At 42.5% G+C, this 115,778-nt stretch overlaps 1 protein-coding gene across 2 annotated transcripts; it reads left to right on the top strand.

Annotated features, from left to right (window-relative positions):
• Nucleotides 1–1,745: 1,745 nt before the first annotated feature.
• On the top strand, nucleotides 1,746–58,012 carry LRRC74B (leucine rich repeat containing 74B). Of its 2 annotated transcripts, none has more exons than XM_063457066.1 (13): nucleotides 1,746–2,452; nucleotides 5,477–5,657; nucleotides 12,302–12,444; nucleotides 24,132–24,264; nucleotides 26,379–26,585; nucleotides 35,728–35,837; nucleotides 38,108–38,223; nucleotides 45,320–45,398; nucleotides 49,507–49,602; nucleotides 49,917–50,033; nucleotides 55,291–55,413; nucleotides 57,210–57,295; nucleotides 57,880–58,012. In XM_063457066.1, exons 1-13 carry the CDS (start codon nucleotides 2,282–2,284, stop codon nucleotides 57,905–57,907), a joined length of 1,590 nt encoding a protein of 529 aa, XP_063313136.1. In that variant the 5' UTR covers nucleotides 1,746–2,281; the 3' UTR covers nucleotides 57,908–58,012. The 2 variants fall into 2 exon arrangements, with proteins under 2 accessions (XP_063313136.1, XP_063313135.1); XM_063457065.1 differs by having other exon boundaries at nucleotides 55,291–55,417; nucleotides 57,214–57,295.
• The last annotated feature ends 57,766 nt before the right edge of the window (nucleotides 58,013–115,778 follow it).

The following is a 115,778-nucleotide window of genomic DNA, read 5'->3' as shown; positions in this document are numbered from 1 at the left end:
TTCATAGGGTTTCTGTGCCTTGGGTTAACACGTCTTCCTGATACTAACTTAATAAAGTTTTTATCTCTTAGAATATTAACATTTCATAGGGGGGACTGATGTAGAATTATTAAAAATCTTTATTGAACTTGTATTGAATTATTGTACTAACTCCATTTTAACTGCATACTGTGAATCCTCCATTTTGTCCTCCTAACCTGACTTCTTCAATCCTCCATTTTGTCCTCATAACCTAACTTGTTCATTTTAAAACTACATTACATGACAGAATTTCCCAGCACATCTAATACAATAGACAAAGACTGTATTCTCTATAAAGACATGATTAACTCAGGAACTGCTGACTTTACTGACTTTCCCCTAACTTGCAACATAGTATAATTTGAAGGCCACGAGAACACAGTAGTAATGAAATGTTCTATTCATAAGAGACCTTGCACCTGGACATGAGGCCCGATATCACTGACTGTGTAAAATGACGCTCAAGCCCCCCTTTCCACCGAGTAAACCTCATGCTGGGAAAGATGGCGCCTGAGCCTTCTGTCCACACCCTTGTCCAGAACAATACCACCTCCCGGTGGGAGGACACCTAGCTGGTCACTCAAATCCCTGAGCCAATTAATAATATTGATGGGTGGACACTGATATAGTCACATAACGTTTAATCCAATTAATGATGTTTATTTGTTATTATCTGATATTCAATGATGATGTCATTTTGCTTTTAAAAAGATCTACACAACTGTTTTCCAACCAGATTGCATTAAATTTTCTGAAGTGCTTTTAACCTGAACTCCATGTGTCAGTGTGAGCTTACTTCTGCGTATACGCAATTTAATCATCTCAGATTTGGACAGGAACAGATAGACATTTAAACATATTTGTTTATTTCTAAATTAATCTACATCACATCCACTACCCTATCTGTAAAGTAATACTCCCTGAAATTATGGATGGCTGGACGGAATTGACTTCCAGCTTTTGCATCTCTGCAGAAGCTGGATGTCTTCACTGGCCGCTGGGTAAGGGTAAACCATTGCAAAACGGTTTACCACATTACTGGAAAATAGGACCAGAGTACTCATAGCATCATAACTACTACAGCGGGTTGTAGTAACCCTTTCATGCTTTTAAAGATTAAGACCATAATCATGGTATATAGATACATATATATTAATATTATTCTAAAGATCACCCCAATTTTGTGCCTGATGAGGAAAGCATAGCACCCCAGTTCACGGAGAGAGAGAGAGAAACCGTGCAACCAACTGGTCCAGGAATTCTGAATATCCCCCAGAATCTTTTAACAGTATGGACATCTTTGTGAGGGTTAATTAAATGATCCCCATTCAGTGGGTTCCTAATGCACCTGCTGACAGTGTGAACAGCTTGTTTCATTAGAATGTTTTCTCTATAGGCCAATTTGTGAATTAAAATCAAATTGCGAAATTTCAGCAACAATAGTTAATATGACGACATTCTTCCGCTCAGCCATAATTGCAGCTTGACTATTTGTCTACATTTTGCAGTTTTCCACTTCTTACTACAGGCTATTTTTTTCCCCCAATATATCCTCCACGCCTGTTTCTCTTGCAAAAAGACAAAAGTCTTAACAGTCCAGGATTTGGGGATTACCCTGTTGTGTCTAAAGTGTTTTTTTTTCTTTTTCTAGACTAAAGAACCACTACATTAAGATGTAGTGGTTCTGGTGACTATAGTGCTTCTTTAATTGCAGAAAATGTCAGGATAATTACCTAACCAGACTTAAATTCTCAAAGAATCAGAGGAGCTTCTTTGGCATGTGACCTGCTTGATCAGGAGCCAGGCTTTGTCCCTAGTTATTTTTATTTATTTTTTTAAAGCAAAATCTTTATTCCTGCAGTTACATTTTATATGTATTTATGGCACTGTTGGCAGTAACACAGCCTTTACAGAATCCCCTGCCTTGAGAATCAGTGTTTTACAGTGACTGTCTCCATGACAGCAGTATAACAACTAAAGCTTCAGCTTGCTGTTTCTGTAGCTGTGTATGTGACATATAATTGGTTGACTGAGTCTCCTTAGCAGCTGATTGGCCTGAAGCAGAGTCACTCACAATCCTCATCCAACAAGTTCAGCTGCATACATATTACACACTCTGTGCAGAGAGATGTCAGATTTAGCAGTTTTTTCTCCTTCCTTATTTGAATACTCTCTTACATTATACTAGAAAACATTACTTCATTCTCAGGTCAGTTTCTCTGTGTAATTTAGCTTTATACAGGTTTGAGATCTCTTTAAAATGGTTCTAAGTAAGAGATTTTCTAAGGACATCAGCTCAATGCTCCCTTCAGTTGAAGAGGCTAAGGATGCAGAAGAAGAGGAGTCCAGCCAAACTGTCTTAGGGGGGATTGCTAGCAGACCACCCAGCAGACCTCTGCCAAATCTGAGCCGTGGAAGTGTTGACAGCAGAGTGAGTATCTTCTGTCTGTTTTTTTTGTAATCTTTTTCACTTAACTCTTAATGAAAATATTATGCATTGTTGGGAACAGTGTTTTCAATATATATATGGTTAGTTTTATAGTTTACAGGTTAGCTTTGTAGATTAACTTTATGTGTAAGGCTTGAATAGTTATGGTTAGTTATGGTAATTTGGATTTGTAATGGGCTTTGGAGATTAAGGTTAGAGTTGATAGCTGCTTGATCCAAGGAGATATCTGACTGCTAATTTGGGGTCAAGAAGGAATTTTTTCCTAGTTTGTTGCAAAATTGGAAGCACTTCAGACTGGGTTTTTTTGCCTTCTTTGGATGAACCGCAAAAAACTATGTGAGGAAGGCTGAACTTGATGGACGCAAGTCTCTTTTCAGCTGTAACTATGTAATAGTCTACGACAGGGGTGCTCAAAAGGTAGATCCTCAGATGTTTTAAAATTACAGCTTACACTATGCTTTGTCATTTTAACTGCATGCAAAGCATCATGGGAATTGTAGTTTTACATATGTGGATCTATGTTTTTAGCTTATCATTAAAGGGACTCTCCAGGGAGGTGATTTTACTCACCTCGTTCCAGCGCCGGGAGCCTCGTGAAGCCGCGCCCCCTATTTCGTCAAAATGACGAAAATGACGAAATAGGCGGGTGCGAGCAGGGAGCAATCAAGGGAGCAGGGAGCTTCCATTTGGAAACGTCATTGCTCCCTTGTGCGCATGCGCGGCTTCGCCGCACATGCGCACATACTTCAGAGGGCGGCATTCATGCCGCCCTCTGAAGTGCTGAGCGCACTACCGCGCATGTGCGCGGCTGTGAGCTGAGCTGAGTGACAGCTCAGCTCGCGGTCTTTGCCCGCCCCCCTCCTCCGCTGACAGTCTGGAGAGAGAAGGCGCGCACACAGTGCCTTCTCTCTCCTGAACACGTCAGACGTATTTTAATACGTCTGACGTGTACAGGGCCTTTTTAGGGCCCTGCGTGATAGGAAGTCCCTCTAGTGGCCGTCTGAGTGACGGCCACTGGAGGTATTCCTATCAATCAATGTAAACATTGTATTTTCTCTGAAAATACAGTGTTTACATTAGATTGCCTGCAGGGAGCTATAGATAATACCTGAACAACTACATTAAGCTGTAGTTGTTCAGGTGACTATAGTGTCCCTTTAATAATGGCTCCTGCTACAGATACTAACTACTTACATACTAGCAGCTTTCTGGTAAAACACAGAAACTCACATGTGAGCATGCACAGTTCACCTTGTGTGGATAGCAATATCAGGCATGTACCTAATTAGTTTCAATAGAATGTTTAAAGGGACACTCCAGGCACCCAGACCACTTCTGCTCATTGGAGTGGTCTGTGTGCCAACTCCCACTACTCCTAACCCTGCAAGTGTAATTATTGCAGTTTTTTTTAAACTGCAATAATTACCTTGCCGGGTTAAGCCCTCCCCTAGTGGCTGTCTATTAGACAGCCACTAGAGGGAACTTCCTGCTCTATAGCACAGGTTTTCTGTGCTAGAGCGTCGCTGGACGTCCTCACGCTGTGTGAGGACCTCCAGCGTCGCTCTATTCACCATAGGGAAGCATTGAAATTCATTTTCAATGCTTTCCTATGGGGTGCGCTAATGCGCATGCACGGCATTGCCGCGCATACGCATTAGGTCTCCTCGGCCGGTGGGCGGGATCAGTCTCGGCCACCGGCCGACGTAAGCAGAAGGTGGAGCGGCGGGGGAGGAGCAGGTAAGCCTCTGGTAAGTCACTGAAGGGGTTTTCACCCCTTCAGCAACTGGGGATTGGGGGGTGGGAGGGACCCTCCAGTGCCAGGAAAACGGATAGTTTTCCTGGCACTGGAGTTTCCCTTTAATGATTTAGCTGTCATAATCTTCTTTACACCATGCCAGAAGCTGGTGTTAAGTTTTTTTTGAGTTAGCAGCAGATAGTACAAAATAGTGACAGGGTTGAAAATTAGTACCCAAGTAGTGGTTAGCGGCACCCGTAGATAATAGGGAGCCATTAGCTGCTATTAAGTACCTGGCTTTCGGTAGTGGATGCTTGTAACTCCCTGTTGTTAACTGTTACAAATTTTGCAGTTGGTAACCAGACAATACAGTGAGTAGCGGCTGGCCGGTAAAAAGTAGTGACAAGATTGTAAACAAGCCCTCTGAGTTAGTGGTAGAATTTATATAGGAACAAATCAATATGAAAACTATGTCATAAGGGGAACAGCAGACAGTACTAATTAATGGTCCCAGTGGGACTTCAGATATCACTAGTGCAAACCGAGCGGTGATTGCAGGTAGTGAGAGACAATTCTCAATTTACACATTTCAGCACTTAGAGGAAGTTATCTCAGATCACTTCATCCCAGCACTTGTGAATGGGAATTTGCACTAGACTAGAGCAGCCCTCATCAGCTATCGAAGCTCCTTTCCTTGATCTGTACCTGGCCAGCCTGGTCCCCACTGGTCCTCAGAGAAGCCAACCACATTGAAAGATATACACAAAGCAGCAGAAGCCTCCAGAACATACAAATAATACAAACAGCCCATACACAAACACACTCATAGTCCCCACAAACACAACACCACTGACAATCTACATATACAACCCCACAAGCAGTCTCCAACATGCAATACCACAAGGAGCCTAACATATACACATACCACCAAACACACATTGTGGCATATCTTCCACACACAATTCCACAAGTGGTCCCCATACACATTTCCAGGTATCATACACAATGCCACAAACGCTACAAAGCAGCACCCATAAATAACACAAGCAAAATATGGCAACATACACACCTCAATTTAAAAAAAAATAGGACCGGCATGCCCAGAGACTTCCAGATCTCGTTTTGGCACAGTACTACTAAAAGGTTCCTACTGCTGAAATAGATGTTACTCAGAAATCTATGGTACAAATGTTTGTGGGAGCCACATGAGCACATTGATCTACATCATAATATATAATTTGCTATTGTAAAAAAAAATTCTCTATTTTTAGACAATCCCACGATCTGCAAGAATAAAACCAGACTTTGAAGAACAGGAAGATGATAAATCAGTTGAGGTTCAGGACGCAAAAGAACAATCACAAGTGGAGTCTTTAAATAAAAGTTCAGAAAACCAGTTTGTCAGTTCTAAAGGAAAGGAGGAAGACTGGGACACAGAACTTGAAGATGAAGGTTGGTGATGCAATAAGAGCAATAATGTTCAGCAATAAACACAGAGGAGCTTTCTTTAAAACGGCACATTCTCTTTAAATCAGAATAGGATTAAATGAAAACTGACATGTTATATATCTACTTAAAAGATTAAAGGAACACTAGGGTGTTAGAAATACTAACCTGTATTCCTAATGCTATAGTGTGCCTGTCCCCAGTTATATTCATCTGCCTTAATAAAAAATACATGTTTTACTCACCTTTCTCCAGCACCAAGACTCTGTCGGCACTGCTCACTTCTCCGCCTCCTCCAATGTCATCGAGGAGGCATGATATCCTTAGGTTATGGTCTAATCCAATGCTTCTCATAAAGGAGCATTGGGGACCTGATACACGTGCGGCGAGCACCACACACACATCCAAAGCATTGAATTCAACAAGGCTTTCCTGTGAGCTTCCGCATCACGGACGTGACCGAGTTTTACTTGATCAGTGCAGCAGAAGAATGTTTAACCCTTCAAGGTAACATTGTCCTTTCTGCGAGACAGCAATGTTTTACGACGAGGGTTGCAACTACAGTACCCCTGCAACCAAACCACCTCATCTCAATAAAGTGGTCTGGGTGACTTAAGTGGTCCTTTCAGATAGCCTTGTTGCCTATTATTCTGATTGCTAAAACACTACCTTAAGAAATCTAGGGAGCAAAGTACCAATAAATATCTCCATATAAACCCATAACCAAGTAGCAATCCCAGTATACACCCATTACCAAGTACTTATGGAAACTACTGAAACAAAAATAGGGTCAGTATGAATTTAAAAAAATAGCACCATATTGTCCATAGCATGTGTCTATGGAGCTGCTAAATTATTATTACATGGTATAGTTACAAAAATTAGATCTTAAAACTCTTTGTTCTGTGGAATAAGTATATACCATCAACTGAATGATAAGAAATATCATCACATCATCAGAAATTGATTCAGTTTAACCAAACAGATCCAACAATGATAGTTATATTTAAGCCCAGACATGCTTTTATGTTCCCTGTTGTAGAAATAATTATTTTAGATATGTATTTCTTAATATATAGTAGAGCCTGGGGTCAATTTTTGTAAACCCTGTAGGATTTTTTTTTATAGCCTGTCTGCCTTTTTTTTTTTAATTCTTTCGAATTTTTCGAAGTGCTGTGATAAACAGACAAGCTGAGAGTGTATCATCTACAAGATGATACAAGACATACACAATTGAGAATTGCAACCTTTTTAAAGAAATAAAAAATAAATAAATACATAGAAATAAAAAACAGGATGAACCATACGCCTGCAGAAGGCTCAGAGTAAAATATTGAATTCTAGAGTCAGCTATGTACTAGTGTTGGGATGAACTGATGGTAAACAAGGTGAAAACACTTAGTGCCTATGGACATTAACACACGAGAAGAAAATAACAAGAGTAAGCTGTACACATTGATACTAGAGTGTGGAGAGAAAGTCACATAGTAAAACAAACTGCAGGAGAATGTTGAAATAAAATCAAATAAGGTAACCACTGGGTGCACACAAATAGAGTGAGACTTGTAATTGTGAGATAAGTTAACATATGGAAACCCCACAGCCAGCCCTGGTGCTTCAGTTCAGCCGATGCCAGAACAACAGTATTCGCCACATAGGAGAGGCTTAAGTCCTAAAGTCCCCAACCAGGTTCTCTACCAGCCACAGACCCATCTTTGATCCATACCACTTGGCTCACCACTCCGGCTCTATCCAGCGACCAAAGCAGGATCCCAGGAACCCTCTGCCTCTGTGAGAACCTCTTATACCAGTCATGAGTGCCCCCAGGGTGTGAGCTGTGTGACGTGAGGGGTGACAACCCCGCATGTATCTTGATCCAGGTGAGTGGCAGTGCAGTTGGGGGACGGTCTTCTTGTAGCGCCCATCTTCTTCTCTCCTTCACCAGCCTCATCGATATTTGAAGCGTAATGCCACATGGCAGGTCTAGCTTGATTGGATTCTCTTATGGCTGTGGGTGAAGGTAGGAAGGTCTTCTCCATTCCCTGTACATTATTGTGGTCCAGGGTCTGAACAGGCAGGAAAGGACTATATGAGCAGTTGCTAATGCGAAGCCAGAAGTCCTGGCACAGCCTGTCGAATTCAGCCTTGAATCGTTCCAGCCAAGACAGACTCTTTAGGCCTATTTGACTACGTGGAGGTTGCAGAGCAGTGGCCACCTTGGACAGACCATGTAGCCACGGGATAGGCAGAAGACAAGACCATTACTGTAGAGCGATACGTTTCCCCAGATGGTACTGGGATATCACCCACCAGTCCGAAGGAGGGGTTTACAAAGCTTTAAGAAAGTCATTTGGAGTCACATGACTCTAGGTGGGAGATCAGCTACCAGTCTCAATCAGGCCACAAGGCCAGACGTTAAAGTTGTTTTGTTGGAACGGTACTTTTTGGGACTGGAAATGATGGCTGTGTGCTCTGGGCTGTTTCTAGCTGCAGTAAAAAGTAGTTTAGGCTGAATTAAAGCTCAAGTTGGCAGGAGCTGCTAATATAGACGTCTGGCCATCTTGGGAGTCAGGACCCCTGTCTGACTTATGACTTTCATACCAATCCAAAGAGTAAAGTGTTCACAGAAGTGGGTCCAGTGCTATGCTAGACAAAAAGGCTGAAAATAATGGCATAGTATTATTAATCACACTAGAACTATTATTAGTGCTTGTATACGTTTTTAAAATAAGCTTCATGGTGTCTACAAATTATATAGACCTTTCTCTGTCATGAGAGCCCTGACTTTCACAAGTGGATAGTTACTTGCTCAGGCCTCAGCTGATCTTCATAATAGAGCAACTCATAGTCTAACAGGAGTAGGCAACCTCCAGCACTCCAGATGTTATAGACTTTATCTCTACTGATGCTTTGTCAGCATTATGGCTAAAAGAGCATTAGGGGAGATGTAGTCCAGAACATCTGGAGTGCAGAAGGCTGCCTTCCCTTAGTAGAGAATATGTGTACATGCAGTCCAGCTATAATCACGTGTCTTCTCTTCCTTTACACATTGTGGCACTATTCCTGTGATTCCATGGGAATCTGATTCTTAATGGGAACTGGCTGTGTGATTCTGCTACCTGCCTGCATACTGAAGATCTGTCACAAATACAGAAAAAGTTATTTTATTTTTTTACATTCTTTATTTTTGTGAGTTATAGCAGAAAGTACAACATTCTATGTGAATTGCATATAAATGTTATCAAATAAGCTGGACATGCATCACGGAGCTGTGTGCCAAGAGTAAGCGGGACATTGACTCACTGATCCACCTAACTAGGATATACAGCAAGGACATTGAAATGTCATTCAAACTAAATAAAAGAAGGATGGTGATCTAGACAAAAGGAGTTCAAATACCATAAGGTCAAATAGGAGATGTAGAAAACAGCTAAAAGTACGTGGGGATCTCACATACACATGGCAACCAGGAGAAGAGGTCCTGGGGGCCCCACTTATAAAGGATAAAAGTCGCCTGGAGAAGATCTCTGCCACGTCAAGGTGTGCCTGGAAAAGTCCCGGTAAAATGCCAGCTGTGCCCCCTTCAAAAGATACCGTGGGGGATCCCCTGATTACTCAGAGGTTAAAGTCCCACATCAGTTTCAGCAAGACACTGTCCTGTCTTCCATGCTGGCTATCTTGGCCTAGTGGTCATCACGCTGTTTCTACAGAGCTCCTATGGCAGCATCTGTGGCTGATTGTGCGAACTTGGAGTCCTCCATGCTTTCCTCCACTGTGTGCACACATGTTGTGAGAGTGGTCACTGCTTTGTAGACTGTTGCCATTTCCACATTAAACATGGCCTGGATCGCCTTCATTAAGGCCTTGATGTCAGCCTTTGTTGATGGAGCCGAGTCTTCCACCTCTGTGTGCTCCTGTGGCCCTGTTCGCCGTCTGGATGGAGGGGTGAGGTTGGCTGTGATGCTGTCCTCATCTGAGGACAGTGAGGTATAGGCCTCAGGAGGATCCATCTTTGCAAGTTTATGTTTGTTCGGCTGTGCCCCAATATCTCGTGAACTCGAGCCCGCGTCCGAGTGCTGTTTCTTATTTTTTTCCTCATGTTTTCGAGGATTGGGCTGTAGTTTTTTGAGCCCAGTGGTGGGGTTGGTGTCGGCTAATAGCCCGGTTTAGCAGGGCCAATTTGCAGTGCTGTTTCAGCATGTGCAGGAGCTGGCTCCGCCCCTCAGGCAGTTATTTTTAAAATGGAAAGATGCATTTTTTTCATCAGTGGCGGCTCTAGACTTTGTGAGGCCTTAGGCGAAACTCAAACATGAGGCCCCCACTAACACCTAAAGTTAAAAATAGGGGTTGCATTGTGTGTATAAGGTGCTGTTGTTGTATTTAAGGACGAGCTTGCAGCGCTGGATACAGAGAGCTAGTCTCTGTATTTATCGTTCAGAGGCTTGCAGTGTAGCGGCTCCCTGTGCCGCCGCATTATGATTTCTCTGACTGTAGTTATGACATAATATGAAAACTAACTTAATTTGCAATAAACAAATTTAATTAGCAATTATGCCAATCATTTATACATGACTGAGGGGTATGGTTACATAGCCTTGTAGTCGTGTATACATAAGTGCCGGTGTATGTATATATGAGTGTATCTGGCATTGTCTACCTATGTGTGACAGGGTTTGGGGTGAGTGTTGCACAGTTGGAGTACAGGATTGTAAGGGTTTATGTAATAGGGTGAGTGTGGCATGGTGAAGGGGGTGAGTGGGACAGACTGATAGAGGATGAGTGACAGGGTCGGGGGGTGAGTGTGACAGTGCAAGAGAAGGTGAGTCTGACAGGGTTGATGGGGGGGTTAATGCAATAGGGTAGGTGTGGCAAAGCAAGGAGTATTGTATGGTTGCAGTGGGTGAGAGTGACAGGATTAGGAGGGGTTATGAAAGTTTGGCTGGGTGTAGGGGGCGGCAGTGTGTGGGGTCTGAAAGTGTTTGGGAATGGTGATAGTGTATGTGAAGGGGGTGTCAGTGTGTGTGGTAATAGGGTACACAAGGTGTGCGGTGGAAGGCTGTGACAGTGCGTGTGTGTGGGAAGGCTGTGATTGGGTGGGTGTGGGGTGACACGGTAGAGGATCTGTGAGAGGGTAGGAGACTTTGACAGGACAAATGGTGGTGGGGTGGCTGGGGCAGTGGTGGTGGAGTGGCTGGGGCAGTGGGTGGCTGGGGCAGTGGTGGTGGGGTGGCTGGGGCAGAGGGTGGCTGGGGCAGTGGTGGTGGGGTGGCTGGGGCAGTGGTGGTGGGGTGACTGGGGCAGTGGGTGGCTGGGGCAGTGGTGGTGGGGTGGCTGGGGCAGAGGGTGGCTGGGGCAGTGGTGGTGGAGTGGCTGGGGCAGTGGGTGGCTGGGGCAGTGGTGGTGGGGTGGCTGGGGCAGAGGGTGGCTGGGGCAGTGGTGGTGGGGTGGCTGGGGCAGTGGTGGTGGGGTGGCTGGGGCAGAGGGTGGCTTGGGCAGTGGTGGTGGGGTGACTGGGGCAGAGGGTGGCTTGGGCAGTGGTGGTGGGGTGACTGGGGCAGAGGGTGGCTGGGGCAGTGGTGGTGGAGTGGCTGGGGCAGTGGGTGGCTGGGGCAGTGGTGGTGGGGTGGCTGGGGCAGAGGGTGGCTGGGGCAGTGGTGGTGGGGTGGCTGGGGCAGAGGGTGGCTGGGGCAGTGGTGGTGGGGTGGCTGGGGTAGTGGGTGGTGGGGGAAGTGGTGGTGGGGTGGCTGGGTCAGAGGGTGGCTGGGGCAGTGGTGGTGGGGTGGCTGGGGCAGAGGGTGGCTGGGGCAGTGGTGGTGGGGTGGCTGGGGTAGTGGGGCAGAGGGTGGTAGAAGGGCAGGGTGGGGAGCGGAGGCATAAATACCTTAGGATCCCTGGTGGTCCAGTGGGCGGCCAGGCTGTTTCCCTGGTGGTCCGGTGGGCTCCCTTTACGGTCTGCAGCTCCGCCGGGTGCAGAGCTGCAGACCACGTGGTAAGTTTAGTCTCGCGATCTCAGCCAGTCAGAGCGTTGCCGTGGTAACCCGCGGCAACGCTCTGATTGGCTGAGATCGCGAGACCCACTCAGTCTGCAGCTCTGCGCTCGGCGGAGCTGCAGACAGGCTGGCTCTCCCGGGCAGGCATAGGAGGGGCCTCGCACCCGGCGGCATTAAGGGCAAGCCGCCGGGCACCCTCCTGTGTCGGGTCCTCGGTCTGTGACCGAGGACCCGACCTGTGACACTGCCCTAAGGCGATTTAGGCGGCCGCGAGGCCCCCATCAGCGCGAGGCCTTAGGCGGCCGCCTAAATCGCCTAATTAGAGAGCCGCCTCTGTTTTTCATTACTACATATAATTCTTGTATTATGATCTGTAAGAAGGTTAACATAAAACCTAAATTTTCCTTTAAGGGGAAGTTTAAACATTTTTACAGAGGAGCAGAATAAGTTGAAGGAATAGTGATATTCTTAATTTAAAATTTTGGTATTCATTTCACAAAATTATGAAAACTGTTTATGGTGAGAACTCTGATTTTTGTCTCTGCCTCTGTGAGGCAGAGACAGACTGCTAAACCTGAATTTGTCAGTCTGAGCATGATGTATGTTTACTACTATGGAGCCGCAGAGATGCCTCTAAATTTGTAATATATTTTTTTACAGAAGTCAAAGAATCATATGATTCCACTGGAAAAGCCAAATATTTATCAGTTTGTCAGTTCTTTGGAGTGGTACCAGTTTCATATTACTTGCGCCACATACAAGATTCTGTGCTTGTAATGAGGCATCATGGGCTTGGTTTAAAGGTAAGCATGCATATTATAAACTCAGTGGATTAATTAGTCTACACCTTAGCTTCATTACATTTGTTTGATTGTAATTATAATTAGCCTAGTATAAGAGCCATTAATTAATAAATACATTACTGCAAGATGAATGCTAGACACGCTGCATCTAACTTTAAGTTCATTCCATATGTGTTCTAGTTCAGGGGTAGGCAACCTATACGAAACTCGAGGTGTCTTTTCACGGCACTCAAGACTGCTAGAGCCAAACCGGCTCTGGCCTGTCAGGAGTCCCAGCAAAACTTCAGATATCTGCTAATACAAAAAGATGGTGAAGAACAATCCTCAATTTATGCATTGCAGCACGTAGCGGAATGGGAATCTATACTGAGTAGAGCAGCCCGCAGCTGCTGTTGCATCTCCTCACCTTGGCCTGTACCTGGCCAGCCTGGTCCCCACTGGAACCCAGGGAAGCCACCCACACTGCTAGATATACACAGAAATGCAGAATAACCCTCCCCTCATACAAATAATACGAACAGCCCACAAACAAACATACACACAATCTGCACAAACGTAACCCGCTAACAAACCACATACATGCACACAACCCCACATCTAGCCTCTCACATGCAATACCCCAAACAGCCCCACACATACACACACTACCAAACACACAATGTGACGTATCCCCACACACACAATTCCACAAGCAGCCCCCATACACAGCCCACATTCATAGGTATTATGCACGATACCACAAACTACTCATGAACATATTCAATATAATAGCTCATATACGCACATATATAATGATACACAGCAACTGTAGTATAAAAAAACAGAAGCAGAATACGGCAACATGCACACATCAATGTAAAAAAAATAGGACCGGCACGCTACGGGACATCATAATCCTATTTCGGCACAGTGCTGCTAGAAGGTTGCCTACCCCTGTTCTAGTTAAATGATTGTTTTTTGTGTGTCAGTATCCATCAGTAAATTAAATGCAGTGTAGATAAGTGCAACAAGGGAGGGCAAAAGTGTACCTATGTATATTGAGTGATTGCTCAAAAATACGTTAATGCAGAGAGAGCTAAGGTGAGCTATATACAGAGTATTCAACTGTAGGACAACGTCTACCTTAGGTAAAATGCTCAGCAAAAAAAGAAAAGAAAAATAAATAAATTTTATTAATAAATGTAAAACCACAACGTGCTAGTGTACAAAACTGTAAACCTAAATTAGTGTTAACCTAAAATCCCAACGTAGGTGTAATAAGTGAAAGAAATTAAAAAGAGAGAACAATCTCTTCCAGGACCTATATCTTATTAATATATAGTGGGGAATATCAGGACTATTGAGTTTTTACCAGGCCGCTGGGTAGGTGTGTAAAAGACCTCAAACCCTTCTTGCGGTAACACATGGGAAAATACGTATATTGTAGGCCCATATGATAAGGTTCCGTCCTGAATTAGGGATATATAGGTAGAGATAGACCGAGGGAACAAGCACTTTTGCACCGTGCCCACGGGAAAATAGTAACGGTCACAGTTGTATAAAAACTATCACAGTGTAGCTGAATTAGTAACTTATTAGCGGTCTAGTTGTAGGATACTTAGTGACCTCCTGTTATAAGCGTATATTGTTATAGTGGCAGTAGTAGGACTGTCCATATGATACCAGCAGTCTAAAGACATAGGTAGTCAAATATTGCATAAATTGTCGGCTGTTTGTACCATTAACGGACTCCTCACATGAACACTTGTTAAGTGCAGTACACAAAGCAGTGATTATAAGGAAGAGGAGAGATTCCTCCCCGTGCCTACAAAAGCGCCTAGCGATACTACCACTTAGCAGACAAAATATCTTAAGGTATAATGACTTAGTACGGAAACCAAGCAAAGTCGATAAGCGGTCTAGTGAAAGGAACCGCCACTCCCCGTGCCTTCAAGGGCACCTAACACCCAACCCGCTCGAACAAACAAAGTATAATGAGTATATTAAAGGTATAAATTTGCTTAGTATGGTTACTAGAGCGGAGTTAGTCAGTCGTCTTATAAGGAGAGAAAATTGCTAGTCCCCGTGCCTTCATGGGCACCTAACAGTAATCCCACTTAGTCGTTAAGAGTGTCTTAGTTATATCAAAGCAGATAGTAAATATCGAAGGTCATTATCGCTAGGTGAAAAGGCTGGACTGCCTGTGTAACCAAGTTATTCTGCCATCGCCCTGGAGAACTGTGCCTTCGAGGGCACCTCAAAGCTAACACCCCTGGAAGAGATGTCTATCCTCAGTGTGGCGAGGACCTGATAAATGCAGAATAACCCTCCCCTCATACAAATAATACGAACAGCCCACAAACAAACATACACACAATCTGCACAAACGTAACCCGCTAACAAACCACATACATGCACACAACCCCACATCTAGCCTCTCACATGCAATACCCCAAACAGCCCCACACATACACACACTACCAAACACACAATGTGACGTATCCCCACACACACAATTCCACAAGCAGCCCCCATACACAGCCCACATTCATAGGTATTATGCACGATACCACAAACTACTCATGAACATATTCAATATAATAGCTCATATACGCACATATATAATGATACAAAGCAACTGTAGTATAAAAAAACAGAAGCAGAATACGGCAACATGCACACATCAATGTAAAAAAAATAGGACCGCCACGCTACGGGACATCATAATCCTATTTCGGCACAGTGCTGCTAGAAGGTTGCCTACCCCTGTTCTAGTTAAATGATTGTTTTTTGTGTGTCAGTATCCATCAGTAAATTAAATGCAGTGTAGATAAGTGCCACCCATTTAAGTGAAATATGCAGGGTAAATTACAGACTTGTATAATCACAATGGTTTCTTCTTGAATCTGTCATCTGCCAAGCTGCAATAAGAAAATGTTTGGGTTTAATGTAAATGCCTTTGTTATCCTCTCTCTAGCCCAGGTTCTGTCTCGTTCTCATTCTATTTCTTAATTTCCATTCATTTATTTAACCCCTCTTTAGTTTATTGTAGATGTTCTCATTAGTCTACTAAGTTCCTCTTTTTCGATGTATTGTCATCTGGCTACATATACTTTATCTAGTCTGCACCTTCTCTTTATCTCAGGCCTATTTCAATCTTCCCTCCTTTGTGAACTACTCTTTTATTTGCCTCAATTTCCTGTAAGCATATCCCCTCAGTGACATATGTCAGGGCTCCGCGGGCAGCGGTGAGGGGAGGCTGCAATCCTCTCGCAGCACTCACCCTCGGTCCGTCGCCGCCCGCGGTCCCCTCTCCCCTTATCGTTAAGCGAGCGGCGTCCTCTCCTCCTGACACGCCGCTCGCGTCCTCCTCTCCTCCTCCCAGCGGCAGCATGTCTAACGCTGCACGCTGGGAGCCGGCACTATTATCTAAGCGCCGGGGTCACTCACGTGACCCGGCGTTAAAGCTACAGTGCAACAAACACAGTGGGGGGTATAGATATCCCCCACGTGTGTTTGTTAATACTGATTGGTGGTTAGCCAATCAGGATTCAGGCTAGGATTTAAATACTTACCTTTCCTGTCTATCTGTGCCCTGTTGTGGTCTTTGCTTTATAGTATCGATTGTGAACGTGTGCTTTCTGGTTACGTACCCTCTGGCTTGTTATACTGACTTTGTGACTTTCTCCTACCCTTTGACCTCGGCTTGTTTCTCGTTATTCTGTTTTCTGGTTCCCCTTACTCGGCTTGTCTCCTGACTATTCTTTGTGTGCTTAGCCCGGCCACTCTAAGGACCGGTACAGCACACTTTCTGTGTGTGTGTCTGTGTGTGTGTTAGCGTGTTGGGTTCCCCGGGATCGTGACATTACAACAGGGCCATAATGGAACCTGCTGACATACCACAGCTCCTAGTTAATCAGGAGGCTAGAATGGATGGCTTGGACCACCGTATGGATCAGTTTGCTCAAGCTTTGCAGACCATACTGGCTCGTACTGCACACCTGCAGCCTGCCGTCCAGGAGGCGGTTGCTGCTGTGTCCGAACCCATTGCCACTCCAGTACCCGTTCCTGCTCATGTAGTCCATATGACACCGCCACAGCGCTATAGTGGTGACCCAGCATTGTGTCGTGGTTTCCTCAATCAAATTGACATCCATCTGGTGATGAATCCACGTTCCTATCCCACCGACAGATCCAAAATTGCCTTTTTGATAAACCACCTGTCTGGGAGAGCTTTAGCATGGGCAAACCCCATGTGGGAAAATATGTCTCCTATGTCCTTTGCGGATTTTTTGTCAGCATTCAAACGCACGTTTGATCAACCCGGTAGGGTTGCCTCTGCTGGCAAAGCTCTGCTTAGGGTTCGACAGGGTAACAGATCTGTAGCGGATTATACTATCGAATTCCGCACTCTAGCAGCTGAAGTGGTTTGGAATAACGACGCCCTCGTAACAGCCTTTCAGGAGGGTTTGGCCGCTTACATACTGGATGAAATAGCATCCAGGGAACTGCCTGTCCTTCTAGATGATATTATAGACTATGTAATCCTTATTGATAACCGCATTAGAGAGAGACGTAGTCAAAGACGGCTGGATACACGGGTGTTACCTGCTCTACCCAGTACTGCATTACTAGCGTTACCCGCTCCTAGGCAACCATCCCCCGAACCCATGCAATTGGGTGCTACGGGGTTAACTGAGGCTGAAAGAACGTATCGTAGAAGGGAGGGGTTATGTCTCTATTGTGGAAAGAGGGGTCACCACTGTAATACATGCCCTAAATTACAGGGAAACTCCAGCACCTAAGGCCTAGAGAGGGGGGGGGGGGGAATCTTGTCAACGAGACTGTATGGCCAAAGTACGTCCCATTTGTTTACTTAACGTGCCCACGGCTAAACCGCTTTCTGTTTCTGTCCCTTCTGTGTATGCAGACCTTGCTTTGGTTTTCGAAAAAAGGGAGGCAGATAAGCTACCCCCACACCGTGAGTATGACTGTGCCATAAACCTATTACCGGGTACTATGCCTCCTAGGGGTAAGGTCTACCCTCTTTCTGAGTAAGAAAACCAGGTCATGGAGGAGTACATACGAGAGGCCTTAAGTAAAGGTTTTATTAGAAGGTCCTCCTCTCCTGCTGGTGCTGGTTTCTTTTTTGTGGCAAAAAAGGAGGGCGATTTGAGACCGTGTATAGACTACAGAGCCCTAAACAATATAACGATTAAAAATGCCTATCCGATTCCCCTCATTACCGAATTGTTTGATCGTGTCAAAGGTTCTAGATATTTTACTAAACTAGACCTCAGGGGGGCTTATAACCTTGTTCGTATTAAGGAGAATGATGAATGGAAAACGGCGTTCAATACGCGTAGTGGGCATTACGAGTATCTGGTCATGCCTTTTGGATTGTGTAATGCTCCTGCCGTTTTTCAGGACCTCATAAACGATGTCCTTAGAGATCTACTGCATGTCTGTGCTGTAGTCTACCTAGATGACATACTTGTATATTCTCCAGATTTGAAGACACATCATACTCATGTTAGGATGGTGCTTAAAAGGTTGTTGCAGAATGGTCTTTATTGTAAATTAGAGAAATGCTTATTCGACCAAACCTCTGTACAATTCCTGGGTTATGTTATTTCTGAACAAGGATTCAGCATGGATCCTTCAAAATTGGAAGCTATACTGTCCTGGCCCCTTCCCCAAGGACTTAAGGCAATACAGCGATTTATAGGGTTTGCCAATTATTATAGAAAGTTTGTTAAAAACTTCTCATCCATTATTTCCCCTATCACTAAACTGACAAAAAAGGGTTTACACCCCAGGGTTTGGAATCCTAATGCTATTGTGGCCTTCGAGACTCTAAAAAAGGCATTTGCCACTGCCCCTGTGTTACACCATCCTGATCCTTCCCTTCCCTTTGTACTGGAAGTAGACGCCTCTGAATCAGGTATAGGAGCAGCAGTGGCGTACTAAGGGGGGGGCGGCCCGCCCCGGGTGCCACTGACTAGGGGGGTGCCATGACTTCCAGTGTCATGTGTCACCCCCCCATCATTACGCTGCGCACAGCCGCCTCACCATTGCGGCCAAACACCGGCGGGACTTCCTTCTTTATGAGGAGGAGGGGGAGGAGCGTTGCGGGCCGCGGCGTCGCGCAACGTGATGACGACGTGCGCAACGCCGTCAGTCCGCCTTCACGGATCTTCAGCGGAAGGATCCATTTCCGGGCGGTGAGGCACCCAGTGGTCGGCGGGCAAGCAAGGCATCATCAAAATGTAAGTATAAAGTAGTTATTTTATGTCTGGGTCTGAATTAATTAAAGGGGGGGGGGGGTGTATTAATTAGAGGGGGGTGTATTAATTAAAGGGGGGGTGGATTAATTAAAAGGGGGTGTATTAATTAAAAGGGGGTGTATTAATTAGAGGGGGGTGTATTAATTAGAGGGGGTGTATTAATTAAAGGGGGGTGGATTAATTAGAGGGGGTGGATTAATTAGAGGGGGGTGGATTAATTAGAGGGGGGTGGATTAATTAGAGGGGGGTGTATTAATTAGAGGGGTGTATTAATTAAAGGGGGTGGATTAATTAGAGGGGGTGGATTAATTAAAGGGGGTGGATTAATTAAAGGGGGTGGATTAATTAAAGGGGGTGTATTAATTAGAGGGGGTGTATTAATTAAAGGGGGGTGTATTAATTAGAGGGGGGTGGATTAATTAAAGGGGGGTGTATTAATTAGAGGGGGGTGTATTAATTAGAGGGGGGTGTATTAATTAGAGGGGGATTATTAATTAGGGGGTGGATTAATTAGAGGGGGTGGATTAATTAGAGGGGGGTGTATTAATTAGAAGGGGTGGACTAATTAAAGGGAGGGTGGATTAATTAGAGGGAGGGTGGATTAATTAGAGGGAGGGTGGATTAATTAGAGAGGGGTGGATTAATTAGAGGGGGTGGATGAATTAGAGGGGTGGATTAATTAGAGGGAGGGTGGATTAATTAGAGGGAGGGTGGATTAATTAGAGGGAGGGTGGATTAATTAGAGGGGGTGGATTAATTAGAGGGGGTGGATTAATTAAAGGGAGGTGGATTAATTAAAGGGAGGTGGATTAATTAGGGGGGTGGATTAATTAGAGGGGGTGGATTAATTAGAGGGGGTGGATTAATTAAAGGGAGGGGGGATTAATTAGAGGGAGGGGGGATTAATTAGAGGGGGTGGATTAATTAGAGGGGGTGGATTAATTAGATGGGGGTGGATTAGTTAGAGAGGGGTGGATTAATTAGAGGGGGTGGATTAATTAGAGGGGGGTGGATTAATTAGAGGGGGGTGGATTAATTAGATGGGGGTGGATTAATTAGAGAGGGGTGGATTAATTAGAGGGGGTGGATTAATTAGAGGGGGTGGATTAATTAGAGGGAGGGTGGATTAATTAAAGGGAGGTGGATTAATTAGGGGGTGGATTAATTAGGGGGGGTGGATTAATTAGAGGGAGGGTGGATTAGAGGGAGGTGGATTAATTAGAGGGAGGTGGATTAATTAGAGGGGGGTGGATTAATTAGAGGGGGTGGATTAATTAAAGGGAGGGTGGATTAATTAAAGGGAGGTGGATTAATTAGGGGGGTGGATTACTTAGGGGGGGTGGATTAATTAGAGGGAGGGTGGATTAATTAGAGGGGGTGGATTAATTAGAAGGGGTGGATTAATTACAGAGGGGGTGGATTAATTAAAGGGGATGTGGATTAATTAAAGGGGATGTGGATTAATTAAAGGGGATGTGGATTAATTAAAGGGGATGTGGATTAATTAAAGGGGGTGCAGCACGGGGGAAGTTTATTTAGAGGGGGTATGTTTAATTAAAGGGGGGGTTGCAGTATTTTATTAAGGGAGGATGTGCACTGCAGATTTTTGTTTTTTATTAAGGGGGTGTGCAGGGTTTTTATTAAGGGGGGTGCATGTTTTTTGTTAGGGGGGTTGTGAAAGTTTTTGTTTTTTATTAAGGGGGTGTGCAGGGTTTTTATTAAGGGTTTGCATGATTTTTTTTAATTAAGGTGGGTTGTGCAGGTTTTTGGTTTTTTTAAGGGGGTGTGCAGCTTTTTTTTTTTTAATTAAGGGGGATGTGCAGGGTTTTTTATGTGTAGGGAGTGTATGAAATTTATGTGATCGGGGTGCAGGGTTTTTATGTGTAGCGAGTGTATGAAATTTATCTGATCAGTGTGCAGGGTTTTTATATGAAGGGCGAAGGGCAGGGGTTTTCTAGAAGGGGCGAGACCAGGGGCTTTGTAGAAAGGGGCAGGGGAGGAGTTTTCTAGAAGTTTCTCACCAGCCCCTTTCTACAAAAGCACTGGTCTTCTCCCTTCTACAAAAATGGCGCATTTATACAAAACCCCTGCCCTGGCCCCCTTCTACAAAACCTCTGCCCTAGCCGCTACATCTTTTGAACCCAGATCCCTTTCCTATGCTATTTCTAAGGATCAGCTCAATAAAGTGGTATGGGTGCCAGGTCCCTCTAGTTTTAACCCTGCAGCTGAAAACATATGTTTCACTGAGGGTTAATCCAGCCTCTAGTGGCTGTCTCACTGACAGCCGCTAGAGGCGCTTCCGCAATTCTCACTGTAAAACTCACCGTGAGAAGACGCTGGACGTCCATAGCGTGCCATGCTTTCCTATGGGCAGTTTGAATGCACATGCGGCTCTTGCCGCGCATGCGCATTCGGATCTAACGTCGGCAGGGGGAAGAGAGGTCACCAGCGCCGAGGGAGCCCGACGTTGGAGAAAGGTAAGTGGCTGAATGGGTTTTAAGTGGTGACCTCTTCTCCCCCGCCGACGTCAGCTCCCGAGTGGAGCCGAATGCACATGCGCGGCAAGAGCTGCGCGCACATTCGATCAGTCCATAGGAAAGCAAGGGAAAAATTGTGGGTGTTTTCTTAAATTTTTATTATGGGGAGGGGGGGGGGGTGCCACACTCAGGGTCCGCCCCGGGTGCCAAATGCTCTAGGTACGCCCCTGAGGAGCAGTGTTGTCACAAAGACAATCGTATGACGAACCCCTCCTTCCCTGTGGTTACTTTTCAAAACGCTTGTCAGAGTTTGAAAAGAATTACGACGTTGGGAACAGGGAATTATTAGCTATAGTGATGGCATTTAAAGAATGGAGGTACTTGTTAGAGGGAGCTAGACACAAGATTTTGGTTATAACCGATCATAAAAATCTATCCTATATCGCAGATGCTAAGAGGTTATCCTCTCGTCAGGCTAGATGGTCTTTATTTCTCTCACGTTTTCAGTACATAATCACATACAGGCCTGGTTATCGAAATGTCAAGGCTGATGCCATCTCCCGCCAGTACGAACCTGTAGATTCTATTACCTCCACTCCTGAGCCCATTGTACCCACAACTAATATAATAGCTACTACCCGTTTGGTTATCTCGTCTCTTTTTCTTGATGGTATCAAGTCATACCAACCCCAAGCACCCTCTGAGACCCCTACTGGTAAGCTGTACGTGAAAGTAAAAGACAGAAAGAAGTTGTTGACTTTATTTCACACAGCCAAAACGGCTGGTCATCCAGGGGTTACCAAGACTTACAAGGGTCTTCTCCAACAGTTTTGGTGGCCCTCACTCAAAAAAGACGTGGTAGATTACGTGCAGGCTTGCCGTGTCTGTACACAGTGTAAGTCCCCTAATGTTAAACCCCTGGGACTCCTTATGCCCCTATCTGTACCCAAGAAACCGTGGACACACTTATCCATGGACTTTATTGTGGATCTTCCTTCATCTGATGGGCAGACAGTAATTTTGACTGTAACGGATAGGTTCTCCAAAATGGCGCACTTCATTCCGCTTAAGAAGCTACCTTCTGCGGTTCAGTTGGCTCAGGTGTTTGCCAAAGAAGTGTTCCGCTTGCATGGTATACCACAAGATATCGTATCTGACAGGGGCCCTCAGTTTGTCTCTCGGTTTTGGAGAGGCTTTTGTGCTGAGATGGGGGTCTCCTTATCGTTTACTTCCTCCTATCATCCGCAATCTAATGGAGCTGCCGAACGAGCAAATCAGTCTGTGGAGTTGTATTTACGCTGTTTCACGAATGCACACCAGGACAACTGGTCCCGTCTCCTTCCCTGGGCTGAGTTTGCCAGGAACACTGTGTCTCATTCTTCTACTGGCGTAAGTCCTTTTATGGTGGCTTATGGGTTCCAACCCGCTGTCCTTCCCGGTGTATTCTCCGACAAGGGAATGCCCGCTTTGGACGAGCACCTCGCCTCCTTACGGAAGATGTGGGATCAGGTCCATGCTGCTCTTTGTCGTGCTGCTGCTACTCAAAAGAGGTTTGCTGATCGTCGTAGGTGTGCGGCTCCTTCTTATGCTCCGGGTGATAGGGTTTGGTTGTCCTCTAGGAATCTCCGCCTTAGGGTTCCCTCGATGAAGTTCACGCCCAAGTTCCTTGGTCCCTATAAGGTGTTGCGTAGGGTGAATCCTGTATCCTACTCCCTGGCCTTGCCCCCTTCCATGCGCATACCTAACACCTTTCACACCTCCCTTTTGAAGCCCTTGCTCTGTAATCGGTTCTCTGGCTCTCTCAGGCGTTCCGATGCCCTCCGCGCGGTCTCTAGTGACGTATATGAGGTGGCTGCTCTCCTTGATTCTCGTTTCTCTCGAGGTCGGTTACAGTATCTGGTTGATTGGAAGGGTTATGGCCCGGAGGAGCGGTCGTGGGTTTCTGTCTCTGACTTGAACGCCCCCTCCTTGATCCGCTCCTTTCATGCGCGGTTTCCTTTGAAGCCTTCGGCTTCCCGCCCCCTGGGCGGTCTTCGAGGGGGGGGTTATGTCAGGGCTCCGCGGGCAGCGGTGAGGGGAGGCTGCAATCCTCTCGCAGCACTCACCCTCGGTCCGTCGCCGCCCGCGGTCCCCTCTCCCCTTACCGTTAAGCGAGCGGCGTCCTCTCCTCCTGACACGCCGCTCGCGTCCTCCTCTCCTCCTCCCAGCGGCAGCATGTCTAACGCTGCACGCTGGGAGCCGGCACTATTATCTAAGCGCCGGGGTCACTCACGTGACCCGGCGTTAAAGCTACAGTGCAACAAACACAGTGGGGGGTATAGATATCCCCCACGTGTGTTTGTTAATACTGATTGGTGGTTAGCCAATCAGGATTCAGGCTAGGATTTAAATACTTACCTTTCCTGTCTATCTGTGCCCTGTTGTGGTCTTTGCTTTATAGTATCGATTGTGAACGTGTGCTTTCTGGTTACGTACCCTCTGGCTTGTTATACTGACTTTGTGACTTTCTCCTACCCTTTGACCTCGGCTTGTTTCTCGTTATTCTGTTTTCTGGTTCCCCTTACTCGGCTTGTCTCCTGACTATTCTTTGTGTGCTTAGCCCGGCCACTCTAAGGACCGGTACAGCACACTTTCTGTGTGTGTGTCTGTGTGTGTGTTAGCGTGTTGGGTTCCCCGGGATCGTGACAACATACATCTCAGGATAAAAATGGACTTCAGCTTTGGCCTAATGTTAATGTTGACATGACCCAAATTTCTAGGCAACCACTGAAAACCGAAAACCTAATTCCAGTAATGCCTTTTCTGTTAAAAAATTAGGCAACACCATGTGTTAAGTTTTACTAAACAAACTGTAAAATAATCATAAGCTGTAAAATTGTATATATGTAGATCTCCAATATTTAGAAAGAACCCTTCATTTTCATGTTTTGCTCCTTTCTCGCAGGCTGTAAAAGCACTGGCTCTCTCTCTGATGACCAACACATCAATTGTGAGTTTAGATCTCAGTGATAACTGGCTGGAAGGAGATGGCGCTGCAGCGATAGCCGACATGCTGAAGGAAAATTGCTACATTTCAGGTTATTTGAGATGGTCAAAGTTAGAATGTTTACGCATTACGGTATTTTGAAATGAACAATTAAAAACAACGCACAACACAAGCTTTGGGATTAACCCCTGTGAAGATTCATAAGAAGAACTGAGGTTCAGAAAACATGTTGCTTATTGGGAAATAAACTGCACCTCAATGATGTGGCACAGGGGTAGAATCTTATATCTGGAGTTCAGTGGCGTACACACAACCCATGGGGCCCCGGTGCGAAAACTGATCCGTGGGCCCCCCCGCGCGCGCACTTACGCTGCGCGGGCAGGGGCCGCAACACATGGCGGCGGGCACCGGGTCGCAGGGCTGCGACCTGTGTGACCGCGGTATGTACGCCAGTGCATGCATAAACACATACACTTTAAGGACCACTACAGACACCCAGATCACATCAGCTCAATGAAGTGGTCTGGGTGCCAAGTCTCTAGTTTTAACCCTGCAGCTGAAAACATAGCCGTTTCAGAGAAACGGCTATGTTTCACTGAGGGTTAATCCAGCCTCTAGTGGCTGTCTCATTGACAGCCGCTAGAGGATTTTCTGCGATTCTCACTGTGAAAATCACAGTGAGAAGACGCTGAACGTCCATAGGAAAGCATTGAATAATGCTTTCCTATGGGCGGTTTGAATGCGCGCGTGGCTCTTGCCACGCATGCGTATTCGGAGCTGAGAGGCGGAGAGATTCCCAGCGCCAAGGGAGTCCGGCGCTGGAGAAAGGTAAGTGCTTAAGACACACACACACAGAATCTCATGAACAGACGCACACATTTACTGACAGACACACACTCAGTGACAGACATACATACACACTCACTAACAGATGCACACAAACATACTCAGTAACAGACACACACACTAACACACACTCTAACACACACACTAACATACACTCACACACACTCTAAGACTAACACACACACTAACATACACTCACACTCACACACTAACATACACTCACACACACTCACTAACACACACTCACACACTAACATACACTTACACACTAACACTCACAAACACACACTAACATACACTCACACACACTAACATACACTCACACTCACAAACACACACTAACATACATTCACACACACTAACTCACACTCACACACACTAACATACACTCACACTCTAACACATACTCACACACACTAACATACACTCACAAACACACACTCACTAACACTAACATACACTCACAAACACACACTAACATACACTCACACTCTAACACACACTCACTAACACTAACACTCACAAACACATTTTTTTTTAAATCCCCCCAGCCTCCTTACCTGTGGGAGAGCTGAGGGGATTCCCTGGGGTCCAGTGGTGCTGCTGGGCTCCTGGGGGGCCGGTCACCCGGTGGGCAGGCAGGCTGGCGGGCGCGCGAGGGAGCACTGTCTCCTGAGTGCTTCCTCTTCAGCTCCCTCGCGCGCCGCGTACTGATGCCGGAGCCGGAAGATGACGTCATCTTCCGGCTCCGGTATCAGTGCGGTGCGCGAGGGAGCTGAAGAGGAAGCACTCAGGAGACAGTGCTCCCTCGCGCGCCCGCAGTACCGGCCAGCCGGGCCAGCCTCGGGGGGCCCGGAGGTGGCCGGCTCCTGGGCCCCCCAGGAGAAGAGGCTGGCCCAGTGACATACATACCGGGTCGCAGGGCGGCCGGGCCCCCTGGTGGGCCGGGCCCGGTCGCAGCCGCGACCCCTGCGACCCCGGTATGTACGCCACTGCTGGAGTTTACAGCTGGAGTTGTCTTTCTGCTCTTCACACCTTGCTTACCTAAGTCTAGCACCAGTTATTGCAACCTTTGGCACTCTAGATGGTTTTAAATTACATCTCCCATGATGCCTTGCCAGCTTTATGTGTGTAAGAGCATTAAGGGAGATGTAGTCCACAACATCTGGAGTGCAGAAGTATTCCCACCCTTACCTCCAGCAAATAGAGCTGTGGCTCATATCTCTCCTGCCTAAAAACATAATACAAAAATGAGCCCTCCATAAAAAGATTTAGTTCAGTGTGTAGTGTAAATTGTACATTGTTATGTAGAGTATTTATATATTATGTAATTATCTAGTAACTGATTTATTTTTTCAGAGATTTATCTATCGGATAACAGACTTGGACTGAAAGGCGCCATTGCATTATCACATATGCTTGTTGAGAATACAACACTGAGAAAAATTAATCTATCCGGAAATGAGTTTGATGACCAAACTGCTCCTTATTTATCTGGTGCTTTAATAAACAACCAAAAGCTGGAATCCGTGGACCTCAGTCATAACTTGTTTGGAGACAGATCAGGTATGATTAATTAATACATGCTCTATGTAAGTGCATGCTATTTAACCACTTAAGTACCATGATTTAGAAAATCCCTTATTAAATAAAAATTGACTTTCTTACCCCTCAGGGTGTGGTTTATTTTTTTTATATGTGTTTTCCTGATTCTACCAGAGGCTTGGGAGTCTAAGAGTTCTGTGCAGTATCTTCATAGAAACAACAGCAACCTGTGTGCACAAAGATTCTGTTCACTGCCTGTTCCATCCAAAAATATTTATTAAGCCATAATCTTCTAATGCAAATTACATTGGACATACAGTGAAAAGCACCCTCCCGCAGGACTGATCTTGGTAATCTTTTACAACACTTTATTAAGAGAACTTCCTGTTCTGCATTCTCTGTTGTCTCAGGCATTCCCTTAGCAGTTCATCTTTGGAAGCCATCTTTATGATGTACTTGTGGATACTTTGTGTTTTATCCAGGACTGTGGGCTTGACACTCAGCAGGTCCCAACCGTCTTCCTTCCAGCTGGTGTAGAATCTCTGGATATTTTGGGTGGTTGTGGGTGTATTTTTAGTGACATCCATATTGACTAGCTCTTCTCTTTGGTATGTTTTTTTTCCAGCTGGGTATTTGATGACTGGTAGGACATATGTGTTGAATGTTTGCATCTTGTTCTTGCCATTGAGCTGGGACTTCAAGACTTATCTGTAGGTGTCAGGACACTGTTTAGGAGATGAAGCCCAATATGCAGAAAAGGCCATAACTCGATCAGGAATGCAGTACAAAAGGGTCAAAACAAAGAATGGTTAGGAAAGCCAAAGGTCAGGACAGGCGGCACAGGATCTTGGTCAGGAGTCAAGCAGGAGTCAAATATCAGTGAATTAAACAGTACAGGCACTGAAGGTATTAACGCAACAGGAGCACAGTATAACTGAGCAAAGAGTCAAGGGTTAGTGGAGTTTTAAAGCGGGAGAGGAAGCATGTCCACTTACTGTAGCTCCTCCTTAGGAGTTAGGATTGGCACACAACTTGTCTTCCATGTAGAGTAGGTGACTGATAGTAGCTCCATTCTTAAACCTGTATCTGTATCGTCTCTTCATGATGATCTGGCTCAGGGGGTTGAGGCCTATGCAGAGCAGCATTGGGGATAGCACATGATGTTGGTATATACCACATTTGATGTTCATGTGTGTTCTGAATTGGCTTTTAGAGTTGTTTTCCACCTGCCATCTTAATGAAGGCTCTTAGCCTCCTCTTGAGCTTGTGTAGGTCTAAGCATTCAATTATCCATTTGTGGGGCATTGTGTCATAGGTTTTTGTAGTCAATCCAGCCTGTGCACAGGTTGCTCTGTCTGGTCTTAGAATACCGTGTAAATGCGTGGTCAACCAGCAGTTAGTGTTTTGATCGTCTGGTGTTGTTTCCAATCACCTTGTATGTACTGACTGATATGCCCATTGATCTTGGAGGCTATAATGCCTGACAGGACTTTTCATGTTGTGGGGACGCAAGTGATAGTTTGGTTGTCAGATGCTATTGTTCCCTTGTGGTCCATGACCAGCATGATCCTGCCTTGTGCTAGCCAGTGAGGGTGGGAGCATGTTGCTAGTAGCTAGTTCATATGTGCTGCCAGGCATTCATGATGCATTGTTAGTTTCATTATCCTATAGGTGTGGATCATGTCAGGTCCTGTGGCTGACAAATTCTTTATGTGGGCAGCACATTGTTGGATATCTCCCACTGTGACGGTGACTGGTTCCTGTTCTGGGAGCATTCAGTGGTCTGTTTTCAGGTCTAGTAGCCACTAAGCCTTGTTGTTATGTGATGCTTCTTTCTCCCAGATGTTTTTCCAGTACTTTTCGGTCTCTGCTCTGGTCGGTATGTTGTGGTTACCATACAGCTGTGCATGCGCCATGGATGGTTCAGTTGTATTTCCTCAGTAGCCAGGATATATCTTTGATCTTTCCACCTCTGTGAAGTTAATCCAACTAACTTCCTTATGTGTTTCCTTTATATTGGCTTCTAGCCTTAGTCTCCATGGTGGACATTGTTTCTCTTTCAGCCTGATCTTAGAATCAAGCATTCCTAGGACCATTAATACTGTGTTATTTATGAGCTTGATGGTCTCTTGATGGTGTTGATTGGAATTGTAGCCAGTGCTTCATTACCCACTGCTAGCATACTGTCTGGTGGCAGTTTTCCAGTGATCTTTGCTAGCTTTTCTATGTTTATCTTATCTCTTATATCTGCTGTTATGCCACCTTGGGGCAGAGATTCAGGTTGGTAATGCTCTGCAAGTATTGGTGAGGGTATAGATATTTATCCCTTCTCATGGCTCATGCATGATGTGTTGTGTAGTTTATCTAATCTCAGTTGTGACACTAGCTTCCTCTTGATGATGTTCAAATGTTGCGTAACTAGCTGTTTTGGTGTTGGTGTAGATGAAGTTCCCTTATTCATCCATAGAGCCCACATACATTTCATGTAGCCCCTCTCGTTGGGTCTGTGTCAGGGTACCTGTTGTCTCTACCTCTGAGGAGGTGAGACACTTAGACGTTCATCCTCTCAGAGGGGCTGACTCACTCGTTTCTCGCAGTTTTCTCGGCCGTTTACACGCCGGGCGCGAGGAATCCGCTTCCTTTTATGACGCGGCGCTCTGTAGCCGACGTCATGACGACAATCCGTTCCGACCTGTCAATCAAGTCCCGAGCACGAATCAGGACTCGTCGGGGGCGTGATTCCTATCTAGAACCAGGGTATAAAGTAGGGCTTTCTGCATTTGTTCATTGCCCTGTCGTGGTTCTAGCTTGTCTAGTCACTCAGTGCTCTTGTTTTCTATTTGTCTCTTTGGTTCTGACCCGGCTTGTTTGTTCTACCCTGCTTATCTCTATTACCCTTTGACTCGGCTTGTCTCTCGCTTACCTGCTCTCTCGTTCCCCCGACCTCGGCTTGTCTCTGACCATTCTTTGCTTACTCCTTACGTTAGTCCGGCCATTCTAAGGTCCGGTATACGTACCTACCACCTGTTTGTACTCTGCGTGTTGGATCCCTGTCCCGATCCTGACATTACGACAGGGCCAATGGATCCTGCAGGTACAAACACTCAGGTTGGTTCTTCCGACTCTAGATTTGACGCCATGGATCATAGAATGGATCAAATGGCTCTAGCGCTGCAGGCTTTATTATCTCGTTCTAGTAATCAATCAGAAGAGATGCGTACTACGTCCATCTCCCCTGTAAGCTCAGGTCTAGAGGTAGCCACAGTAGGTGCTTCTTCCCGTATTACTCCCCCTGTACGTTTTGGTGGCTTTCCTGATAAGTGTCGTGGTTTTTTAAACCAAATAGGTATCCATTTCGAATTACAACCCCGCTCCTATCCTACAGATAGGGCAAAGGTTGGATTCATTATCACACTACTCATTGAGAAAGCTCTGAGATGGGCCAATCCATTGTGGGAGAATGATAACCCGTTAGTCTATAATTATAATGCCTTTGTCGCTGCTTTTAGAAGAACTTTTGACCCTCCAGGTAGAAAGGTCAATGCAGCTAGATTACTGTTGCGCCTTAGACAAGATAACCGAACACTTGTGGATTATGCACTAGAGTTCAGGTCCTTGGCGGCAGAAGTTAAGTGGAATGAACAGGCTTATATAGACGTATTTTTAAACGGATTATCAGATGAAATTCTAGACGAAGTTGCTACAAGAGAGCTTCCTGAAAATTTGGAGGATTTAATTTCTTTTATCTCTCGTATTGATGAACGTTTAAGAGAGAGGCAGAACACTCGAGATAGAACCCGTAGACCTTCCTTTAAACTAGCTCCCTCATTTCAAAGTCCTGAGTCCACAACCTCAGTTTTTCCAGAACCTATGCAGATAGGCAATACTCGCCTCTCAGAAGAAGAGAGACAGTACAGGAGAAGGGAGGGGTTGTGTATGTATTGTGGAGTAACAGGTCACCTACGCCTAAATTGTCCTAATCGCCCGGGAAACGCTCGCACCTAAGTTTCTCTAGAGGACAGGCCTTGGGTGTTTCTATTTTGTCCTCTATACATAATTATAAAGATCACAGGCTTCTGCTACCTGTTTCTTTAGCTTGGGAGAAGGGAGTACTAAAAACTATGGCGTTGATAGATTCCGGAGCTGCTGAGAGCTTTATCGACCAAGTTTTTGTTACTAAACACTCTATTCCATCCCAGCTAAGGGACACTCCCTTGGCCGTTGAGGCCATTGATGGTAGACCATTAGCTGAACCTGTTATTTTTCGTGAGACCATACCTGTTAACTTAACTGTTGGTATCTTACACGAGGAAGGTATATCTCTTATGCTTATTTCGTCTCCTTCTGTTCCTATAGTCCTGGGGTATCCATGGTTAAAGAAACATAACCCTATTATTGATTGGGAACTAGGGGAGATAACCTCATGGGGTCAGGGTTGTCAGAACAGGTGCTTACAGAAAGTCTCACCGCTTTGCGTAGTTAACACACCGGTTAATTCTACCCAGTCTACAGACGTACAAATACCGCCTCTGTACCTGGATTTAAAGGCAGTCTTTGACAAGAAAAATGCTGATACTTTACCTCCACACAGGTCCTTTGATTGTAAGATTAATCTCCTACCTGGTACTATGCCTCCGAGGGGCAATGTATATCCTTTATCCACTAAGGAGAACTTAGTCTTAGAGGAGTATATTCGTGAGAACCTAGACAAAGGATTCATTAGGAGATCCTCCTCTCCTGCCGGGGCCGTTTTTTTTTTGTGAATAAGAAGGATGGCACGTTAAGGCCTTGCATTGATTACCGAGGCTTGAATAAAATAACTATTAGAAATGCCTACCCGATTCCTTTGATTACTGAGCTCTTTGATCGTCTAAAAGGCTCCAAGATTTTCACCAAGTTAGATCTCAGAGGGGCCTATAACTTAGTGAGAATTCAGCAGGGAGACGAGTGGAAAACAGCGTTCAATACCCGTTATGGGCACTATGAGTACACGGTAATGCCTTTTGGGCTCTGTAATGCACCGGCAGTATTTCAGGACCTGATCAATGAAGTTCTTAGGGAATTTCAACATGATTGTGTTATTGTATATTTGGATGATATACTAATACACTCTAGAGAAATTGAGACCCACCACAGACAAGTCAGAAGGGTATTGCGCAAACTTCTACAACATGGGTTGTACTGCAAATTGGAGAAATGTAGTTTTGACCAATCTCAGATAAACTTTCTTGGTTACGTGATTTCTGGGGACGGGTTTAAGATGGATCCGGATAAACTCCAGTCTATTTTAGATTGGCCATTACCTAAGGGTCTCAAGGCCATTCAGAGGTTTATTGGATTCTCCAATTACTATAGGCGCTTCATTAAAGGATACTCTTCTATTATTGCTCCTATTACCAATATGACCAGACAGGGGGTTGACACTAAGACTTGGTCTACTGAAGCTCTCGTTGCTTTCAAAACACTCAAAGAACGTTTTGCTTCTGCTCCGATCTTAGTTCATCCTGATACGACTTTGCCTTTCCTACTCGAGGTAGACGCCTCAGAGACAGGTATAGGTGCTATCTTGTCTCAAAGGTTAGGTGTGGATAAACCCTTACATCCATGTGGTTTTTTTTCCAAGAAATTATCTGGGCCTGAAAGCAGATATGACATTGGTGACAGGGAACTACTAGCGGTTATCATGGCTTTAAAGGAGTGGAGACATCTATTGGAAGGGACCTTGCATCCTGTTACTATTTTGACAGATCACAAGAACTTGTCCTATATTGGGGAGGCCAAGCACTTGTCCGCCAGGCAAGCTCGTTGGTCCTTGTTCCTCACTCATTTCAATTATGTGCTCACTTATAGACCTGGTTCTAAGAACTCTAAAGCCGATGCTTTGTCTCGCCAACATGAACCTTCTACTATATCTGAGGCGGTTTTGTCTTCTATAGTTCCCAAGTGCAATATTATCGCCAACACGAGTCTCAGGATTCATTCTCCGTTGCTTGCCGAGATCATGAAGTTACAGCACCTGGCTCCTAAACAGGGTCCTGGGGCACGGTATTTTGTTCCTCCTGAACTCCAACTGGAATTGTTACAGTGCTTTCACAACAGTAAGGTGGCTGGGCATCCTGGCATTCGCAAGACGTGTTCCTTAATTTCTAAAGATTTCTGGTGGCCTTCATTACGTAAAGATATTAGGGATTTCGTCGAAGCATGTGAGGTCTGTGTGAAAACTAAACAACCTCATGCGCTTCCATGTGGGTTTTTGCATCCTTTGGAAATTCCCGAGAAACCGTGGACCTGTTTGGCTATGGACTTCATTGTCGATTTGCCTGTTTCTAAAAAACAGACTGTTATTCTCACGGTGGTTGACAGGTTTACTAAGATGGCTCATTTCGTGCCCTTACCTAAACTTCCATCTTCTCCCGAATTGGCTGAGATATTCGCGAGAGAGATTTTTCGTTTACATGGGATACCTTCCGAAATTGTTTCTGATAGAGGTTCCCAATTTGTTTCCCGTTTTTGGAAATCCTTCTGTTCTCAACTGGGCATCAAATTGAATTTCTCTTCTGCCTATCATCCCCAGTCTAACGGAGCTGCTGAACGCACCAACCAAAAGATTGAACAATATTTGCGTTGTTTTGTTTCCGAACACCAGGACGATTGGGTCGGTTTGATTCCTTGGGCGGAGTTTGCACACAACAATCTCGTTTGTGATTCTACTCGTTCTAGCCCCTTTTTCATGAATTATGGCTTCCATCCTTCCGTTCTTCCATCGGTTTCTCCTTCCCAAGGGGTACCGTCGGTTGATGTTCATGTTGCCAATCTGAGGAAGTTGTGGGATCAAACTCGACAAATTCTCCTGCATAATTCCATGTTGTTCAAGAAACACGCTGATAAGCGCAGAAGGGCGGCTCCAGTTTTTGTACCAGGTGATAGGGTATGGTTGAGTACCAGAAACATTCGCTTGAAGGTTCCTTCTATGAAATTCGCCCCTCGTTACATTGGTCCTTACAGGGTTCTGACTCGAATTAACCCAGTTGCGTATCGCCTGGCTCTTCCACCTGCCTTACGCATTCCTAACTCTTTTCATGTTTCCTTGTTGAAACCCCTAGTCTGTAACAAGTTCTCCTCCGCTGTATCCTCTCCTCGCCCTGTTCAGGTTCAGGGTCAGGAGGAGTATGAGATCAACTCCATCATCGATTCTCGAATCTCTCGGGGGAAGTTACAATATCTGGTTGACTGGAAAGGATATGGTCCTGAGGAGAGGACTTGGGTACCTCAGGAGGATGTGCATGCTCCTCGCCTCCGCAGGGCTTTTCACTCTCGTTTTCCATCTCGCCCCGGTTCCTTCCGCCCGGTGGGCGTTTCTGAGAGGGGGGGTACTGTCAGGGTACCTGTTGTCTCTACCTCGGAGGAGGTGAGACACTTAGACGTTCATCCTCTCAGAGGGGCTGACTCACTCGTTCCTCGCAGTTCTCTCGGCCGTTTACACGCCGGGCGCGAGGAATCCGCTTCCTTTTATGACGCGGCGCTCTGTAGCCGACGTCATGACGACAATCCGTTCCGACCTGTCAATCAAGTCCCGAGCACGAATCAGGACTCGTCGGGGGCGTGATTCCTATCTAGAACCAGGGTATAAAGTAGGGCTTTCTGCATTTGTTCATTGTCCTGTCGTGGTTCTAGCTTGTCTAGTCACTCAGTGCTCTTGTTTTCTATTTGTCTCTTTGGTTCTGACCCGGCTTGTTTGTTCTACCCTGCTTATCTCTATTACCCTTTGACTCGGCTTGTCTCTCGCTTACCTGCTCTCTCGTTCCCCCGACCTCGGCTTGTCTCTGACCATTCTTTGCTTACTCCTTACGTTAGTCCGGCCATTCTAAGGTCCGGTATACGTACCTACCACCTGTTTGTACTCTGCGTGTTGGATCCCTGTCCCGATCCTGACAGTCTGCTATTTTAGTAGCAGTCAAGCAGGTCTGGGTTTATGTCCAGGAATGGTTTGTTCCAGTTGTCCACTTGTCGTCAGATTGCCATGGTTCCCTAGCATCTGATGTGGACCCTGTTAATCTGGATGACGTCCAAGCATGTATGACTCTCTTGGTTCGTGCTATGCTCAATTTATTGAAGTGGATGGGTATATATCACTAGGGTCTTGGCCAGGGACACTTAATGGTGAGGTGGTCCTGATGAAAGTTTATAATTTTAAACTGAAAGTTAATACTGAAATAAAAGCAATGTTTTAGCATGAAAAAGACTTATACGTGCTGACCATATGTGGCTTTTATTTTTATATCAACTTTCAGTTTAGAATTATAAACTTTCAGCCCTTGCATGTTGTAAAAGCAAGCTAACAAAAAAAAAAAAAACCCAAAGCCTTCATTCACACAAATAAGTGTCAAACAAACGGTAAAACAAAATTTATACCAGCATAACCTAAGAGGATGTATCTCAATGTTCAAACCACAGGTAAACCTCAAAAAGAGAAATGCCTGGATAGAGTTTGTTCAAGAGGTCTACATTTTTTCTAATTTTTAAAAGATGAAATACAATGAACCTGTACCAAATAGATGGAATTAAGTTCAGTAGTTTCCATTTACCTCCCAGTATCCAGAGCATTCAACCATGATTTGACCATCAACCGCAGTGCCAAGCTCACCCTGATGTGATCCAAGTATATTTTATAGGGTCGCATACACCTGTACAGCGGAGCGGAATTTGTTGGCGCTCTATAAATAATAATAACTGTAATAACCCATATGCTTTTTTTTTTTTTTTATTAAAGAAAGAAAATATTATACACATACATTCCCAATATTGTATGGCAGCCTATTGTGTTTGATAAAACAAAACTACACATTTGAGTTTTTGTTCCTTAAAAGGACTCTTCACAATCTGGGCATTAATATGCTTTAAGTGCATTTGACTCTTTAGCTTTCTGTATATCAAATCAATCAAATGGTTTACATGTATATTTAATGCTTTTTATAGCATTGTTTTTTTTTAGATAAAGGGGTCCTAAATGTAAATTAAAAACACAGTTCACTTAAAACAAAATATATTTATTTTTGAGTTTAGAGTGTTCCTGGAATCAGAGTATTTCCTAGATTTCTGTGAGTTTGCACAGTGCATGAATGAAAACACTTTTCAGTATTTTTTTTTATTTTCTTTGATGAAGGTGAAATTCTTGGTACAGCAATTGCTGAAAACACAGGAATGCTGGAGCTAAATCTCAGCTGGAACTGCTTTCGTGGAAAAGGAGCCATAGCTGTAGCAAAAGGCTTAGGGGTAAGAATCAATAAATACAATGTATTAGCAGTAAAACTTTGTGGTGTATGCTTTGCTGTTTAGATCTTGATTAAGTTTAACAATTCACTTTGTGCTTTACCGCATTTACCCTGAGTTATAAACCATCCTGATGAATATTTAACCCAAATGGCAAAACAAAATAAGTCTGCTATATAAGCCATAGCACAAGTGCAAAGAAATCATGTACATCTTTTACCCTGCCCACACTACCTTTATCTAAAAATATTTATTAAAATGCTTTCTCTAAGTCTTAAACTAAGAATGTACAGCCTGGTGAGTCCTTACTAAGCTAAGCTAGCAATGAATTGCAGAGAAATGCAAACTCAGCTCTAAAATAAATACACATACATAGAGCCCATCACAAACGATCAAAAAGCAAAAATGTTTTCCAGATGATTTGCTTAGTTAGCTTTGAGCATGACATTGGTCTTCTTGCACCATAACCAGTACAGTAGACTTTAGCAATACCTGTGAGCATGGGCACAGGCCATGGGCACCCAGAGGACCCAGGTAAGTGTCAAACTTTTTTAAAAACTGTCTGACTTTTAGCAGTGAAACAGTGCAGCAGACCATGGTGTTTATGGTGCTTAGAATGTCTCTTTGTGCGCAGAATTAAGAGCTATTAAATAACGTCTTGACACTGCCCTATTCACAAATCCTTCCCTGTCACCAGTTTCTCTCTTCCCCTTGTAGCTCAACATACACTGAACACAATTATAAACACAACACTTTTGTTTTTGCCCCCTTTTTTGTTATGAGCTGAACTCAAAGATCTAAGACTTTTTCTATGTACACAAAAGGCCTCGTTCTCTCAAATATTGTCAACAAATCTATCTAAATCTGTGTTAGTGAGCACTTCTCCTTTGCCGAGATAATTAATTCACCTCACAGGTGTGGCATATCAAGATGCTGATTAGACAGCATGATTATTGCACAGGTGTGCCTTAGGCTGGCCACAATAATTTTGTCCATAATCCCCTCCCGTTATTCCTGATCCCCATCAGAGTAGCCACCACCCAGGCTTCTTCCTGTCCCCAGATGCAATTCCTCTGTCCAGACTCGCATTTAGTCATGGCATTTTACCAAACTAGATGTGGTTACTATACACCCAGTTGGGGTTTTCCTTCATCGGGCACGCTTATTTTTGTCTTCACCTTCTCATCTCTGCAGACCAGCTTGAACAAGGTTTCTCTCCATTATGCCTCTTGCCTCTTATTAACCTTACTTTTTGCCTCTATTCTATGCTTTGCTTACTGTATACTCGGTTTTCTATTTTTGCACATTTACTGTATAGTGATTGCCAAGCATTGCTATTTATTTTCTGTATTCATCATACATACTGTATAATGATTATATAGCAGTACTCCTTATATTGGCATAATTATGGATTCATTTCTTTTACTTTTAAAATGATATTTTCTCTCCAAAACCTTTTTCTCGGTGCATATTTTCCCTCAGATCGTAACCTCTTGGGCATTCTTTTTTTTAATTGAAATTGTGTTTATTCAACATTGCTTCCATTGATATATGCATTGAAGATGTGAACAGTGCATAAGAATAAAGTGAACAGAAATTGGTGTATAAAAGTAGATTAACTTCTATCAATTTGAGATAATAGTATACAGCATACACCATACAGCGCCTCGAGAAATCAATATCAAACTGTTACAACTGTTAAAAAGCCTATGCAAATAGGGCTGTGCCGCTATGTCGAGTGCCAGTTTTATATTTCCTAAAACAATGCAGGCCAATGAAGACAAAAACAAAAAAACCTCTTGGGCTTTCTTGCATAGTACCATACAGGGGGTTAAACCCCACGGACAAGGTTCTTTCTCTTCTCCATTGTATCAGTGTATCTAATTATATATTTATATATCCAGTGTATACATAATTACCAAGGTGGTTGGATTTAAAAAAAAAAATGTTTTTTGCATAAATTGTAAAGCGCTCTTGATAAGATGATACTTTCCTTATAATAATTTAACAAAAGATACACAATCTGGGTCTTTTCCCGAAGACATTCTATTTTGCAGATAACACCATTGATATAATCAGATATTACATTATCAAGCGGATGGTAATATAATCAGACTATGTGATCCATTTGGTTGATGATAAAGTTCATTAAGTTTTTAACGTTAAGTCCATTTTTAGGCAAAGACCTGAATTATTATGGATTATTGTAATAAAATATGACTCAGAAATGAAATGTTAAAATAAAAAGTCTCTCCCTTTGTTTTGAAATGTAGGCCAACATTTTCCTCCGAGTGCTGGATCTGTCATATAATGGATTTGGCAATAATGGAGCGGCAGCCTTAGGAGAGGCTCTGAAGATTAACAATGTGTTAGAAGAACTAAACATTAGGTAAATACACTCATTCTGGAATGAAATATTACAAACACATTCACAATTTAATCCTAAAGACTGAATAAAACAGGAAATAATCACGGATAGGGATGCCTTCAGAAATCGCAGGACCCTTTACAAAACCATTTTACGAGTCTTTGAGGCACATACTGACAGACATGCATTCAAATTCAAACTCACAGACGCATAAATATTCATACACACTGACAAAGTCACACTCCCTGCTTGATATTCCTAAAAATACACACAAGTGCAAACTGGCAGACACAAAGATTCACACACATATACACACTTCTAGAGACACACTGCCACACACAAATAAACACTCACTGACACACATACACTGACATTCACACAAAACATATATAGACAGATACATACACTAACATACACAGAAATTGATAAATGTATACTTTAGCCACTTTCCTGTTCTCAAATCTCATCTGTGCATCAAGGTGGTTTCCCTTGGGTCCAGAGGTACAGGACCAAGGATGGTGCCGCTTCTGAGCTTCTTCCCCTCCCCCCGACACTCTGTGCACTGAGAGGGAATTATGTAATGAATGATTTCCTCCTAATCCCTGTACTGCAGTGCAAGGAAGAAATTATTATTATTTTTTTTAATTTATATAGCGCCAGCAAATTCCATAGCGCTGTACAATGGGTAGACTAACATACACGTAGTTGTAACCAGACAAATGGATGCACAGGAACAGAGGGGTTGTGGGCCCTGCTCAATGAACTTACATGCTAGAGGGAGTGGGGTGTAGTGACACAAAATATATAAGTAGGGGTAATGAAATAGGTTGCTAGAAAAGTATTCACTGAAAACGTATTATTTTTGACAGTTGCAGAAGAGGAGTCATTTTGGGGGGGGATGAAAACCTGCTAACAGTTTAAAGTATATGCTTTCCTGAAGAAGCGTGTTTTCAAAGATTTTTTGAAGGAGTGGAAACTGGGTGAAAGTCTAATGGAGAAGGGAAGGGAGTTCCACTGAAAAGGTGCTGCCCTGGAGAAGTCTTGGAAGTGAGCATCAGACGTGGGAGTACGGAAAGAGGATAGGTGTAGGTCTTCGGCAGAGCGCAGGGGCCTCAACGGGACATACTTGTGTATTAGGGAGGATAGGTAGGTTTAAGCAGCAGTAGGGACTTGTAAGCGAGCACCACAATCTTAAATGGAGCCCTATATCTAACTGGAAGCCAATGTAGGGACTGGCAGAGGGGGGAGGCATGGGAGTTGTGGGTGGGCGGACAGGAAAACGAGCCCTGCCGCCGCATTCATTAAAGATTGCAGCGGTGCAATCTGGGAACACATAAGACCACTGAGAAGGGGATTGCAGTAGTCGAGAAAGAGCAACGGCATGGACCAGCACCTTAGTCGTGTCTGGTGTTAAATTGGGGCGGATGCAAGCTATGTTTTTGAGATGGAAGTGGCAGGATTTGGCGATCAACTGGACATGAGGAGTTAAGGAGAGGTCTGAGTCAAAGAGAACACCTAGGTAGCGAGCCTGCGAGGTAGAGGTGATGGTGGCACCGTTGACTTGGAAGGATGACGCTGTTCTGCGCAGGAGTGCCATTCTGATGCGGCTGGGAAATTAGATCTGGTTTAGGGGGGATATTTCTATCTCCTCAACTAGATCACATATTGATAAAGAATACAAAGAAATCAAGGTGTATTGGCGCTACCAATTCTCACTTAGAGATGAATAATAAAACAATAGAATAAATACTGCACCAGTCAACGAAATGACAATTCGGGATCAATCTAAAAAACACAAATAGCATAACAGTGCAAAATGTATATATATATATAATGATAGACCCCTTCTGTAGAGTAAACCTCACAGGATTTAGAGCCGTCCCAAGCTCTATATATTATGCAGGAGGGTGCCTAAAAAGGCTAAAACTATATCCTTCAGGAGAGCAGCACAGGATACAAAGTGCAGAATCCAAAATTTATTAAACAAATAAACAATTAAAACAGGGACAATAAGCAGTGTAGAAATAGTAAAATATACTAGGCACAAAGCCTAAATAAAACACCACAGAGTAAATAAGAAAAAGTCCCAGATACAATACTTAGGTCTAGCAGCAAACGCGTTCCAACCCCAGCTGGAGTCTTCTTCAGTGCTGTGGTGCTCTCTCCTCTGTGATTGTGCTCTCTTCTCTGTGATTTTAAATACCCTTCTTAATCAGTCTTTAAACTATCCCGGCTGTGTATCTTCTTACTTCCTGCATGGCAAATGCACGTCATCATTTCCCATCACATGACTGAAGGGTATTTAAAATCACAGAGGAGAGAGCACCACAGCACTGAAGAAGACTCCAGCTGGAGCAGAAACGTGTTTGCTGCTAGACCAAAGTATTGTATCTGGGACTTTTTCTTATTTACTCTGCGGTGTTTTATTTAGGGTTTGTGCCTAGTATATTTTACTATTTATACACTGCTTATTGTCCCTGTTTTAATTAATTATTTGTTTAATACATTTTGGATTCTGCACTTTGTATCCTGTGCTGCTGTCCTCAAGGATATTGTTTTAGTCTTTTTAAGCACGCTCCTGCATATTATATTGATAAAGGACCCAAGTGTTAAAGTGGAACAAAAAATGATGGATTCATGCTTTTGTTTCATTGATGGTTGCAATAAATTAAACCAGGTAATAATTATATAGGAAAAGAAGCCAGTTAAATGTTTCAGCTGATAGGATGATGGTCTTATGTACAGGGAGTGCAGAATTATTAGGCAAGTTGTATTTTTGAGGATTAATTTTATTATTGAACAACAACCATGTTCTCAATGAACCCAAAAAACTCATTAATATCAAAGCTGAATATTTTTGGAAGTAGTTTTTAGTTTGTTTTTAGTTATAGCTATTTTAGGGGGATATCTGTGTGTGCAGGTGACTATTACTGTGCATAATTATTAGGCAACTTAACAAAAAACAAATATATACCCATTTCAATTATTTATTTTTACCAGTGAAACCAATATAACATCTCAACATTCACAAATATACATTTCTGACATTCAAAAACATAACAAAAACAAATCAGTGACCAATATAGCCACCTTTCTTTGCAAGGACACTCAAAAGCCTGCCATCCATGGATTCTGTCAGTGTTTTGATCTGTTCACCATCAACATTGCGTGCAGCAGCAACCACAGCCTCCCAGACACTGTTCAGAGAGGTGTACTGTTTTCCCTCCTTGTAAATCTCACATTTGATGATGGACCACAGGTTCTCAATGGGGTTCAGATCAGGTGAACAAGGAGGCCATGTCATTAGATTTTCTTCTTTTATACCCTTTCTTGCCAGCCACGCTGTGGAGTACTTGGACGCGTGTCATGGAGCATTGTCCTGCATGAAAATCATGTTTTTCTTGAAGGATGCAGACTTCTTCCTGTACCACTGCTTGTAGAAGGTGTCTTCCAGAAACTGGCAGTAGGACTGGGAGTTGCGCTTGACTCCATCCTCAACCCGAAAAGGCCCCACAAGCTCGTCTTTGATGATACCAGCCCAAACCAGTACTCCACCTCCACCTTGCTGCCGTCTGAGTCGGACTGGAGCTCTCTGCCCTTTACCAATCCAGCCACGGGCCCATCCATCTGGCCCATCAAGACTCACTCTCATTTCATCAGTCCATAAAACCTTAGAAAAATCAGTCTTGAGATATTTCTTGGCCCAGTCTTGATGTTTCAGCTTGTGTGTCTTGTTCAGTAGTGGTCGTCTTTCAGCCTTTCTTACCTTGGCCATGTCTCTGAGTATTGCACACCTTGTGCTTTTGGGCACTCCAGTGATGTTGCAGTTCTGAAATATGGCCAAACTGGTGGCAAGTGGCATCTTGGCAGCTGCACGCTTGACTTTTCTCAGTTCATGGGCAGTTATTTTGCGCCTTGGTTTCTCCACACGCTTCTTGCGACCCTGTTGACTATTTTGAATGAAACGCTTGATTGTTCGATGATCACGCTTCAGAAGCTTTGCAATTTTAAGAGTGCTGCATCCCTCTGCAAGATATCTCACTATTTTTTACTTTTCTCAGCCTGTCAAGTCCTTCTTTTGACCCATTTTGCCAAAGGAAAGGAAGTTGCCTAATAATTATGCACACCTGATATAGGGTGTGATGTCATTAGACCAAACCCCTTCTCATTACAGAGATGCACATCACCTAATATGCTTAATTGGTAGTAGGCTTTCGAGCCTATACAGCTTGGAGTAAGACAACATGCATAAAGAGGATGATGTGGTCAAAATACTCATTTGCCTAATAATTCTGCACTCCACATCATCCTCTTTATGCATGTTGTCTTACTCCAAGCTGTATAGGCTCGAAAGCCTACTACCAATTAAGCATATTAGGTGATGTGCATCTCTGTACAGGGAGTGCAGAATTATTAGGCAAATTAGTATTTTGGTGTTTGCGAGGGTGTTGTTAGTGTGCTGTGTGTGAGGGTGTTGTGTGTTTGTAAAGGTGCTGTGTGTGTTTGTGAGGGTGCGGTTAGTGTACTGTGTGTGTAAGGGTGCTGTATGTGTACTGTATGTGTGTGGGTGCTGTGTGTGTGAGGGTGCTGTGTGTGTGCTGTTTGTGTGAGAGTGCTGTATGTCTGTAAGTGCTTTTTGTGTGTGGGTGCTGTATGTGTGTGTGTGTGCTGTATGTTTGGACAGATTGTGGAGATGGGGGCAGATTAGGGGGATCCTTGCTGCCATGTGCCATCCCTGGTGGTCCAGTGGAGAGTGAACTCTAGCCTGCGGGGCTAGAGTTAACTCTCGTGAGATCTGAGCGTTGCCGCGGCAACGCTCAGATCTCGCCAGAGGAACCTGGCGGAGCTGCTGTCTAGAGCTCCCCGGGTCCTCTCCTTCCTCCCTTCATGCTGCTGTGGGCCGGTGAGGTAGATCTTTGATCTCCCCGCCAGCCCATGGAGGCTTAGAGCAGAGCCGACACTCAGCGCCGGTTCTGCGTGAGCCGACAGGGGAGAATAAAGTCCTGGGGAATAAAGTGTGGGAACCAAGATTCCCACCCCCCCCCAAAAAATAATATACACTTCAGTGTGTGTATGTATATGTGTGTGTGTGTGTGTGTGTGTGTGTGTGTATATATATATATATATATATACACACACTGACACGCATACTCAAACACACACACATACACTCACAGACACACACACACTCATACATTCATAGACACACACATTCACAGACACACATATTCACATACACTGACACACATTCACAGACACACATTCACAGATACACATACACACATACACTCACACACACACATTCACAGACACACACACACACACATTCACAGACACACACATATTCACATACACACACACATTCACACATTCACAGACACACACACACACATTCACACACACAAACAGACACACACACACATACAAACAGACAGACACACACACACACACACACAGACACACACACAAACACAGTCACAGACACACACACACAGTCACAGACACACACACACACACACAAATTATTATTTTTTTAATTAAAAAAATGTCCACCCAGCCTCCCTACCTGGAGTGCTGGCGTGGACTTGTCCCTGGGGTCCAGTGGGTCGGGCGGCTCTCTCCATATCAGCCGCGGCGAGGGAGCTGTGTGCTCTCTGCTTCCTCTCGCCGCGCGGGCTGTCTGCTGTAGCTGGGAGCCGGAATATGACGTCATATTCCGGCTCCCAGCATCAGCAAGCAGCGCGCGGCGAGAGGGAGCAGAGAGCACACAGCTCCCTCGCCGCGGCTGATATGGAGAGAGCCGACCGGGGGGGGTTCCATAACCTCTTGCCCCCCCCCCTCCCATCCATGACAGGGGGGACATGGGGGGAGGAAGGGGGGCGCTGAGTGCCTGCAGGAACGGTGTTCCTGCACAAAAAAAGTGCAGGACTCAATCCATAGGCGTGCCGCGGGGATTAGGGTGTGCCCAGGCACACCCGGCACACCCCGTGCGCACGCCTATGGAAATGGGTATATATTTGTTTTTTGTTAAGTTGCCTAATAATTATGCACAGTAATAGTCACCTGCACACACAGATATCCCCCTAAAATAGCTATAACTAAAAACAAACTAAAAACTACTTCCAAAAATATTCAGCTTTGATATTAATGAGTTTTTTGGGTTCATTGAGAACATGGTTGTTGTTCAATAATAAAATTAATCCTCAAAAATACAACTTGCCTAATAATTCTGCACTCCCTGTATAGGAATAATGAAATATGATCACCATGATAACCATATAACTAGTATTTCTTCCATACTTGTCATTTATCTGCAAGCTGAAGTGCCTTATGTGTAGTAGTTAGTATCTCTTAATGATACCAATGATACTGTGGTGGTTATGATGTTGAGTACCTTGGTGCCTTTCCCCAGTATTGGAGCAAACCTTTTTTTGCTACAGTTTGTCCTCTTACCTAATCCTGCCAGGCACTGAGGATCTTCTGAAGCAGACTAGCAGAGATTACAACATTGGCTGATGCCGATCCTGCCACTCATTCATTGGCTGTGAGTCAATGACCACTCTCAGCCAATGAATGCAATTTTGTGCATAGGAATACGCACATAATTTAGATTTGACAGCCGGAACTTTAATTCGGGACAGGCTTATGACACCCGTTTGATGATCTCAGAGGTGGGGTTACATCTCTGGCAGCAGTGTGGTTAAACTCCTTGTGTACAGCAGTTCAAAGCAAAACACTGCGCATATAGACTCCAGGCACCATGACCCTTCAAGTCATTGAAATGGTCATGGTGCCTGGAGTAACCCTTTAAACTAGACACAGCATCAATTCAATTAAGCTCTTCTTCCCTCTTACAGGTTATTATTTATCATGTCTTTCTTTCTTTACAGTCCTTCTTACATTGTAAGCTTATTTTCAACAGGTCTTTCTTCATCTCTTGTATCTGTCAACATTCAATTTACCTATCAATTACTTGATGTTCTGTGTCATCACCTCCTCATAATTCTAAAGCTTCTTTGAAATACATTGGCATTATTTAAATCCTAATAATAATGATTTCTTTAATTTCTTCCATAGAATATTAATGATATATATATATATTTTTTTTTTTATAAAGCAACAATCGTATTTCTCTGCAAGGAGCTGTACGTTTTGCATTGTGTCTTAAAGAAAATAAGAATTTGAAAGCTTTACAGGTCAGTATTCTCATATCTAATACTAATGTATAATATCTTGTTATTATTTCTGGAGTTTCATTACAATGTTTACTGATTGGTTTACCTGCATTTATTAGGAAATTGCCTCTAATTTCACATCTCATTCCATTAATGAATAATGGCTAGCTTTTTATAACAATATACATACATATTTTATAGAGCTTTATCAGCTTTCTACTGTTACTTAGCACACTTCTTTTGGTACGTCGTAAAGAGGACCTATTAAAATGTGAAAATATGCTCAACATTTTTTGACCAGTCTAAAATAAAATCTAATGTAGAATACATTTTCTAACCACTCTTGACTTGGACACTAGAGAAGGATAACAACGCTGCTGTGCAAAGTGTGAAAATATAATACATATCTGTTCTGCTGGTCATTTCTTGTTACTGCAAGAAAACAAGAACATCCAAAAAAAAAAATCTTCTGGAGTTTGGACCATAGATATTTGTTTATAAAGCTGAATGCAGATAGTATTACACAAAGAAAAATAAAAAAAATAAGGTGTGCATATTTTTTAAATAAAATATAAAAAAAGTGTTTTAATAATTTGCACAGTCATTTGCTCTTGTTTTGGTACATAAATTATTTTATACTTCAGTAATTATAATATCGTATGACATGTTTATCACATTTTATATTACTACATTTTATATTAATACGGTTGCAGCTGGTAAAAAAAAAAATAGGGGAAAAATAACTTGATTGTAAAAATATCAGAATTAATAAGGTTCCATAGATGTAGGATCATGTAGGATCAGGAGTACGCAATCCTTGGGACTCCTGATGTTTGAACTACATTTCCCATAATGCTCTTACAGGCATAATGCTGGCAAAGGTGAACTACCCACGATCAATATTTTAAATATAATTTTTATATGTTATGTGGCGGACTGCCTGGTACCCCGACTGGGTACCTCCGCCAAGCACGCTTCCTAGCTATGGCCGGGACACCATCAGCACTTCAGCCCCTAGCCACCGCAGCTTGGCCGGGGTCTCGCCGTCGCTTCCCACCCTGGAACAGGGTCCTGGATCAAACTTCCAGTGACCAAAGCTCTCCTGCAGAGAGAATAGCTGTGTTGTGATTATAATATTCCCCCCACACATTAGTCAAGAATGAATTCTGGGAGTAGATCTGTTTAATGCAGGCAAGCACTCTCAATTTATGCACACTTTAAACTCCTACCTGAGAGTTAATTGAGTCAAGAACTGTACAAACTCAATTATCTCCAGGTACAGAAAATTATGAAAATTTTTAAACAACCCAAAAGTACCCACAAAATACATGAAAAGTCACATCCCCAGATATCCCTGATCTGAGTGCCCATCATATCCAAAAATCACTCAGATCGTTTCTGTGGTTTGGATTTTCTATCAAGATAAACTTTTGACCGACCGCACATGTGGCTTCTGCCCAAAATAGTTCCATAAGAAAAGTGTTAGCGGCCGATCACTTCTCGGGAGTCCAAAACCGAATGAAGTGCCAAACTGGTCCTTTGGCTCCTATGTAGATATTGTTCACCTAGTTTGTGCGAACAACCCCACCAAACAGCGCTCTCCTGACATGTATATAAAAGAAGCAGGTGTTCGTCTAAGTTCAGCGGTGTTCGCGAGTTTGTCTTTGCGATTTTAGTTCCTTGCACTTAATGACCAAACACTGCTGCCTGTGTTCGTGCGACAAGATGGCCGCCATCTGAACAGTGGATAAGAACAGCTGCCATCCAGCCGAACACTTAGGATACATAGTGTGAAAACGATGATGGGGTTGTCAGGAGAGGTTAATAGGGGTTAAGAAGCTCAGAGGTGGTCCGCAATTAATGCATTTGTTTGTTTCCCAAACAGAAAAGGGAAAACACACAATCAAGCATTTTATGGTTACATGACCCATAGTCCTTGGGCAGAAGGCTAGCCAGCAGGCTCCTCCAGGAGCTCGTGGCACAGTCACATTTGCCACATGTTTATAACTCTGTGGAGTTTTTTAAATCTCTTTACTAAACTTTTTAATACTCTTATTCAAAAGAAAATATTCATGTTCTCAGGGAAGAGAATGTTTTTTTCTTTTAAAATATATTTTAGAGGTGAAAAGGTAAAAATACAAAGCCATGTAATGAGGGGAGTATTTACAATATTTTAATGTACAAAAAAGAAAAGATAGCTATTAATGTCATTATAATTTTTTTTAATATTTTTAATATAAGTAATATATGAATTTATAGATATAACGCCACCGCCATCAGGGCTAGATATCTCCTCTCCAGAAAGCTCTCCTGTAATTGCACATTTATGTTAATATTGTATTCTGTTTGTTTACTTTTCAGTCACACAATAATGAAAATTATCATTTTTTTCTGGACTGTAAGTTCCCTGCCATTATCGGGACCTCTAGCCACCCATTGTATTTGGAAAAATACTATTTAAATACATTTTGTTCACTTTGTTTCCAGCAACAAGGCAGCCGCCCAATGTGCCTCCTTTTTTTTTTTTTATCAGCAAGCATGCTGACATCTTCCATTTTGCCATCCAATCCAATAGAGAAGCATGATCGGCAAAACACTTTTTCAATAAATTGAAAGAAAATCAAAAAGCATGGATTGAAGAGTCTAACTTGGCTATTGTAGTGGGAGCTCCCTCTAGTGGCTGTCAGGAAGAAAGCCACAAGAGGTGTGTTTCGCCTGCAACGAAAACAGTGCCATATCTACAAAACGTCAATGTATTATATTTCATTACTAACATACATGACCACTGCAAACAGACCACTTCATTGAGATTAAGTGATCTGCATGTCTATAGTGGCCCTTTAAGGTGAAGATTAATTATTTGTCCAGCTCTGAAAATAGATCTTCATTACAAAATAGTTTAGGTGTGTTTCTTTATGAGGCACTGTCATTTTCAGAGAAACCCTCTAAAATAAACACTATTGCAATGTTTACATTCGCAGGACTTTCACTTCGCTGTGACTTACCTGTCCCTTAATACCTTTAGAGTGCATGTGAGCACTTGGCATCCAACAGACAAATGGCGTACACACACAGGTGCACTCATATATTCTCCAACAGTGATGAGTGTGCATGCACCATGTGCTCAGCAATGCAAGAGTTAACTCGTTTACATACTTTACCTGGCTTTACACAGTAAAGCATGTAAATAAAAACAACATAATCTATTTTATTGATTGGAAAATATAAAGCACCACCAATGATTAACTTTTAGTTGGCTATTAGGTTGTGCCAGAATTGAGGACGTGAGTGACCGTTCCTCTTTAAGACTAGATCTAGCATGTGTGAGCTTGCTGATTGTTGACTATTTAGCAGTTGCTAAATAGATTACAAAAGACTGCAAAACGCACTGCTCCTTAGCTAATAATAAGAATCCCAGGATATTTCTATATCTGAACGGCCCCCCCCAAAAAATGAAACTAAGATAATGTATTTATAAAAAAAAAAAAAAAAAAAGCTAGCTTGATGGAGATCAGCTGCATTTAAAGCATTTAAGAGTTGAACTGTGCTCATAGACATAGATGTTGAAGCCCTGATTGCAAGGAACAAAGCAGCCACCTATTATAAAAAGAGAGATCAGTAGAATAGGGGAGAGCACCAGCAGCACACTGTTCATGGGCATAGAGGAGGGGACATAACATAGAAAGCAGCTTACATCATGACATTTGCACCTCTCTTAGTGTGGGGTTCATTAAGGGTTTCTTTTCCTTTTTCAGGTGTTTCTGGAACCTAGCAATGCCCCTGCTCATAGATATTACAAGTATCATTGTTTTACTTAGGGGTTTGCAATAACCAAATAACCAGTTTATTACTGTGCTTTAATGAAAGCAATACAACTATGTTAAAATGGAGCAAACATACAACATTGATCCAGCTCACCTAAGTGCATAATATAGAGAGAAGGATGTTTTTTTATTTGTATTTTATTTTAGAGTGTAAGTTCGTTTTGGCAGCACCCTCTTCACCTACTGTTCTACTATGTCAATCATGTTCTGTTAAAATATAGGGTTTGTCTTGTTTATGCATTGTACAGCGCTTTGGGATATGTTGGCGCTATAGAAATAATAGACATATTAATTTCATTTTACAGATGTCTAGAAATCCAATGAAAAGTGAAGGCTGTTTTGCGGTTTTGAAATCCATCCAGGCAAACCCTGGCGCTGCCATAGAATCTTTGGAGTTCTGTGTAAGTATAAAGTTTCTTCAAGGCAGGCAGGTTTCCTAGAGGTATTTATCCTGTAACAAGTTATGATTCTTACTCAAACCATCATAACCACTACAGCCCATTTTGTCAAGGTTTGCCCTCTCACCTGGATCGTACCAGGCTCCTGATCTTCTTTGTAGGCAGTTTAACAACATCCGGATTGCAGAGCTGCAGAAACCTTATGCAGATCCTGCTGCTCATCGATTTGGTTTTTTTCATTAATCTGAATCACTAAGATTTAAAGTGCTATCCTGCTTTATAGTGAAAGTTTAATTAATTTCATACACATTTTATAGGATATTGTGGTCAATAAGGAGTTTGATGATTTGTATAGTGCTCTGAAGGAAACTATGCCAAACCTGTCTATCAAACATGGAGGAAACGCTGATCTGTTCAAAAGAAGCAGTATGAAGGTAAGACCAATTTTAAGTGCTGGGTAAAACACAATGTGTAATCTATTAATTTATTTCAGTTAAAAGAAACTTTGCAAAGAATAGCCTCTATCTGCAGAATATGTTAAATCACTTGGGAAATTAAATTCTGTGTTTATTTCTATTTCTTCTTTAATTAGGCTCAGGATAATGTAATTTGTTCATGCAGGGGCAGGGATTGACAACTGCCATCGCATTCTTATACAATGAATGATACAAAACCTGTGTGGTCAATGTATAATCATGTATACATCATGAAAGATAAATATATCTCCTCACCTCAAGGAATCGGAAACAAACATTAAAGGGTCATTCTAGGCCATATCTCCTAACTTTGACGTACTGTGAAGCAGGGCGCTGGTGGGAAGGGTAAAAGACTAGTGGCGTGATTCACACTTTCAGTGCACTCTGCAGGGTGCTAATGCCCTGAGCATAGCCCAAGCCCGTGTAATGATGTGTAATGAACTTACCTGCTCCAGGTGCCCGCGTTGCTCCTCTCCTCGGGATGTGCGGAACGAATACTCCACTTGGCCCCACTGGGCGAACGGACTAATACACTCTCTGCTGCCTCAAAATACCGCTCCCAGCAGATACCTCTCGATGATCTGACCTCTCAAGATGGCGGAAACCCTTCCACAAGCATCACAAAACTCCATACGGACACGAGGGCCCATTCTAGAGACCCTCGAATCCAGGCTGGATGCATTATTCCAGGCCTTCTGGGACAAGCAACAGGCACATTCCACTGCCATCCGGTCCAACCAGAGAACGGACTCCCCTCCGGGCAACGCACTCACCCAAACGCCTCACCGCATCAACGACCGACCGCCTAGGCCGAAAGCCACTAGAGGCATGACCTCAAGACATCGAGCACACTGGGGAAAGTTCACACGCCGCTGGTGGTGGATACCACCTCATTCTTCCAACAGCCCCTTGGGGGGCCAGGACTTGGCCGTACACAGGTACCGAGTCTATGGACAGAGGGTGTCAGCTCTCATAAAGGCCTGGGGCTTGAGGAAAATCTCTCATACCTGTCTCCCCCCGACTGATCCCGACAATCAACCCGCACAACCGAATTCTCACCATGCTGTTCAGCCCTCCCGGGCTGAATGCACCTCGAGGCACTGCCTCCCTGCATCTGCCGCACAAGCAGAGACACATCCATAGTGGACGACACATATCACCGCAACCCTCTGCATACCCCAGTCAGAGGAAAGGCTTGGTCCCAAAGAGCACCCAAGTCCGCAGACAAGCGATGTTTACCCTCGCACAGGCCTGGGGCTGGAGGAGAACCCAATACCGCTACAGTTCGGTAGATGCTCCCTGGGACCTCCCTACGTTTGTACCACCTCTACCGCTGTTGGGGATCGGCTGACTGGGTAACCAAACCTGCAACCAGGGCTCCTCATTATTTATAGATACTGAGTAATTGGACATACCTGATAACAGACCCTTAATTATTTGCTGAGGAAGAGTATATTTAGTTTTTTTCTGCTTTTTCGCTTATAATTTTACTCCGCTCTCATGCCAAAGATTGCTGTATGAGTAATTTGACCTAGCATGTTATGCAATTTTTAGTTCTTAGACCAGACTCCAGTGTTATTAATAGAGTGCATTACAGATTGAAGTCAGCATGTTATAACTCACTCTTGGCGCATGTAACTTCCATTCTTAATTTAAGCTACATACCATGCTCAATGTTAATTCTGCCTATAATTACCCACTATGTGCATGGTGATCACCACTCACAGTACATAGAGACGGCATATCGCATAGCGTAATCCTCAACTCAATAAGTACTATGTAAACGTTACTCTTCTATTTTACATTATAAACTGCGTTGAATTGCCTCTTAATTGTTATACATCATTCTATAGTATAGCCTGTTGTTCCTAGTTTGACTAGCATGTTCACTATACGTAAAAAATGAGACAGGTTATCCAGGAGTATATCTATCAACTGTATGTTTAAAGTCTTGTCATATGCACTAACTCCTTTACTTTTGTTGGCATTCTGTACTGCATAACACATTGTCTCAATAAAAGAACGATTTACCAAAAAAAAAAACTCTATAAAGTAATATTTAATATTTTATGAATATGGAATAGACAGATATCTGGTGGTAATAAACGTGACTGAAATGTAGTCCAGGCATTTTTTTCTATTTTTCAAAAAACAAAAACAAAAAAACCTACAGAAACTGCCGTCTGCAATCTCTAGATAGAACTCAGAGAGGCTAATTTAAGGAGTGTAGCATTTCTCCAAGCGCTAACTGATTTCTAGTCTTATGTACTCAATTTATATCTATAGCAAATATATCCTGTATTCTTATTTTTTTGTAATTTTTATTAGAAGCAGCTGTGTATGCCAAACTGATAAAGGAATGCAAACAAACAAAAATAGAGTGTTCCTTTAAAGCTTAATGAGTTTAACATAGGTCCTTTTAGTTAGTACAATTTGTTAGGCTAGTCAGCCTGTTTGTGCACTGTGAAAAATAAATTAGAGAGCCATGTTCCCAGAACATTGTGTCAACTTTACACGTTTAAACTTTTACATCATGCATACAATTTAATTAAATCAAACATATATTTGGGACAGACACTCTGCAACACTACCCATGTCCTTTGAGGACAAGGACAAGCAAATGTGAGTTTGTCAGTGGAAACACTGAGCTATAACATCAAGTTGTCAGGTAGGTTTATCCATTGCTGTTACTGCCAATATATCGAACATGGTGATTTATCATCATTATATCCGTCTCTACCAAAACTTACTCCACCTGAGACAGAGGAACATGAAAAAATGCTTACTTTATATTTATTTATAAAATATTTTACCAGGAAAGATACATTGAGATTTCTCTCGTTTTCAAGTACCGTATATACTCGAGTATAAGCCGACCCGAATATAAGCCGAGGCCCCTAATTTTTCCCCAAAAAACTGGGAAAACTTATTGACTCGAGTATAAGACTAGGGTGGGAAATGCAGCAGCTACTGGTAAATTTCTAAATAAAATTAGATCCTAAAAAAAATATATTAATTGAATATTTATTTACAGTGTGTGTATAATGAATGCAGTGTGTGCGTATGAGTGCAGCGTGTGTGTGTATGAGTGCAGCGTGTGTGTATGAGTGCAGTGTCTGTATGAGTGCAGTGTCTGTATGAGTGCAGCGTGTGTGTGTATGAGTGCAGCGTGTGTATGAGTGCAGTGTGTGTATGAATGCAGTGTGTGTGTGTATGAATGCAGTGTGTGTGTGTATGAATGCAGTGTGTGTGTATGAGTGCAGTGTGTGTATGAATGCAGTGTATGAATGCAGTGTGTGCAGGGCCGGTGCAAGGATATTTGCCCCCCCATATGTCCTGACCTCCCCTCCTCCTCCCTCAGTGGTGCTTACCTCCCCACCCCTGTGTTCCTTCACCCCCCTCCCCCAGTGGTCCTGACTCACCCCTCCCCTAGTGGTCCTTACTTCCCCCTCCCCTCCCCTAGTGGTCCTTACTTCCCCCTCCCCTCCCCTAGTGGTCCTTATCCCCCCCTCCCTCCCCTAGTGGTCCTTACCCCCCCCCCCTCCCTCCCATAGTGGTCCTTATCCCCCTCCCTCCCATAGTGGTCCTTATCCCCCTCCCTCCCATAGTGGTCCTTATCCCCCTCCCTCCCTCCCATAGTGGTCCTTATCCCCCCCTCCCTCCCATAGTGTTCCTTTTCTCCCCCCCTCCCTCCCATAGTGGTCCTTATCCCACCCCCCTGCCTCCGATAGTGGTCCTTATCCCCCCCTCCCTTCCATAGTGGTATAGTGGTCCTTATCCCACCCCCTCCCTCCAATAGTGGTCCTTATCCCCCCCTCCCTCCCATAGTGGTCCTTATACCCCCCCTCCCTCCCATAGTGGTCCTTATCCCACCCCCTCCCTCCAATAGTGGTCCTTATACCCCCCCCCCTCCCACAGTGGTCCTTATACCCCCTTTTTTTAAATTATTTTTTTTATTATTATTATTTATTTTTTTTTATTATTATTATTATTATTTTTTATTTTATTTTTTTTTCGTCCCCCCTCCCTGCTTGATACATGGCAGGGAGGGGGGCTCCTTCCCTGGTGGTCCAGTGGCAGTTCAGTGGGGGGGAGAGGGGGGCTGGCAGAGCTGTACTTACCTGTTCTGCAGCTCCTGTCAGCTCTCTCCTCCTCTGCGCCGTCCGTGCAGCTCCTTCTATCAGCTCACACTGTAAGTCTCGCGAGAGCCGCGGCTCTCGCGAGACTTACACTGGGAGCTGACCGAGGTGCTGAACGGACGGCGCGGAGGAGGAGAGAGCTGACAGGAGCTGCAGAACAGGTAAGTACAGCTCTGCCAGCCCCCCTCTCCCCCGGTCTGTATTATGGCAATGCAAATTGCCATAATACAGACCTTGACTCGAGTATAAGCCGAGTTGGGGTTTTTCAGCCCAAAAAATGGGCTGAAAAACTCGGCTTATACTCGAGTATATACGGTATGTCCTGGGTCCACACATCATTGCATTGTTAGAATTAGGGTACAATAAAATACAAAAACAATATTAATACACAATATATACAAAATTTAACATAGAACAGGTAGGAAATATATAATCAACCGTGACAGGTGCATTCTGTTTTGAGGTGTGTAGAGAGGGATCTCTTAAAGGACTTTAGGCTTGGGGAAGATTTTTAAGTGTGCGGGAGGTCGTTCCACAATTGTGGCGCTCTGTAGGAGAAGGAGGATCGGGCTGCTTTCTTTTTGTATTGAGGTAGACTAAATAAAGTGCTGGTACTGGATCGGAGGTTATAAGAGGTGGGAACAGCCGAGGAGAGAATTTTGCTCATATAGGGTTGGAGTTTCCCAGAAAAGCTCTTAAACACAAGCTTGGAAAGATGAAGGGTGCATCTGAATTCCAGCGACAGCCAGTTTAGTTCTTTTAGCATGTCACAATGGTGAGTCCTGTAATTACATTGTAGCACAAATCGGCAGAACAAGTTATACAATGTGTTGAGTTTATTAATGTGGGATTGCAGTGCAGATGCATATACTACATCCCCATAATCAATGATTGGCATCAGCATTTGCTGTACAATCTTTTCCTTTACTGTAGGGCTTAGGCAGGATTTGTTATCAAATGAATGTTAAACATTTTGTAATTATGGGATTCCCATAGTAGTTTATAAACCATATGTAATAACCAACCACCTGTATTTCTACCTATAATATTTGCTAAAATCTCTTTGTTCTATTCAGGCAGATCCACTCGACATAGTCAGGCAATATATTAAGGAAAATAGCCTTCATCCAGCTGAGATGTTTACTCAAACAGACAAGAGTAATCTCATGAACTATGAGGAGTTTCAGCAGGAACTAACGGCAAGTATTACTTGTGTATACACCTACATTAATGCTTCAGTGACAAAGGGCTACATCAACACTCCCCCATTCATGTGTGAAGATTGCATCTGCCATAATACCCGCTTTAACTTTTCCTGAGCATGTTTGGCCAGTAGAAGGACAATTTAGTCACCATAACATCTCAATTAAGTGGTTGTGGTGCCTTGAGTCCACTGGTTGTTGTTCCACAGTTGGTTTTGGACAATTTAACACTGTATGAGAGTCACTAGCTACCCGCAACCTAACCCCATAGAGTAATGCCTTAACCATGCTAATTCATACTAGCAATAGGCAAATCTAAGAGGCTGAGAATGATCATCAGACTCATCCAATTACTGCCATCTATCATGGGTAATAGAACTAAGATCATGGTTGGTGGATCAAGTGATTAATGGTCTTATGGGCAATTGTCACACATTTTAGGGTTACTTTGAAATACTCTGCTTATGTTATGCAAATTGTGAAATATACTAAGATACATACTCTGGGCAACCACGACATTAAAACCACCTGCCTAATACTGTGTAGGTTCCCCTCATGCTATAATAATAATAATAATAATAATAATAATAATTAGTATTTATATAGCGCCTTTCTCCCAGTGGGACTCAAAGCACTTTTCAGCGCACTCTCTCGGAATTAACCAAATTGGCAGCTGAATAGTAATAGATGTTATTATTACCCAATTGATGGTACTCATTTTATTGACCTCAGAAGGATGAAGGGCTGAGTTGACCCTGCCGGTATTTGAACCTGAGACCTTGCTTTTTTTTTTTGCACCGGCACGGGGGCGCAAGATATGAGAAAGCATCCATTTCCTGTACCTGGGCTGACAGGAAGTGCTCACTAAGTGAGCACTTCCTATCAGTCCGGCCAGGTACAGGAAACAGACTGGACCTGAGCTCCTGTACCGCAGACTGGACCTGAGCTCGGCCACATTACACTGAGGGACTGACAGAAGGGAGCGCTGTGTGCTTCCCTCCTGCCGATCCCTCATATCTTGTGTGGACTGGCTGACAATGAAATTCGTTAAGGTACACAATGTGCAAATGCTGTTGCTGCTTCAGTCTAACACTGTAGCATTTCCCCATTCTTCTACACTCACAACATTACCATTTTCTCTGTCCAAGACTGCATACCAGGAGCTTCTACATGCTAGTAAGAAGGTAAGGAGTGAACAAGTGAGTGCTTGGGGACAGTCCCCAGAAGGCATAGAACAAGCCCATCATTGGCACTTATCTTACGCACTGTGTGCTCTGACACCTTTCTATCATTGCCAGCATTATGATTTTCAGCAATTTGAGCTACAGTAGCTCTTCTCTGTGATCGGACCAAATAGGCTGGCATTCACTCTCCACGTGCATTAATAAGCCTTGGGCACCCATGATCCTGAACCTGGTTCACCAGTTGTCCTACCTTGCACAACTTTTGGTAGGTACTAATCACTGCCTACCGAACACGCAGCAAAAGACTTGGAGTTTTGAAGATGCTCTGACCCAGTCTTCTAGTCATCACTATGTGGTCCTTGCCAAAGTCACTCAGATCTTTTTGCTTACCTATTTTTCCTGCTTCCAACACATTAAATTCAAGAACTGACTGTTTACTTACTTATATCCCACCCCTTTACAGGTGCCATTGTAACTATATAATATATAAAATATGTTATTCACCTCACCTGTCAGTGGTTTCAATGCTGTGGCTGATCAGTATGAATATATACTTACTTTTGGAAGTATTTTCTATTATACATTCTGAATTATTGATTAACATTCTAGAGAGCTGGAATTATAATACCTAAAGATGTGGCTGGAAAGGTAATCGAGTTCCTGGACAAGGATAAGAGTGGCATAATTGATTTCAGGTAACCAAATCTGATAATTTATATAGCATGACAGCTTTGGTTTATTGAATACTGTTTTATCTTCAGATCTGACCATTAGAATTCAAGCATTCTGGATACAATATAAGTAGAAAGAGATGAATATCCCACTGCCTATGTTTTCCCAGCCCTTTTCCCTACATATCAGTTTGTCCATTCCCCTTCTTCTTTTGCACTCTTGTTTAAGGTTACCCCTGTTCGAGAAGTATTTTTTACATTTAATCTGTGTAATTTTTTATGTTTACTTTATGAAGTCTTAGTTTTCATTCTGCATCAAATTGATCTGTGAAAGAGTTAGTTATGTTTGAAATTGTTTCAAAATATTTTGTTTTTCCTTGGTAAAAAATACTTTTTGTAAAAGCGAGTAAAAGCTTAGTAACATAGACAATTCTCAGTCTACCATCGTTATTGACATCATCTTTGAATGTTGAGATTAGATAGATAGAATACGTTTAATTTGGAGATGCAAATCATATCAGAAATATTTTTTGTTTTAATTTAAGTTTTGTTATTTGAAAATTATATGTATATCTATATATTCATTAATTAATTTATTTCTTTTACAGTGTATTTCAGCAAGCTATTTCTACTTGATATGTCCAATAAGAGAACCTGTCTGGCAGGATGCATCTGTAATCTACTGGAACATTAATTTTGTCTGTCAGCTGTAATACTCCAAATATACTGGCTATGAGCTGCCCATGGTTGTCCTTTGATTTATTGCCAAATGTTTTCTTATAAGTCATTGAGGTTTTAACTAATGTTTTATATTGCACATTATATCGCACCCTCTGACATTATTGGAAATTATGCAGAAGAAACATTATCTTTAACTGGAAAAATCACAACAGTTTTTTTTTAAGAGAACACTACAACGCTGTAGTGGTTTTGGTGCCAGTAATGCCCTGCTTCCCTCCAAGGTTTGGAAGTAAAACCCTTTGCAAATGGTTTGACAACTTACCTGGGGTCTACCGGGTGCAGGTCACACCCAATTTCTCCCCTGAGCTGTGCCCTGCAGCGTAGGGCTGAGTCATTGGCTGAGATCATCAGTGCTCTCAACCAATGAGCTAAGCCCTATATAGCCACAATAGCTCAAATGAAAGAGCTTCTGGCTTTCCAGCATGATATAGTGGTTAATCTTGCTGGAAATTATATATAATTCTTCCAGCAGATGGCAATAGCTCCCTTGCTCTGGATTTCACCAATATTTTTTTTTCTGCTGTAAACTGTTTAGATCATTTGAAAGCAAAGAAGATATATAATTTTCACAAACTAGTAAAATACATGGACACATGATATTAATATCTCCCTTTTCCTTTGGCATGCTTTTGGATGTATGTAGATAAATGTGCTATTTCTAATGCTAAGTATGATCCAATTAGTCTTAACTCTGCATTTGCTAGCTTGCATAAAACATAACACTACAATCTGAGCTGGATTAATGGTCTCATGGGCCTGGAGCAGAAAATTTTGTTGGGCCTAATTACATGAGTTTATTAACAGGAAGTTGCAGATACGATATTCTCCACATGTCTATTTAAATTAGTCTTTGGGGGCTACATACACACACTTATAAAATGGAAAGTGAGGTGAATTCGATAATGTAGACATCAATGAATTATATCCACATACGTTACAAACTGAGTGACCTTCTATAATGAAGGGGGGAGGGTGGGGTAACCCCCAGAACTAATTTTGGGGTTACTCCTTGTCATCAAGGGGTTTACCTTCTAAACGGTTTCCCTAGGTGCGCTTTCCTTGCTTTTACCATATCCACATGCGTATACAAACTGGACTGTGACTCATATGTAAAACCAGAATTGGTCTCATATATTTAAACTACAAATGGCAGGACAATATAAAAAAAAAAAAATTCAATGTGCACATACGTTTAGGGTTTCTGATCACCTGTTAAAGTTTACTAACCTTCCATATAGAATTTATCATACCCTTGCCGATATGCATGCTACATACATGATTGTGTAAGTTTGAATACATAATTATGCGTGTTTATTATAATTGTGTAATAAACAATACATGTATTGTGTAATGTACATGATATATATGTAGTGTGTAAAGTGTGTGATGGGGGTGTGTGTGTGTGTGTGTAAGACGTATATATGTGTTTATTTTTGTGTAACATATCTAATGCATACGAGTGTATTTAACCCCTTAAGGACCAAACTTCTGTAATAAAAGGGAATCATGACATGTCACACATGTCATGTGTCCTTAAGGGGTTAAAGGAACACTCAAAGCACCTCTACAGTGGGATGTAGTGCTTCTGGTGATAGGAATACCCTTGTGGCTCACATTGCAAATAGTCAAATCTTGTTATTCCCTGCCTCCAATACAGCTACAGGAGAGTCAGAAACTGCTGCTTAGGAGCTTCCATTAGCTCTCCTGAGGGCTAGCTCGTTTGCTGAGAGCACAATCTGATCGCTCTCAGTCAATAGGCTAAACACTGCATCTCCAGTCTTATTAGACAGAGAGCTGTTTGCTCTCATCTAGCTTTTGTGGAGGTCGGGAACAGCAGCCACTGAACCCCACAAAAGAAGTCAGACTGTTTAAAAGTTTGACTACCTACAATTAAAGGGCACCAGGGTGTGCTGTAGTGATTATGGTGTTTGGATTGTTCCTTTAATTTGTCTCTCTTATGTATATGTTTTTGTGATGTGTCTTCCATGCGTTTAGGTGTGACACATGAATAACATGGTTTCAACATATTAGATTTTCACTTTATAGGCACAGTCCAATAAATAATGCATCAGTGAGATATAATACACACACCTACACACCTTTGTTTATATGCTAGATAGGCAGCTGGTTGCTGTAGCAGCAAAATTATAGGAAATAATTAAGCAGCTACCCTGCCCAGAGCTATATAACTATAACGTTTATGAGATTAGTTGCAAAAATAATAAACAAAATAGACAACAAGTACATAAAAATGTCAGCAAGACAGAATCTGAATAGAACCAATAAATAAATATCATAAAATCTATAAGGAACTAAAAAATTGGTTCAACCTGGGTGGACCTCAGAAAAGGTGAGTATTGCTAGTGTGAAAGAATTTACCTTGATTCCTATATTAAAATTGGATAAGTTGGACTCAGGAAATACTTAATGCTCAAAACGACACTTAAGACCATATATCTCTAGTTCCGGGAGTAGATAGCTCCCACCTGAGCTGTCTCTCCTAAATCAGAGTAAGAGTGACAATACTCTATCTACAATACAATTCTACTGCTACATCGTTACCTAATAAGAATAACTTTGTTACAGGTTTACAATACAATACTACTGCTACATCGTTACCTAATAAGAATAACTTTTATAGGTTTACAATACAATACTACTGCTTCATCGTTACCTAATAAGAATAACTTTGTTACAGGTTTACAATACAATACTACTGCTACATCGTTACCTAATAAGAATAACTTTGTTACAGGTTTACAGTACAATACTACTGCTACATCGTTACCTAATAAAAATAACTTTGTTACAGGTTTACAATATAATACTACTGCTACATCGTTACCTAATAAGAATAACTTTGTTATAGGTTTACAATACAATACTACTGCTACATCGTTACCTAATAAGAATAACTTTGTTACAGGTTTACAATACAATACTACTGCTACATCGTTACCTTATAAGAATAACTTTGTTATAGGTTTACAATACAATACTACTGCTACATCGTTACCTAATAAGAATAACTTTGTTACAGGTTTACAATACAATACTACTGCTACATCGTTACCTAATAAGAATAACTTTGTTATATGTTTACAATATAATACTACTGCTACATCGTTACCTAATAAGAATAACTTCGTTATAGGTTTACAATACAATACTACTGCTACATCGTTACCTAATAAGAATAACTTTGTTATAGGTTTACAATACAATACTACTGCTACATCGTTACCTAATAAGAATAACTTTGTTACAGGTTTACAATACAATACTACTGCTACATCGTTACCTAATAAGAATAACTTTGTTACAGGTTTACAATACAATACTACTGCTACATCGTTACCTAATAAGAATAACTCTGTTACAGCCAGCTGATTCATGTATTCCATCCGATCTCTAGCACTTTGATCACTTAATTCTCTACTATGTTTTAAGAGGTTAATTGGAGAAAGTACTTATATTCTCTTCTCCCCATCTCTTTATTTACGCTTTATTAGCCATTTATAGAGGGTATCTTTCTGAGATAAATACCTAGACTATCACTCACTTGAAAATTCGGTTCCTACTCCAGTTAGAGACCAATATTTATTAAAGTCTAAACTCTGGATAGTAAGAGTTTTCAACTTAGAGTAACAAGAGGCTTAGCCATGTACATGGAAAAAATAACATTTTTCATTATTTTCTCGTTAATATCTTACAGTTGACAGATAGTATTGTCACTCTTACTCTGGATACTAGGGGTTAAGCCCCAGACACCACTGGAGTGTCCGCTTGGTGTTTCAGTCGCGGAGTGAGACAGTTACGTACTGTCCCACCCTGGTCACTGTCTCTTGTCTCTCCTAAATCAGTCTGTTTCTTCTCTTTCCCTTAACTTATTTGTTATATGTACATTATGTTCATCCCTATGTCTTATCTGTACTCCTTACCTGTTATTTTACTCCCTTCCTACTACTGTAAGAGCACTCACATGATCACAATAGGCATCCATAGTGCTGCCTGCAGGGGGACTGCTTAAACTGAAAGTCAGTCTCCCTGCATCTGTCAAATAAAAAAATATGTATATTATTAAATTAAAAAAATAATATATATATATATATATATATATATACACACACACACACACACACACACACACACACACACACACACGCACACACATATATACATAATATGTGTATATATAAATATATATATATATATATAAAAATATATATATAGCCATTTCTTTTTTATAAATATATATATATATATATATATATATATATATATATATATATATATATATATATATACACACACATACACATACATAATATGTATATATATATATATCTTATATATAATGCCATACTAAGTGTTTTTTTATTAATATATAATAATATATATTTTACATTTAGATTATTATAAAAAAATAATAATTCAAAATAAATAAAAAAATGTAAAAGAATATTTTTTTTAAATCAAATGTAATTTTATTCTAACTGTATTTTGATATTAATATTGAGAAAAATGTATTCATACTCACCGTAATTTTCTTTTCCTGGCTATTATTCATGGCAGCATATACACATGGGTTAGCTCCTCCCCTTACAGCCAATAGGACAGGAATAAAACAAAACCTTTAAAAGGAGTATCTACATAGGTCCCTCAGTCAGTAACACGCTCCTACAGAAGAAGCAAGACCAACACTGGGTGGGTTAATACATGCTGCCATGAATAATAGCCAGGAAAAGAAAATTACGGTAAGTATGAATACATTTTCCTCTTTCCTGGCTAATTATTGCAGTATATACACATGAGAATACCCAAGCTTACCAGGGAGGGACAGAAACATACATAACTGGCAATCAAATAATCAGAACAATTCAACATAGATTAGAAGATTGAACTGAGTTAAGGGCATGACGTCCAAATTGCGCCTCATTGATTGCTTCAATGTCCAACGTGTAATGCAGGACAAATGAGTTCAAAGAGGTCCAAATGCCAACTTTACAAAGTTTCAGCAGAGACCATTGCCATGGAAGCCCACAATGCTGCAACTGCACTAGTGGAGAGTGCCCCAAGATCCTTTGGTACAGGTAGAGAATGGCATTGAAAAGCTTTCACTTTAGGCAGGATCTCTGGTGCTAAATGCAAGACAACCATATCCTGTTGAAATTCAGTGAATGGGGGTACACAGGATCAAGCCTGGAGTTCACACATTCACCTTGCTGAGGTACCAGTCAACAGCAACAACACTGTCTGTGCTAACATCATGTAAGCTCCTGCTAGAGGTTCGAATTATGGTTTAGTCAGAGCCTGTAAGACCAGAGATAGGTCACATATGGACTTCAACACCTTCAGTGGAGGCTTGAATTTAATTGCTGCTTGCATGAAGCAAAGCACCATGGGTTCCAATGCCCAATGGGTACCCATCCATGTGGAAAGTGCCAATCTGTTCTCCTCTAGAGTGTTATAATTCAGACCATATCAAGGCCTGATTGAGGAGTAATTCCAACCTTTATTCTTGAGACCAACAGTCAAATGCCAAGTTTGTAATCTGTAAAGTATTTATAGGACTGTAAGAGGATATTAATGACCATCTCAGGGATGCCTTTACTTCTAGAGACACCAGCCTCAACACCAGAGCTTAAGGATCTTGGTGTGTCAAGGAACCTTGTAATAATAGGTCTGGACGTACTGGAATTTCCCTTGGAGATTCCAGATTCATCTTACTTATCATAGGAGTTTAAAGTCTTCATGGCCTTCCACTGTCTCCTTTGAATTTCCTTTAAGAACGTTGAAGACAGGAAAAAGTCTGAGTATCCTGACCTTGAGCATTCTGGTCCTAAAAACAAGAAAAAAGCTTCTGGATCTGGTAGTTCCGAGAAGTGGTCATCAGATCTACATAGGGTATCAGCCAAATCTGAGACAACCCTGAGGATAGGTCAGGACAAGTTGCCATTCCAACTTGACCACTGTTACTTGGCTCAGGTAATCAGCCATTGTATTCGGAGCCCCTGGTTGTTCTCCTGTGCCCTGCTCATCATGGGCTGTAATTGCTTCACCAATAAGTGGCTGTGAGACCCACCTTGACGATTGGTATAGGATACATTTGCATTGCTATTTGAGCAAATTTGGACCCACTTGTTCTTCAGCAACCTTCCAAAGTGCCATGAAAATTACACATACCATAACATTGGATGAAAATATTGTTCCTTCCAATATCCACAGACCTTGTGTAACATGGTCCAGACAATGTGTGTCCAATCCTTGAAAACTGGAATCCGAGTTTACAATTGTCCAATGAAGTTCTGTTCATAGGAAACCCAGAGACATATTCTCTCTTTCAGCTACCAGGTATTGTGTAACTCCACTGATGGTGACATTGTCAGTGGCTGACTCAAATGTATCTTTTTCTTGTTGAACTGAGATAGGAAGGACCTTTGAGGAATCCTGAGATGCCATTGAGCCCATCTGACAAGTCTGATGGTGGAAGCCAGGATTCCTAGTAGTTGCATCTACTTTCAAGCTAAAATGAAGAAACTGGAAGAGAAAACTTCCAACATCTGTGGAACTGTTCCTGAGATAGAGGAAAGCAGAGTATAGAATATTCCACCCAGAAAAGTCATCCTATGAGCTGGCATGAGACTGCTCTTTTTGGTATTCATCAAGCAGCCAAACTTCAGGAATTCTGAAACAACTCTATCCCTCTGTGCGTCTGCCTTCTGTGGGTCTGAGGCTACCAGTAGTAGATCATCCAGATAATGGAACCAGGTGGTGTTCTGGACTCTCAATATCGCTATCAGCACACATAAGGTTCTTGGGGCTGCAGTGAGGCCAAATGGTAGGGCACGAATTGGAAATTCTCTTCTGAGATGTTCTAGGCCAGTGATGGCAAACCTTTTTGAGCCCGAGTGCCCAAACCGCAATACATGCCAACTTTTTTTCCTTAAAGTGCCAACACGGCAATTGCGTGTGTGGTTGGGGGGTGGGGGGTGCGTGTGTGTGTTGGTGTGTGTGTGGGTGTGCTGTGTAAGTGTATGAGGGGTGCTGTGTAAGTGTGTGGGGGATGCTGTGTAAGTGTGTCGGGGGTGCTGTGTAAGTGTGTGGGGGGTGCTGTGTGTGTTTGTGGGGGGGTGCTGTGTGTGTCTGTGAGAGGGGTGCTGTATGTGTGTGTGTATGAGGGGTAAGGTGTGTGTGAGAGGGGTGCTGTGCTGTGTGGGGGGTAGGGGTGCTGGGCGGGGGTAAGGGTGCTGTGGGGGGTAGGGGTGCTGTGGGGGGGTAGGGGTGGTGGGGGGGTAGGGGTACTGCTGGGGTGGTAGGGGTACTGCTGTGGGTGTAGGGGTACTGCTGGGGGTATAGGGGTGCTGGGGGGTAGGGGTACTGCGGGGGGGTAGGGGTGCTGTGGGGGGGTAGGGGTACTGCTGGGGATGGTAGGGGTACTGCTGGGGGGATAGGGGTGCTGTGAGGGGTAGGGGTACTGTTGTTGGGGTAGGGGTACTGCTGTGGGGGGTAGGGGTACTGCTGTGGGGGGTAGGGGTACTGCTGGGAGAGTAGGGGTACTTCTGGGGGGGTATGGGGTGCTATGTGTCAGTATCCCCCCTCCCTCCTTCTTACCTTTCATGAAGTAGGGGGGGGGGGACACAGCCATCCCTGGTGGTCCGGTGGTGGTAAGTACTGCAGGGGGAGGGATCTGTGAAGCAGCTACCCTGTCCTCCCGCGCGATGCTGTGTGGAGTGTTGCCATGGTAACGCTCGGCAACGCTCCACACAGCATCGTGCGGGAGGATAGGGGAGCTACTTCACAGATCCCTCCCCCTGCCTCCCGACCCGGAAGCAGAGTAGGAGCCTGCCCAAAACAGGCAGGCAGGTGCCCACTCTGCATTGATGGCGAACCTATGGCTGCGTGTCCACAGAGAGGGCCTGGCGTGCCACCTGTGGCACGCGTGCCATATGTTCGCCATCACTGTTCTAGGCCTATTGGAATGATAGTAAGTAAGCATCCTTGAGATATATAGAGATAAGGAACTTGTCCTTCCAAATTGCTGGGGATATGGATCTGATTGACTCCATCCCAAAGGCTCTGTCATTCAGCCTATTGTTGGCCCTTCTTAGGTCCAGTATAGACGTTTTTTTTTTCCCATCAGATTTTATAACTTTTTAATAGTAAATTATATGATATGATGAAAATAATAGTATCTTTAGAAAGACCATTTAATGGCGAGAACGTTTATATATGTAATAAGTAGATCCCTATGTGGATTGCAGGTTTCTGTGCAATCTATTCCAAAGAGATAAAATACCTTGCTTTGGAAATAGTCACTAATTTGGGAACGGGAAGATGAATTTTGGTCAATTAATGAGAAAATAAATATTTACCAAACACATTATCTTCAGCTCATATCTCACTACCTGAATATTTGTTGAGGTTCATCTATACTAATTTCTGTTATATCCGAAAACTGGATATAATATATAGGGGTACAGTAAATTAATAAGATGAAAATTAAAGCTAAACACAAACACCGCAGAAATGTAAAAACAGCCCTGCTCCTTAACGGTAAGAGAATTGAAGAACGGTCTGGTCACTAAGGGGTTAAATGTACTTGTATGTATAGAACTATTCATTCAAAAACATCTAAAGGGTTAATCTTTCCAGAGGACATTAAGCCATAACTACACGTGGGTGGTTATTTGTTTAATTAAATCAAAGCTTCATTCCAGTTTCTATACAGCAGATTGTGTTTTTTCACATAGTAAATTTCGTTTCTGTTGTTTCTTACACTTATTGCACCCTTGTATTGACTTCTATCAAATTAGTCTCTGTTGCAAAGCAGTATTTTCAGTGTTGCCCTGTAGTCAAATGATGTCAAAACCATAATAGAGCCAGTGCAAAAGACACTAAAATATATTATTCATTTAATTTCTCTGTGTACCTTTCGTCTAGTGAGTGTAATGCTTTGTTCTCCATTACTACATCTCCGGAAAACCCAGACATTTATTGCCCCTATTACACTCTATTTCCAGACTTGCTAATGTTACTTTCTCCCATCAGTTACAAAACTATGTCAATAAGACCCCAGACTTATTAGAAGGTCTCCATACCAACAACATCTTTTAGAAAGATGACTCATACAAGATGTTCTGTTTGCTTTATCCTGCAGACAGCCATTCTAGAAAATGTAATCCTGATCATATAATAGCTCTTCAGACTTTTTTTCCCCAAAGCTCAAGCCACCTTGAACAATTATTTGTTCAACTTAAAGCAAGATTTTAAAAAGCCTCAAACTATGTACATAACTCAAGTTTGTAAAACAAAAAAATAAGTCACAAAACCATAAAAATCCATGTTTCTGCCATAATTTAAAAACCTCAAAAATGTTGACACTCCTTAAAGCTATAATCTGTGCAAGTTTAGGAAATCAAGAGATCACGGTTGTAATGCAGGATAGAAAGCCATCTAAAGTTGCATTATTTGTGATATTATGATATAGTTTTCAGGAACTAAAACTTAAACTACAACACTACCCCTGACAGTGGAAGCTTTGTACACTGTCCTTGTTTACTCCTGCAACTGTCTCTAGGATGCGCTGAACTTCATTAGTAAACATTCTGTATGTCAGTACGTTCTTGTGAAGAATCTCTTACCAACATCATAGACCTTAGTGTGGAATTAACAATAAGTGCAAGGAATTGGTAAGAAATAAAAAAAAACAAAATTGGTGCTACTATCACCTTTGTGGGTAGCTCCATCACAAATATACATATAAATTGGTGAGAGCACACAATATTGATACAGAATATTACCACAACTATTGCACAGAATGAAAACCTGCAACAATAAAAATAGAAAAAAAGACCATAGTGTAATATAGTCTATACAAGTGAAACACAGTATAGAATTAGTCTCACTCACATGCGGCTGAGCCACTCAAAAAAGCTGGCTCAGACTAAAGGCCTTGAATGGAAAAGTGGGATGGATGTTCCTGAGTTTCGCTACTTCAACTTCATTGTAGACATATTTCCATAATGGAATACAGGATGCAGAAAATATATATTTATTGCCCAAATATAAAATAAAAACAATATATCAAGTGAAAACCAAATCGCGTTTCGTCTCCTGTCTTTTTCTAAAGTGTTCTTAACATGGAGTTGTTTTGTACCCATGCTGCTAAAACATCCTCTGCTCTTCCTTCATGGCATTCCACTAGTCTGACAATGGAACATTGTTGATGGTGAGATAGTTAAGTGAATAGAGATCCAGCTCTCAAAGTCACAGTTCAATTCCTGATAAGGCCAGCTCAGTCTTTATACTTTCAAGATGATAAAATAAGTAGTGATAATAGCTAGACAACAGAATGTACCTGGAAATAAAGAATGAGCTAAATGTACCTTTTCTTTTAAATATTATGGATTTCAATTGTTCTTCCATTTCATCCCAAAGGTATTTTATGTGTTCCATATCACAAGCCAAATGGCCTTAATCCATTACAGTAAGTGTGATTTCCCCTTTTTGTTTATACGTTTAATTAAAGGTTATTGAAATAACATACAAAATAAATGTGAAAGAGTAATATACGCAAGAAAGACACTGCATGTCAGTGGTTGTTTAGCAGTTATATGCAAACGTGTAAAGAAAAAATACTCAGGCACTGTTTTAAGTTTCAAGCAGATTTATTGGAACATCCAGGTGCACAGCTGGAGTATATTTTCTTTGCATTATGTATATGGGTGGGGTGCCGACCTTAACTCAGTGAGCACCCTTTTTTTTGGTCGAGTGCAGAGCCCTTACTCAATCTTTTACTACATGCAAACATATGGACAGGTGGTGCATGGTGGGAATACCAGCATGACTTTAAGAATTAGGAAAAGTAGGGATTGGCAAACTAATCAGGAAATAGAGAAAAAAGAAAAAGGATAAAAATAGCGGAGATGGAAGAGAAGAGAAACAGTGCCAAAATGTCAACTCTTGTCACTCGACAAGTTGGGTTGAACTAAGCCATCAAGGTTGACTAAAGTTGCCACATTATTTGGACGTGGAACTTTTGTGGTTTAGTTAAAACAGCGGATGCAGGAAATCACCCATTACCGTTATTCTCCACAATGCATTCAAAAATAATTACATTATTGATTTACTGAGAAGGTCCGGGAGAAAAAAAGTGTAAAGGGGGCACACCCAGAACATGCATTCTCAGTGGTGGTGAGGTTTTAAAGACCAAAATCTATACAAAATACAGATTAAGGAACAGCGCGCACACACAAGAAAAATGCAGTTTATAATTGTAATTTTAAAGGCTACTTAAAAATCACAACCTTAGCAAACAAATGGGGATTCAGTTCCAACATATGGCCATACCGTGTTAATCCTTTTGAACTGAGCACCCTGCCTCTCCACTATAGGTGTCCCTTTGGAGGTGACCACAGGAAAGCATCAATTCAGGAGAGTGTCTGGAAGCAGTTTAAGCAGTAAGCATTGCAATTAGCAGGTTTATCTCACATGTTAGAATAAGTGTAGGACCAACTGATATTGGGGTACTGTGACATAGTGGTGGCCTTAACATGCGATGGCCACATGGTGGAACTGAATCTCCATATTTGTTTGCTAAGATAGGTGATTTTAAGTAGCCTTTAAAATAAATATGTAGAACTGTATTTGTGTGTGTGTGCGCTGTTCTTTAATCTGTATTTTGTATAGATTTTGTCAGATCCATTACCATCTCCCCGCCTGCAGCTGGAAGCTCTGCCATATTCAGCTGGAATTCTCTGACAATGAGCTGGTCCTGCATGGCAGGGCTTAGCTCAATGCAGTTAACAGAACCAAGGGAGGCAGTGACAGGTGCACAGTGGAATCCAGGTAACTTATTAACTCATTCTTAGATGGTTTGATTACTTACTTTGGGAGGGAACCTGGACCCGGTGCTTGAAGTGGTTTTTTTTTTTTTTTTTTATACTGCAATCTGACTAATAGGAGGGTAGTGACAAGAAAATATATTAATTCGAGGGTGGCAGCATTCTAGAGAATATAAACAATACACTGAGAGCCCCTTTCATCAATTCTGTTCATCAAAACCATAATTCAGTATCCGCAGGAATGGAGGTGACACATAGATGATACTAAAAATGCAAATTATGAACAATAGTGTCACACAATATACTAATATTTTGAGATGATATCCATTGACGATTGAAGCTTCCCATATTAATATTCTTTATTGACACACCTAATAAACCTTCAGTCCCTATTTGATCAGTGTTTTCTATTATACAGGTTTCTCATACATTATCATTGTATACATTGTATATGGCTCAGGGCTGAGAGGTTATTAAATGTATCCATCCCCTATTAGTAATTCTTTGTTACATTCTCCGGCAAACCACCCACCAGCTCCAGAGCTTGACCTCTTCTTTTTAATGCAATTGTTTTTCCTGCGTTTTCATATCTCTCTGACACAAGTTGTTACCATGGTATCATCTGTTGATGCAGTATGTGTGAAGCACAGGAGGGGAGGAAAATCTGCTTTAGGTATCTCTGTACAGATGATCCATAACAAATATTCAGGTAGTGAGATATGAGCTGAAGATAATGTGTTTGGTAAATATTTATCTTCTCATTAATTGGCCAAAATTCATCTTCCCATTACCAAATTAGTGACTATTTCCAAAGCAAGGTATTTTATCTCTTTGGAATAGATTGCACAGAAACCTGCAATCCACATAGGGATATACTTATTAAATATGAATGCAGTATGATGCAATATTTAGCATATTGTAATACAATGGTACAAATATAACACTCACATAATATACATGGGGTCTATTAAAGTCTATTCTATTAATAGAATTTAAAGGAACACTAAAGTCACTCAGACCACTTCATCTCAATGAAGTGGTCTGGGTGCTGAGGTTCTGTAGTTTTAACTATGCATTGCATTTTGTTTAGAAACTGCACTGTTTATATTGCAGGGTTAAATCCACCTGCCATACTCCCAGCCATTAGAGATGCTTCATGCTGCAGCAACCAAGTAAAACCTGGGCACATGACTGCATTGATTCAATGCTTTCCAATGGGGAAATTTGATGTGTGTCGTGTTTGCCACACATACGTATCACGTCATCAAGGATCCTCTGTGAGAAGAATTGACTTGGACCAAATCCAGAGGAAGCCATGCCTAGTCTGTGACACTGTGGGAGAGGGAGCCTTGAATCTGCAAAAAAAGCACGTAAAAACATGGTTTTGTTTTTGTATTCCTAACACTATAGTGTCCCTACATGTATTCTCCCCACTCGCGCCCATGTGTTCTTTAACCCCTTCCCGACCGCGGGCGTACCTGATACTCACCCTTGTACTCACCTGGACTAGCGATCCGCAGCGATCTCGGCAGGGGGATGGGGGGGAGGGACTGGTGTCTGAATTCACGCATCTCCGAGTGCACTTGTGGGCTCCCCTGAATACAACAAAGATCACATTGGATCTATATCACCTGCCTGACAACCCAGGCAGGCAGTCCAGAGAATCTAATTGACAAGCCCTATATTTAACCGTGTAACTTTCCAAAACACCATAAAACCTATACATGGGGGGTATTGTTATACTCAGGATATTCCGCTGAACACAAATATGAGTGTTTTAAAAAGTGAAACTTACCACAACGATGATATCACCAGTAAAAGTGCAGTTTTTGTTTTAAAAAAATGCAAAAAACAAATAAAAACGCTAACTTTGGCCAGCGTTTGTGACTAAGTGGCTACTACAAAAGACTGGAAATACCCCATTTTGAATACCCTGGGTTGTCTACATTTAAAAAAGGTATGGCATGATGATGTTAATTCACATTCCTGGGCTACCATATGGTCTCAAAAGGCAACAAAGACCCAGCAAACTAAATTGGGCAAACCCTATATTTACCCTGTAACTTTCCAAAACACCATACAACCTGTACATGGGTGGTATTTTTATACTCGAGAGACTTTGTTGAACACAAATATGAGTGTTTAAAACAGTAAAACTGATTACGACGATGAAATCACCAGTAAAAGTGCAGTTTTTGTGTAAAAAAATGCAAAAACCAAATCTGAACGCTAACTTTGGCAAGTGTTTGTGGCTAAGTGGCTACTACAAAAGACTGTACATACCCCATTTTAAATACCCTGGGTTGTCTACTTTTTCAAATGGTATGCCATGATGGGGTTAGTTTTCATTTCTGGGCTGCCATGCGGTCTCAAAGGCAGCATTGCCAATTTTGCAAATAGTAATTTACAAAAACAGAAATTGGCAAATCTTATGTTTGACCCTGTAACTTTCCAAATCACCATAAAACCTGTACTGGGAAGCTGGGCACAAATATGGCACTAATAAGCTTTCTGGGGTCAAAGCTGGCACTGTAGGAAGTTGGTGCCTTGTGACCTGGGTTGGGGGTGTAGTGGTTTCCATAGAAAATGGGTGTAATTAAAAGTGTTTTTTGCACCCAGGCGTCAGTGACCCCAGGATCGGCCCTGGGCATTGTCAATTTTTGCGTATTGTAGAGGAAATTCTTCAGCGGGGATCATAGAATTTAAACCTGGAAGTGGGGAGTGGAAAAATCAATGATTAAACGTTTTTTTGAGAATTTTTCCCAGTGACAATCCAATTGGATTAATATCCTTCTGGATATTCTGGATAGTATCAATATCCTTCTGGAGATACGGTCTCCAGTACTGCGTACAATACTCCAAGTGAGGTAAACTACAAGGTAGCTTTACAGTTCGATGGTAGCAGTGGCCAAACATAGTTAACCACCCAGTGAAAATTTCAGACTGTAGTACATTGTGACTGGGACTAGTATCATTATAGTACGCTGATAGTATTGTTTGTTCAATTCTGTGAGTGGCACATACACATATCATATTACAGGAAATCATAAACTTTATAGGATAGAACAATAAACTTCTGCTCTGGCCACAAAGCAGGTAGAGGGAAACTAGCACTAGCAAGTGTGGCGTACATTCGCTAGTGGTGGAGTTTGGACAGGCTTATAGTGGAGTGGGCCTTATTGGTTAATTAGTATCCATGTAGATGTGGGTTTACTGCCTCATGCATTGTAAGCCTTATTGGGTAGTTTCTTACAACCCTACCTACAATGGCACCCCCTTGGATGCTCTCCTGTGGTATCTCCTATCTTCCAAAAGGTTAGCCAGGTACTCCATATTTTATAAGATTTATCTCTGCCCCCTTAGTGGAACCAATGAAGTTCCACTAAGGGGGCACTTGAAGTTTGCATGAGCTCTAAAGCATAGTGAACACACATTCAGGAGCCTGCAGGCACTGAATCTGCAGGTTCCTGTGTTAAAGTTTTTGCAAATCTGAGATTTTCCTAGAAAAATGATTGGACGACCCAACATATCCTTAATCACTTTGTCGACTTTAGATGATGTACTAGGAAAGGACAAGTTGCTGGCAGTATTATCCAAACTGTTGGGCAAAGATTGGAGGAGTGGGATTTTGAAAAACAGATTGCACAGGCTGGTGTCCTAAGGCCAGTGAAGTGTCTGCAGAAAAGCTTGGTGTCCAATAGACTCCAGTTGGTTTTAACGTTAAACTGGGTCAAAGCTGCCACAGCCTTAGCTGAAAAAGAGCAGTGGTAATCATAGAACTCAGAGTCCCCGTATTTGTGCCCCAGGTTCAACAGCTTGTGCAAATAAAGATCGAAATCCTCCCTCCTTTGAGGATAAGTGAAACATATTTTTTTGTTCAATCGGATATCAGCTGTAACACCTCCTTTGTGGTATACTTGTTAATTTGTCCCTGTGATCGGCAGTATGTGGGCCAAACAATAAGACCCTTGAAATGCAGGTTCCGTGAACACAGAACGGCTATAATTCGTAACAACTGCAAATCTTCAGTAGCTCGACACTTTTCTACTTTTCACGATAAAAATCCTTCGGGCATTAGGTTATTGGGCCTAACACATATTCCCCCATCCCAAGATTTGGCTAAAAGGAAAAGGGAACTTATCAAATGCGAATCCATGTGGATTTTTAGGTTGAATACCATGACACCCAACGGCCTGAATGAGGAGTTAGATTTGTTTTAAGGGCTCTATTATTAGTTTTTCTTTGTTTATTCACATTTATATACCTTTATGTTGGTTCTGTGATTTTGGGCTTTGATTAGATGGTTTTGTGCAAATATCATGGGGTATGTACCATAAGCACTTGCGATTACAGATCGCGCTCTAAACCCCTATACATAACGAATGTTTGCCCCTATATATAACTAATATGGGTTCCATATTATAGTCATTTATTGCTGTAATGTTTGGGCCCCCCCCCCCTTTTTTTGAAAAGGTAGTAACATCTTTTAGGGGCTTATACCTTCCTTCTGTGTCTTCTATGAAGAGTCAGATTTATATTAAGGTTTTTACCATCTGGTTCGTTTATTTATTTGTTTACACTTGCATATTTCCATGTCGGTTCTTTGGTATGGTATAGATATTTTTGTATAAACATCATGAGTTATATCACATACTATAAGTACTGGTGTTTCTAGATCGCTTTTGAAGCTTATTGTCATTTATATGCATGATCAGTATCTGTCCCTTTAAGTGATATGGGTTCTGTACTATAGGTGTCTATTGGTACATTTTTGCCTTTTATGTTGAAAAAATTTATGTATGTATATGGATGTTTTAGGGGTTTACCCCTTTTTCTTTTTTTGCTCTATGGGTAGCTTTATTTATTATTTTCGTCGTTATCTTCATTTATTCTGATTCAATTTTATTTGTTCACCTATCTATACTTAATGGCTAATTGATGGGTGTATTTAAGGCTCGAACTGTGGCTGTTTCTGCATCTTGAGAAAGTCCCGTGGGCGGGACGAAACGCGTCGATGAGCCACAGCTGCTAGCTTGATACCTCGATCAGCTGTTACAGGAAGAGGTCGGGTGCAGGAATCCCCGTGAGTATCTACTTGAGGCGTGTTCTGCTGCCGGCCGGTCTCCACACACCGCGGTCTTTTTTGAAGGCACCGACCGTGGTGCAACGCGTCCCCTGTTGGAGTGCCTTCTCTATTCACCGCGGTCTTTTTAGAAGACACCGACCGCGGTCCAGCACTACACTCCTCACACGTCGGACTTCGTCCTGCTCCCGAGCATTCCTCTGGTTTATACCTCGGTGGGGGCCCCCACCGAGGTTAGGTACTTTTATTGAGTTTTCTCATTTATATTTTTGCTTCATTTTTATATAATTGTGTGTTTTTTTTTTATATATCTAGATAGCTTTATTATGTCATTTGTCTAATATTATATTAACTTTATCAATTATAGATCTATTGAGCTATCTTTTTATTTATCATTGAATAATAAATACATTTATATTTGTATAAATTTTGATTATCCTTATAGTTTATTTAGGAGCGCACATGCATTCTATATCGTGAGCTTACACTCATATTTAGTCGCTTGTATATGTATGTTGCTGCCCATTTTTATTTTTTGATATTAACTACACCGTGTTCTTTGATCTGTTACTTTCCATATATTACTATATAAGCGCATGTTTGAGGTGTATTGTTTAGCTACCCATTTAGATATATAATTTTCTTTTCCTATTCTGATTTATTCAATTGTCTTCATTATTTAGAAACTCTATGATGAATCTCCATAGTGTCAAAGATAGGATCGACAGGAGAGTCAATCTCTTAAATGTAGGAGATTCAGAGAATGTAGAAACTGCCCCAATTACTGAGGTTAATATACATAAACTTTTCTTTGAATTAGAGAAGACTCTCAAAACCGAGATGAGGGATTGGTGGGATAGTGTCCTTTTGAAAAAATATGTGGAAAATAAATTTATCCCCAGGGGTTTAATATTTGACAAACAACCATTTTTTAACGACAATACCCCTTTGGAACAGGAGTGGTTGAACGCCCTTGATTCGTGTTCTTTTATACTGATAGACATTCTTATCAGATATAGGGAGTCGAGGCTCGCTATTACTGAAAAGAAAATAAATGACCTCCAGGATAAGATCAGTTCTACCCAGCAACAGCCTACTGCTATCTCAAAATTAGATGAGGATACTAATCGTAGACTGATCAGTTTTGAGAAAGATCTCACTGAACGTAAAAGCAAAAAGTTCCTAAGGGATAAGCTTGATTACCAAAATGGGCAGATAAGGAACTGGCAGAGAAAACATAATTCTAGGCATACCCCTATTGTTAAGGGTCAGCCCGTGTCGTCAGTAAAACGCTCTAGTTCCCACCACTCATATTCCCCTTCTAAAGGGATCCAGAGACAGAAATATAGGTCCTATGCTGATACAGTTAAAAATGACCTGAGTGCATCTACTTCCACTGGGACTAAGTTTGAATATAGGAAGAGTCACCGTCCCACGCCTTCACGTAATAAAGGCGAATCACCCAACCCGAATCATACTGTGTTGGGAAGAAATAGTCGACATTACAACACTAGGGAGGAGGGGTCTGGGAGGGGAGTTGATCAGGTTCTTGATCTAGGTGCTAAACCCAAGCAAAATTTCTCATATAGGAGCAGTGGTCCCAGTACACGTGATCATTTTTTAGAGCTGGCCCCCCCTCAAACAGTAGGGGAGAGAACCTTCCCTATGTTCAGAAACATGCACAAAAAGAGGGGGGCCCCCATAGGGGAACAAGAGGAAGGAAGGAACAGTCCAGCCAAAATAAGATGTCTATGAGAGGTCTGTTCAATCTATCCTCCCACACCCTCAACACAGGAGAAATCTCCTTGCTTAACAAAGGATTGAAATATGCCCCAGACAGATTACCTAATATCATTGATCTGTTTAAGGACCTTAACTACTTTGTCAGGAAACTGACTGTAGTTAGATCCTTCAACATCAGAGATTCTAAAGGCGTGGAGGTTTGTCCTAAAACCTTTAATACTCCACAGGATAAAATTGTCTTCTTTAATTTAATTTCTCTTCTGGATGAACAGGAAGGGCCATCAAGTCAATATGAGGATTCAGCAAATATTATAGAGGCCATCATTCCATCTGGCCTTAAACCCCCCCTCTATGTATTATCCCCAGATAGATAAAGGTCCATATATCCAAATGTTCTACGATTTGGTCTTGAACGACCTGAGAACTCTCTGTAATAATCTTAAAAAGAAAAAAGATCGAGTTTGCAGTAATTTGGATAAAGCTGAATTAGCAGCTATTACCAGTTTGAAAACTAATAACAATCTCATCATTAAAGGGGCAGACAAGGGAGGGGGGATTGTTTTATTGGATAGAGTTGCCTATTTGAAGGAATCAGAACGAATACTCGAAAATAGAGATTATTATGAGGTTTTGGGAAGTGATCCCACTCGGCGCTTCAGGGGTGAACTGAGAGACCTCATAGAAGCAGCCTCATTGTGTGGTGCTATTGACAAAAAAGAAAGGAGCTTTTTTCTTTCAGCACAAGGGGAGATTCCCATTTTTTACTACCTGCCTAAGGTGCATAAGTCCCTCAGCAACCCCCCTGGCCGCCCTATAATATCGGGTATAAATTCATTAATCTCACCTATCTCCAAATGGGTTGATTTCCATCTACAAAGATATGTTCCCCATCTGCCATCCTTTGTGAAAGACACAGGACATGTGTTGTCCCTGGTTAAGGAGATCGAATGGTCTGAACAATTTTGTTGGCTAACGATAGACGTAGAAGCCCTCTATTCAAACATTGACCACACTTTGGGCCTAAAAGCCCTTTCCCTGTATTTAGGAGCAGATCCACTCCTTCCAGAGAAACAATCAAAATTCATTATTAGTTTCACTGAATTTATGTTGAAACATAATTATTTTGAATTTAATGGAAAATTCTTTATACAGAAGAAGGGAACTGCGATGGGGGCGAGTTTCGCTCCTTCCTACGCAAACTTGTTTATGGGCCATTGGGAACAAGAAATGATCCTTGCGGAACCACACTGGATGGAGCGGCTCGCCCTGTATCGAAGATTTATCGATGACATCCTAATTGTCTGGAGGGGGGATTGGAAAGATATTGACAACTTTATGACCTACATCAACAACAATAGATGGGGTCTTTCTTTCACGCATAAGAAACACAGGTCCACTATTGATTTTCTAGACCTAACTCTTACAGGCCTTGGGAACAGAATCATCACCAAAACTTTCCAAAAGAGTGTGGATGTAAACGGTTATTTACACGCCAATAGCTGTCATCACCCCACATGGATTCATAACATCCCTCTGGGACAATTCATCAGAATCAAACGGAACTGTTCGTTTCTGTCTGATTATGAAAGAGAATCCTTTGTTTTATGTCAACGTTTCGTTGAAAAGTCCTATCCATCGCACAAAATACTGAATGCTTATTTGAAAGGGCTTAATTACGGTGATACCCCCACCCTTGGGAATCATGTTATGGATCTTCCCAGCTCTAGACAATCCCTCGTAAGTACATATCACGAGCAAAAATCACACACAGATGAGCATTATATGATTCTCCAACTTCTGGACAATGTTCAAGTCCCGAAATGTAAGGCAGCTAAGTTTAACATCAGCACCAAGGAAGTGGGTATGGGTACTACACCTATCTTTACAACTTCCTTTAGTAAAGCATATGATGACATCATCGAGATCTTTCATAAGTACTGGCCCATTTTGAGGAAAGATCCTTGGCTATCTTTTTGCATTTCGGATTCACCAAGAGTTACGTTCAGGAAGGCACCTAGCTTGAAGAACATCTTAGCACCTTCCAAATTGCCATGCCACAAAGAGAGGAAAACGACACTGACACAAAAAAAGGGCTTCACAAGTAAACGTTGTGGCCACACTAAATGTTTGACATGTGGCTACATCTGGCATTCTACTCCAAGTTTCAGCCCCTTTAACAGCTCTGAATATTTTTTTGTTCAATCGGATATCAGCTGTAACACCTCCTTTGTGGTATACTTGTTAATTTGTCCCTGTGATCGGCAGTATGTGGGCCAAACAATAAGACCCTTGAAATGCAGGTTCCGTGAACACAGAACGGCTATAATTCGTAACAACTGCAAATCTTCAGTAGCTCGACACTTTTCTACTTTTCACGATAAAAATCCTTCGGGCATTAGGTTATTGGGCCTAACACATATTCCCCCATCCCAAGATTTGGCTAAAAGGAAAAGGGAACTTATCAAATGCGAATCCATGTGGATTTTTAGGTTGAATACCATGACACCCAACGGCCTGAATGAGGAGTTAGATTTGTTTTAAGGGCTCTATTATTAGTTTTTCTTTGTTTATTCACATTTATATACCTTTATGTTGGTTCTGTGATTTTGGGCTTTGATTAGATGGTTTTGTGCAAATATCATGGGGTATGTACCATAAGCACTTGCGATTACAGATCGCGCTCTAAACCCCTATACATAACGAATGTTTGCCCCTATATATAACTAATATGGGTTCCATATTATAGTCATTTATTGCTGTAATGTTTGCCCCCCCCCCCCCTTTTTTTGAAAAGGTAGTAACATCTTTTAGGGGCTTATACCTTCCTTCTGTGTCTTCTATGAAGAGTCAGATTTATATTAAGGTTTTTACCATCTGGTTCGTTTATTTATTTGTTTACACTTGCATATTTCCATGTCGGTTCTTTGGTATGGTATAGATATTTTTGTATAAACATCATGAGTTATATCACATACTATAAGTACTGGTGTTTCTAGATCGCTTTTGAAGCTTATTGTCATTTATATGCATGATCAGTATCTGTCCCTTTAAGTGATATGGGTTCTGTACTATAGGTGTCTATTGGTACATTTTTGCCTTTTATGTTGAAAAAATTTATGTATGTATATGGATGTTTTAGGGGTTTACCCCTTTTTCTTTTTTTGCTCTATGGGTAGCTTTATTTATTATTTTCGTCGTTATCTTCATTTATTCTGATTCAATTTTATTTGTTCACCTATCTATACTTAATGGCTAATTGATGGGTGTATTTAAGGCTCGAACTGTGGCTGTTTCTGCATCTTGAGAAAGTCCCGTGGGCGGGACGAAACGCGTCGATGAGCCAGAGCTGCTAGCTTGATACCTCGATCAGCTGTTACAGGAAGAGGTCGGGTGCAGGAATCCCCGTGAGTATCTACTTGAGGCGTGTTCTGCTGCCGGCCGGTCTCCACACACCGCGGTCTTTTTTGAAGGCACCGACCGTGGTGCAACGCGTCCCCTGTTGGAGTGCCTTCTCTATTCACCGCGGTCTTTTTAGAAGACACCGACCGCGGTCCAGCACTACACTCCTCACACGTCGGACTTCGTCCTGCTCCCGAGCATTCCTCTGGTTTATACCTCGGTGGGGGCCCCCACCGAGGTTAGGTACTTTTATTGAGTTTTCTCATTTATATTTTTGCTTCATTTTTATATAATTGTGTGGTTTTTTTTTATATATCTAGATAGCTTTATTATGTCATTTGTCTAATATTATATTAACTTTATCAATTATAGATCTATTGAGCTATCTTTTTATTTATCATTGAATAATAAATACATTTATATTTGTATAAATTTTGATTATCCTTATAGTTTATTTAGGAGCGCACATGCATTCTATATCGTGAGCTTACACTCATATTTAGTCGCTTGTATATGTATGTTGCTGCCCATTTTTATTTTTTGATATTAACTACACCGTGTTCTTTGATCTGTTACTTTCCATAAGTGAAACACATAACATCTCTGTAAATACCACAAGCCAAGACGAACTCTGGTATAGATAATTCCTTAGTACGTTTTGGATCCCTATCCTTAAGGACAACCGACAAATTCCCATAGGAGTAAGTCTTGTTATCCACAGCATCCTGGGAGAAACTAGATTTATGTCCTTGTCTTCCAGGATTTCTTAACTGATATGAGAGGGGAACATATGAGCTGGGTTGATAACTTGAGTTTTAGCTGTAATAACATTTGGCATAGGATTACCCGGTAGTACTGAATTTGGGCCATTCAGACTTGTAGTGGATGGCCCAGCAGGAGATAAGGCCAGATTGCCTAACTCCAGTCTTTGACTAATGGAGGATAAGACTGAAGTCATCATGGCATGTAGATATGACATACGTATCCCGCTATAGGCTTCCCCCAGCTCTGCATTGTTAATATGGGTTTGCATAAGTCTGAAAAGCTCAGCTTTCCTGGCTGTAGCTGGAAACAGAATGTTTTGTCTTCTCAACTCCGCAGTGATCCTTGGAATGGTCGATGACCTAATGGAGGCAGGACTAGCCGAATCCAGTCTCCCGACAGGTGTTTTCCCGGACTTAGCAGGGGTGCTAGAAAGTGATAGTTTCTCTTCTCCTTCAGGAGCTTGAGACATACTAAAAAACAGAATATGAAATTAGAGTAAGGATACCAAATAGTACTGGCTTACTAGCTACTGTCAAGAGGCGAAACATCTCAACTTATTGGTGACAGATGAGGCCCTGCTAATTGCCGAGGGGCATGAGAGGCTCTATCTATGCATTGGCCTGAGGGGATAGCGTGGCCACTGAACGTAGTGGCGAGGTTTTGACCTTTTATAAGCATAAGATATAATGGGAGTGACCAGGGAGGCCCTACCTATGCAACCATGCGAGGCAAATAACTATGAATTGGCCCGAGGGGCGAAGTACCTCCGAGTATGAGGATGGGTAATAGCGTCACGGTACCACTAGTTTAAGGTGTAGGAGGTCTGAAGACTCTTACCTACTAGAATCCTATTTCCCTAATAGCCAGTAATCAATCTAATCTAAAAGTTGTAACATACGAAATGGGACCATAATGAATGAGTACTAAACAGGTATATATGTCCAGCGGGAACTTCTAGAAAGTGCAACCTATGGAAGTTAATTGAGTGAAATTATACGTAAATGTATAATTAAATTAAATAACTGAAACATACCTACTTGGTTATTAACTGATTCTATATGCAATTGTATGCTTGATATCTGGAAATCCAGTGACCTAATATACAATAAGCGAATGGGACCAAGTCATGTGATACAGAAATGGAAGGATCAAACGTGGACCCGGATATGATAGCAACAACCATAACTAAAAATAGACCTACTTACCACTGATCAAAGTAGAGGTATAAGTAAGCCAATGTCCAACGCTTATACAGAAATGACTGATTCCGATAACAACAGATCTAATAGACAATAAACACTGATAAGCAAGTAGTAGCTTAGGTACAGAGGTTGAAAGTTTCAGGTAGTGGACCCACGTATAAGTATGGTAACCGTAGTTAAATTGACCTACCTACGACAAGGAGTGAAGATATAATTAGGCCAATGTCTGCGGCTAGGCAGAAAGCACTAAATCTATGTAAGATAATAAGAACATACAGCAAGGAAACATTATATTTAATTATACCTAGAGAGCTTAAATTGTGAATATAATTAGGAATAATAAATACCTACCAGGAATAATATAGTGTAGTATGAGTATGTACTGTGACCCTACGTGTGGAAGGGTCAATGCGTAATACAGACAAAATAATAAGAACCAGCTTAAATAAATGCACCTATTAAGCCAGTAGTAACGCATGTAGCTGATGCCTATTGCCTTCCATCATCTACCAATAAAACACAATGTACACAACAAACTGAATCACAAGAAATAATGTACCAAGTTGCAATACCAAGCACAATACTTCAAAGATAATAGACATAAATTAAACAAAAAAAGTGTGAAGAAAATCTAGGACAAGCTGCTTAACCAGTAAGTAGACCAATAGCATGAGAAATGAATTATAACTGTAAGTGAGAACATGACCAAATGGCTGAACTTAATTGTTTAACACGAAACAGTAAAGAAGAGAACATGTGAACCTCAGTGAATGCAGACAGTCTATGTGCGCATGTATGGTAACAAGCTAACGCGGTTGGAAGCGAAGGCTGCACAAATGAATGGAGCATTCGTGTGTATGCAAGCGAATGCTCCATAGTAGTAATTTAATGAACAGTCATAGGCACGAAAGGCAGTACATGAACATGCAATGAAAGTGCGCATGTGCCCGGCATTGGGGAAGCTGCCAGAGGGGAATGAGGGGAACCTCTGAGGGGCAGATGGGGAAGCAGTTCCCCCAAGGTAAGGAAGCCAGGTCCCGGTAGTGAATCAGAAGCAGACTCCAGAGGACAGACATCCTAACATGCAAAAACTCATTTCAGGGAGGTGGTTATGCGTTCCCACACCTGGCCCCCCCACCCAGTTACACACAACATATTACAACTATTTAAACACATGATTAACACATGGATACATGCACACATCTGGACACACACATACACATTCAGATACCTACACTGGCACATACATACACACAGAAACAGACAGTCAGATACACACACTGGCACAAACACACACATACACCCTGTTCCAAATTATTATGCAAATTATATTTTTCTCATTTACCTAAATAATTGATGTAAATAACAGTCAGCATAATTCTCATGTTATCAACTATAAAGAGTACAATTCAAATTTTATTGAACAAACCTCCTAATGATAACAGTATTTTTTTTAAACATAAAAAACTTACAATGCACTGTTCCAAATTATTACGCACAGTAAGTTTCAAAACACTTTATAGGTTGTAAAGAATTGAAAATTGTCATTTGTTGTGTTTGCAGCATATTTACTGAAATCAAAAGTTATTTCAATCAAACTTATAACAACATTTTAACTTTTTAAACATTTTAACAGGTCACGTTACATTTTAACATAGGACCCTTTATTTGATAGCAGCTTCACAAGTCTTGCATCCCAGAGCTGCTGTTCCCCACAAGTCTTGCATCCCAGAACTTACCAGGAAAGGTTAAAGGATCTTAACATGTATAGCTTGGAGGAAAGACGAGACAGGGGGGATATGATAGAAACATTTAAATACATAAAGGGAATCAACACAGTAAAGGAGGAGACTATATTTAAAAGAAGAAAAACTACCACAACAAGAGGACATAGTCTTAAATTAGAGGGACAAAGGTTTAAAAATAATATCAGGAAGTATTACTTTACTGAGAGGGTAGTGGATGCATGGAATAGCCTTCCAGCTGAAGTGGTAGAGGTTAACACAGTAAAGGAGTTTAAGCATGCGTGGGATAGGCATAAGGCTATCCTAACTATAAGATAAGGCCAGGGACTAATGAAAGTATTTAGAAAACTGGGCAGACTAGATGGGCCGAATGGTTCTTATCTGCCGTCACATTCTATGTTTCTATGTTTCTATGTTTGGATGTAAACTGCATCCCAGATCATAGATATTTTGCTTAAGGATGTTCCAAGGGTTCTCAATAGGATTGAGGTCAGGGGAGGATGGAGGCCACACCATGACTTTCTCTCCTTTTATCCCCATAGCAGCCATTGATGCAGAGGTATTCTTTGCAGCATGAGATGGTGCATTGTCATGCATGAAGATGATTTTATTATGGAAAGCATAGTTCTTCCTTCTGTACCAGGGAAGAAGGTGGTCAGTCAGAACCTCCACATACTTTGCAGAGGTCATCTTTACACCTTTGGGGACCCTAAAGGGGCTGACCAGCTCTCTTCCCATGATTCTGGCCCAAAACATGACTCCACCACTGCCTTGCTGACATCGCAGCCTTGTTGGAACAGGGTGGCCGTCCACCGACCATCCACTACTCCATCCATCTGGACCATCCAGGGTTGCACGGCACTCATCAGTGAACAGGACTGTTTGAAAATTAGCCTTCATGTATTTTTCTGCCCAATGCAGCCGTTTCTGCTTGTGAGCATTGGTTAGTAGTGGACGAATAAAAGGTTTATGCACAGTTGCAAGACTCTGGAGGACTCTACACCTTGATGTCCGTGGGACTCCAGAGGCACCAGCAGCTTCAAATATCTGTTTGCTGCTATGTATGGTATTTTAGCAGCTGCTCTCTTGATCCGATGCATGGATCTGGCAGAAATCTTCCTCAATGTGCCTTTATCTGCACGAACCCGTCTGTGCTCTAAATCAGCCACAAATCTCTTAATAGTGCGATGATCACGCTTAAGTTTTCGTGAAATATCTAATGTTTTCATACCTCGTCCAAGGCATTGAACTATTTCACTCTTTTCGGCAGCAGAGAGATCCTTTTTCTTCCCCATATTGCATGAAAATGGTGCTCTGCCTAATAATGTGGCATTAAGGAAGTAGTTTTTCCTTAAATTGGGCTCACCTGGCAATCTAATTATCACAGGTGTCCAAGACACAATGAGACACAATGCCATCCATGAGTTAAACTGAAAAACAAAATATTTAATCTTTGTGACACTTAAATAGAATTTGCATAATAATTTGGAACAGGGTGTAGATACCCACACTGGCTCGTGTGCGCGCACACGCACACACACACACACACACACACACATATCCACATTGAAACATACACACAGATACACACACACAAACACACACACAAGCTGACATACACTGCAGCCACCTGTTAGCTTATCTTTTAGTGTCCAGGCTGAAGCTGATGGGAGTGAGCATGCAGCAGCAGCAGCTCACTCCAGCCTCTCCATACTGCCTGCTCTGGTGCTGCCTCTAGCTTCCTCCTCCCTCCCGCGCGGCTGTTTTTTTAATTTATTTTTGTTAGCTAGGGGGAAATGACAGCATATCACTTCAACCCAGCTGGCAGGTACTGCAGAGGTCTCGTCAGGCTCTTAAAGGGCCAGGAACCCGACCAGGCCCCTGTTCAGGAACAATACCCATCAGGTGGGTAATGAGTAGGGGGCATTTATTTTAGGGCATGTATCATTAGTAATATCCTGAAAATTAAACACACACAATCTGACACACATTATATGTCAGATTGTGTGAGTTATTTCTGGGATATTACACATGGTGTGCAGGTGTCCGGGAACCTCATTAAATATGTGGGGGTCTCCCGGACCTACCGGGAGACTTGGGATGTCTGAGAGGATCACACAGCAAGGTGAGACAGCAGGGTAAGATGACCAAACTGGAAGTATCAGTATGCAGGTAAGGAAGCAGAACGCCGACCCACTAATGGTATTGAGTAGGAAGGAGAGTCCCTTTTTTTAAAAAAATATAGTAGCACAAATTTGTCAGTAAAGAATACAATCGCAATATCATTCAAAACATAACTGTAGCGGAACTCCCTGTACCTTGGCTGGGTACCTCCGCCAAAGGACTGCTTCCTAGCTGGAACAGGGGACAAACTGCAGCACTTCTGCCCACAGTCGCCGTGGCTGTACTGGGGCCCTGGAACCGCTCCTCCCTGGAGCCGAATGGGGAATTAGCTCTAGTCCTTACAGGGACTTTCCCTCGTGAATCTCCTGTAAGCTGGAACAGCAGACACAGGAGCAAGCCTTCTTCCCTTAAATCTCCTGCAAGCTGGAGCAGCAGACACAGGAGCAAATCTTCTTTCGTTCCAATAACAGGACGACACACAGTTTTGGAGTGTAAGCAGGAACATACTGAGCTGGGGCTTTATTGTTTCTTTTATACACATTTCTCCACAAGGTTACCACCCACGTGGACCTTGTGGAATACAGGACATAAAGTTGCAACAGCCAATCAACAACGTACAGTACAGTCAGACACTTCCAGCTAATGCACATAAACCCTCCCCTCTGCCTGTGATACAATTACCTCAACACAATGGACTAACGTAATTACCACAGGCAGAAAAATATACTTTTTACACATTTTCCATAAATTTAAACCTATACATCACATTTGCATAAAACTATATTTATAGAACCAGCATAATTATGCGAACAACATATCCAAAATTCATTCGAATCCGTTCAGCCGTTCCGGAGTTAGCTGGAAGTCTTATTTGACCGACCGCAGCACGGCTTACCTGCCCAAAACAGTTCCATAGATTTTGGCTGTGCGGTCGGTCCATTAACTACAATTCAAATACCGTTCGAATGCACGAATGGCAGATCTGAAATGTTAATGTGGCGTTCGAATAGCCGAACGCTGTTTGACTCCAAGAGAAGGTAAAACGTCAGTGGTGTTTGTGCCATCGAGTATCCGATTTTAGTTCCATGAACTCGACGCCAAAACACAGCTGACCGCGTTCGGCTGAATTAAAATGGCAGCCACGTGTTCGTTTGTCGAATGGCGGTCACTTCGACTACTTCGGCACTTCAGCTGCGTCCGAAGTGCCGTAGCAAAAGAACAAATCATTTCCCAAGGTAGTTAAAGGGGCAGCAGCAGTATAATCAAATCCAAAATGCCCAAATAATGTTTCCAAAGGGCAATACCCCCAGGGGCCATAGTGCTGGGGCAAGAGGCTGGCAAACAGGCCCCTTCCAAAACCAGTTGCGAGGTCACTTTCACCACAATAAATGTCGTTAAAATTCTAATATTGACCTTGTTTTAATATTTTTTGAATAACCTATTTAATTGATTTAATATTTTCGGATAAACTTTTTTTATTATTTCAAAATATTAAAATATAAATAAATACATTACAAAATATCACAATATTGGAATATTTTTTAAATATCAAATCATTTTAAAAATTCTGCAAAAATATGAAATTATTTGAAAAGCTTATCCAAAAATCTTAAACAGATGTAATGATTGTTTTAACAAAATCACTATTTCATGTTCATCTAAACTGTTGTAGTAGAAAAAAAAAAAAAGTTAGACAGGAGTTAATAAACAGCTCTTGAGAGCAGGTGACAGCTTTATAACCACTAACCCACCAGAGATATTGACTTTAAAGTAAAATAGCAATCAGTCGTTACTTACTACAACTTACAAGTCTTTTTATGAAATTTCATATAATTGTGCATGTAATGTATAAACGACATAACTGAAGCGATGTTATCGCTTGTCAAAAATAAAGAATTTAAAAAAATTATTTATAACCACTAACCAACCTAATCCGGTGCTTGAGACCCACCGCTAATCCCGATGTTCTGGTTTTTGAGAGACACCAGAAAAAATTATTACTTATATGTTCAAGTAGAAGGCACGTCAGGTTTTAGTCCCGATTTCCTTATTTTAAAATCAAACCATCCCCCCTCACACAAAAATGCACAACTCGAATTACTGGGTTTGTATTTGGCAAGGAATGCAGTTAAACCATAGCGTTTTGAGAGGCGCAATGGTAATTACTTGAGACTGAGTACATTCCATGTACTCTAGGAGGGAAGATTCGTTGTCAAGTGTTATAACAATGTTACTAGTCAGTACAGTCTCGTATAGTAAGACACAACTCAGCCTGAAAGAAAACAACGCATTTAGAATAGACTATCATTGTTCTATGTACAAACCTCCTTAGTGAATTACATATGTGTCGCTGACATAGTAGGAACAAGCACCTTATTTAGCTATATATTATACACCGAGAACATTTCCTTTCTGAGGCTTTATTGTGCATTGCTTCTATAGAAAAACTCACTGGTAGGTTAGCTACATATGTGGTACTTCTCAGAGACCTGCCAGAACATGTGCTGTCCTCATTATTGTTGTACGTCCGATTAAATGTCAATTTTTCACTGGTTAATCAGCATACTCATAAGAAAAACAAGGGAAAAATAAGTGGAGATCATTATCCAGACAGACATAGACATTACCTTGGATTTATAACATTTTCTATATTTCATAATATGCATAATATGCAGGTTGTGAGGCACCTTTCATCACAATAAAGAAAGCTTATTGTGCTATTTACAAGAATGACCAGTTACCTGTTGAATTATCAGATTTTTGGGAAAGTATGATATTTAAATTTCTTTGCATTCTTTATCACTATTTTAAAGGAACACTATAGTCACCTACATTACTTTAGCTAAATAAAGCAGTTTTAGTGTATAGATCATTCCCCTGCAATTTCACTGCTCAATTCACTGTCATTTAGGAGTTAAATCACTTTGTTTCTGTTTATGCAGCCCTATCCACACCTCCACTGGCTATGATTGACAGAGCCTGCATGAAAAAAAAAATGGTTTCACTTTCAAACAGATGTAATTTCCCTTAACCCCTTAAGGACACATGACGTGTGTGACACGTCATGATTCCCTTTTATTCCAGAAGTTTGGTCCTTAAGGGGTTAAATAATTGTATCTCAATCTCTAAATTGAACTTTAATCACATACAGGAGGCTCTTGCAGGGTCTAGCAAGCTATTAACATAGCAGGGGATAAGAAAATCTTAATTAAACAGAACTTGCAATAAAGAAAGCCTAAATAGGGCTCTCTTTACAGGAAGTGTTTATGGAAGGCTGTGCAAGTCACATACAGGGAGGTGTGACTAGGGTTCATAAACACATGGATTTAACTCCTAAATGGCAGAGGATTGAGCAGTGAGGCTGCAGGTGCATGTTCTATACACCAAAACTGCTATATTAAGCTAAAGTTGTTCAGGTGACTATAATGTCCCTTTAAGGAATACTAATGTCACCAGTCTACATCATCTCAATCTCTGTTCTGCCACATGGGTGATATCAACTTGGGTGCTGACATCACTGAAGGAAGAGCTGGAGGCTGCAGCGGAGGGGTCCCGGCACTGGAAGTAATCTTTATTAAACTTTTTTTTATTTTTTATTTATTTATCTGCAAGGGAGGATGGAAAGAAGGGAACCTATAGTCCTGATTGTTATTTTCGGGACTATAGGTTCATTTTAAGCACTCACCACAAATCTACAAAAAAAAAATTAATAAAACCCTTAAAAAACAGTAAATAACAGGTTAAAATAATTTTAATTGCTCCAAAAGAGGGTTGGGGCTTTGGAAACACTTATTACTCTGTGTACTCTTCTTCAGTTCATCAGCTTCTTTATTTGCTCTGTTATAATAGTACTTGAATAAGTCTTAAATCGTCACTGCTTCAAAGGCTTATTAAGTAGTTAGCCAATACCAATGGTATATGCAACTTGCAATAAAGTGTGTTACAATATTATTCTTTGTTATGATATAGATGGGTATAATGTGTTTGCTTTTTTTTTTTTAATAAAATTGGTTTTAATGTGTTTGCATGGATTGTTATTGTGGAGGGTGTAGAGATGCTGTGTTTGCTCATTGGCACTGCCACAGTTGGCTGCAGTATGTATGTGAGGTCATATGCCATAACACCATTCATGTATAGTATGCGTGCAGGGGGCATTTGCAGTCCTCAACTCCTGTTTCTTACCCCTCATATCCATTTAGGTCAGTGGTTCCCAAACCAGTCCTTACAACCCACGAATTGACCAGGTTTAATCAGTATCTCCATTGGAATAACAAAGGGAAATATATAAATCCTGTATTGTTGGTGGGCTGCAAGATCTAGTTTGGGAATCACAGATCTAGATTGTAAGTACCCACTGAAATAGGTCCCTCAACTACTTCTGTATTTGTTTGTCAAATTCTATATTGTTTCAGGTGTATTGTACTTTTATCTTTTTATTTATACCAATTATACCTATATACTGCATCCTGGTTGTACCCACCAGACTGATGTAGCAGCAGTGGCGAGGAAGCTGAAATATCTACTCACTGCTCGTCTGAACGAACAAGTTACTAATTGCCCCAAACTTATGTTAGTTTTCCCATGTGATCCATGATTAAGGGGGAAGTTGCACTCAGTATAAAAGCCTGATATGCCGGAGAGACAAACTTATTGCCATGGTCAGCGATTTGTAGTTAAAGAGACACTTGCTGGTTGAGGAAGATGAGCACAACGAACCTACCATGTTGCCATTGTCTACTACTCCCAGCAGCAGCGACGGCTGCATTAGAGAGCAGGAGATGAGCAAGTTTTGGCATAATGCTGTTGGCGGTTTTCTAGGAGCAAGTAAATCAACAAGCAGTCGAAATGAGAGTTGTGCCCCTGAAATGGTCACAGCTTACCTGTCTGAACCTGCATTGCCTCCTACTGATGAACCTGTTAGCTACTGGGATGAGAAGAAGAGTGTATGACCTTCTTTTATGACCTGATTTGCCATAAGGTCACAAAGGCCATGAGAGGGGCTGCAAGGCCGGTGTTGAAATTTAAAGAACTCCCCCCCCCCTCCCGACGAGCCCACTCTCCTTCTGTGTTCCTGGTGCTGAATAGAGACACTGCACTTGCTTTCCCGCTCCTCTACAGTGTCAGAGTGTTGCCGCTCTGATACATTTCTCTGCGCCAGCTGTAATTAGCTGTATGCACCCACAATGGGCCAGACATGCTGCATTTCCCACCGGACCCAAGGTAAACCTCAGAGGGGAGAAGAAACTTGAGGGTTTTTTTTGTTTTGTTTTTATTAAATATTAAATTTTTCATAAATCTTACATTAAATGTAGCTCTTACCCCCCACTACATACTCTACAGGGGCTAGAGTGGGGTGACAGGGTCTTGAGGGGGATGATAGGGACTGTAGTGGGGTATATCTACACCCCACTTGAGCCCCTGTCACTCCATAGGAGCCAGTGCCACCTCACTATACCCACTATCCACCCCACAATAGTCCATATACTCCCACTACATCCCGTCATCCCATTATACTTACTATCCACCCCACAGTAGTCCATATCTTCCCCACAATAGTCATTATCTTCTATTGCCCCATCCTCCTCTATTGCCCCTGTCCCTCTACTTCAGCCAATGTCACCACACTATTCCCCCTGTCGCCCCACTATACTAAGTGTCCACCCCACAATAGCCCCTATTCCCCCACTATAGCCCCTATAACCCTGTCACCCAACTATACCCACTATCCACACCGCCATAGCCTCCCCACAGACCCTATTCTCCCACATATATTGATATTTAACAACTGTATATGCTAACCAATATACATACACACATATGGACATCTATATACACAGACACATGCATTAATGTACATACACAAAGACTCATACAAAAACAGGTGGTAGAACTGGTAGAGCATGTGGTAGAAGCAGCACCTACCCGCCCTCAATTTCCTTTTGGGATTAGGACAGAACATTGGTGGTGGTGATGTATTTATCTTATTATTAAATTAGGTATATGAATAATAGTGCAAACTAACAACTTCATTTAGTAAAAATAGGTATTTGTGTTGTGAAATGCTTTTTTACTGTCTTTGCAATGGAGACAAAAATGAGTCTCCCACGTTTTGGATTATATTTTACTTGTATTGTTTTTCTTGCATTGTGGTGTGTTTAAGAAATAAAATGTTGAAAACAAATATTTTTTTATAAGCCCAAAATATATCCAATTATTTAATTTACCTTTCAGCATACTTACCCACTAATCAGCCACAACATTAAAATCCCTGACAAGTGAAGTGAATAACATTGATTGTATAGTTACAATGGCACCTGTCAAGGGGTTGGATATATAAGGCAGCAAGTGAACAGTCAGTTCTTGAATTTCATGTGTTGGAAACAAACAAAATGGGCAAGTAAAAAGATCTGGGTGACTGTGACAAGGGACAAATAGTGATGGCTAAATAGTGATCTCCAAAACAGCAAGATCACAGTATGCAGCTGTTAGTATTTACCAAAGTACTGTACCTATCGACAACCGGTGAACTGGCATTAGGATCATGGGCGCTTAAGGCTCACTGATGCACGCCTGACAACATGGTCCCAAAAGGAAGGAATTTCTTTCCTCCAAGCACAGTGGCGTACACACAACCCATGAGGCCCTGGTGTGAAAATTGATCCGTGGGCTGCGAACCCTACGACCGCGGTATGTACGCCAGTGCATGCAGATACACACACACTTAAAGGACCACTACAGACACCCAGATCACATCAGCTTAATGAAGTGGCCTGGGTGCAAGGTCCCTCTAGTTTTAACCCTGCAGCTGAAAGCATAGCAGTTTCAGAGACTGACAGCCGCTAGAGGCGCTTCCACGATTCTCACTGTGAAAACCACAGTGAGAAGACGCTGGAGTCCATAGGAAAGCATTGTGGTGGCCAGCTCCTGTGTCCCCCAGGAGAAGAGGCAGGCCACACTGTCGTACATACCGGGTCGCAGGGCGGCCGCAGCAGCGACCCCGGTATGTACGCCACTGTCCAAGCAGTTAAAACAACAACAACAAAAAAAAGACAACCCAACCAACTTTTTGACAACTGTATTTTGGTAAAATAGTCACACAGTAGGATAAATAATAAAATGTTTGCCAAGTGACAATCTCCTATCTCTCACTCAAAACCTTCTCTTGTGTTCCTTATAGTAATTGCTGCTAGATGAACATACAGCATAAATAAAGGTCAGTATACAAATATAGACAGATCTCTCATTTTATTATCTACCCAGCAATTTCAACATTTTACCTTTCAGTGTCTTGTAGTATTTTGAATCATTACATAGAGATGTCCCGAATAAGTCACTGGCGAATAGTTCCTGGCGAACATAGCTTGTTCGCGTTCGCCACGGTGGGCGAACATATGCGATGTTCGGTCCGCCCCTATTCGTCATCATTGAGTAAACTTTGACCCTGTACCTCACAGTCAGCAGACACATTCTAGCCAATCAGCAGCAGACCCTCCCTCCCAGACCCACCCACCTCCTGGACAGCATCCATTTTAGATTCATTCGGAAGCTGCACTCTTAGTGAGAGGAGGGACAGTTTAGCTGCTGCTGATTTAATAGGGAAATCGATAGCTAGGCTAGTGTATTCAGTGTCCACTACAGTCCTGAAGGACTCATCTGAACTCTGCTGTAAGGACAGCACCCCAAAAAGCCCTTTTTAGAGCTAGAACATCAGTCTGCTTTTTTTTTCCCCTGTGTAATCTAATTGCAGTTGCCTGCCTGCCTGCCAGCGTGTGTGCCAGGCTCACAGCGTATACTGTGCCCACTTGCCCAGTGCCACCACTCATATCTGGTGTCACAATAGCTTGCATTTAAAAAAAAAACCAAACCTTTTTTGACTGTAATATAATAGCAGTCAGTTTCCTTCACACGTGTGCGTTTCAGGGCCTGCCAGGGCACAGTGTCACACCAGTGCAACTCATATCTGGTGTAACAGTAGTGTACTTTAAAAAAAATATATAGAAATTTGACTGTGAAATAATAGCAGTTTCCGTCACACGTGTGCATTTCAAGGCCTGCCAGGGCACAGTGTCACACCAGTGCAACTCATATCTGGTGTAACAGTAGTGTACATTAAAAACAAAAACTAGAAATTTGACTGTGAAATAATAGCAGTCAGTTTCCTTCACACGTGTGCATTTCAGGGCCTGCCAGGGCACAGTGTCACACCAGTGCAACTCATATCTGGTGTAACAGTAGTGTACATTTAAAAAAAAACAAAAAAACATTTGACTGTAATAGATTGAATAGCAGTTAGTTGTCTGCAAGCGTGTGAGTCAGGCCTACAGCGTCAACTCTGCCAACTTCTGCCAGTGCACAGTGCCACTCATAGTACCACTAATCGAAAAAAAAATGACAGGCAGAGGCAGGCCATCCCGCAGGGGCCATCGTTGTGGTGCTGTGATTCCCTTTGGCCCTAGAATAATGCCCAGTTTTCAGAGGCCACGTACCCTGAACTCGAAAAGTTCTGAGGACATAGTTGACTGGCTAACACAGGACACCCAATCTTCTACAGCTTCCGCTCGGAACCTTGACGCACCATCCTCCTCCAGATTAGCTGCGGGCACCTCTCAAGTTACCACTCGCCCGCCTGCCACCACCACCAACACTAGCACCACAGCCGCTTCACTTGATCTGTCAGAGGAGTTATTTACACATCAGTTGGAAGAAATGAGTGATGCGCAACCATTATTGCCAGAGGATGTAGATAACAGGGATATGTCTCAGTCAGGCAGCATTACACAAATGGACGTACGGTGTGATGATGATGATGTTGTACCCGCTGCTGCTTCCTTTGCTGAGTTGTCAGATACAAGTGAAGCGGTTGATGATGACGATGCTTCCATGGATGTCACGTGGGTGCCCGCACGGCAAGAAGAAGAACAAGGCGAAAGTTCAGATGGGGAGACAGAGAGGAGGAGGAGACAAGTTGGAAGCAGGGGGAGGTCATCGCAAGGAGCTAGTGGCACAGTCATACAGCATGCATCGGCACCCAGGGTCAGCCAGACAGCACGCCAATCAACGCATGCTGTTGCCACCACCAGAATGCCGTCATTGCAGAGCTCAGCAGTGTGGCTTTTTTTTGTGTGTCTGCCTCTGACAACAGCGATTCCATTTGCAACCTGTGCCAAAAGAAACTGAGTCATGGGAAGTCCAACACCCACCTAGGTACAACTGCTTTGCGAAGGCACATGATCGCACATCACAAACACCTATGGGATCAACACATGAGTACAAGCAGCACACAAACTCAAAGCCGCCATCCTCCTCCTGGTCCAGCATCTTTAGCCACGTCAACCACTGCTTTCCTCCTTGCCCCCTCTCAACCATCCGCCACTCCGTCTCTCGCCTTGAGCAGTTCCTGCTCATCTGCCCACAGTCAGGTGTCTGTCAAGGACATGTTTGAGCGTAAGAAGCCAATGTCACAAAGTCACCCCCTTGCCCGGCATCTGACAGCTGGCTTGTCTGAACTCTTAGCCCGCCAGCTTTTACCATACAAGCTGTTGGAGCCTGAGGCATTCCAAAAATTTGTAGCTATTGGGACACCCCAGTGGAAGGTACCCGGACGAAATTTCTTTGCACAAAAGGCAATCCCCAACCTGTACTCGATTGTGCAAAAGGAATGTCTGGCACACAGTGTTGGGGCAAGGGTCCATCTGACCACTGATACCTGGTCTGCAAAGCATGGTCAGGGCAGGTATATCACCTACACTGCGCATTGAGTAAACCTGCTGACGGCTGCCAAGCCTGAATGCGTGGCTCTGCAGAGGAGTTGGTGACACCGCCACGACTTGCAGTCAGGCCTGCTGCCACCTCCTCTACTCCTCCTACTCCATCCTCTTCCATAACCTCCTTGGCTGAGTCCTCTTCTGCTGCTGCATCTTGCTCCACATCATGGCACCCCCCAGCTACCCAGGTACTATTCCACATCCCGGATACAGCAGTGTCACGCCGTCTTGGGGTTGACTTGCCTGAAAGCAGAGAGTCACACCGGACCAGCACTCCTGTCCGCCCTGAACGCACAGGTGGATCAGTGGCTGACTCCGCACCAACTGGAGATCGGCAAAGTGGTTTGTGACAACGGAAGACATTTTTTGGCGGCATTGAATTTGGGCAAGTTGACACATGTGCCGTGCATGGCACATGTGTGTAATCTGATCGTACAACGCTTTGTGCAGAAGTACCCAGGCTTACAGGACGTCCTGAAGCAGGCCAGGAAGGTGTGTGGCCATTTCAGGCGTTCCTACACGGCCATGGCGCACTTTTCAGATATCCAGCGGCAAAACAACATGCCAGTGAGGCGCTTGATTTGCGACAGCCCGACACGTTGGAATTCAACACTCCTAATGTTCGACCGCCTGCTCCAACAAGAAAAAGCCATTAACGACTATTTGTATGACCGGGGTGCTAGGACAGCCTCTGCGGAGCTGGGAATTTTTTTGCCACGTTACTGGATGCTCATGCGCCATGCCTGTAGGCTCATGCGTCCTTTTGAGGAGGTGACAAACCTAGTCAGTTGCACCGAAGGCACCATCAGCGACATCATACCTTTTGTTTTCTTCCTGGAGCGTGCCCTGCGAAGAGTGCTGGATCAGGCCGTAGATAAGCGTGAAGAGGAAGAGGAAGAGTTGTGGTTACCATGACCACCAGAAACAGCCTTATCAGCATCGCTTGCTGGACCTGCGGCAACGCTGGAAGAGGATTGTAAGGAAGAGGAGTCAGAGGAGGAATGTGGCTTTGAGGAGGAGGAGGAAGACCAACCACAACAGGCATCCCAGGGTGCTCGTTGTCACCTATCTGGTACCCGTGGTGTTGTACGTGGCTGGGGGGAAGAACATACCTTCAGTGAGATCACTGAGGACTAGGAACGGGACATGAGTAGCTCAGCATCCAACCTTGTGCAAATGGGGTCTTTCATGCTGTCGTGCCTGTTGTCGTATAAAAAGGCTGAAGGACAACGACCTGTACTGGGTGTCCACACTACTAGACCCCCGGTATAAGCAGAAAGTGGCTGAAATGTTACCGAATTACCGCAAGTCGGAAAGGATGCAGCAGTTCCAAAATAAATTAAAAAGTATGCTTTACACAGCGTATAAGGGTGATGTCACAGCACAACGGAAATCTAACAGGGGAAGAGGTGAAAGTAATCCTCCTCCTCCCACGACCACGTCGGCAAGGACAGGACGCTTTACAGACGTGTTGTTGATGGAGGACATGCAGAGCTTTTTAAGTCCTACGCATCGCCACAGCCCTTCGGGGTTCACCCCCAGAGAACGACTCAACCGACAGGTAGCAGACTACCTCGCCTTAACTGCAGATATCAACACTCTGAGGAGCGATGAACCCCTTGACTACTGGGTGTGCAGGCTTGACCTGTGGCCTGAGCTATCCCAATTTGCGATAGAACTTCTGGCCTGCCCTGCTTCAAGTGTTTTGTCAGAAAGGACCTTCAGTGCAGCAGGAGGTATTGTCACTGAGAAGAGAAGTCGCCTAGGTCAAAAAAGTCTAGATTACCTCACCTTTATTAAGATGAATGAGGGATGGATCCCGAAGGGACTGACAGTGGGCGATACATTCGACTAAAAAGGGCCTGATGAGGGGGACGTAACAGGGATTAAACTGATAAGAATAGTACTACTTAACACACGACTCCTATCTGGTGGCACATTAGATTGCACGCGCAGTGCCCCAAATTTGAAGTAGGAGGACCGACCAAGCATCTTTTTCCATCTCCCGGTTCCTAAAATCAATGCCATATACACGTCCCCTGATAGGGGACGTAACAGGGATTAAACTGATAGGAATAGTACTACTTAACACACCTTATAGTAACGCAGAGAGAGGCAACGCAGAGAGAGGAGTCTGAAGAGGGGGATTAGAGGAGGAAGGTGGCTTTGAGGAGGTGGAAGACTAAACACAGCAGGCATCCCAGGGGGCTTGTTGTCACCTTTCGGGGACCCTTGGTGTTGTACGTGGCTGGGTGGAGGAAGAGACCTTCAATGACATCAGTGAGGACAAGGAACGGGACATGGCTAGCTTGGTATCCAACCTTGTGCAAATGGGGAGTTTGCGGTCGTGCAAATGGACTGTTTGCGGTTGTTTGCGGTGCGTTAAACGGGGAGTTTGGTCTGTCACTGTGAAGCGGGCATAACCCTTACACTACCTGATCGATACAACATCATACCTGATGTTTTAAAGCACGTTATTCCAAACAATTTAGGAATGTTAGGCGATTTATGCCCTTTATGGATTAAAACCATACTCTGCATCAACTATGTAATTTTCCATGGGAGTTTTGCCATGGATTCTCCTCCAGCATGCCACAGTCCAGGTGTTAGTCCCCTTGAAACAACTTTTCCATCACTATTGTGGCCAGAAAGAGTCCCTGTGGGTTTTAAAATTCGCCTGCCTATTGAAGTCTATGGCGGTTCGCCTGTTCGCGAACATTTGCGGAAATTCGCGTTCGCCGTTCGCGAACTGAAAATTTTATGTTCGCAAAATCTCTATAATTACACCCTATATAATGTCTGGCTCATATTACTGGCCCAATCTGTTCTGTTTATGCCTTGACATTACCAATGAATAAGTCAAACAAATGGAAAGGAATTTAGTTACAAACAGGCAGGTGCAGGTACAAACAGACACACACACACACACTTCACGAGTTAATGAAATATTAGCATCAACATTTAATATAACTAATATTGATAGACAAGACATGACAGTGGTATTTTAATTAATTGATTATATTTGTTTTCTGGAATGCATCCATTGAGGAGAACTCAGACATTGAAAAAGTATATTTTTACATGACACCCAATAAATATAAAAATATTTTATTCAATTAATGATGGTGATAGAAAAATAATAATACTTATTTTTTCCTTAAAAAACAAAACAGCAATCAGGTTGATTTTCCCCATATATATTTTTATAAATGTATTTTATCCAGCAAAATAAAGGTCTCATCACATTTAATACTTTGTAAAAACATTAACAAAATAAAACAGGATCTAAAAATGTTAGTAGCAATACAATGCTGTTTTGTATGTATGTTGTTAGGGGGAGATGGGGGGGGGGGGGGGGGGGATTAGAGCAATTCACTGGAACAGGATGTGGCCATTCAACATGTAACTCACTCACCAGATCACCATATCACATGTAAGTTTTCAAGCTATGTTTAATAGATTGTTCTAAAATAGTTATATCTAAACGTGGAACCTCAGAATTACATTTTCCTTGATGCTAAGTCAGCTTTAAACTTCTGGAAAGTTTAAAAAGAAGGAGGTTTAATAGGAATATCTGTAAAGCATGCCCACGATTTGCACCTCCAAGGCATGCATACCAAATGCCATACATAAATAAATGATTATAGGTTATTTATACACTGATCAGCCACAACATTAAAATCACCTGCGTAATATCATGTAAGTCCCCCTCATGCTGTCAGACATATTTTGTCCCACAATTATACCTACAGTGCTGCCAAAACATCTCTGATGCATCAAGGAATGGACTCCACAAGACCTCTGAATGTGTCATGTGGTATCTGGCACCAAAACACTAGCAGCCGATACTTTAAGATCCTGCAAGTTGCAAGATTTGTTGTTCTAACACTTCCCACAGATGCTTAATTGGATTGAGATCTTGACAAGGCAGCACCTTCAATTCTTTGTTATGTTCCTCAAACCATTCCTGAACAACTTTTGCAGTGTAACATGGTGTATTATTCTACTGAAAAAGGCCACAGCCATCAGGGAACTCCATTGCCATGAAGGGGTGTATGTGGTCTACAACAAACTCTAGCTAGGTGGTATTTGTAAAAGTAACATCCACATGAATGCTAGGATCCAAGGTTTGCCAACAAAACATTGAAAAAAGCATAACACCGCCTTCTTCCCCTAGTTCATACTGCTGCTCCAGGTAAATGATGCACACGCACCTGGCCAACCACTTAAACTAACAACTTGACTCATCAGACCAAGCAACCTTCTTCCATTGCTCCATTGCCTGGTTCTGATACTCACATCCTCATTGAAGACACTTTTGGAGGTGTACATGGATCATCAACTGACACTGAACGGTTTGCAGCAAACTGATGCATTGTATGTCCTGTCATCTTTCTCTCATGGCCAGCATTAAGTTTTTATGCAATTTGAGCTACAGTAGCTCTTCTTTGTGATCGGACCAGACAGGCCAGCCTTCTCTACCCACATGCCTTAGGCACCCATGACCCTGCTCCGGGTGTCTTTCCTTGGACCAATTATAACCACGTCACACCAAGAACACCCCACAAGACTTGCCATTTTGGAGATGCTCTGACCCAGTCATCTAGCCATCACTATTTGGCCCTTGTCATAGTAACTCAGATAGTTTTGCTTGCCTATTTTTCTTCTCCTAACACATGAAATTCAAGAATTAACTGTTCACTTGTTGCCTAATATATTCCACTAATGTTGTTCACTTCACCTGTCAGTGGTTTTAATGTTGTGGCTGATCAGTGTGTAAGTATGCTAAAAGGTAAATTAAAGACTTTTGGGGTTATAAAACATTATTTATTCTCAACCTTTTATTTCATTAAAACACCACCATGCAAGAAAAACAGTACAACAAAAAGATAATACAAAACGTGGGAGACAAATTTTTGTTTAAATTACAAAGACAGTAAAAAAGTGCTTCAGAGGGCAAGCTTGACTCTAAACGAGAGCAGACACATATCCAAGGGGCTCCTGCCAATCTGGCACAAACCCAGCAAGAAATGCAAAGTTCCCTCACTATTTGGGGCAAGACACACAGATACCACACCACTGTGTCCCCCTGATTATGCGGATGCCATTCTTTCACACCCTGAAGAGGCAAAAAGAAAAACGCAAGCCTTTGGCCTACCTCACTCCAACCCTTGCTGAGCTTGAGTTGCTATTTGACGGGTCCTCGGTAGACGCTGGTCTGGCCTGATCCAAACACCCTGAAGACAGCCTGGCCATGGGGCGTTGATCCCAAAGGCAACCCACAGGTACCACTCCTGAAATGAGGAATATCGGAACCCTATTACAATGGCCGGGGCCGCAGAAGGCCCAGAGGCCCCACAACCACCTGGCACGACGGAACAGTCTGCCCCAGCCTCACAGCCTATACCTCTAGAAAAGACCCTAGTATCCCAGACTCACCGGAATGGCTAGAATTGGCTACCAAGCAGGATATCAAACTTTCCTTCAAGACTTCAAGACACTGCTAGAAACGGACATAGCAATAATCAAAGGGGATGTCAAGGAGGTCACCAACAGAGTCAGGGCCTCTGAAAAAAAGAGATACTGATATACAAGGCAAACTGTCCACCATGCATGCCACTTTTAAAGAGGGTTTAATCCTCTCACCAGACACTTGCTACCGAAATGACAGCTATGGAGGATCGGTATCTGCAGCACCTTGTTCGCTGACATGGTTCCACCTGAAGAATTGCCACACTACTTGAGATGCCTGATGGCTACTATACTGCCCCCACACCTCGCCAGAAAGCTATCCCTGGATGGAGCATATTGCTTACCTAAGTCCCCGACGGTACCTGTTAACACTACACAAGATGTTATAGCCGGCTGCTACTCTCTCCAAGACAAGGGACACATCTTGGCTGCGGTCTGGGACAAGACCCCTTATAGGCTTGAAAACTCTAACCTCACATTTTACCAGGACCTAATCAGGGCTACATACATACTACTATGTTGATACGGACAGACTTTTTTTTTCCACCTGAGTCTCTGTCCTATGTTGCTGCCCCAAAATGATTTTTATATGGGGTGGGGTTGGGTGGGGAGCTCATATGCTACTCTGCTGTGTTATAAAATCATATAATAGTTTTTTTTCTTTTTCTTTCTTGAGTTTTCTACACGGCAGTAATGGTCATAATGTTAAAGCCCTCACAGAGATGACTCAAATCTACATTTTTACACATTGCTCTACACGTTGCTAGACCAGATTGCGCTTACTACCCAAGTTCAAATATGATGTTTCACTTCACCTACTCAGGCTATGTTTTACTAAGATGTACAAGGCTTACCTATGTTGTCCATTACCACCTTTTATCTACATGTTCTACGTTATTAAGCCAGATTGCAAATGTTATCCACGTTGAAATATATTGTCTTAGCTAGCCTACTTAGGTTATGTTTTACCAAGGTGACTAATACTGTATTTTTTTTTACTTTTACATAGTTTTGACATTGCTGTGGGTTTTCTATTGTCAATATATTTCTGAACACACAGTACTGTCCCATTTGTAATGCTAGCGTACATGACAGGGCTGAACTACGCTTACATACAACACTGCAGCATGATTCCTTTTATTGCGTGGCTTACTCACAAGTTTTCCATGTACTTTTTTGCCTATATAGCTTATAAATTTACATGCTCAACAATGCGTTTTTTTTTTTTTTGCTTGTGTATATACTCCATACTAGTGCTTGTGTTACCTAATCACCTCCAAAGGCTATGTTTTAATAAGATGTATACAATCTCACCTTTCTAATGCTTTGGAAGACAAAACAGTCAAACCAATAAAAACCTATTTAACACAGACAATGAACACCTGGGCTTGAGCCCTATAGTTACACCCTAGAACCTTATCTCTCTAAACATACTTTGCCAACTATATGAGCTGGGATGTCAAAGCACATTTGGAAATAAGAATATGCTGCATTTCCTGGTATTCACTGCAAACCTACCTAGCCATACTATTTAATTGTCACGATTCGGGGAACCCAACACGCTAACACACACACACACACACACACACAGAAAAGGTGCAGTACTGGACCTTAGAGTGGCCGGGCTAAGCACACACAGAATAGTCAGGAGACAAGCCGAGTAAGGGGCACCAGAAGACAGAATAACAAGAAACAAGCCGAGGTCAAAGGGTAGGAGAAAGTCACGAAGTCAGATTAACAAGCCAGAGAGTACGTAACCAGAAAACACAAGTTCAGTATCAATACTAGCAAGCAAAGACCACAACAGGGCACTGAGAGACAGAAAAGGTAAGTATATATATCCTTATCTTAATTCTGATTGGATAACTTCCATTCAGAATTAACAATCACACGTGGGGGATATCTATAACCCCAACTGTGATTGTTGCGCTGTAGCTTTAACACCGGGTCACGTGAGTGACCCCGGCGTTCTGATATCAGTGCCGGCTCCCAGCGTGCAGCGTTAGACATGCTGCCGCTGGGAGGAGGAGAGGAGGACGCGAGCGGCGTGTCAAGGGGAGAGGACGCCACTCGCTGACCGGTAAGAGGAGAGGGGACCGCGGGCGGCGATGGACCGAGGGTGAGTGCTGCGAGAGGATTGCAGCCTCCCCTCACAGCTGCCCGCGGAGCCCTGACATAACCCCCCTCGAGGACCGCCCGGAGGGCGGGAAGCCGAAGGCTTCAAAGGAAACCGCGCATGAAAGGAGTGGATCAAAGAGGGCGCATCCAAATCAGAGACAGAAACCCACGACCGCTCCTAAGGGCCGTAACCCTTCCAATCAACTAGATACTGCAACCGACCTCGAGAGAAACGAGAATCAAGGAGAGCAGCCACCTCACACGTCACTAGAGACCGCGCGGAGGGCATCGGAACGCCTGAGAGACCCAGAGAACCGATTTTAGAGCAAGGGCTTCAAAAGGGAAGTGTGAAAGGTGTTAGGTATATGCATGGAAGGAGGTAAGGCCAGGGAGTAGGACACAGGATTTACCCTACGCAATACCTTATAGGGACCAAGGAACTTGGGCGCGAACTTCATCGAGGGAACACTAAGGCGGAGATTCCTAGAGGACAACCAAACCCTATCACTCGGAGCATAAGAAGGAGCCGCACACCTACGATGATCAGCAAATCTCTTTTGAGCAGCAGCCGCACGACAAAGAGCAGCATGGACCTGATCCCACATCTTCCGTAAGGAGGCGAGGTGCTCGTCCAAAGCGGGCATTCCCTTGTCGGAGAACACACCGGGAAGGACAGAGGGTTGGAACCCATAAGCCACCATAAAAGGACTTACGCCAGTAGAAGAGTGAGACATAGTGTTCCTGGCAAATTCAGCCCAGGGAAGGAGATGGGACCAGTTGTCCTGGTGTGCATTTGTGAAACAGCGTAAATACAACTCCACAGACTGATTTGCCCGTTCGGCAGCTCCATTAGATTGCGGATGATAGGAGGAAATAAACGATAAGGATACCCCCATCTCAGCACAAAAGCCCCTCCAAAACCGAGAGACAAACTGAGGGCCCCTGTCAGATACGATATCTTGTGGTATACCATGCAAGCGGAACACTTCTTTGGCAAACACCTGAGACAACTGAACCGCAGAAGGTAGCTTCTTAAGCGGAATGAAGTGCGCCATTTTGGAGAACCTATCAGTTACAGTCAAAATAACTGTCTGTCCATCAGATGACGGAAGATCCACAATAAAGTCCATGGATAAGTGTGTCCATGGTTTCTTGGGTACAGATAGGGGCATAAGGAGTCCCATGGGTTTAACATTAGGGGGCTTACACTGTGTGCAGACACGGCAAGCCTGCACATAATCTGCCAAATCTTTTTTAAGTGAGGGCCACCAAAACTGTTGGAGGAGACCTTTGTAAGTCTTGGTAACCCCTGGATGACCAGCAGTTTTGGCTGTGTGAAATAAAGCTAATAACTTCTTTCTGTCTTTCACTTTTATGTATAGCTTACCAACAGGAGTCTCAGAGGGTGCTTGGGATTGGTATGTCTTGATACCATCAAGAAAAAGAGACGAAATAACCAAACGGGTAGCAGCTATTATATTAGATGTAGGTACAATGGGCTTAGGAGTAGAGGCAATTGAATCTACAGGTTCGTACTGGCGGGAGATAGCATCAGCCTTGACATTGCGATATCCAGGCCTGTAAGTGATGATGTACTGAAAACGTGAGAGAAATAAAGACCATCTAGCCTGACGAGAGGATAACCTTTTAGCGTCTGCGATATAGGATAGATTTTTTTTTTTATAAATTCTTTATTTTTCGAATGACAGAAGTGACAGGTATACATATATTGCACTAAAGATATTACGTGGGCTTATGCAAAAGCCAAAGTGCGAGCAGATCATATACAAAAGCATTGTGATACAGAGAGGCATATGCAGGTAGAGTAGTTTTCTGGTAATACAACGTTATGTCTTCATGAGCGATTTAGTTCTGACAAATTTTTATAAAATTTTTAAACAAACCAAAACAAATACAAACAAGTTTGAACGTACGTTCATGTTTCCTCGTTGTGGTACGAGGAGCAGTAACTAACATTTGAAAGGTGTAGGGGGATGATACACCACTCAAGGGTGGAGTGTGTTTTGGGGGTCCCCTACTTTGGGGTTTCCAGTGGGGTTGTGGGGGGGGGGGGGAGGGGGTGATGGGTGGGTGAGTAGGCGTCCCTGACCTGTGGGTTGTGCGATTTCTCGGTATTGACTCAAGTTGTTTTTGTAGTTTTAAGATTAGCCCTGTTGTTTGATTTCATTTAAGACCGGGGTTTGAGTATAGGTTGAACAAACTGACTGCTTAATAGCTTTCTCAGGTCCGGATTGACCTTCGCCTGTGGTGAATATGTCACTTCATGTGTCTCTTGTTTGATCCTCATAAGTCGACCAAGTTACAGTTCTCGTGCTTACCATTTACTGGTCCCTCAATGCCTTTCGTGCCTAAGGGGTGTGTGAGTTGAGTGGGTAGTTATGGTCCCTCATGTTTTCATTTAGCGAGTGTTTATCTTTTTCTGTTTTGTCCTTTCATTTCCCTATTATTTTTGTTTTTGTTTTCCTTCTTTTCCCCATACCTCTTTAAGTGGCGGTGGAGGGTTCCATGAGCCACAGGTCCCATATTTTATTGCAATGTGTTATGGTGTTGTGTATGAGCGCTGATAGGCTGTCCATTGACCTGGCTTCGTTCATTTTCTTTTTTATGTCCGTGATTGTCGGGATTGTGGGTGCGCCCCAGTGGGAGGCTATGGCTCTCCTAGTGGCCAAGGCTAGTTTGGCCAGCAATTTGTTATGGGCTCGCGGTGTACCCTCGAGCGGTTTGGATAGTAGCCACAGCCACGGGTCCCTTGGGATGTTGTCATGTAGGACTTTTGAGGCAAGGGCTACTATGTCTGTCCAAATTTGTGTGATATGGGGGCAGTCCCACCACATATGGTAATATGTTCCTTTTTGGCCGCACCCCTTCCAGCATCTATCTGATGCGGATAGTCCCATAGGATAGATTTTTATGATCGGTTATAACCAGAATTTTGTGTCTAGCTCCTTCTAACAAGTACCTCCATTCTTTAAAAGCCATCACTATGGCTAATAATTCCCTGTTCCCGACGTCGTAATTCTTTTCAGACTCTGACAAGCGTTTAGAAAAGTAACCACAGGGAAGGAGGGGTTCGTCATACGATTGTCTTTGTGACAACACTGCTCCTATACCTGATTCAGAGGCGTCGACTTCCAGTACAAAGGGAAGGATCAGGATTGTGTAACACAGGGGCAGTGGCAAATGCCTTTTTAAGAGTCTCGAAGGCCACAATAGCATTAGGATTCCAAACCCTGGGGTGTAAACCCTTTTTTGTAAGTTTAGTGATAGGGGAAATAATGGATGAGAAGTTTTTAACAAACTTTCTATAATAATTGGCAAACCCTATAAATCGCTGTATTGCCTTAAGTCCTTGGGGAAGGGGCCAGGACAGTATAGCTTCCAATTTAGAAGGATCCATGCTGATTCCTTGTTCAGAAATAACATAACCCAGGAATTGTACAGAAGTTTGGTCGAATAAGCATTTTTCTAATTTACAATAAAGACCGTTCTGCAACAACCTCTTAAGCACCATCCTAACATGAGTATGATTTGTCTTCAAATCCGGAGAATATACAAGTATGTCATCAAGGTAGACTACGGCACAGACATGCAGTAGATCTCTAAGGACGTTTATGAGATCCTGAAATACGGCAGGAGCATTACACAATCCAAAAGGCATGACCAGATACTCGTAATGCCCACTACGTGTATTGAACGCCGTTTTCCATTCATTGTTCTCCTTGATACGAACAAGGTTATAAGCCCCCCTGAGGTCTAGTTTAGTAAAATATCTAGAACCTTTGACATGATCAAACAATTCAGTAATGAGAGGGATCGGATAGGCATTTTTAATCGTTATATTGTTTAGAGCTCTGTAGTCTATACACGGTCTCAAATCACCCTCCTTTTTTGCCACAAAAAAGAAACTAGCCCCAGCAGGAGAGGAGGACCTTCTAATAAAACCTTTACTTAAGGCTTCCCGTATGTACTCCTCCATGACCTGGTTTTCTTTCTCAGAAAGAGGGTAGACCTTACCCCTAGGAGGCATAGTACCCGGTAATAGGTTTATGGCACAGTCATAGTCACGACTGCATACACAGAAGGGACAGAAACAGAAAGTGGTTTAGCCGTGGGCACGTTGAGTAAACAAACAGGACGTACATGAGCCATACAGTCTCGTTGACAAGATTCCCCCCAGGAGAGTATATCTAAACAACCCCAATCAAGTACTGGGTTGTGTTTAACTAACCAGGGAAAACCCAGAACGATGGAAGCAGTAAGGGAGTCAATTATTTGGAAGGTTAACCTTTCCTTGTGTAAAGCACCCACAGTCATAACTATATCTTGGGTTTCATGGGTCACCAGAGGTTTCTCAAGTGGTCTACCATCTATGGCCTCAACGGCCAAGGGTGTGGCCTTTCGGATCAAAGTCAGGGCTGCGGTTTTGGCAAAGTTCTCATCCATAAGGTTGTCTGCCGCACCTGAATCAATCAAGGCTTTCGTTGTTATAGTGGTTTTATTGACCAAAAGAGAAACCGTAATAAACGGTCTGGAGATGGACACATGAGGGGACAAATTCATAACACCCGAGGCCGACCCCTCTCTAGGCCATAGGTGCTGTAGTTTCCCTGTAGTTTAGGGCAGGTATTACAGTGGTGCCCCCTCTTTCCACAATAAAGACATAACCCCTCCCTTCTACGATACGTTCTTTCAGCCTCAGTTAACCCCGTAGCACCCAATTGCATGGGTTCGGGGGATGGTTGCCTAGGAGCGGGTAATGCTAGTAATGCAGTGCTGGGTAGAGCAGGTAACACCGGTGTATCCATCCGTCTTTGAATTACATAGAATTACATAGTCTATAACATCATCCAGAAGAACAGGCAGTTCCCTGGATGCTATTTCATCCAGTATGTAAGCGGCCAAACCCTCCTGAAAGGCTGTTACGAGGGCGTCGTTATTCCAAACCACTTCAGCTGCTAGAGTGCGGAATTCGATAGTATAATCCGCTACAGATATGTTACCCTGTTGGACCCTAAGCAGAGCTTTGCCAGCAGAGGCAACCCTACCGGGTTGATCAAACGTGCGTTTAAATGCTGTCAAAAAAATCTGCAAAGAACATAGGAGACATATTCTCCCACATGGGGTTTGCCCATGCTAAAGCTCTCCCGGACAGGTAGTTTATCAAAAAGGCAATTTTGGATCTGTCAGTGGGATAGGAACGTGGATTCATCACCAAATGGATATCAATTTGGTTGAGGAAACCACGACACAATGCTGGGTCACCGCTGTAGCGCTGTGGCAGCGTCATATGAACTACGTGAGCAGGAACAGGACACAGCAGCAGCAGGTTGCAAGTGTGCAGTACGAGCCAGCATGGTTTGTAAAGCGTGGGCAAACTGGTCCATATGGTGGTCTAAACCATCCATTCTAGCTCCCTGATTAAGAAGTAGCTGTGGAATGTCAGCAGGTTCCATTCTGGCACTGTTGTAATGTCACGATTCGGGGAACCCAACACGCTAACACACTAACACACACAGAAAAGGTGCAGTACCGGACCTTAGAGTGGCTGGGCTAAGCACACACAGAATAGTCAGGAGACAAGCCGAGTAAGGGGCACCAGAAGACAGAATAACAAGAAACAAGCCGAGGTCAAAGGGTAGGAGAAAGTCACAAATTCAGATTAACAAGCCAGAGAGTACGTAACCAGAAAACACAAGTTCAGTATCAATACTAGCAAGCAAAGACCACAACAGGGCACTGAGAGACAGAAAAGGTAAGTATATATATCCTTATCTTAATTCTGATTGGATAACTTCCAATCAGAATTAACAATCACACGTGGGGGATATCTATACCCCCCACTGTGATTGTTGCGCTGTAGCTTTAACGCCGGGTCACGTGAGTGACCCCTGCATTCTGATATCAGTGTCGGCTCCTAGCGTGCAGCGTTAGACATGCTGCCGCTGGGAGGAGGAGAGGAGGACGCGAGCGGCATGTCAAGGGGAGAGGACGCCGCTCGCTGACCGGTAAGAGGAGAGGGGACCGCGGGCGGCGACGGACCGAGGGTGAGTGCTGCGAGAGGATTGCAGCCTCCCCTCACAGCTGCCCACGGAGCCCTGACATTAATCAATGGACAAGGGATACATCACAACCCCTTGCATAGCACCCTCATCCTGATAGTGACCCAAGGGGCCATCTCCTCCCCTTTAGCAATCTGTGATACTACACAAGATGCTTTTTCAGTCAGCTGATTCTTAAAAAAAACAACAACCCAACAACAACAACAAAAAGCAATAGTATGTCATGGTTTCTTCTAGACCTATAGAGATCTGTGGCTAAGGAACTCCACATTAGGGGCTTCAACCCCTAAAGCCTCCCTCCACCCCCCTGAATCAATGCCTCTGTTTGTAATCCAACCATGAAATCCACATTAAATTTTATTGCCTATCCCATGACCTGCTTCAACTTTCTGATATCCTATACATTGTTGATTTATTCATCCGAAGTGGGCACTTGACATTGCCTCCGTAGAACAGGGTTAAGTTATCCTAGTGCAGATTATGCCTGGCTTAAATTGAACTGTAGTAATGTTTTAATTAGTGGTACCTAAAATTATCTATGCTGAGTTGGATGTGTGTTCCAGTATATGTTACAGTTCTAATAATAAACAAAAAAGATGTCAAGCACTCCTTATTGTGAAAAGATCCCTTTATTGTCAAAACAGCAATGTTTTGACGGTTTGCCTTTACAAAGCACACAGTCGAAACGTTTCTGTTTTGCTAAAAAAATGATTTAATCTTTTTTGTTTATTCTTTGATACTAATTCTGGAGACTGACTCATTGATTGCACCGTTAAGGAAAAGAAAAGTGAGTGCGCTCTTAAACCGTTGTTATAATTTTATTGGTATTTGGTGCTTTTGTGCACACATTATCCAAAGTGGGATTTAGTCTCCTCTTTATCAATTACATCTAGTCCAACACTATATTGCAGCTCAGGGTTGAGTGTCAGGTATAGAAGGGGATCTGGGCAGGTTTTCTGGGCATTCTAATCCTAACTCTGTACCATACATCTCGAAAACTAAAGCCACAGGGAGGAGACCTCTCTGAAATTTCCTCTTGTAGTTAACACTAATTATACAACTAAACAGCCACGTGAATATCTTTGATTTAAATCACATGATTCAAATTTTCAAGTTGTGTAATAGCTAAACGTTTGTATTAATTAATATAATTCAAAGCCAGATGTTAAACACAAGTTTGATTGTGTATATTTATGTTATATTTTGGGTTTCAGGAATGGATAATGAAGCAGGAGGTTAAAGCTATCAAATCTGTGTTTAGGGTTATATAAAATTATTATATTCACAAAGTGAGCAAAATCAGAACCTTAATTTTCTTGGAATATGAAATAATTTTAAAGGGACACTCAATGAAGTGGTCTGGGTGCCAGGTCCCTCTAGGTTTAACCTTGCCTGCTGTAAACATAGTTTCAGAGAAACTGCTATGTTTACATTAGTGGTTAAGCCAGCCTCTAGTGGCTGTCTTCTTGATAGCCACTAGAGGCGCATCTGTGACGCCGAAGGCATTTAATGCCTCCATCACGCAGAGCGTCCATAAGAAAGCATTGAAAAATGCTTTCCTATGGACACTTTGAAAGCGCGTGCTGACGTCGGCGGGGGAGGAGAGGTAAGGGAGCCCGGAGGTGGAAGAAGGTGAGTAACTGAAGGGGTTTTAACCCCTTCAGCCCGGCGTGAGGGGGACCCTGAGGGTGGGGGCACTTTTATTCCAGAAGTTTGGTCCTTAAGGGGTTAAAGATATATTGCATTGCACATCCTGCATGGGAGTCACTATGTTTTATACTGAAAAAATGCAGACTGTCTGGGGCGTGCAACAGTGGCTTTATTGATAGGCATCTATATAATGAATTATGAATATAAGTAAGTGAACTATTTATCTAAGGGAATGTTTCAAATGGTTAACAGTGGCTACTGGTGAAGTTTTGTTTTCCTGACACTATAGTGATCCTTTAAGATGTAGCAGAGTAGTTTGTGTTGGAAAACTAGCTCACGTGTCACAATGTTGCAATATACACATTTAAAAGAACACACTGATAGCCAAAGTACTGTGTTTACCAGCATACTTGTTGTTGTTGTTGCTGCTGATGTTGTTCAAGAAACTGTGGAAAATCACAATCCATATGTGATTTTGACCTGAAGAACTAAATTTAAAAAATTAAATTAAATTTAAAAATACATTTTAGCATAATTGAGCACTCCTAATTGGCGAAATGGCTTTTATCTATATTTAAAGCTATGGTTTTATACCATCAAAGCATCCAATGTAATTTATTATATAATTTAATCATGAAAACATGTAGCCTTTGAGGAAACATAAAAAGATATCCTCAGACAAAATAACACAAATCTGTTTATCATACAGGGGCATGGCTAGGATCCAAAACCTTCTGGTGCTTTATCCCCAAGCAAAATGCAATGACCCACCTGAGGAATTATTTTCATATGTGGTTACGGGAGGTTGGGTTGTGGCAACAAAGGGACGGCCAGCATTTTGTTCTTGGACCCAAGCAGCACAATATCTGGGGCTAGCTCTACAGAAAGCAACTAAAGAGTCATCACTGTATATTTTTACCATACCTGATTTAGGACAACACTATATGTAAATAAAGACAATGTCTGAAATTCATCATTCAGATGAATATGCTTAGAGATTCAGACATTCCAACTCAACATATTTAAAAATCCCTGTTTTCATCATAATAATTCTCACTAATACCAATCAATAGCACTACATCCAGTGTTGTGCATTTGCATTAAACATCAATCGCATCATTACCTCACAAGGACCTTGAGTGAAACTGCTTTCATGTAGATAACTGCTTTAATGGCTTAAAAGGTGGAGATAACTTTTTAAATTAACCTTTGCTTTTACAATAGAAATAAGGTTAAAAATGCACTTAGTAGAGAGATAAAATGGCAAGTACTTTTAACCCCTGAACTAGTGTGCAATATAACCTTTCTTGGAATACAGGATGCATAGCTAGTGAGAGATTTTACCCCTTAAGGACACATGACATGTGTGACATGTCATGATTCCCTTTTATTCCAGAAGTTTGGTCCTTAAGGGGTTAAAGATATATTGCATTGTACACCCTGCATGGAAGTCACTATGTTTCATACTGAAAAAAATGCAGACTGCCTGGGGAGTGCAACAGTGGCTTTATTGATAGGCATCTATATAATGAATTATGAATATAAGTAAGTGAACTATTTATCTAAGGGAATGTTTCAAATGGTTAACAGTGGCTACTGGTGAAGTTTTAAAATGGTGGAGCACCAGACTTAATCTACATAATTTGACTCCACCCACTCTCTCTGCACACTCCACATCTCATGCTCTGTTAGATTCATAGGAAATATCAACATGGCTATTAAAATAATAAAGCAAAATAAATAAATAAATAACTATTTATTTTGTTTAATCTTTTGAGTGTCATGGATAGGACCAACAATGATAGTGCCAGTATTTTGGCACAGAAAATGTTAAAACAGTTCTGCATTACTGCTGTGATGCAATAAATTATGCTAAAATATAAAGTCATTGCAATTGTAAAATCAGAAAAAAATAAGACTTAAGGATGCGAAAAGACATTTATGGTTTAAAAGGACACTCTGGATCCTAACGCACTTCAAGCACTGCTTAGCTTCAGACCACAAGTTTACAGATTGTACACCTAAACCAGGCTATTAAGGAACGTATAGGTGGATTACGTTCAGGACAAAGCTATACGTCCTGCAGGTAGCTGAGTCTGGTCTCATTATAGATCTGCTACAGTTTGTGTAACATTGCATTTGGCGCCTGGATACACTGTATTCATTTTGTATCCATATTAGTGCTCATTAAGAGCAAGTTCTGTACTCAATTCCCTAGCCGATCTTATTTCAGACCAGCTACAACTGTGTATTCGATGCCTGGATACATTGTGGTTCTATGTATCTATATGAGTGCTTATTGAGAGTAATTTCCTGCATAAACGTAACAAATAAGGCTATACCTCATTCATATTTAATATTGGTCTATTTATTGTAGACAGTTTCTTTTATCCAAGCTTTTTATCATGAGGCATTTACTTATCCCTATTTCTGGTTGTCAGTTAACCCTACTTATCTATTTGGCATATACCCCCCACAGGTTAGCTGAGCTTCATTACTCTCCTTAGGTTTATAGGTGTGGAGTGTGCCGGGGTTGGAGATATAGGAGGGGCCTTGATCGGTGCCGCTCAGTGTCGGCGGAGTGGTTTTGGCATATTCTGTCGGCTCTGGGGGTGGTTTGTTATTCGTGGTATGAGACGTTGTTTCGGGTTCCTTTTGCTTTTTTGGTGCGTTTCGCGTGGGCAAATTGGTCTCGCGTAATCGGGCGTCAGTAGTAGCACCGCTCTTGGTAGCGGATATTTGTTGGTCCAAGGCATTCGTTGATGTCTTCATCCGGTGCTGTAAAACAGACTAAGAAGGTAGGGGTTCTTGGGTGCGCATTGGTTCTACGGGTGGTAAATTTTGCCCAGTTAATTTGTGTTCAGCATAGTTGAGTCTCAGGCCTGGGGGAAAACTATCCCTATTTATTGAGAGATGGGTCTCCTCTTACGCGCTAACAGTTCACGGCGATGTTTCACGCTGGGCTAGTAGAGTGTGGGTTGAATGCTCGGGAGTACTCAGCTCATTCCTTTCGCCTCAGGGTGGCCACTCAGGCTAGTTTAATGGGATTTTCAGCTGCAGCGATTAGGCATTTGGGTAGGTGGGGCTTGAATCGCTACAAGTCCTATGTCAGGCCTCACTTATTGTAACGTCTGTTTCCTCTTAGGTCCACGGCCACGTTGTATCTGGATATTGGGGCACTCCTTCGTTTATTGGGCTGCATGGCGAGTGGAGGAGTGCCATTACGGAAGGAATTTGGGGTTCCCCTATGAGATAGCCAGGGTAAGGTGTAGGAGTGTTAGGGGTCTCCTGTGGCAGCAAATTTATATGGAGTGTGTGGCACTACGCAGATACATAACAGGCCCGGTGACAATCATTCACGTGGGGGGGTAACGACCTAGGGCGCAGTAGGTCAGTGGATTTCATCCACATGATTAGACTATGCCCGCTGCGTGGCATTGTTTTCAGATCTACTATAATTTGGCCGGACATAGGGTACAGGCCTTTTTGGCACACGTTGCCTCATGCTAGGGGTGTTGAGCATAGTAGACAAAAGCTCAATGTTTCAATACGGAAATTTGTTCGGTGCTTTGGGGGCTTTGTGGTCAGGCACACAGAATTGGAAGGAGACAATTCTAACCTCATGCGCGGGGACAGTGTCCACCTCTCGCTGATAGGGTTGGATATCCTTAATGCCGGTCTCCAGACTGGTATCGAGGAGGGGCTGGCGGCTGGCGGGTGCAGTGCTACCCAGGGGAGCAGTTAGGTTGTCACCGCGGTGGTGGTCGTCCTGGCCAGCGAAGTAAAATTGGAAGAAAGTGCCCAAGCGACTTGGGGAGTTGCAGCCTGCCGAGAGCTGATGAGGCAGGCTGCTCCGGACTCATGGTTCATTGGGATAGAGCTGTCTGTTGGTAAACCCCCAACAGCTGAACTAATTGGGACGCTGACAAGGATTTATTAATAAAGCTGTGGCTGTTGCCCTTACCCATATCAAGTGTTATTGTGTCTTTATTGGGCAACAGGTGGTTGGGGGTATTCTGATCAGCAGTCATGATCATGGTGGTTGGAGTGATCATTTAATATACTATGTGAATGCACATGAATATGCAAATTTCATTAATTTCACTTACTGGGGTTTTGTGGAATAAATATGCAAGAGTGAATAGGTTTACTTACTAATGAGTTGGTCAATGAAAAATAAAATATTTATTGCATTTGAAATCTCAATCTGTTTTTTTCAGATTTAACAAAAAACATGATAAAACCCCCTTTTTTTTTTTAAATGAATGAATTAATTTTATTATACATGAAATAAACTTTTTTTGTAAAACAAGCATTTAACCACTAGGCCAGGGATAGGCAACCTTCGGCACTTCAGATTTGTGGACTACATCCCCAATAGTGCTCTTACACCCATAATGCTGGCAAAGCATGATGGAAGGTGTAGTCTAAAAGATCTGGAGTGCCGATGGTTGCCTATGCCTGCACTAGGCTATAATGGAACTATAATAGTGCTTTGTGTGTCTGCGAGTAATGGGTCATCCAGTCCAAAAGCTGTGTATTTCTATTGACACCTTCTGCAAGACTACTTCATGTTTCCATGTACAGTTTATACTAGTATTGTCTTGTCCTGTAATTCAAAGTCTTTTCAAAACTGGATATTTCAGACCGGACACATCATTTTAATATTTTTGTAGAATGTATGGTTCCAAAAGCAAGAATAGTGTAACTCATTAGACAAAACAATTTCTTACATGGGTGTCTTCATACTTTTGGACATATAAGTTCTAAAATAG

Source organism: Pelobates fuscus, chromosome 5, assembly GCF_036172605.1.
Source record: "Pelobates fuscus isolate aPelFus1 chromosome 5, aPelFus1.pri, whole genome shotgun sequence".
Classification (NCBI taxonomy): domain Eukaryota; kingdom Metazoa; phylum Chordata; class Amphibia; order Anura; family Pelobatidae; genus Pelobates; species Pelobates fuscus.
Note: the sequence above shows the minus strand (reverse complement) of the source record. Positions and strands in the feature narration are given on the sequence as shown.

Excerpts from the sequence above, each read along its gene's own strand:
- LRRC74B (XM_063457066.1), top strand. The coding sequence starts at position 2,282 with ATGGTTCTAAGTAAGAGATTTTCTAAGGACATCAGCTCAATGCTCCCT. Across the intron at positions 26,586-35,727 it reads CTTGTTTGGAGACAGATCAG|GTGAAATTCTTGGTACAGCA; the intron begins GTATGATTAATT and ends TCTTTGATGAAG. Across the intron at positions 57,296-57,879 it reads AGTGGCATAATTGATTTCAG|TGTATTTCAGCAAGCTATTT; the intron begins GTAACCAAATCT and ends TTTCTTTTACAG.